General features: G+C 43.5%; 2 long non-coding RNA genes across 2 annotated transcripts; one reads left to right on the top strand and one right to left on the bottom strand.

Annotated features, from left to right (window-relative positions):
• Positions 1-28,682: 28,682 nt before the first annotated feature.
• On the bottom strand, positions 28,683-53,399 carry LOC141164204 (uncharacterized). The gene is made up of 3 exons (XR_012250879.1): positions 53,283-53,399; positions 42,252-42,380; positions 28,683-29,090 (listed from the first exon to the last, which is right to left on the bottom strand). It is a non-coding gene; the product is annotated as an uncharacterized lncRNA (long non-coding RNA).
• A 38,269-nt stretch (positions 53,400-91,668) lies between these two features.
• Positions 91,669-142,287, top strand: LOC141164203 (uncharacterized). Its single transcript, XR_012250878.1, has 3 exons — positions 91,669-91,886; positions 141,846-141,930; positions 142,025-142,287. It is a non-coding gene; the product is annotated as an uncharacterized lncRNA (long non-coding RNA).
• Positions 142,288-144,179: the final 1,892 nt, after the last annotated feature.

Here is a 144,179-nt window from a genome sequence, read left to right as displayed (position 1 = left end):
AAGCAAGTAGCGCCACTCCTCCAGTGCTAATTTGATGGCCAGCAGTTCTCGATCTCCTATGGAGTAATTGCGCTCGGAGGAAGAAAAGAGTTTGGAGAAGAAGCCGCAGATCACCATTCGCCCGGACGAGGATTTCTGGGTGAGCACTGCTCCGGCCCCAGAGGAAGAGGCATCAACCTCCAGGAAGAACAATTTATTGCAATCATGACGATGTAGCACTGGAGCGGAGAAGAAGGCTTGCTTAATAGAGACAAAGGCACTTTCCGCCTCGGAAGTCAATTCCTTGGGATTTGCTCCTTTACGGGTGAGAGCTGAGATGGGAGCAGTCCGGGAGGAGAAATGAGGAATGAAGAGGCGGTAATAGTTAGCGAATCCCAGAAACCACTGAATAGCCTTCAACCCCTCAGGTCGGGGCCACTTTAAGACGGCAGACACCTTCTCGGGATCCATCCGTAGTCCGGTCTCAGAGATGATATACCCCAAAAATGGTAGGGAGGTCTGTTCAAAGACGCTGCACTTTGAGCTCCTGGCACACCAGTTCGCCTCCGTCCGGGCCAAGGTGGCATTCATCATGTCTCATCTCACCGGAGAGGCATTGGCGTGGCTTAACCCTCTGTGGGAGAGAGGGGATCCTCTGGTGTCCGACCTCCAGGTCTTCCTCGCGGCTTTCTGGAAGGTGTTCGATGAGCCCGGACGAAAATTTTCGACTGCCTCCTCTCTTCTCCGACTCCGCCAAGGGAGTCTCTCTGGGGGACAGTATGCCGTGCTTTTCCGCACCCTCACATCTGAACTTGCCTGGAACAATGAGGCTCTGGTGTCCACCTTTTGGGAGGGCCTTTTCGGACGGATCAAGGATGAGCTAGCATGTCGTGACATACCTCACTCTCTGGACGACCTGGTGTCATTAGCTACCCGGATCGACATCCGTTTTCAGGAGCGTTCAAAGGAGGCGACCCGTGAGAAAAGGCCAGTCTCGCAACCAGCATCCCCTCCTGTGTCTTCCCCAGAGTCTATGCAAATAGACCAAGTTAATATGGTCAAGTCTTGTTAGGAGATCCGCCGCGCCGAGGGGAGTTGCTTCTACTGTGGCAGTATAGAGCATCAAATCCACTCCTGTCCGGTGAGACCGGGAAACTCCAGTGTCTAGGACCGCTCGGAGAGGTCATCCTAGTTCTTCCTCTCTGCCCTTGACTCTGTCCGTTTCATTTACCAGTGATGAGACCCGCTTCTTCGAGACTGCCTATCTGGATTCCGGAGCCGCTAGGAATCTCATTCAACAGGCGGTTGTGGAGCGTTATCAGATTCCTACCGGATTCCATGGCCTGTGCAAACTGTTATGGAACCGGGTGGTGGAACCTCTGTGCTGTGATGCAAGGAGGGACCAGAGGGGAGTAACTAAGTGGCTAGCCGGACCGACCCTGGCCACACGGCGGCTTAGTCGACTCCGTGAACCAAGGAGGGACTGGGAAGGTGAACAAGGTGTCACTCTGGGACCGACCCTGTGTGAGAGCAGGCGACTCCCACAGGTCTGATGGCTGAAGCCGACAGGCACAGCAGATGAGCAGGGCTGGTAGACAGGCAGGTGATGCGGGTAGGTAAGCAGGCGGTTACGGCAGGTTGACAGGCAGGCGGGCACGGCTGATAGACAGGCTGGCGGGCACGGCTGATAGACAGGCAGGCGGGCAAGGCTGATAGACAGGCAGGCGGGCACGGCTGATAGACAGGCAGGCGGGCACGGCTGATAGACAGGCAGGCGGGCGCGGCTGATAGACACGCTGGCGGGCACTGGAACCTGAGTGCTGAGGAGAGTGTTAGCACACAAACAACAACCTTGCACAGGCACCTCCATTTTGGAGGAGGTGCCTTATATAGGAGCAGTGATCTGGTCATTGGCTGGGGACTCTTTAGGACGGCGTGCGTGGCCCCTTTAAGAGGGAGGGAGCGCACGCGCGCCCTAAGTACAGTGCCCGGGGAACTGCGAGTGGTGCGCACATCCCGGGCAGATGCAGCAGGGGAGCCGGAGGATGCTGGACCGGGAGCGGCGGTGAGGGGATCGGCGTCTCTGCCCGGCAGGAGGCAGAGACGCCGACGCTGCACACTCATTGGGGTGATCATACTGTTTGTAGGGCTATGTGGGGCCATTATACTGTGTGGAGGGCTATGTGGCGGACATTATATTGTTTGAAAGGCTATAATGGGGACATTATACTGTTTGAAGGGCTATTTGGGGGCTAATGTACTGTTTGAAGGGCTATGTGGGGGGCATTATACTGTTTGGAGGTCTATGTGAGGGACACTATATTGTTTGGATGGCTATATGGGGGACATTATACTGTTTGGAGGCCTATGTGGGAACATTATATTGTTTAAACGGCTGCATGGGGACATTATACTGTTTGAAGGGCTATGTGGGGGCTCTTGTACTGTTTGAAGGGCTATGTGGGGGCCATTATACTGTTTGGAGGGCTATGTGGGGGACATTATATTGTTTGGAGGGCTATGTGGGGGATATTATATTGTTTGGAGGGCTATGTGGGGGACAATACTCTGCTTGGAGGGCTATGTGAGAGCCATAATACTGATTAGGGGGTCATTATACTGTTTTGAGGACTATCATACTATGTGGTAGCCATCATAGCGTGTGAAGGGCTCTGAAGGCCTCATACTGTGTGTGGGGGACTGTGGGGGCCATCATAGAATCATAGAATCATAGAATCATAGAATGGTAGAGTTGGAAGGGACCTCCTGGGTCATCTGGTCCAACCCCCTGCTCAAAGCAGGATTCACTAGATCATCTCAGACAGATGTCTGTCCAGCCTCTGTTTGAAGACGTCCATTGAAGGGGAACTCACCACCTCTCGTGGCAGCCTGTTCCACTCATTAATCACCCTAACTGTCAAAAAGTTTTTTCTAATATCTAATCTGTGTCTCCTCCCATTTAGTTTCATCCCATTGCTTCTAGTCTTTCCTTGTGCAAATGAGAATAAAGATGATCCTTCTACAATGTGACAGCCCTTGACATATTTGTAGACAGCTATTAAGTCTCCTCTCAGTCTTCTTTTTTGCAAGCTAAACATTCCCAAATCCTGCAACCGTTCCTCATAGGACATGGTTTGCAGACCAGTCACCATTCTGGTCGCTCTTCTCTGAACTTGCTCCAGTTTGTCTATGTCTTTTTTAAAATGTGGTGCCCAAAACTGTACACAGTATTCCAGATGAGGTCTGACCAAAGAGGAGTAAAGACCGATAATGACTTCACGTGATCTAGACTGTATGCTTCTGTTAATACATCCCAGAATTGTATTTGCCTTTTTTGCTGCTGCATCACACTGTTGACTCATGTTCAGTCTATGATCTATTAGTATACCTAAGTCTTTTTCACATGTACTGTTGCTTAGCTCTATTCCTCCCATTCTGTATATGCTTTTTTCATTTTTATTGCCCAGATGTAGTACTTTGCATTTTTCCCTGTTAAAAACCATTCTGTTGGTTGCTGCCCACTGCTCCAGTTTATTTAGGTCTTTTTGAATCCTCTCTCTCTCTTCTCTAGTATTAGCTATCCCTCCTAGCTTTGTGTCATCAGCAAATTTAATCAGTTTACCCTCAATTCCTTCATCTAAATCATTGATAAAGATGTTGAACAATACAGGTCCCAGGACGGAGCCCTGTGGTACCCCACTTGAGACATTCATCCAGCTGGATGTGAAGCCATTTACAACCACCCTTTGAGTCCGATCACTAAGCCAGTTATGAATCCACCTAACAGTTGCCTGGTCCATTGCATACTTGGTCATTTTTTCAATAAGGATGGTGTGAGATACTTTGTCAAATGCTTTACTGAAGTCAAGATATACTATATCTACAGCATTTCCCTGATCCACCCAGTCAGTGATTCTGTCATAGAAGGAAATTAAGTTAGTCTGACATGACTTGTTAGTTACAAACCCATGCTGACTCTGGTTAATCACTTCATTCTTATCCATGTACTTACATACATGTTGTTTAATAATTTGTTCAAAGATCTTTCCTGGTATAGAAGTCAGACTCACCGGCCTATAGTTCCCTGGGTCCACCTTCTTCCCCTTTTTGAAGATAGGAACAACATTTGCTCTTCTCCAGTCTTCTGGGACTTCTCCTGTTCTCCAAGAATTTTCAAAGATTATGGAGAGTGGTTCTAAAATTTCTTCTATGATCTCCTTCAGTACTCTGGGGTGTAATTCATCTGGACCTGGAGACTTGAACTCATTTATGTTAGCTAAATATTCCCTCACAATCTTTCTGTTTACAGATAACTTGGATTCCTCTATTCCTCTAAAAGGACAGTGAAGATCAGTTGATGTTACATTTTCTTTCTGAGAGAAAACAGATGCAAAATAGGAATTAAAAAGTTCGGCCTTCTCAACATCCTCTCTTACCATTTCTCCATTTTCATCCTGTAAAAATCCTATAGCATCTTTGACTTTTCTTTTACTTTTGACATACCGCCAAAATCCTTTTTTATTGCTTTTGACATCTCTTGCAAGCCTTAATTCATTGTCAGCTTTAGCTAACCTGATACGTGCCCTGCAGGATCTGCAGACTGCATTATAATCTTCTTTAGATATGCCTCCCTCTTTCCATTTAATAAACATTTCTTTCTTTCTTTTTAGCATGTGTTTAAGTTCTGTGTTCATCCATCCTGGTTTCCTTAAATGCTTCCCATTCTTCCTACTTTTCGGGATTGTTAACGATTGTGCTTTGAGAATCTCATTTTTAAAAATTTCCCATCCTTCCTGGACATTTTTGTCCTTAAGGACATCCAGCCATTGGATCCCTCCTATTCTCTTTCTGAGTCTCTTAAAATCTGCCTTTCTAAAATCTAACCTTGAAGTTTGAGTCTTCACATGTCTTCCTCCTCTAGTTATCCAAAATTCTATAATAGCATGATCGCTGCCTCCTAGCGTCCCAGCCACCTTTACCTCCTCAACCATTTCCTCCTTGTTTATAAGGATTAGATCCAAAGTAGCAGATCCCCTTGTTTTCTCCCCTACCTTTTGGAAGATAAAGTTGTCAGCAAGAGAGGATAAGAATTTGCTTGACCTGTTAGTTTTACTTGAGAGAGATTCCCAACAAATGTCTGGATAGTTGAAATCTCCCATGACCACTACGTCATATTTTTTGGAGAACTTGGTCATTTGATACATAAAGAGTTCATCCATATCTTCAGCATGCCCAGGTGGCCTGTAGTAAATCCCTACAATGGTGTCCTTTCCGTTGTTCTCTCCTTGTATTCTTACCCAAACAGTTTCCACAGAACTCCCAGTCTCTGAAGCTTCAATCTCTGTGCAGATATACGCTTTTCTAACATACAATGCAACACCTCCTCCTCGTTTATCAAGTCTGTTTCTTGCAAATAAGTTGTATCCTTTTAGCCTTTTATTCCAATCATGTGTATCGTCCCACCAAGTTTCAGTGATTCCAATGACATCATATTTCTTTTCCTGCATTAGTAGTTCCAATTCTCCTTGTTTGTTGCCCATGCTTTGTGCATTTGTATAAAAACATTTTAGTTTGTGATTGGTTTCTCTTCCTCCCATATTTTTATTATTTAAATTGTTTTGTCTTTGTTCTTCCTTTCCACTTCCAGTAGCAGAGATCTCAATAGTATTTGTCAGCTGTATGGCTTTTTCTGGCCTTTTGCTTCCCTTCCCACATTGTTCTAGTTTAAAGCTCTTCTGATGAGTGTAGCAAGGCGACTTCCAAATACATGTTTTCCAGTCTTCGTAAGGTGCACCCCATCTCTAGCAAGTAGTCCATCGTATAGGTAATTCATTCCGTGATCCAGAAATCCAAATCCTTGTTGACGGCACCATCGACGTAGCCAGTTGTTCACCTGTAGAATCTTATTCCACCTCATTGTTCCATGGCCATCCACTGGGAGGATGGATGAGAAGACCACCTGCGCTCCCAATTCTTTCACTTTCTTGCCTAAGTCTTCAAAGTCACTGCAGATGGTTTCCAGGTCCTTTCTTGCGGTGTCATTTGTCCCCACATGTATTAGCAGGAATGGGTAGTGATCTGTAGGTCTGAAGAGTCTTGATATCCTGTCAGACACATCTTTAATTTTTGCTCCTGGAAGACAGCACATTTCTCTTGAGGTTACTGTGTAGTGGTCACTGTGGAGGCATTGTACTATGTGGGGGAACTGTGGGGGTATTATACTTTGCGGAGGGTGTACTGTAAGATCATCATAAAGTACATGTGCAGGGTACTGTGCTGGAATTCACTGTCGGGGTATCATATTGAGTTTGGGGGCACTTTTGTTGACATAATACTTTAGAGGGGCCATGAAAGGGATATCTTAGTGCATAGGAACACGAAGGGGTTTCAGTAGGAGAAAAATTACTTTGTGAGGGCTGTTAAGTTGTGAGATATGGTCTTCTGTGACCCCATGTGATATTTTATTATTTTTCTTTTGGGGGAGGGAGAAAGCAATTAGGACTTTTGCTATTGGGCCCTACGATTACTATGTATGCTCCTGGAGGTTAGGTATTTTTACCAGAAAATGACCTATTGTTTAAAACAGGTTTTTATGGTATATATACATTACAGTGCAAAAGTTATCAAAAATTCAAAGCCAGAACGCTTTGAAAAATAGAAGTGTTAATAGATTTTTTTTTATCAATTAAGAAAACGGAAAGTGAATGGACAAAAGAGAAATCTAAATCTCATCAATATTTGCTGACTGTCCTTTGTCTTCATCACTTCTTCATATCACTTGTACACAGTTTTTGAAGGAACTCGGCAGGAAGTTGTTCCAAACATCTTGGAGAACCAACCACCGATCTTCTGTGTATGAGGCTTGCGCAAAATCCTTCTGTCTCTTCATGTGATCCCAGACAGACCGAATGATGTGAGATCAGGGCTCTGTGGGGGCCGGATCATCACTTCCAGGACTCCTTGTTCTTTCACATCTTCTAGGTACTTGTACTTCCACACAGTTTTTGAAGAAACTCGTCAGGAGATTGTTCCAAACATCTTGGTGATCCAACCAGAGATCTTCTGCGGATGTTACTTGTGCAGATCCTTCTGTCTCTTCATATGATACCAGACTGACTAGATGATGTGAAATCAGGGCTCTGTGGGGGCCGGATCATCACTTCCAGGACTCCTCATTTTTAATGACATTGGCTGGATGTTTGGGGCCGTCGTCCGGCTGCAGAATAAATTTGGAGCCACAGACTCCTCCCTAATGCTGTTGTATGATATATAAGTATCTGCATGTATCACTATGTTTTCTCTGGAATATTTTTAAGAAAATCACACCTTAAAGTAAAATTTGTCACAGTGGCTCATGCTGGATGATAAATCTGGTGGACTTTTTAGACTGTCACCCACTCGAAGCAAGAAAGAGGACGGCATCGCATGAAGAAAGGAGAAGCCGGACCAGGACGAGCGACATCCCTTGGACTGGACCGCCCCCCAGGTGAGTATATTAAAAGCTCTTTTTCTTGTCTTGCAGGTCGGATACAGTTTTATAGAATGCTGTATATCAGGGCTGAAAGGTGGTGGTCGTATCTCATGTCGGTCAAAGCTGGTGACAGGTTCCCTTTAAGGTTACACTAGTTTTTATCATAGCCAGGAACCTTCAAAATGTATTTATTTTTTGCATGACGTATTTTTCCTAAAACTGGAGCTGTCATAGCAGTGCACCAATTACATGGAAAAGGCGCCCTGATGTGGACAGTTGTGCTTGTATGGCAGAATAAAGCATATTTGCTAACTCTGATGCAACCTTTTTGAGAGAATATAAGCAGTGTGTAAATTATTGCAGCGCTTCTTCAAGGGCTTCACCCCCTTCTTTCCTTTTACATGTCTCCTCAACAGGTGAAACCTTGCCAGAAGTGCTGCTTTCTGGGTTTATTGGGAGACTTGATAATTCCTTCAGGAGTCTAAGGGTATGTACACACAAAGTAGGGTATGTGCACACAAAGTCTTTTTCAGGTGGGTTTCGCTCAGTTCCCCTCCTGAAAGAGCGAATTTATAAACACTAAAAAGAATGAATACTGCAATGTAAAAACAACTTGCTGTTCATAAGTTTATTCTTTTGAGCATCTTTTAACCCCTTCAGGTTTCCAAACTCGCAAAGGGGTTAAAAGAAGTGATCTGATCATACTTTCAACAGTTCCTATGGGGGGAAAAAATACACTAGTGGCAAAGCTGCCTCAAAAAAGTTACATGCTTAAAAAAGACACTTCAGGAAAAACACTGCCAGCATTTTCCCGAAGCATCTACTGCTTGAAAAACTTGACGAGTTCGCCTGAATTTAAAAGACGTCGTGTGGGCGTACCCTAAAGCATACTGGCCAACTTTTGGACAAACCTCTTTGGGAGGAGAATGTAAGCAGTGCATGAATCACTGCCAAACCACTTCCATGATTTTGCCCCTTCCATGACTTTTTCATGCCTTCCTGAGGTCTCTCATCCAGCCAAATCAGATCTCTTGCTTTGCACTGATGAGGGGCAAACACCCCGAAACACGTGTCTGGCTTGGCTTTTATTCAAAGACATGTGAGAAGGCTCATTGATGGGTCGATATTGACTTTGACATTTTCTACTTTCAATAAGTGGCACTAGAGTTCAAGTCCTCTTCCTCTCTAAAGAGACAATTTGCCACATTGCCACCCCTTTTTCCCATTTCTTTCGGCATTTGATCAAAATTGGAACACTTATAATTTTTGTCCTATGTTAAAGAAAAAGAAAATCTCCATTCTTGGGTTAAACATGACGTCTTACTGGGATGATCAGTAGGAAATGTGCCTCCTAGAAGGGAATCGTGAGAAGAAAACCAAATTACCAAGTCCATCTGTATCACTTATTGCACATGGAAAAAATAACATCTGCCCTTCGGTTTTTATTTTTTTTAAATAGTTTCCTTTGGAACCATTATGGGAAACGCTGAATATGAGTATTACATATACTCTATAGAGCCAACAATGGAAAAATAGATTGGTTTGCTACATCTGGAGACATGGACCGACTTTGAAGTGGCTGGGAACCTCTTCTCGTACATAAAGCTGTCATTGAATAGACAATTTAAAACTTTGTAATAATTTTTTTTTTTTTGTATTTTGCAAATATTTTTTTTTTAGTTTTCTGATTTTTAGACATTGGATGTTTTTACTCTGGTTACAATGACTACATCCAGGATTGTAGAATGTCACTTCTGGTTGTCAGGACATGGTGGAAGTTGTGGTTTTGACATAGCTGAAGATTCTGGACTCTGTGGTTACTGATATTCAGTTGCCAACCATCCCGAATTGGCTCGAACATACTTGCGCTAGATTTTTGCGTAGTCGCAGTTTCATCACTATTTTTGAGTAATTTCTTAGATAGTCAATCACTTAGTTTTCACGCAGCCGTGTTGTAGACTTCAGATGCTCGGTTGAATGGCGCCACTTACACACACCAATCACTAATTATTTGTAAATACTCTTTTTGCTTATATTTGTTATTGGTTTTTATTTTTATTATATAGGTATGTAATAATACAAAAACTTTCTAGACGTACCCCTGAGGAAGCTGTTAATATGCAGCAAAACTATTTGGGTTCCTTAGAAATTGACTCTCAAAAATGATCTTCTTTTCCACACATTTTTAGGCATTCCCTGAGGAAGCTGTCAATTTACAGTGAAACGATTGGGGTTCCTTAGAAACTGACTCTCAAAAATTATCTTCTTTTCCACTCATTTTTAGGCATTCCCTGAGGAAGCTGTCAATTTACAGCGAAACGATTGGGGTTCCTTAGAAACTGACTCTCAAAAATTTAGGCATTCCCTGAGGAAGCTGTTAATTTACAGCGAAACGATTGGGGTTCCTTAGAAACTGACTCTCAAAAATTATCTTCTTTTCCACACATTTTTAGGCATTCACTGAGGAAGCTGTCAATTTACAGTGAAACGATTGGGATTCCTTAGAAACTGACTCTCAAAAATTATCTTCTTTTCCACTCATTTTTAGGCATTCCCTGAGGAAGCTGTCAATTTACAGCGAAACGATTGGGGCTCCTTAGAAACTGACTCTCAAAAATTATCTTCTTTTCCACTCATTTTTAGGCATTCCCTGAGGAAGCTGTCAATTTACAGCGAAACGATTGGGGTTCCTTAGAAACTGACTCTCAAAAATTTAGGCATTCCCTGAGGAAGCTGTCAATTTACAGTGAAACGATTGGGGTTCCTTAGAAACTGACTCTCAAAAATTATCTTCTTTTCCACTCATTTTTAGGCATTCCCTGAGGAAGCTGTCAATTTACAGCGAAACGATTGGGGTTCCTTAGAAACTGACTCTCAAAAATTTAGGCATTCCCTGAGGAAGCTGTCAATTTACAGCGAAACGATTGGTTGTTCCTTAGAAACTGACTCTCAAAAATTATCTTCTTTTCCACACATTTTTAGGCATTCACTGAGGAAGCTGTCAATTTACAGTGAAACGATTGGGATTCCTTAGAAACTGACTCTCAAAAATTATCTTCTTTTCCACACATTTTTAGGCATTCCCTGAGGAAGCTGTTAATATACAGTGAAACGATTGGGGTTCCTTAGAAACTGACTCTCAAAAATTATCTTCTTTTCCACTCATTTTTAGGCATTCCCTGAGGAAGCTGTCAATTTACAGTGAAACGATTGGGGTTCCTTAGAAACTGACTCTCAAAAATTACCTTCTTTTCCACACATTTTTAGGCATTCCCTGAGGAAGCTGTCAATTTACAGCGAAACGATTGGGGTTCCTTAGAAACTGACTCTCAAAAATTTAGGCATTCCCTGAGGAAGCTGTCAATTTACAGCAAAACGATTGGGGTTCCTTAGAAACTGACTCTCAAAAATTATCTTCTTTTCCACTCATTTTTAGGCATTCCCTGAGGAAGCTGTCAATTAACAGCGAAACGATTGGGGTTCCTTAGAAACTGACTCTCAAAAATTTAGGCATTCCCTGAGGAAGCTGTCAATTTACAGCGAAACGATTGGGGTTCCTTAGAAACTGACTCTCAAAAATTATCTTCTTTTCCACACATTTTTAGGCATTCACTGAGGAAGCTGTCAATTTACAGTGAAACGATTGGGATTCCTTAGAAACTGACTCACAAAAATTATCTTCTTTTCCACACATTTTTAGGCATTCCCTGAGGAAGCTGTTAATATACAGTGAAACGATTGGGGTTCCTTAGAAACTGACTCTCAAAAATTATCTTCTTTTCCACTCATTTTTAGGCATTCCCTGAGGAAGCTGTCAATTTACAGTGAAACGATTGGGGTTCCTTAGAAACTGACTCTCAAAAATTATCTTCTTTTCCACACATTTTTAGGCATTCCCTGAGGAAGCTGTCAATTTACAGCGAAACGATTGGGGTTCCTTAGAAACTGACTCTCAAAAATTTAGGCATTCCCTGAGGAAGCTGTCAATTTACAGCGAAACGATTGGGGTTCCTTAGAAACTGACTCTCAAAAATTATCTTCTTTTCCACTCATTTTTAGGCATTCCCTGAGGAAGCTGTCAATTTACAGCGAAACGATTGGGGTTCCTTAGAAACTGACTCTCAAAAATTATCTTCTTTTCCACTCATTTTTAGGCATTCCCTGAGGAAGCTGTTAATATACAGTGAAACGATTGGGGTTCCTTAGAAACTGACTCTCAAAAATTATCTTCTTTTCCACTCATTTTTAGGCATTCCCTGAGGAAGCTGTCAATTTACAGTGAAACGATTGGGGTTCCTTAGAAAATGACTCTCAAAAATTATCTTCTTTTCCACACATTTTTAGGCATTCCCTGAGGAAGCTGTCAATTTACAGCGAAACGATTGGGGTTCCTTAGAAATTGATTCTCAAAGATTATCTTTTCCACACATTTTTGGGCTTTTAATAATCGATTATTTATTGGATGTCACAACGTACTTAATTTTTTTCTTTTCACAAGGTCATAATATTGTCTGTTTATATAGCTTTTTGGCACTGAACTTGCACCTTGTATCAATTTATGCACTTTTTACTTTTTCTTATTCAATAATGTATGGCATGAATTTGCAGTTTTTATCATTTCCATCCATAGGTGAGTCCTATTGTCTTAGTGGCCACCATTTTTTGGTGTTTGTTACTTTCTGGATGGTTGTGATAGAGACCTTTTTATATGGTTTGAAATGTTTTTAGAGTTTTGTATTATTGTGTGTCGTGATTATGTTCAAGGTATAATAAAATAGTACTTATGATATTTCATTGCATTTTGTAGATGCATCGTATAGCTGCATCGTATAGTTATCTCATGGGATAAGAGATAACTTCCTGGTCGATGGGACTCCCACCAACCCTGAGACCCGCGTCTCTGAAGACGCCTGTATGAATGAAGATCCGGGGCTCCGAAGAGGCTTCTGCTCCGGTCGATCATTTGTGTCACCCTGGCCTGGATGCCACAAGTGTAATTAAAGCTGTGTCTGAGAGCAAGGGGGAGGTTCTCTAGTCAGGGGAACATTAGCATGCAGTACCTCCTGTCTCAGGCCAGTAGGGGGAGCTGGCTGCCCCTATAAAAGCTGGTGCTGGGGGCAGGGTTAGGGAGAACCAGATGACCTGTCTCAGATAACAGACTTAATCTACCAGACTTTGGTGTCTGAGGCTGGAAGGATTCCACATCCCCCAGCAGAGAACCAGTCCGCAAGGGACTGTACATTCCTTGGCCTAAGAAGCCTGGAGGCCCTGCCACAACCGAAGGGACCAGTAAAGCCGTACAAGGCTGGGAGCAAAAAGGAACCCACGTCTCAGGCCATACAGGCGAGAATACACGGAAAGCTTGGAAAGGTGGGCTGTTACCCTATAACGAGGAGATAGCCAGAAGGAGCGCAGAAAGCACGGTAGGCCTACACCCTCACCCTGACCAGGGCCAATTTCCCCGTTGCTCTCAGACATCCAGGTCCCCTCCTAGCCGGGATTGTTTGTGGGTCAGTTTACCTGTTCTAGTAAAGACCCTGGACTGCAACCTGTTGTCTGTGTGCTCCTTGCTCCTCCAGCACTACCAGCCCTGGGACTCTCACTACCATCACTCCCACCATCCACTATACTGCCCTGGGGCCGCACTCTTCCCGTGGGGAGTCACACTACCCTAGCTGCACACCTCATCAGCCCCAGCGGTCTGCATGCAGCGGCGGTTCCTAATAACCGCAATCCACGGGTGGCGTAGTCGGACATAATCAATATAACGGACTACCACTGGCCTGACCACCCTGAGCCACGGAACCGGGTTGCCACTACTACTCCCATCGTTCCCCCTATTGCCCGGATCCGAGTGCCCCACGGCCCAGGGGGCGAGTCAGCTTTGGCGTAGTCGGCAGGATTTCGTGCCCGCAACCACCGGGTACTGCGTGCCTGAAAAAGACTTTTGTAACTTACCTGTGGCAAAGTTTCCCGCCGTCCGGAGTCGTTTCCCGCCATCCGGAGCCGGACACAGAGGCGCCCACTACCACCAACGCAGCTGCAGCAGCGGTGATGCCCTTTTCCCTGCCCTACATCCCTGGAGCGGCCTGGCTGCCCAAATACTCAGGGGAGCCCCATGCCCTAACTGACTTCAAGGAAAGGCTGTACAGTTTGTTCCACGTTTACCCCTTGACATAGGAACAGAAGGTCAGCATATTAACAGGGCAGTTAACTGGCGCAGCCCAAAGGGAGGTAAAATCATGGCCCACTGAGGAGAAAAGGACTGTGAAGGGTATTCTGGCCCGGCTGCGGGGTACCTTTGACACACGTACCTCCGCTGAAATTAAAATGCGGTTCTATGGATGTAAGCAGCGGGCACAGGACAGCATCAGAGACTATGCCCTAAATCTGCAGGAAGCCCTGAGGGCTATTCAACAAACTGACCCTGGCAGTGTGCAGGAAACGGATAAGCTGCTAACAGAACAATTCATAGAAGGTCTGCTGTCTAGCGCCCACAGGGCCCAACTGCGCCTCATGTTCTTTCAGAACCCCGACCTGACCTTTGCCCAATTTAAGGACAGGGCCATAAGGGTGCTCCGTGAATCTGCAACCAGTGGCGCTATAAACCCCCGGCGCCCTGCCATCACCTACCACCAGGAGGCGGCGCCCTCCTCTATGGACTCCGTGGAGGCTGATGCACAGGCCCTGAACCAAGCCCCGTCGAAAGGCCTGCACCACCAAGTCCAGGAGCTGACCAGGAGCGTCGCGGCGTTGACCAGGACCGTCCAGGCGTTGCAAGTGGACCCGTCAAGACCCATCGAGCTGGCTTCAAGTCCGGAGGATGTCCCGTGGCGTCGACAGAGGAGGATCCCGTCGTTCCGAGGGAGGCCTACAGACCGCTACGCAGAGGATGGACAGCCCATTTGCCGTCGATGCAACCAGCCCGGACACATTTCCAGGTACTGTAATTTAAACGGGTCCAACCTGGGGCAGAGGGCCAACCCCCAGGCATAAGATCACCAGGCCCTTACAATTGGCGTAATAAGTACGTTGGGGGGTGCCCAGTTTTACCCGTGGTGCTGGACGGTATCCCCATGAGCGCCTTGCTGGATACTGGGTCGCAAGTAACCACTATCCCTTATGTACTTTTTAAGCAGTATTGGACTGATGATGATATCACACGGTATCCAGACAGTAACTTGAGCATCATCGGCAGTAATGGCTTACCCGTGCCGCAGATGGGGTTCAAGGAGATGACCATTAAAATTGGTAAAGTTGAACTGCCGGCACAGGGAGTGATTATTGTGGACATTGACCGTCATGAAAGTCACCCTAAAATAACTGTGGGTACTAACATAATTGAAAATTGTCTTTCAGAGGTAATTGTAATTCTACAACAGGTGGCGGTGAATGCTAGTTCCAGCCAACAGAGAGTCCTCAACAAGGAGATAAAAGCCCTGATGAGACGGCAGCAGGTAGAACTGTCTGGTGGTGAGATCGGTAGCGTAAGACTGAGTGACCCATTCCCCATTTCCATTCCTCCCAAAAGTGAAATGATGATCTGGTGTCGGACTGCAATCGGGTTGAGAGGTAGAGACTACCAAGCTATGGTAGAACCCGTGTACTCAGACAGCAGGCCCACCATTTTGACAGCCCGGGGGGTGGTTGATGTCCGTCATGGGAGGGTGCCCGTCCGCATCCTCAACATCGGGGAGAGGGAAGTACACTTACCCAGGTACGCTACACTCGCCAAACTGTTTGTTGTCGAACACAAAGCTATCAGGGCCGTGGAACCCTTGCCTCCATCTCCACAGGCGGAGGGTAATGGCTCCCAGAAACAAAAGGAGGACTGGTGCCAGAAACTCCATGTGGGTGCTGACTCCACTCCCCTGCACCAAAAACAAGGAGTCTACCGGGTGGTACAGGAGTACGAGAGAGTCTTTAGTAAGCACCCGTTAGACTTCGGCAGAGTAAAGGGGATAGAACACCACATCCCCACAGGGAGCCACCCACCAATAAAAGAGAGACACAGGCCTGTACCCCCTGCACATTATCAGAACGCAAAGGGCATGCTAAGAGAGATGAAAGAAGCTGGGGTCATTAGAGACAGCTGTAGCCCCTGGGCAGCCCCCTTGGTTCTGGTCAAAAAGAAAGACGGCACCATGAGAATGTGCGTGGACTATAGACAAATCAACCGTATCACCCACAAAGACGCATATCCGCTGCCTAGAATAGAGGAGTCTTTAGCCGCACTAAAATCAGCTAACTTCTTTTCTACTTTGGACCTTACTAGCGGGTACTGGCAGGTTCCTGTGGCAGAGGCTGACAAGGAGAAGACCGCCTTCACCACCCCGATGGGACTGAGCGAATTCAACTGTATGCCTTTCGGGCTCTGCAACGCACCAGGGACCTTCCAGCGGCTGATGGAATGCTGTCTAGGGCACCGAAACTTCGAGACGGTCCTCCTTTACCTGGACGACGTGATCGTCTATTCGAAGACCTACGAGGACCATCTCAAACACCTGGCTGAGGTGTTCGAAGCCCTGGCAGGCTATGGCCTGAAGGTGAAACCATCGAAGTGTCACCTGCTGAAACCAAAGGTCCAGTACCTAGGGCACGTGGTAAGCGCGGAAGGAGTGGCCCCCGACCCTGACAAGGTCACGGCAATCAAGAGCTGGCCAAGCCCCTCGAACATCAAAGAGGTGAGACAGTTTCTCGGGTTGGTAGGCTACTACCGAAGATTCATCCCCGGGTTCACCAAGATGGCAGCTCCTATGCAGGACCTCCTGATCGGACAGTCTAAGTCCCGAAGTCAAAAGCCACCCTTCAAGTGGGATAAACCGGAAGAGGAGTCCTTCCGCCAGCTAAAGATGGCCCTCACGGGGGATGAGATCCTGGCCTACCCTGATTACGGCCAGCCTTTCATTCTCCACACAGACGCCAGTAATGTGGGACTGGGAGCCGTACTGTCCCAAAACCAACAGGGCAGAGAACGGGTGATCGCATACGCCAGTCGGAAGCTGAGGCCCACCGAGAGGAACCCGGAGAATTACAGCTCCTTCAAGCTAGAATTCTTGGCAGTGGTGTGGGCCGTGACGGAACGCTTCAAGCATTACCTGGCCTCCGCAAAGCTCACCGTGTACACGGACAATAACCCGTTGACACACCTGGACAATGCAAGACTGGGTGCCCTAGAACAGCGGTGGATGGCCCGTCTCTCCAACTATGACTTCGTGATCAAGTACCGGGCCGGCAAAACCAATGCCAACGCTGATGCCCTATCGAGGATGCCTCACTTACCTGAAGGTGACGAAGACCCAGAAATGCTGGAGGAGGTAGAACTCCCCGCGTTTCACCGGTATGGAGCCGCTCAATACTCTCACCGTGTGAAGGAGGAGGATCTAACCACTGTGATGATCAATCCCCTACCTCACCACAGCTGGGCCGAGACCCAAGATAGTGACCCTGCAGTCCGCCTGGTGAAAGATCTGCTGACCCGGGAAGACGCCCGCTTAGATCCAGATGCCCCAGAGGAAGCCAAGCAGCTATGGAAGGAGAAGAGCAAGCTGTTCCTCTACGAAGGCAAGTTGTGCAGAAGGATTGTTAACCACCGGACGCACGAGCTGACCTGGCAAGTCGTGGTCCCAAGACGGGATGCAGCCATGGTCCTGGGGGCTTACCATGACAGAGCGGGACACTTCGGTTGGAAGAAATTGGAGTTCCTGCTAAGAGGAAGGTTCTTTTGGGTCGGCATGAGAGGAGCTGTAGAAAAGTGGTGCAGAGACTGTGGCCCTTGTCACCTGAGGAGGAAGGACCGCACCAGCCAGAAGACACCCTTGAGGCCCATCGTCACCACGCAGCCTCTTGAGCTGGTAGCTCTGGACCACGTCAAATTGGCTCCAAGCCGGTCTGGATACATCTATGCCCTGACAATCGTGGACCACTATTCCCGTTTTCTAGTGGTGGTCCCGGTAAAGGACTTGACAGCCCAAACAGCGGCCAGAGCCTTCCAGCAATATTTCTGCCGTCCACACGGGTATCCGGAACAGGTCCTGACAGACCAGGGTCCAGCGTTCGAGGCTGAAATCTTCCAGGAGTTCTGCAACCTCTATGGCTGTAAGAAGATTCGGACAACGCCTTACCATCCACAAACCAACGGGATGTGTGAGAAGATGAACAATATAGTCATTGATCTCCTGAAGACGTTACCCCTGGAGGAACGCAGCCTGTGGCCAGAAAAACTGCCGGACCTAATAGACCTATACAACAATATCCCGGTGAATGCTACAAACTGCACCCCGGCTTACCTGATGCGAGCTAGACCAGGTAAGCTACCCGTAGACCTGGAGATGGGAGTCCTAATACCTGAGGACACCTCCCCGGATGCGGACTGGGATAAGGAAAGGCAACTGCAGTACAAGAAGGTACAGGAGAGTGTGGAGAAGAGCCTGGCCCAGGTGAGAGAGAGGCAAGAAAAACTCTTCAATCAACACGCCCCTGCTGGTCCCCTAGAACCTGGTGAGCAAGTCCTAAAGCGAAAAAGAAGGCTACATAAGTTGGACGACCAGTGGGAAAGGGAACCCTACACCGTACTGCAGTCTGACCACGACAACCCAAAGGTGTGCGTAATCACCAAGGACGGAGGAGAAACCACTAGTGTCGTCTCCAGAGACCACCTCAAAAGGTGCCCCGAGCAACTCCATAGTGCAGAAGAGGATCAGAGTGACCTTGAACCCGCAGAGGACAAGGAAGAAATGATCAGCACCGTTCTCGGAGAGTTCCCTCAGTCCTGGACTCGCATAAATGATGCCATAGTGGTACCCGTCCTGCATTTTCTGCAACCGGCACAGCAACAACCAACACTGGAGCCGGAAGACAAAGAGGAGCAAGCAGTTCCAGAGGCAGAAGAGCCTGTACCAGCAGCCCAGGAGAGTCAACCCTCTGCTGACAGTGAGCCTGCCATGCCTGCGGTAAGCCAAAGGACCCGCAGACAGCTGCCTGCCCTACCTGTACACCCAGCTGGTAGCTGTACCCCTAACGCTAGTGGGGAAAGCCAGGTTGGTCCACCACCAGACAGTGGGCTACGTAGGTCAACCAGGAGCACAAAGGGGCAGATACCCGCTCGCTGGAGAATATAGAGTGTACTAAAATTGTAAATAACCCTGTTGCCAAATGTTGAATTGTTTGCCAAGTTACATGCTTGTTTGGTAATTCTGTGTTTCAGTTTCTTGCAGCTACCGTAAGGACTCAAAGGTTATGGACTTTTTATAACCGGGACCTTGTATGGACTGCGTTCGGAGCCTAACCAAGGAATGAACTAAGACTGTAAAGGACTTGGGGTAGGACAGACCCCCACCTGGTTAAGGCTCCCCGTTGTATTGGTGATATGGACACCCGGTCACAGACCACACTGTGACCTTAAGAACTCAATTTGTGCGTCGTCTGTCTACTAATGTTTTATGGTTATGCGTATTGTCTTTGTTTACTGTTTAGTCCCGGAGTACTAAATTTCACTAGGGGGGAATGTGTCACCCTGGCCTGGATGCCACAAGTGTAATTAAAGCTGCGTCTGAGAGCAAGGGGGAGGTTCTCTAGTCAGGGGAACATTAGCATGCAGTACCTCCTGTCTCAGGCCAGTAGGGGGAGCAGGCTGCCCCTATAAAAGCTGGTGCTGGGGGCAGGGTTAGGGAGAACCAGATGACCTGTCTCAGGACTGAGACGTGTCCCAGAGTGGAGCAGGGACAGAAAGTTGATTGCACCTAAGAGGAAGTGTGGCAGGAGGAGAGCCACAAGCCAGAGACAAGAGGCGAAGAGAGCCTGTCTTGGCAGATAACAGACTTAATCTACCAGACTTTGGTGTCTGAGGCTGGAAGGATTCCACATCCCCCAGCAGAGAACCAGTCCGCAAGGGACTGTACATTCCTTGGCCTAAGAAGCCTGGAGGCCCTGCCACAACCGAAGGGACCAGTAAAGCCGTACCAGGCCTGGAGCAGAAAGGAACCCACGTCGCAGGCCATACAGGCGAGAATACACGGAAAGCTTGGAAACGTGGGCTGTTACCCTATAACGAGGAGATAGCCAGAAGGAGCACAGAAAGCACGGTAGGCCTACACCCTCACCCTGACCAGGGCCAATTTCCCCGTTGCTCTCAGACATCCAGGTCCCCTCCTAGCCGGGATTGTTTATGGGTCAGTTTACCTGTTCTAGTAAAGACCCTGGACTGCAACCTGTTGTCTGTGTGCTCCTTGCTCCTCCAGCACTACCGGTACTGGGACTCTCACCACCATCACTCCCACCATCCACTATACTGCCCTGGGGCCGCACTCTTCCCGTGGGGAGTCACACTACCCTAGCTGCACACCTCATCAGCCCCAGCGGTCTGCATGCAGCAGCGATTCCTAATAACCGCAATCCACGGGTGGCGTAGTCGGACATAAATATCAGCACATAACGGACTACCACTGGCCTGACCACCCTGAGCCACGGAACCGGGTTGCCACTACTACTCCCATCGTTCCCCCTATTGCCCGGATCCGAGTGCCTCACGGCCCAGGGGGCGAGTCACATTCGCTCTACCTTTCTTTTTATACATATTGAGACCACCGGAGATTGGTGAACTCTGGTCTTCAGCACTTCAAAGCAAATGAATGGAGAAACAGTGCACATGATTGACCCCCTCTCTATTCACATGGAGCTCTTCAAGAACTGATGGTGATCCTAGTGGTGGGTTCTTCAGAAATCAGGACATTACCCCCAATCCAAAGCATTTGGGATAACTTCCAAATTTGAGAATACTCCTTTATAAACAATTTCCAAACCAAAGATGGGATTGGAGTTTACACAAAATCCATTCCCTTTTTGGGCACTGTAGGCCAGGACCAGGGGTTGGGACACTTGCTTTGGCTTTAGAAGTTTAGCCTGCTCGGAGGAACATTAGCAGTTCTTTCATCTCATCCACAAGCTCTTCTGTGTAACGCTGCCTAGCTGGCACCAAAACCGCTTCTGTTGGTTCTCTACCTACCCTAGATCACACTATCCGCACACGGGAAGAGCGTGCCACAAGCTGAACTCTTCCAGTCCTCCTTTACACCCTTCCCTCAAGAACCAATTCTTGGACTACAGAGCCCTCTTGAATATATATTTGCTTCCTTCTTACACAAACGCTATGCTACAGTGTTGTTTCAATATCCAGTTCATGCTCCTTTAAAAACCGCTTTCAACTGCTGCTCTACAAAGATATGTCCACTATATTAAAACAGGTTGTGTACAGTATTTCCCCAGTCTGAACACTGGGGATAATTGGGATTAGAGAGGTTTAGATAGGAAAAGACTCAATATAGTGTACGGATTTTTGCTGAGCAGCAGTTAAAAGCAGCTTCTAAAGGAGCATGAACTAGACATTGAAACAGCACCGCAGCCTAGAATTTGTGGGAGAGTAGGAAGTAAAATAAGGTAATGAAGGTCATCAATATCTAATTGATCGATGTGCTGCCGAAAACTGATTTTTATACCAGCAGAAATTATTAAAAAAGCGGACCTACCGATTGGCCCATGTACGTAAATGGATCCTAAAAGTAGCTAGCTGTAAATCTGAGTAAATTTAATGTACAGAGTTGGGTAGGGGGGAATGTACTGTATATTTACCGAAAAACAATCTACACAGTTGTGTTCACTGGGAAGTCAAGCACGCCTGCAGCCATTGATAGTGCTTAATTACAGCTGCTCCACTGCCGCAATGTGCATTCACCAGATAAGGACTAATTCACAAAAAAATGATACCGAAAAACAATGGCAAAATCACCGCACACTAATCATACGCATATTTCACAGGTTACGTGCGAAATTATAAGAAAGCGCTAATTATTCTAACACCACGATGACAGCAACCATGAAAGTGGCAGCTCGTAGGGAGATTTATTGTTTTTGTTCAAGGACATATAAAGTTGTTTTTTGGGTGCAATTTATATTTTTATTTGGTGTCAACGACACATTAGATTAGGAATAAAACCCTTTTTTGGGTGCACTTGTAGGATTTTTTTATAGGCACAGATCTGCGACATGGGCTTATTCTTTATAATTGGGACGTTACAGGCGGTAGATTTGTTCCAGGGAGTTTCAATCATCTAGATGGGGCTGTTTATATTTTTATTCTTATTTTCCGACAATGACCCATTAATTTAGGAACGTAACCCTTTTTCGGGTGCACTTGTAGGATGGTTTATAGGCACAGATCTGCGACATGGGCTTATTCTTTATAATTGGGACATAACAGGCAGTACATTTGTTCCAGAGAGTTTCAATCGTCTCGATGGGGCTGTTTATATTTTTCTTATTTTTCCACAATGACCCATTAGTTTAGGAACGTAACCCTTTTTCGGCTGCACTTGTAGGATTTTTTATAGGCACAGATCTGCGACATGGGCTTATTCTTTATGATTGGGATGTAACAGGCGGTACATTTGTTCCAGAGAGTTTCAATCGTCTCGATGGGGCTGTTTATATTTTTATTCTTATTTTCTGACAATGACCCATTAGTTTAGGAATGTAACCCTTTTTCGGGTGCACTTGTAGGATTTTTTATAGGCACAGATCTGTGACATGGGCCTAATCTTTAGAATTGGGATGTAACAGGCGGTACATTTGTTCCAGATAGTTTCAATCATCTCGATGGGGCTGTTTCGACTGCAAACACTTGGATTTCTGCAAGCCCCGATTATAGAAATGTGACAATCACAAAAATTTCCTCAAAGGACAGCCAAAAGATAATGATCTGTGTGTTAACACTAGGAATAGACTTATCCACATAAGTCATGTTACATTATAGGGTTTATCCTACAGACAACATTTATCATCCATAAGATAAGTAATAAAGGTAGGACTGTTTGGAATTGACCCACAAGGAAACTCATCGATCCCAAGAATGGAGGCTCCTGTGTAAATGGAGCATTTGTGACCATTCATGGTCAATGAGAGCAGTGTTCATGTGCACTATGACTTCTTTTACACCCGTTTTCATGAGCGAATTTGGACATCAAACATTTGTCAAAGAGAGAGAGGTAAATTTTTAGCTTACTGTATCAAGCCAAAGGACAACAGCATACACAATGGATCCTGAGAACTGAAGGTAATGGGAGTTCCAGCACCTATAGTGCTGGCTGAATGCTGTGGAGGAATTGTCTGCTTAAAAACTCAAAAAGAATGGATGGAAAATTACAGAGTAAGAAAATCTTAATAATTCCTAGACATTTTGGACTGGTATGTGCATCAAAGCAGTTGATAAAATCTTAGGGGGTCATTGGGAGCATATGCGACCATCATTTAATTCACTGCCTATGGGAGCAGTGATCATTTGCCTTATGACTCCTTTCACACCCTCGTTATTATGAGCGGTAAGACTTTGCTGCAGTTGGTCACCCATGCAATCAAAAATGTATCAACAAAAGAGAGAGGCGGGTTTTCAGTTTCGTGCAGGCAAGAAGTAAAATAATAGATGCTGAGAAGGGAGGGAAAGGACGGTCTAGCACCTATAGTGCTGGCTGAATGTTGAAGAGGAGGAACTGTTCATTCCATAAGCTCAAAAAGAGTGGACAGCAAGTTACACAGCAATAAAGAAAAACATAATATACTGGTATGTACATAAAGACAGATGCCAGGGGGCCATTAGACTTTGATTCCAGCGATGTGTCACTTACTGGGTTGCTTGCTGTAGTTTTGATAAGATCACTGTTTTATCTGCAGATCTAGCAGTTATCTGAATGCTGACCTCTTTATAACCCCGCCCACACTACTGTTTGGCTGCTTTATAACCAAGCCCACCCCCTGAGTGGCTGCTTTATAACCTCACCCACACCACTGAGTGGCTGCTTTATAACCCCACCCACACCACTGATTGGCTGCTTTATAACCCCACCCAAACCACTGATTGGCTGCTTTATAACCCCGCCCACACCACTGACTGACTGCTTTATAACCCCACCCACACCACTGAGTGGCTGCTTTATAACCCCACCCACACCACTGATTGGTTGCTTTATAACCCTGCCCACACCACTGATTGGTTGCTTTATAACCCTGCCCACACCACTGATTGGCTGCTTTATAACCCCACCCACACCACTGATTGGTTGCTTTATAACCCTGCCCACACCACTGATTGGTTGCTTTATAACCTTGCCCACACCACTGACTTGCTGTCTACACACAGAGTAAACATAAAGCTGCCAATCAGTGGTGGAGGCGTGGTTGGACTATCTGGCAGTAGGTCTTCTAGTCCTCTAATGATAATCTCCTGCTGATAAAACTGTGATTTTTTTTTATCAAAACTCCAGCAAGCAACCCAGTAAGTGATACATCACTGGAATCAGGGTCTCTGCCCCTATATCATGCTGCTCTCAGATTAGGTGGGAAAAATCTGATGTCAGATTCCCATTAATTTAATAAAGATTTTAGATAATTTTTCAAATCTTTTTTGATTTTTTTTTCTTATATTTGATGTGATCTTTTGGCTTTGATTAGAAGTTAGGAGTCTACTTTAAGATTTTGTACAGTAAAATTGTGGATGGGTATAAATAGTGACAATTCAGTGACCGATAATGGCCGATTGTATAAGTCTTGGCGGAGGGCCGACTTAATCATGTTCTCGGATGTATGTCTTCAGTCCTACAGAACAGCAGTGAACGGAGGCTTGAAGTCTCTAACAAACTTATCTCTTCACTCACATATTCAAAGAAAATCAATTAACACAGTGCCGGGCAACATTATTGACCTTGCTGGGAAAAAAAAAAAACGCTTTCATATTAGCTCTGTCCTCAAGTGACCCGATGTCTCGATGTCTCGGCAGATAGCAATTCAAGGTGCAGCTCGCCTAAAGAGAAGCCATTTTTTAACCTCTTAACAACCAGAATATCTTAGTTCTCCTATTTTTGGGAGTTAGAAAAAAAAAATTTCGTCTTTTTTATGGTGATATTTAGGACTATTATTTCATTTTTTTTTTAGTCATTATTAGTGCATTTTTTCTTTATTTTAAATCTTTTTTTTTAAAATAATTGGGCAAAAAAGTTAAAATAATAATAATAAAAAAAGTATCATAAAAAGTATTTTTATTGTCAACTAATGGCCTTTTTTTTTCATTTTTCTGCTAGAAAATGTTTTTTAGTTCATTATGATGTTTAGTTTTATATAATTTTTAAAGTACTTTTTTTAGACTTTCTTTAAGAATAAATTGTGCTAAAAGTAAAAAAAGATAAAATTAGAATAAATGTTACTTTTCAAATCATGTTATAGCCTATTTTTTTTTAACATTTTTGGGCAAAGAAACTGATTTTTGGTCATTTTTTGTTGTTATTGTGATGTATAGCTTATAGGGCTGTTTTATATACTGTAGTTTTATTGTAATTTTGCTTTTCATTTCTTTAGATGAGATCTGTCTCCTGATTTTATGATACAAACTGCATATATTAATAAATAGACGTCTTAAACCTGATGAGGCCGTTGTACTTTGTAAATCAGTGTAAAAATGCAGTATAATCCTTTTTGAAAGTTTCCCTGCCTGGTGAGCATTTTATGAGTCCAGCTCTAGCCCTAACTGGACGTCATTTGAGTATTATACAGCCCTTCGGACATGGATTTTCAAAGTAACTAAACTAGTCTTGTCAGGTCCAAGAGATATTTTTTTAAATAATGTATGCAGTTTTGTATTGTAAAATTTTCTGACAGATCAGCTATATACATTTTATTGTAATTGTTTTATTTCAGTAAGGAAAACTTCAGCAAAAGTTTACATTTTTCACATTTGTTTGGACAAACTAAAATAAAACAAAGTGAATAAAATAAAGTGGGTTTTTTTTTGTCAGTTTTACATATATACAGATTTGGGTGCCTAAGGAGGAAAATGTGTATTGCATGGGTTGGCAGTTCCAATGTGCACTTCTCTTCTTTCCTCTCCACTCTTTTCCTTTCCCTTCCTTTCATTTTCTTTTCCTTTCCCTTTTCTTCCTTTCCCATCATTTTCCTTTCTTTCCATTCCTCTCCTTTCTTTTTCTTTCACTTCCTTTCTTGTTTCTTTCCGTTCCCTTCCTTTACTTTTTCTTCCTTGCCGTTTCCTTAATTTCCTTTCCCTTTTTTCCTTTTTTTTCCTTTCCCTTTTATTCCTATCCCTTCCCTTCTTTTCCTTTCCTTTTCTTTTCCTTCCTTTCCCTTCTCTTCTGTTCCATTCCCTTCCTTTCCTTTCTCTTTCTTTCCTTTCTCTTCCTTTCCTTTTTCTTCCTTGCCTTTTCCTTCATTTCCTTTCCCTTTTTCCCTTTCCTTTCCCTCTCTTTCCCTTCCTTCCCTTCTTTTCCTTTCCCCGATTCCTATCCCTTCCCTTCTTTTCGTTTCCTCTCCTTTTCTTTCCCTCCTTTTTCTTTCCCTTCTTTCACCTTCCTTTTCTTTTCCTTCTCTTCCTTCTTTTCCTTTTCTTTTCCTTTTCTTTTCTTTCTCTTCCTCTTTCCACTATTGGTCCATGTCCAGTTGAGACATTGGCACTGACGCTCTTAGACGAGCATATAACCTGCTCCTGCTTGATCACCGTCTTCGCTCCGATGCCCATTTAAAGCCAAGCCCAGAACTCACACGGCAAATATCAATGGTTTGTGGACATTAACTGGTTAAAACCTACACATTTAACGAGCAGCTGAGACATAACCAATAAAGCCTACTCATAAATCCAGTCATTTTTCACACTATGATGATGCAATATCACATTTTCTGTGTAACACCCTTTCCCTAGTTAGCTTTTCTTTGTACCGCACACGCCCAAAACTTCTATTTTTTACATTGTAACACTGGCCAAAAATAACTGTCCAAATGCTATAGTCAGGATGGCTGAAAAATGACCCCCTTAATTCCTCCGAACCGGTGTTAAAACATCATGTCATGTTAGAAAATATTGTTGCATTGATCTGTAATAAAGCCAGGACTGATCCATTATGTTCAACTCAAAATATATAAAAAATATATACTTTGCCACTTGCTACTGTCTATGTTCACTCTTATATACTTTGCCGCTTGCTACTGTCTATGTCCACTCTTACTCAGCCATCAATGTTGGTGACCATTACGTGCATGTGGTCATCAATAGTTGATCACACCCAAACCGTAAATACGCCCAAAATGGCTATGCCCAGTGTATACCACCTCCATTGCTTGTCTATTACGAAGTGTAGGCCCCTATACACTTTAGAAAAAGTTGCCCAAAACTGCCGAATTTAAAAGGATTGGAGGCCTCCCAACGTTTTCCCGACAAATGATGATCGGCAGTTGGAATTTCCATGCCCAATCCTTTTTATCACAGTTGTGTCTGGAAGTGCATTGGGGAGTGACGGTGCACTTACAGCTTCTCAGCCTCACACTGTATTTCCTGCCTAGCAGCACCCTCCCCTGGCTGATTGACGGGTTGTTTTTTTCTGTAAAATGGTCACTGACCTGTCAATCAGACAGTGGAGGGTGCTGCTAGGTAGGACACATGGGGTTAGACTGAGAACTTGTAAGTGCACTGTCACTCCCCAATGCACTTCCAGACACAATGTCAAAAAGCGATTACTCACTGTTGGATCAGCGCTTTTGGATCATAAAAGGATCGAATGGCTCATCTTTTTAAGGGCTACGCAATCATATTAAGGGTTTGGGTAAAAATTTCTAACAGGTTACCTTTTAATGTCCCCAGTTTTGCACTCTAAATGTTGGTAAGCTTCTAAGAAAGGGTTAGGACATCAAAAAAAGGGGTTCCTCAAGAAGGCCTTCGTCTATGAGCCACAGCTTAGAGTCGTGAATATTGAATCATCACATAGTAATGGTCTTTGACTTTAGTTTACGATGTACAATGCTCTTCCTAACATAACTATAAAATAGAGACGTCAAACTCAAACACACAGAGGGCCAAAATGAAAAACTTGGACAAAGTTGCAGGCCAACCAGTATACAGTTAATGGGATCCATATAGTCCTCCATACAGAATAATGGGCCCCATGTAGTCCTCCATACAATATAATGGGCCCAACATAGTCCTCCATACATAATAATGGGCCTCACATAGTCCTCCATAAAGAATAACGGGCCTCACATAGTCCTCCATACATAATAATGGGCCCAACATAGTCCTCCATACAGAATAATGGGCACTACATAGTCCTCCATACAGAATAATGGCCCCACATAGTCCTCCATACAGTATAATGAGCCCCACATAGTCCTCCATACAGTATTATGGGCACCACATAGTCCTCCATACAGAATAATGGCCCCACATAGTCCTCCATACAGTATAATGAGCCCCACATAGTCCTCCATACAGTATTATGGGCACCACATAGTCCTCCATACAGAATAATGTGCCCAACATAGTCCTCCATACAGAAGAATGGCCCCACATAGTCCTCCATACAGTATTATGGCCACCACATAGTCCTCCATACAGAATAATGGCCCCACATAGTCCTACATACAGTATTATGGGCACCACATAGTCCTCCATACAGAATAATAGCCCCACAAAGTCCTCCATACAGAATAATGGGCCCCACATAGTCCTCCATCCATAATAATAGGCCCCACATAGTCCTCCATACAGTATTATGGGCACCACATAGTCCTCCATACAGAATAATGGCCCCACATAGTCCTCCATACAGAATAATGGACCCACATAGTCCTCCATACAGAATAATGGGCCCCACATAGTCCTCCATACAGTATTATGGGAACCACATAGTCCTCCATACAGAATAATGGCCCCACATAGTCCTCTATACAGTATTATGGGCACCACATAGTCCTCCATACAGAATAATGTGCCTCACATAGTCATCCATACAGTATAATGCGCCCCACATAGTCCTCCATACAGAATAACGGCCCCACATACGGGTGATAGTTCTGGTGTTGCGGGCCAAATAAAACCACCCTGTGGGCCAGATTTGGCCCACGGGCCAGAGTTTGACATGTATGCTCTAAAACAAGAAACAAGGGGAACCAAAATGTTCCTGCGGCCCATCAACATACCAATCAATAGTCAAATAAATGGATGTCTACTCAAAGGCTCTTGTGGACAGTTTGGGTACCAGGCATTTCGATGCTCTCGTTGACCATTGTGTCGTAATTGCCAATCTCGTTTTTTGGCCTTTAAACAATTTTAATCGTTTATGAAATTTTACAAAAATTTTCTTTAACTTTCGCTGATTGCAGTTCTTCTCACATTGTCAGTTCCGTTCCAGGTTTTTACGAACTTGATATTTAGGTATAATTTTAATGAACCATGTGATGTCTTTAAAAAAAACAAAAATACAATGAAGCTCGTAATTTGTGGGTTGCATGCAAGTTTTCTGTGTCTTAATTTAACCAATTAGGCTGGCGTTAAATAAAAGGACCTGCTGACACATCAATTGGAAACACTTCACAGCAGACACGACTTCTGAAGCTGTTTTCCTTCTCCCTTTTTTTTCTTCTTCCGCGAGTGCCGGTGTGGAAACATCTTAAATAAAGAGGGTCCATTCATGAACATGTAATAACCATGTCAGTTCGTGTTTTCTGCAAGCCGCATGGAAAAATCAGGCATCACCTTGCAGCCGTAAAGCTCACACAACATGGCTCTTGTCTCCGAGAAGTTGGGTCTACAGAAGCGGACCTGAAGAAGATATATATATATATTCCAGAACTTTGTTGTATATTCTTTAGTCACTATATGGGATATAAGAAAAAGAACAGGGATTTGGCAGGTAGCCATGTGGCTAGTAGTAGTGATGTAATTTCCCGTGGGGTTAAGCCAGCGCCGGCACTGTATGTCCATAAGGCCTTACTAATTTACAACCATAGCAGTGACAACATATCCTGGATGAAAATATCACATATTTTTCCTCCTCTTGATACTTTTTAGCTCATTGGTTCTTTCGAAAAGGTATTCGGATCAATTTTTCAAGAGGTAATAAACTTAATTCACTTGCCAAACCTAACTTTTAATTAGTCCTGTATGAACCCAACCAGAAATGCATAAGACTATCGGAGGTAGATGTGGCGCCCATGAGGGTTCAGTCGCCACAGAGGTACTGCACCTCACCCAGAAGTGTGGTGTCTCCCTTCTCTCAGGTAAGGTGGGAGTGCTGCCCGGAACCCCAACACCTGCATTCAACACTACACTACTCCAGGCCTGACCCTGGCTGGAGTGGGGGGAACCCAAAGGTAGGGGGAACAAGTAGTGGGTGTGGGTGGAGGAAGTAGTTAGAGGGAGCACTTTAGTAGGAGTATAAAATAGGGGAGCCATCTTAGGGTGGTGGTTCAGTGGTGGAGCAATCGTGTCAGTTCTAGGGAGCTGATCATAAGAACACCTCGGGACTGTTCAGAGGAACAGTCCGGGAGCAGAGTCTCATTAGGAGATCTGCTCCACAGTTAGGGCCAGGTCAGAAGGCCCTGGAGGGGAGCAGGGAGTAGGCTCCGTTCTACAGAAAGGATCCAAGGGGGTACGGCGTGTGAAGGACGGCACCCGTACGCCACGCATCTGTCAGAAGACAGAGGGATCGCTGCGGCATTCTAATCTCCCAGGAGGGTCAAATAGGTCCCGGATCCAACGTACTGGAAGGACTTCAGAGCATCCGAGCGGGATTGAGAATGGGCAGCGCAGAGCAGGAGGGAGAAGGACCAGAGTAAAGACGGTCAAAATAGGAACACGAGAAAGTGGGGTTCTGCCAGGTATTCCCAAGTTGCCTGAGGAAGGATTGAACCTCTGCCCGGTGAACGCAGCGCGACGCGGGAGGCCTTTACCTGTATAGTGCACCTGTGAAGTGTCTAAAGAACTGTGAGTAAAATCTTGGATGGCTGCACTGCACTGCCTATGTCTATTCTTCATCAGCATTATCGTTCCCCCTGCACTACAACGCCCAGCGTGACCCACTCTCCATCACCACACTGCCCTGAGGCCTGCTCCACCTGTGGGGAGCCGTCCCATCTCAAGCTGCCCTAACATCTGCCTCAGAGGATTGTAGCATCGCTGGTGATCATCATCAGGTACCACAGGTGGCGTCACGAACTTTCCCAAATCCTCATATATAATATCCCCCCTTTTGAGTGACCGTCCTGGGCCATGGACCAGGCCAGCCACCGTGATATCCCCCGGCTATCGGAGGCCCGGCTGCCGAGTACCCCACGGCCCTGGGGGCGCGTCAGACATTGTTAAGAGCTAAGAAAAATCCATTTCCAAATTCCCAGGAAGAGGATATTAAGTCAACAGGTAGGCCATAGTGATGAGAGAGCATGGTCGCTACTGCTCGGCTCTCGCCGAGTATTTTCGGTGTTGCTCGGCGGGGGCTCGGATCTCCTCCCTGCATGTTTGGCACTCTTTACAGAGCCAATGAACAAGCAGGGATTGTCTGCCACTCACTGTAATGCCGTAGCCATGTTGGTTGTGGCATTACAGTGATTGGCTGGCCACACAGCGTCATCAGGTCTATATCAGACCTGGCGCCGCCATGCTCGTCACAGTCACTCCAGATCAGGCAGTGTAGGGAGAGGTGCTGCTGAGCTAGGGAGAGATTCACTTGTTTCTAGTTAGTGTAGGTGTACCAAACTATATTAGAGACACATATCCATGTCAACTAACAGTCCTTCTGAGGACTAATCCATCTGCAGAGAAATCAGGCAGGCAGTGTATGTAGGCAGGCAGGCAGGGTATATAGCAGACTGCAGTGCATATAGCACAAGAGGCTCCATTCCAGTTCTGCCTTCTGCTGCTGTTAGATATTTCTAGAAATAGGCCCAGGTCTCAGGGGCCAGGAATATCTTTTTTGGCTCTTAATCCTCATTATTTGCTTAAAAAGCAATCCAGAGAACACCGTTTTTCTGCACCATTTGCTTGTTGGCACTGCAGAATACAGCCAGATCCTTTCCATATTACAGCGCTAAAAATCCAGCTATTTAAAACTGTGGTTTGTCCATCACACGGATCACATATAATTGCACTGAAAATACTGCCATTTCTGACCTCCATTAAACATTTGTTTCAGTGTGTCAGTGAAGCAGTTGCCACCAGTTTGCTGTTCAAAATAGTTACCTACAGGCCAGCTATTTAAAACTGTGGTTTGTCCGTCACACGGATCACATATAAGTTCGTTCCAAATTCAGTCATTTGTAGTGACCGTGGAAGATATTGTCCTCCATTTAAAATGGGCAAGGCACGTGGCAAGGGACGGGGAACTGGACGTCATGGTGATGGTGCATGCAGAGGCCGAGGCCGTGGGCAAACTGAAATTGTGCCACAACAAACACCCACGTCTTCTCGCTCGACCTTACTATCCCAATTAATAGGGGACCGCAGAACACCACTAGAGCACTGTGAAAAGGTTATTGGTTGGATAACCACCACCACCACCACCCTGTCTTCCACACGATCAAGTCTCAGTAGCTGTGGGTCTGGACCGCATATTCCTCACCATGAACCTCCTTCCTCCCACTATGCCGAGTGCCCAGAGACAACTGATTCCACACTTGGACACTCTGAAGAGCTGTTCACTTTTCCATTTATAGATTCGGGCCTCTCGCCCAGTCCACTTGAAGCGGGGCAAGAGGAGATCGCATGTAGCGATGCCCAAATATTTGAGCAGCCACGGTCACACGAAGGCGACGGTGGAAAAGTGTCACAAGAGGTGGACGATGATGAGACACAATTGCCAGAAATTCAGGAGGAGGACCAGAGTGCGGAAGTGGAAGACGAGGTGGTGGATGATATAGTAACTGACCCAACCTGGCAGGAGGACATGCAGAGCGAGGAGAGCAGCACACGGGGGGAGGGAGGAAGAGCACCCCAACAGACAGGAAGAAGCAGTGTGGTGGCCGCAGAAGGAAGGCAGGCGACCATTCCCCATAACACCAACACGAAGGAAGTTGCCAGTACAACTGTTAGGTCTTCCCGAGTCTGGTTGTTTTTTAAAGACTCTGCCAATAACCCCAAAAAGGCCATTTGCACCACCAAACAGGCCAGCATCAGCAGGGGTGGCAAAACTACCAGACTGACCACCACCAGCATGATCAGGCACATGGCAGCAAAGCACCAGACTTTGTGGGCCGAACCCCAGGGTCCAGGAACAGTGTCTGCGGGAGGCACCACTGCTTCTTCCGCTGTTGTGCATGCAAGCCAATCCCCTGTCCATGGTGCATGCGAAGATGCCTCCTGCCCTGCACCTGTCATTGCACACTCTCAAGTGGCAGCATCAGGAAGCACGTCCACGTCCTTGTCCCAGCGCAGCGTTCAGTTGTCCATATCCCAGTCCTTGGAACGCAAGCGCAAATACGCAGCCAACACTCCACATGCCACACTACTAAATTCCCACATTTCGTGACTGCTTGCGCTAGTAATGTTGCCTTTTAGGCTCGTGGAGACGGAAACATTCAGCAACCTGATGGCAGCGGCCGTTCCTCGGTACTCGGTCCCCAGCCGTCACTATTTCTCCTGGCGTGCGGTCCCCGCATTACACAAGCACGTGTCCCAAAACATTAGCCGTGCACTCAACAATGCGGTTATCGGGAAAGTCCACCTAACCACGGACACGTGGACAAGTGTGACTCGCCCCCTGGGCCGTGGGGTACCCGGAACCGGGCCTTCTAGTGTACGGTGCTGATGGGGGTAGTAGTGGCAACCTGATCCCGTGGCTCAGGGTGGTCAGACCAAATGATGTGGCAGTCTATTTGTACAGTTATGAATGTCCGACTACGCCACCCGTGGATTGCGGTCAGGGATGACAGCCGCTGCAAGGCAGACCGCTGAGGCTGATGTTGGTGTGCAGCACAGGGGTCGGATAACTCCCCACGGGAAGAGTGTAGCCTCAGGGCAGCGTATGTGAATGCTGGGTGTGATAGTGCAGGCCGCAGTAATAAGAGTTCAGAGTCCGCTTCAAACAGTCCAGGGTCTTTATTGTAGGTATTACTACTGACCCAACAGGAGTACCGGGCAGGAATGGGCCTGGGTGTCTGAGAGCATTCGTGCGAGCCCCACTGGTCAGGGTGAGTGTGAAGGCCTACCGTTCTCTCTCTGCCCTTGCTGACTATCCCCCTTTTCGTGGTGTAATCGCCCACGTCCCTGAGCTGGCCGTATACTTCGCCTGTATGGCTTGCGACTCGGGCCTTAAGTACCTTTTGCTTCTCCGTGCTGTACTGGTCCCTCTGTGTGGCGGAGCCTCCAGGCTTCTTAGGCCAAGGGACCTGAAATCCCTCGCGAGTTGGTTCTCTGCTGCTGGGCTTACAACCCTGACAGCCTCGGACCTCAATGTCCGGTAGTGTTGTTCTCTCAGCCAGGACCGGCTCTCGTCGCCTCTGTCCCTGGCTCGCAGCTTCTCCTCTGCCTCACGGACTCCTTGGCTACAGCTGAACTGTCCCTCCTTCTCTGGGACTAGTCTCAGTCCTGAGCTAGGTTGTCCAGTTCTCTCTAACCCTGCCCTCAGTTCCAGCTTTTATAGGGGCAGCCAGCTCCCCCTACTGGCCTGAGACAGGAGGTGCTGTATGCTAATTGTCCCTGACCAGGGAACCTCCCTCCTGCTCTCAGACACAGCCTTTAATATTTGTGGCATCCAGTCCTGGGGTGACACAAGTGCTTGTGGGCAGGAACGGTACATCTCGCTGACGGCACACTGGGTTAACCTAGTGGAAGCCGGGATCCAGTTGGACCTTGGGACGGAACACGTCCTCCCGACACCAAGGATCGCAGGCCATGGGTCAATCAAGGTTGCCCCCACAGTCTACAGCTACTGCACCTCATCCTCCTCAGCCTCCTCCTCCTCTTCAGCCTCCATCTCCGAAATGACCACATCAGTCACAAGCTGAAAGCACCGCAGCACTGCCTCGGCCAAGCGGAAACAGGCTGTGCTGAAGCTAATATGCTTAGGTGACAAACCGCACAATGCTGAAGAGTTGTGGACAGCTCTGGAAAAGCAGGCAGATCTGTGGTTCACACTGCGGAACCTACAGCCAGGCATCGTCGTGTGAGACAATGGCCGGAACCTGGTGGTGGCTCCGAGGCGAGGCGAGCACACACATACCATGCCTGGCCCATGTGCTTAACCTTGTGGTTTAGCGATTTCTCAAATCCTACCCGGAGCTGCCAGATCTGTATGTTAAAGTACGCCGCCTGTGTGCCCATTTTAGAAAGTCACTTACAACTTCCGCCGCACTTGCCGTGTTTCAGCAGCGTTTGCAGCTTCCGGCTCACAGACTTATGTCCCCACGCATTGGAATTCTACACTGCAGATGTTAGGGAAGGATTTGTGAGCAGAAGAGGGCAGTTCTTGAGTACCAGCATCAACAAGGCCGTCGGTATTCAGTTCAGACTCCACACATAAGACCTCAGGAGTGGACATGGATGTCAGACATATGTACCATCCTTCAAAACTTTGAGGACTCTCACCAAGTTGGTGAGCGGCGATGATGCCATAATTAGCGTCACCATCCCGCTTCTCTGTCTTCTGAAGAGTTCTCTGCTCACAATCAAAGAGGATGCATTGCAGGCGGAGCACGATGAGATGGAGCAAGGAACCATACAGGGTGATTACACACAGCCCAGCCTCATCTCATCCCAACGTGGACTGGGTGACAATGAGGAAGAGGAGGAGGAAGGACAGGTGCTAGTTTCATGCGCTATAGATGGTACTACCTGCACAACTGTCATAACGTCTGTTCAGCGTGGATGGCCTGAGGACAGAGAGGAGGAGGAGGAGAGCATGGCCACTCGTCCTCTTGGTAAGGACACGGAACTCTTGCCTGTTAGTAGTCTGGCTCGCATGGCTGAGTTTATGTTACACTGCCTGTCCCATGACTCTCGCGTTCTCAAAATTTTGGGTGACAGTCATTACTGATTGGTGACACTTCTAGACCCACGCTACAAGGAGAACTTTACATCTCTTATTCCTGTGGAGGACAGGTCTACATAAATCGGGCTGTACCAGAAGGCCCTTGTTGCGGAACTATTAAAAAATTTCCCATCAGGAAACACTGGCGGCAGAGGTCATAGTTCATTGGACAACCAAGGACTACAGGCGAGAGAGACACAACTCCAGTCCAGCAGAGGCAGGGGAACACTGTCAAAGTTCTGGGAGAATTTTCTCAGCCCCTCCCATCGCACAAGCCCTGAGGCGCGGGGTACTCTCACAAGGAGTGCAAAGTTTGGGAAGATGCTGATACCTCGCCGACCGTACCAACGTCCTCCGTGATTTCTCTGTGCCTTATAATTATTGGGTATCCAAGCTGGATACGTGGAATGAACTGGCTCTCTATGCCTTGGAGGTCCTGGCCTGCCCTGCCGCTAGCGTTTTATCAGAGCGGGTTTTTAGTGCCGCTGGTGGAATTATAACTTATAAGCGCATCCGCCTGTCAACTGAAAATGCTGACAGGCTGACTCTTATAAAAATGAACAAGGGCTGGATTGGGCCAGACTTCTCAACACCACCGAATGATAGCAGCGTAACATAAACTCAAATCCAGTGTCTTTTCTTGGGAGGTGTATTCCCATGCACCTCTTCACACCGACACATGGGTATATGCTTCCTGATTTTGGCTATTTGCTCTTGTCCTCCTCCTTCTCCTCATCCTCATCCTCCCCCACCCCACCATATCACCAGGGTGACCGTGGTCCGTGATGCTGTGTCACCCAGGGGGAATATAGGGGACTCGGTACCCAGGCCTTTTACCTTGCTTAGGAGGTCACAGCAGTCGGCTCCCGGGACTGTACTCTGGGTCTCTCTTTAAAAAGGGGTTTTAGTGTACAGTTTGCCTCGTGACGCCACCTGTGGTTTCCGGTAATTGTTACCAGTGCTGCTGCAGACCTCCGGGGGGTGATGGGATAGCAGCTGGGATGTTTCTGCTCCCCACAGGCGGAGCGGGCCCCCGGGGCAGGGTAGGTGCAAATGGTGGTGATGATGGAGCTTGCAGTGCAGGAGAGATGGCGCAGCAGGAGTAACTGACAGAGACAGGGGATTCACTTCAGTACCTTTACTGGTGCGGATGTCAGGTACGGTCCAGGGTACTCGGTAGGAAGGGTGCACTTCAGGACTTCTCCCCAGTGAGCGGGTATAAGGCCTCCTGGTCCGTGTCTCCCTCTCTCTAAGCTCCTGGCCAGCCTGCAACTGGGCCTAGCTTCTGTGTCGTGCTGTTCCTTCACCTGTCGCTTGGTAGTAGGACCTTTTTCTGGCAACCACTATCCCTGGATGCCGGGACCTTCGTGGTTCCTAGTCCTGTCAAGGCTTTAGCTTCAGGTCAACCAGGGACTTGTAGTCCTCCTGGTATGCCGGTGATCCCTACTGGGTATAAAGGACCCTGTAGGCGCGGACCCGGTGTCCGGTTTGTGTCTTGGGGTGAGCCTATGATGTTTCTCTGCCCCCTCAACTTCTCTCTCCTCTCCTCTTTGCCTCCGGCCACACTCGGGGACCTCAACTCAGCAGCAGACGTGCTGCGTCTTCACTGCTCTCAGTGGCAGCACACTCTCTGAACAACTAACTGGCTCCACCCTCCATATATATATCCCTATCCGGGCTCCCTCTGGTGGTATGAGGTGGAAGGGTGGAGGTGTTTGTTTGTAGTGAGGGCCTCTTGTGGAGAAGTCCGTCCATGCACCCTTTTGGGTCCTGTGGTACCTGTGAACAGCAGGGTGCCACATTCCCCCCTAGTACAATTCAGTACTCCCGGACTGAAGCATTTAGTAACAGGTTGCAACAATAACAATAATTATAATAACAATAACAAAGTTACAGTAAGTCCCGTAACCAGGTGTCCATTTCACCGATGAAAGTGTAACAAGAATAACATGAGGGACCCACCTGAAAACCCTCAACGTAGGCCCTGGGCGTGGCTACAGGGCATAAGTGATCCAGGTGCTGGACCACGTCTTCGGCCACGCCAAACGGGTTTTTGTTCAGTGGTCAAATAAGGGGGGCACTTTTGATGAGTGCAACTATTTACAAGGACAGTTTTTGGCTGCTCACAGTCCTCAGCCTACAAGTCTGTATACCCTTACGGGTAACCAAATGCACACAAAAACAAATTTTCTGTTTGTACCCTTATGGGTGACTTATTTATAACGTTCAGTCCCACTTACTGGTACTTAGTAGTGGGGCCCCCGCCGGGGGTACTTCTGATTTTTTCTGGCTGACCCAGCCGGGTCATCAGCCATGAACTGCGGGGGCATGTCCTCTTCCTCCTCGACTACGCGGTATACCTCGAGGGCATACCACCCGCGTTCCCCGTGGTGCCTAGTATAGGTGACATGGTCACCGGGGTACAAATTCCGGTCGGGATAGCCCTGCTCCAGATAGGGCTCAACATCCCGCCGGTTAACAAAGATGTCTCTGCTGAAGTGGGGATCGCGGATGAAGCCCCACCCAGCCTTCAAGTCGAATTTAACGACCAGTCCCTCTTCACAGGGACTAGGATTGGCAGATTCCGCTTGCCGGACTTGGGCTTTTGCGGCCTTGTTCCGGGCCTCCAACCGCTCGCAGCGTGCCCGCCGGGTGCGCCGCTCCTTCTCTAGTTGAAGGAGCTCCTGTTTGCAGAACTCCTTTCTTGCCAGCGCTTGGGCTTCGGTCTCCTGCGGGAACCCCATCAGGTCCCACCCCCTGGTTGTCCCATCTAAGCTCTTCTCCTCCTGGGCAGGCAACCGGGGGCGCTGGTGTCGGGAGTAGTGGGCACTGCTGTTGGTCCTCAAACCTGGTGGACCAGTCGAAAGAGGGCACTCCGTACACCCACTCGGGTGCCGGGGGTGGCGGTTCCGGGAGAGAGCCGAGCAAGAGGTCCTCGGAGTCAGTGCCCGGGGGTGGAGGTTCCGGGAGAGAGCCGAGCAGGAGGTCCTCGGAGTCAGCGCCCGGGGGTGGAGGTTCCGGGCTTAGCAGCTGCTCCAGGGTGTACATGGTTGGGTACAGGGGGTGCTGCTGTAGGAGGCCCAGGAGCAGGTCAGCGCTTGCAGCACCCAGGACTGGGGAACTCTTCCTACCTGCTCCTGTGCTGCACACGGCCTCCTGGCGCTCATCTGGCTCCACCGGGGCTGGGGTGCCGCTGATGGTACCCGGCGCTGGCTGCCGCCAAGCTGCTATCTTCGCCAGCAGCTCCTTCTTCCACCTGGCAACCGCTGCTCGCTGGGCCAATTCCACCTGTTGGCTCAGCTCCTGGATCTCATTCTGGTGGAATTCAGCATCCTCCGGGGTTAGTTTGACGTCTGTTCCCTCCAGGGTGAGGGGGGTCGTCAGCTCTTGCAGGCCAGAAGCGGAGGTTCGGTCCTGACCTCCTTCCATTCTGGCTGCCGGGTGCGGTCTGTCTAGACTGGTTAAGACCACATCCTGTCTCCATTTCTTCTCTCCTTCGCCCCTCCCTTTTTGGGGGCGGTTCCATGGCAGTCTGCTGTCGGTCACTCCCAGGGACGTCTTCCCCGCCTTGACGGACACATCTATGCGGACGGTCACAGTTGCAAGGGGTGGGTTGTGCTTTTGGCGCCATTCTGGGACCCGGCCCACGATGGGAGGTTCCATATTGTTGTCTTTAATCATGCACATAATGGCGCCCGTTCTTCAGTGACGAAATACAGTTCATATAAGGCACACAGTACCCGGTGGCAACGGGCACGAAATCCTGCTCGTGACGCCAGGAAAGAGAGCTGTGTCACCCAGGGGGAATATAGGGGACTTGGTACCCGGGCCTTTTACCTTGTTTAGGAGGTCACGGCAGTCGGCTCCCGGGCCCGTACTCTGGGTCTCTCTTTAAAAAGGGGTTTAAGTGTACAGTTTGTCTCGTGACGCCACCTGTGGTTTCCGGTAATGGTTACCGGCGCTGCTGCAGACCTCCGGGGGGTGATGGGATGGCAGCTGGGATGTTTCTGCTCCCCACAGGTGGAGCAGGCCCCGGGGGCAGGGTAGGTGCAAATGGTGGTGATGCTGGGGCTAACAGTGCAGGAGAGATTTTGCAGCAGGAGTAACTGACAGAGACAGGGGATTCACTTCAGTACCTTTACTGGTGCGGATGTCAGGTACGGTCCAGGGTACTCGGTAGGAAGGGTGCACTTCAGGACTTCTCCCCAGTGAGCGGGTATAAGGCCTTCTGGTCCGTGTCTCCCTCTCTCTAAGCTCCTGTCCAGCCTGCAACTGGGCCTAGCTTCTGTGTCGTGCTGTTCCTTCACCTGTCGCTTGGTAAGGACCTTTTTCTGACAACCACTATCCCTGGACGCCGGGGCCTTCGTGGTTCCTAGTCCTATCAAGGGTTTAGCTTCAGGTCGACCAGGGACTTGTAGTCCTCCTGCTATGCCGGTGATCCCTAATGGGTATAAAGGACCCTGTAGGCACGGACCCGGGGCCCTCAAATCAGCAGCAGACGGGCTGCGTCTTCACTGTTCTCAATGGCAGCACACTCTCTGAACAACTAACTGACTCCACCCTCCATATATATATCCCTATCCGGGCTCCCTCTGCTGGTATGAGGTGGAAGGGTGGAGGTGTTTGTTTGTAGTGAGGGCCTCTTGTGGAGAAGTCCGTCCATGCACCCTTTTGGGTCCTGTGGTACCTGTGAACAGCAGGGTGCCACAATGCAACACCTACATAATTTTTTTAAAGGGTGCTCATTTTTTTTACAGCCTGTTCATGTATACCCCACTGGGGTAAATGTTTGTCAGCCCATAGACTTAGTGCATGGGCATTACAAGTATAGGAGACCCGCTCCTTTCTAATGGGAACATTTTTTATGAGGCCCTCTAAGTTTCTTCCAAGGTGAATTGGTGTGCCTCCCAAATTTTGGCAGCCCTTGCATTCACTGCATAGGCCAACACTATGGGAGACCCTCTCCTTTCTAATGGAAACATGTTGTACTCGTTACTGTGGCCCTACTCTATGAGTCTTTAAATTCTTAGTTGGGTTTTTCCTAAATTTGGTCAGCCGTTGGACTCACTGCATACCCTATAACTGTATAGCAGACCCTCTCCTTTCTAATGGGAATGTGGCGCCCCTGAGGGTTTAGTCGCCATAGAGGTACTGCACCTCACCCAGAGGTGTGGTGTCTCCTTCTCTCAGGTAAGGAGGGAGTGCTGCCCGGAACCCAAACACCCACATTCAACACTACACTACTCCAGGCCAGCTGGAGGGGCAAGATGCACTGTGTATCCTGCTGAGCCCTGTCCCTGGCTGGAGTGGGGGGAACCAAAGGTAGGGGGAACCAGTAGTGGGTGAGGGTGGAGGATGCAGAACAGAGGAGCACCATAATAGGTATATGTGGCGCCCCTGAGGGTTCTGTCGCCACAGAGGTACTGCACCTCACCCAGAGGTGTGGTGTCTCCCTTCTCTCAGGTAAGGAGGGAGTGCTGCACGTTACTCGAACACCTACATCCAACACTACACTACCCCAGGCCAGCCGGAGGAGCAAGAAGCAATGTAGTTTTCTGCTGAGCCCTGATCCTGGCTGGGGTGGGGGGAACCAGTAGTGGGTGTGGGTGGAGGAAGTAGTTCAGGGGAGCACTTATACAGTAGATATATAAAAAGGTAGACATCTTAAATTAGATAGGGAGTTGGAGTAGGGACCGTTCAGAGGAACAGTCTGGGAGCAGAGTCTCTGTAGGAGCTCTGCTTCACTACAAGGGACCAGGACTGAGGCCCAGGAGGGGAGCAGGGAGTAAGCTCCGTTCTGTTGAAAGGATCCTAGGGGAGTACGGCGAGTGCGGGCGGCACCCGTACACTCCGAACCTGCCAAGTGTCAGGAGGATCTAGGCCGCAAGAAGGGCACCGGCCCCTGGCCCAGTCGTGCAGCTTCAGGCCTCGGCTGGAAAAAACGGAGGCTTCTAGCTTTTATACCCAGAAGCCGAACCCCCACTTCAATCCAAGTAATGTCAAGCAGGTCTGTGCAACTCCGACGGACAGGGGGGACCTCGCAGCACCCGAACAGGATTCACAGTGGGAAGCGCAGGGCAGGAGGGAGTAAAGACCCAGCGTGAAGTCGGTCTAGAGAGGTACATAAGAAAGTGGGGTTCCGCCAGGTACACCCGAGCTACCTGAGGAAGGACTGAACCCCTGACCGGTGAACGCAGTGCAGCGCGGGAGGCTTGCACCAGTACTGTGCACCCGTGGACTGTCTAAGAACTGTGAGTAAATCTCGGATGACTGCACCGCACTGCCTCCGCTCCTTTATTTCGCCGGTGCCATTTCCATCCCTGCACTACAACGCCCAGCGCACCTCCATTTATTCTACACTGCCCTGAGGCCTGCTCCACCTGTGGGGAGCCGTTCCATCTCAAGCTGCCCTATCATCTGCCTCAGAGGACTGTCGCAGCGCTGGTGATCCTCACCAGGTACCACAGGTGGCGTCACAAATAATTCCAAAAACCCCAAATAATAGAAGTTTCCCCATTTCACTGACCGCCCTGGGTCACGGACCGGGCCAGCCACCGTGATATCCCCCGGCAACCAGAGGCCCGGCTGCCGAGTACCCCACGGCCCTGGGGGCGCGTCATATATATAAGGGGAAGCCATCTTAGGGTGGCAGGTCAGTTAGTCAGTCAGTGAATAGCAAGGAGAGGAGGGGAGCAGAGTCTCTTTAGGAGCTCTGCTCCATAAGTGGGGCCTAGCAATAGAGGCCCAGGAGGGGAGCAGAGGAGAAAGGCTCCGTTCTACAGAAGGGATCCCAGGGGGTACGGTGAGTGCAGGACGGCACCCGTACGCCCCGAATCTGCCAGGTGTCAGAGGGATCAGGCTGCAAGAAGGGACCGGCCCCTGGACCAGCCATGTTACTCCAGGTCTCGGCTGGAAAAACCAGAGGCGTTTGCACTTCCATGGTGCAGTTGCCACAGTCTTACCTTAGTCACCGTGAAGGTCAAGTAGGTCCGGGAACTCCAGGTTGCCCAGAGGGACTTCAGAGCAGCCGATCGGGACTGTGTGTGGGAAGCGCAGGGCAGGAGGGAGAAGACCCAGCGTGAGAAGTCGGTCTAGTAAGGAACATAAAGAAAGCGGGGATCCGTCAAGAGCTCCTAACCTATTTGAGAAAGTGCTGAACCCCTTGGCTGACACGGGAGGCTGACACCCGTACCGTGTACCTGAGAAACCTTGAACAAGAACTGTGAGTAAAACTCGGATGACTGCACTGCACTGCCTCTGTCAGTTATTTTCGCTGTGCCATCTCGCCTGCACTACAAGCCCCAGCATCACCACCATTAGCACCTACACTTCCCCAGGGGCCCGCTCCGCCTGTGGGGAGCAGAAACATCCCAGCTGCCATCCCATCACCCCCCGGAAGTCTGCAGCAGCGCTGGTCCAAATTACCAGAAACCACAGGTGGCGTCACGATCAAACTACAAACTCCATATAAACAATTAACCTCCCCATTTTGTTGACCGCCCTGGGCCACGGACCGGGCCACCGCCACTGTGACATATATCTCATCCCCCAGTATCTGTAAGGCCCGGCTGCTGAGTACCCCACTGCCCTTGGGGCGCATCAGGAATATGTCGTACTCGTTACTGTGGCCCTGCTTTATGTGTCTTTAAATTCTTAGTGGAGTTTTTCCCGAATTTTGGCAGCCCTTGCAGTCACAGCATGGGCATTACCACTATAGGAGCCCCGTTCCTTTATAATGGGAACATTTTTTTTTTTTCTGAGACCCTCCTCTATGTCTCTTCAAAGGGGTATTGGGTTGCGTCCGAATATTTGGCAACCCTTGCAGTCAATGCATACGCAATAACAGTATAGGAGACCCACTCGTTAATTATGGGAACAACAAAGCATAGCCGGCTGATGGCTCTCTAACAATAGCGAGGGCCGACTGCTGGCCTTTTAAGAATAGTAAGGGCTGCCTGATGGCCCTATAAAAATAGGCTTTGTGACTTTCAGAGTCCCTCCATCATAAATAAAACAGGATGTGTCTGATGATGTGTCACACACCACATTGCCAGATAAGGTTGTAAAATGTTAAAATGATATTTCCCGGTGAATGCATTTGTCTTAAAAAATAAGTCTGCAATGACAGGTGCATGGCGGGAGGCATCTTCGCAGGCGCCAAGGATCACTTCTGATGGGCACACTTTTAGGCAGTAACCTGGGTGTCAGAGATGCTTCCAGGGTTCTTCCCCATGCTGTTCCCACAGCACATGGCCAGATAAGGTTGTAAAATGTTAAAATGACATTTCCCGGTGAATGCATTTGTCTTTGTTGAAAGCAATTCAAAAGTGCAAAAACACATCAAAAACGCTACATGTGAACATAGACCAAGGTGTGGAGGAGTATTTGGTTATTTATTTTGCCTTATATACAAGTCATTACCCTGGAAAGAATGTTCCTTAACATATTTCCCAGGAAAATCCATTTTGGTTTTGTTTTTGTATGTTTTATTGTGAGTCCGTAAAAGTGGCGTAATACCTCTGACCACGTTGTTGACAGCAGTGACCTGGGGGTCAGAAATGCTTCCAGGGGTCTTCCCCATGCTGTTCCCATGTCATTTGAGCACTGTTCCCATCGATTTGGGCAATTTTTAGGCCCTCTGCAGACCGCCGGGGGGAGCCGCCCGAAAAATGCTTGAGTTTCCCATAGACTTACATTGGGCTCGTTGCTTGGTCCGAGCACCCGAGTATTCCAATGTGCTCGATCCGAGCAACGAGCACCCGAGCATTTTAGTGCTCGCTCATTACTAGTAGGCCACTATGGTCAGAAAGGAGGAGGACTGGAGGACTCACCATAACCATACATTTTAGAATCACAGCATATAATACTATGTCTCTCCTCTAGAGGGACCGCAGGGAAAATTAATACTTGTCATCAGACTCCTCTTAGGTGATTGACAAGGGTCCAGACAGTGATAACATGTAACAGCTTATTTTGAAGGAGACTTTTGAACGTTTTACAGAAAGGGATTGTCCTGCTCTTGACAACTTGTTATCACAGGTCACCTCCTCCTCCTCCTGTACAATGACTGATAACATCTCTATATACAGGAGATAACACAGGATCCACCATTCACAATAGGTGATGCCACAGATCACTTCCTCCTCCTCCTGTACAATGACTGATAACCCCTCTATATACAGTAGATAACACAGGATCCACCATTCACAATAGGTGATGTCACAGCTTACCTCCTCCTCCTGTACAATGACTGATAACACCTCTATATACAGTAGATAACACAGGATCCACCATTCACAATAGGTGATGTCACAGCTCACCTCCTCCCCCTCCTCCCCCTCCTGTACAATGACTGATAACATGTCTATATACAGTAGATAACACAGGATCCACCATTCACAATAGGTGATGTCACAGCTCACCTCCTCCTGTATAATGACTGATAACACCTCTATATACAGTAGATAACACAGGATCCATCATTCACAATAGGTGATGTCACAGCTCACCTCCTCCTCCTGTACAATGACTGATAACACCTCTATATACAGTAGATAACACAGGATCCACCATTCACAATAGGTGATGTCACAGCTCACCTCCTCCTCCTCCTGTACAATGACTGATAACACCTCTATATACAGTAGATAACACAGGATCCACCATTCACAATATGTGATATCACAGCTCACCTCCTCCTCCTGTATAATGACTGATAACACCTCTATATACAGTAGATAACACAGGATCCATCATTCACAATAGGTGATGTCACAGCTCACCTCCTCCTCCTCCTGTACAATGACTGATAACACCTCTATATACAGTAGATAACATAGGATCCACCATTCACAATAGGTGATGTCACAGCTCACCTCCACCTCCTGTACAATGACTGATAACACCTCTATATACAGTAGATAACACAGGATCCACCATTCACAATATGTGATATCACAGCTCACCTCCTCCTCCTGTATAATGACTGATAACACCTCTATATACAGTAGATAACACAGGATCCATCAATCACAATAGGTGATGTCACAGCTCACCTCCTCCTCCTCCTGTACAATGACTGATAACACCTCTATATAAAGTAGATAACACAGGATCCACCATTCACAATAGGTGATGTCACAGCTCACCTCCTCCTGTACAATGACTGATAACACCTCTATATACAGTAGATAACACAGGATCCACCATTCACAATAGGTGATGTCACAGCTCACCTCCTCCTCCTGTACAATGACTGATAACACCTCTATATACAGTAGATAACACAGGGTCCATCATTCACAATAGGTGATGTCACAGCTCACCTCCTTCTCCTCCTGTACAATGACTGATAACACCTCTATATACAGGCAAATAAAAATTTCAAATCGCTATGAGATCAGACTACATCACGTTGGTTTGTAGTCAGTTACCATGGACACACATAAAATGCTGAATACATACAATGGTAGAATATTTTTAACCCAGCCTTTTCAGAAATATACCTTACCCGCAGTCGACGACCTTATTACTCTGCCATTACTCCTATTCGACAATCAGATCCACTTTGTGAAAAATGTTGCACTTAACCATTAGAACAAAACCAGGGGATGTCTTCTAATTACTGTGGTTATGACACATCCCTGAATATAAGGAACGCAAACCACAGCATTTGAGACCCCCAGTGACACCATTACACTGTGCAACACTTTTTTTTATAACACTTTTAATCCTATGTGGATTCATAGCATTTAAAGGGACGGCAGCACAATGAAACAACAATCGCAACAAAAAATCTCAAATATGGTCCAGAAGAACCAAGAATAATTCTTTAAATGGATGGTGGGTCGCAGCACACAGACCGCCACCGATCAGTGGGTAGTCTATGGATAGGTGATAACATTTTTTTTTACCAGGCCACCCCTTTAATTGGACTATATTTGCCTGCACATATAATGTTGTCACCTGGACCTAAGAAATTGACTCACTGATTTCTATAGGTTATTGTTGTGGGCATGATCTGTAATGTGTGTAGTAGTCAGTGCACGGAAGGGAGGAGGAGAAAAGCCGCTTATAGTGTAACTAGCTATTGAACCCGTTCATTTTTATTGGTATATGGTCTCCCATGCTGGTATGTGCTGCCCCCCTCCTGGTATTTGTGGTATTTGTGCTGCCCCCATCCTGTCCCCACCATCCTATCCTGGCATGCATGGCACCCCTCACACCCAATCCTGATATGCATGGCACCCCTCACCCCCTATCCTGGCATGCATGGCACCCGTCACCCACAATCCTGGTATGCATGGTGCCTCTCACCCCCAATCCTGGTATACATGGCACCTCTCACCCCCAATCCTGGTATACATGGCACCCCTCACCCCCAATCCTGGTATGCATGGCACCCTTCATTCCCAATCCTGGTATGCATGGCACCCCTCACCCCCAATCCTGGTATGTGTGGTACACCATTCCTCATTCCTATCCTGGTATGTATCATATCCCTCATCCCCAATCCCGGTATGCATGGCCCCTCATCCCTATCCTGGTATGCATGGCCCCTCATCCGAATCCTGGTATGCCTTTCACCCCTCATCCCCAATCCCGGTATATATGGCACCCCTCATCCCCAATCCCGGTATGCATTGCACCCCTCATCCCCAATCCCGGTATGCATGGCACCCCTCATCCCCAATCCCGGTATGCATGGCACCCCTCATCCCCAATCCTGGTATGAATGGCACCCCTCATCCCCAATCCCGGTATGCATGGCACTCCTCATCCCCAATCCTGGTATTCATGGCACCCCTCATCCCCAATGCTGGTATGCATGGCACCCCTCATCCCCAATCCTGGTATGCATGGCTCCCTCATCCCCAATCCTGGAATGCATGGCACCCCTCATCCCCAATCGAGGTATGCATGGCACCCCTCATCCCCAATCCTGGTATGCATGGCTCCCTCATCCCCAATCCTGGTATGCATGGCTCCCTCATCCCTAATCCTGTTATGCATGATACCCCTCATCCCCAATCCTGGTATGCATGACACCCCTCATCCCCAATCCTGTTATGCATGGCTCCCTCATCCCCAATCCTGGTATGCATGGCTCCCTCATCCCCAATCCTGGTATGCATGGCACCCCTCATCCCCAATCCTGGTATGCATGGCACCCCTCATCCCTATCCTGGTATGCATGCCTCCCTCATCCCCAATCCTGATATGCATGGCACCCCTCATCCCCAATCCTGGCATGCATGGTACTCCTCATCCCTATCCGGGTATGCATGGGCTCCTCATCCCCAATCCTGGTATGCATGGTACCCCCTCATCCCTATCCTGGTATGCATGGTCCCCTCACCCCCAATCCTCGTATGCATGGCACCCCTCATCCCCAATCCTGGTATGTATGGCACCCCTCACCCCTAATCCTGGTATGTGTGGTACCACATCCCTCATCCATCCTGGTATGCATGGCTCCCTCATCCCCAATCCTGGTATGCATGCCTCCCTCATCCCCAATCCTGATATGCATGGCACCCCTCATCCCCAATCCTGGCATGCATGGCACTCCTCATCCCTATCCGGGTATGCATGGGCTCCTCATCCCCAATCCTGGTATGCATGGTACCCCCTCATCCCTATCCTGGTATGCATGGTCCCCTCACCCCCAATCCGGGTATGCATGACACCGCTCATCCCCAATCCTGGTATGCATGGCACCCCTCACCCCTAATCCTGGTATGTGTGGTACCCCATTCCTCATCCATCCTGGTATGCATGGCTCCCTCATCCCCAATCCTGGCATACTTGCTACCCCTCATCTCCAATTCTGGTATGCATGGCACCCCTCATCCCCAATTCTGGTATTCATGGCTCCCTCATCCCCAATCCTGGTATGTATGGCACCCCTCATCCCCAATCCTGGTATGCATGGCTCCCTCACCCCCATTCTGGTATGCATGGCACTCCTCATCCCTATCTTGGTATGCATGGGCTCCTCATCCTCAATCCTGGTATACATGGTACCCCTCATCCCTATCCTGGCATACTTGGTACCCCTCATCCCCAATTCTGGTATGCATGGCACCCCTCATCTCCAATCCTGGTATGCATGGCTCCCTCATCCCCATCCTGGTATGCATTGCACTCCTCATCCCTATCCTGGTATGCATTGGCCCCTCATCCCCAATCCTGGTATACATGGTACCCCTCATCCCTATCCTGGCATACATGGTACCCCTCATCCCTATTTTGGTATGTATGGTACCCCTCATCCTGGTATGCATGGCACCCCTCATCCCTATTCTGGTATGTATGGCCCCCCTCATCTTGGTATACATGATACCCCTCATCCCCAATCCTGGTATGCATGGCACCCCTCATCCCCAATCCTACTATACATGGCTCCCTCATCCCCAATCCTGATATGCATGGCACCCCTCATCCCCAATCCTGGTATGCATGGCTCCCTTACCCCAATCCTGGTATGCATGGTACCCTCATCCCTATCCTGGCATACATGGTACCCATCATCCCTATCCTGGTATGTATGGTACCCCTCATCCTTGTATGCATGGCACCCCTCATCCCTATTCTGGTATGTATGGTACCCTCATCCTGGTATACATGGCACCCCTCATCCCTATTCTGGTATGTATGGTACCCCTCATCCTGGTATGCATAGCACCCCTCATCCCAATTCTGGTATGTATGGCCTCCTCATCCCCGAAACCTGGTATGCATGGCACCCAATCCCTCATCCTAGTATGCATGGCACCCAATCCCTCATCCTAGTATGCATGGCATCCTTCATCCTTATCCTGGTATGCGTGGTACCCCTCATCCCTATTCTGGTAAGCATGATACCCCTCATCCTGTTATGCATGGCACCCCATCCCTCATCTTGGTATGCATGGTACCCCGCATTCCTATCCTGGTATGTATGGTACCCCTCATCCCTATTCTGGTATGCATGGCACCCCTCAGCCCCCAATCCTGGTATGCATGGTCTCCTCACCCCCCAATCCTGGTATGCATGGTCCCCTCACCCCCCAAACCTGGTATGCAAGGTCCCCTCACCTCCCAATCCTGGTATGTATGGTCCCCTCACCCCCCAATCCTAGTATGCATGGTCCCCTCACCCCCCCAATAATGGTATGTGTGGTACCCCTCATTCTGGTATGCATGGTCCCCTCACCCCCCAATCCTGGTATGCATGGTCCCCTCACCCCGCAATCCGGGTATGTGGGGTACCCCTCACCCCCAATCATGGTATGCATGGTCCCCTCACCCGCCAATCCTGGTATGCATGGTCCCCTCACCCCCCAATCCTGGTATGTGTGGTATCCCTCACCCCCCAATCCTTGTATGCATGGTCCCCTCACCCCCCAATCCTGGTATGTGTGGTACCCCTCACCCCCCAATCCTGGTATGTGTGGTACCCCTCATCCTGGTATGCATGATCCCCTCACCCCACAATCCTGGTATGCATGGTCCCCTCATCCCCCAATCCTGGTATGTGTGGCCCCCTCATCCCCCAATCCTGGTATGTGTGGCCCCCTCATCCCTTTCACACTGTACACACATACAAAAACAGTTATACTCACCTTTCTTCTCTGTGCTCCAGCGCTGCGGTGTCCTGTTCTGCCGGAGGCCGGGGGAGGAGTGTGGCGTCCGAGCACCGCGCTGTCAAGCGCCTTTTTGCTGAAGACACACTGCAAATGTGTCTTCAGTAAAATGGCGCCAGATAGCGCTATGTTCATGCGCCGATCCGACGCCTCACTCCTGCCCCGGTGTCCGGCGAAGAGAGGCGCCGCAGCAACGCTCCTCCCGGTCAGGTAAGTATGTAAGTATGGCGCCGGAGATCGCGGTATGCATTCAGTGTCTATGCATATCGTGATCTCCGGCGTGATACACTCCTCTTACCTGTAACGGCTCCATACGTTCTTCTGTCTGGAGCCAGACTGTGCGCCACGCATGCGCAGTCTATCGAGGCTTCAGACAGAGACATGCATCCCCGGTTATATTATAGATTGTGGAAACACTCCACAAGACCTGCTATATACCGGGAACACCCCACAAAACCTGCCGTAAACTGGGAACACCCCACAAGACCTGCCATATACTGGGAACACCCCACAAGACCTGCCGTATACTGGGAACACTCCACAAGACCTGCAATATACCGGAAATACCCCACAAGACCGTCCGTATACTGGGAACACGCCACAAGACCTGCCATATACCAGGAACACCCCACAAGACCTGCCGTAAACTGGGGACACCCCACAAGACCTGCCGTATACAGGGAACACACCACAAAACTTGTCGTATACCAAGAATACCCCACAAGACTTGTTGTATACCGGGCACACCCCACAAGACTTGCCGTATACCAGCAACACCCCACAAAACTTGCCGTATACCGGGAACACCCCACAAGACTTGCCGTATACCGGGAACAACCCACATGACCTGCCATATACTGAGAACACCCCACAAGACCCGCCGTATAACAGGAAACCCAACAAGACCTACCATATACTGGGAACACCCCACAGGACCTGCTGTATACCGGGAACACCCCACAAGCCTGCCATATACTGGGAACATCCCACAAAACCTGCTGTATACCAGGAACACCCCACAAGACCTGCCGTACACCAGGAACACCCCACAAGACCTGCTGTATACCAGGAACACCCCACAAGACTTGTTGTATACCGGGAACACCCCACAAGACATGCCATACATCAGAATTACCCCACAAGACCTGCCGTATATTAGAAACACCCCACAAGACCTGCCGTATAACAGAAACACCGCACAAGACCTGGCGTATACCGAGAACACCTCATAAGACCTGCCGTATATCAGAAATACCCCACAAGACCCACCGTATACCAGGAACACCCCACAAGGCCCGCCGTATACCGGGAATGCCCCACAAGACCCGCCGTATACCAGGAACACTCCACAAGACCTGCCGTATATAAGAAACAACCCACAATACCTGGCGTATACCGAGAACACCTCATAAGACCTGCTGTATATCAGAAATACCCCACAAGACCCACCGTATACCAGGAACACCCCACAAGGCCCGCCGTATACCGGGAATGCCCCACAAGACCCGCCGTATACCAGGAACACTCCACAAGACCTGCCGTATATAAGAAACAACCCACAATACCTGCCGTATACTGGGAACACCCCACAAGACCTGCTGTATACCGGGAACATTCCACAAGACCGGCTGTATACCAGAAACACCCCACAAGACCTGCCATATACCAGGAACACCCCACAAGACCTGCCATATATCAGAAACACCCCACAAGACCTGCCATATATCAGAAAAACCCCACAAGACCTGCCATATACAGGGAACACCCTACAAAACCTGCCATATATCAGAAACACCCCACAAGACCAGCTGTATACTGGGAACACCCCACAATACCTGCCATATACCGGGAACACCCCACAAGACCTGCCATATATTAGAAACACCCCACAAGACCTGTCATATACCGGGAACACCCCACAAGACCTGCCATATATCAGAAACACCCCACAAGACCTGCCATATAAGGGAACACCCGACAAGACCTGCCATATATCAGAAACACCCCACAAGACCTGCTGTATATCGGGAACACCCTACAATACCTGCCATATACCGGGAACACCCCACAAGACCTGCCATATATCAGAAATACCCCACAAGACCTGCCATATATTAGAAACACCCCACAAGACCTGTCATATACCGGGAACACCCCACAAGACCTGCCATATATCAGAAACACCCCACAAGACCTGCCATATACCAGGAACACCCCACAAGACCTGCCATATATCAGAAACACCCCACAAGACCTGCTGTATACCGGGAACATTCCACAAGACCGGCTGTATACCAGAAACACCCCACAAGACCTGCCATATACCAGGAACACCCCACAAGACCTGCCATATATCAGAAACACCCCACAAGACCTGCTGTATACCGGGAACATTCCACAAGACCGGCTGTATACCAGAAACACCCCACAAGACCTGCCATATACCAGGAACACCCCACAAGACCTGCCATATATCAGAAACACCCCACAAGACCTGCCGTATACCGGGAACACCCCACAATACCTGCCATATACCGGGAACACCCCACAAGACCTGCCATATATCACAAACACCCCACAAGACCTGCCATATATTAGAAACACCCCACAAGACCTGCCGTATACCGGGAACACCCCACAAGACCTGCCGTATACCGGGAACACCCCACAAGACCTGCCGTATACCAGGAACACCCCACAAGACCTGCCGTATACCGGGAACACCCCACAAGACCTGCCATATATCAGAAACACCCCACAAGACCTGCCGTATACCAGGAAACACCCCACAAGACCTGCCATATACCAGGAACACCCCACAAGACCTGCCATATACCAGGAACACCCCACAAGACCTGCCGTATACCGGAAACACCCCACAAGACCTGCCGTATACCAGGGAACACCCCACAAGACCTGCCATATACCAGGAACACCCCACAAGACCTGCCATATATCAGAAACACCCCACAAGACCTGTCGTATACCAGGGAACACCCCACAAGACCTGCCATATATCAGAAACACCCCACAAGACCTGCCATATATTAGAAACACCCCACAAGACCTGCCGTATACCGGGAACACCCCACAAGACCTGCTGTATACTGGGAACACCCCACAAGACCTGCCGTATACCGGGAACACCCCACAAGACCTGCCGTATACCAGGAACACCCCACAAGACCTGCCGTATACCGAGAACACCCCACAAGACCTGCTGTATACTGGGAACACACCACAAGAAATGCCGTATACCGGGACCCGCTATGCTATGTTCCAATCATCTATTCACCACAATTTAGCCCTTCTTACAATCAGTCAGACCTTCACATTCGCTCATTTTTCCTATTTCCGACTAATCACCTTGAAGAACTGACTGTTCACTCGCTGCCTAATAAATCCTTCCAAACCCATTGTCACCGGATCTCCGAGCAGACTCCAGCATCCGTCCATTCTGTGTCCCTGTCGTCCAACAAAATCTAAAATTTTTGATGGGAATATTTCGTATTTGTCATCATTTCTTACAAATCATCAGTACGTGATTTTTTAACAGGTTTCGTGCCCATTCCTGGCAGAATCATGCCGCCTTAGTACAGGAAGACAGAAGAATATCTCCCAGACTTGGTTTGCTTGTTTACTGCCTTGCTGCCATCTATTGGTGGTTCTTCTCCTTCTCACAAGACTTACTTCGGCCTATATCACACACGTGTCCCATTGATCCGGCCAACTATGAGCACATTTTTTCCGTGAGCTCCGCCAGCCAATCAGATGCCTTTATACTTCCAGGTCAAATTTTTCTTACAGCTACACACTGTATCCAGAGGTTAGCGGGACTTTGTGTTTTTGGCACTGAAAAGTCTTCCTCTTCTACTGTACAGAAAGACACGGGCCAGGACTCGCCCCAGAGCCGCACTCACAAAAAAAAAATTTTTTTCTAACAAGTGAAGGGGAAAAAAAATGCTACAGGGTGTGACGGCTGGAAAAAAATATATCACGTTTCCGATACATTGGGGAGGATTTTATGCACAAATTTTATGCACGGATTTTAGGCATGTAAAATCCTCAGCATTTCACAGTCCATTGAAGTGGATGAGTTTTCACTTAATCTCATTCACAAGTTGCAATTTTTCTTTTTTTTTTGGGTGCGGAAAAATTGAGTTTATTTTTGCAGTTGAAAATTTTTGTTGCAGAAACGCACATTTTTGGTGAGGATTTTACCCATAGATTCCAATGGGGACACTTAATCTGCAGGTTAAACTCCTGGCCTGGCATTATTTTGTAATGTTTTTTTGATGGGAAACGGGGGGCTCTGCAAAATAGTCTGGAAAATATGTTCTTTGATTTTAGATGCAGAAATGTATTTTTTCAAGTTTGGAAATCTACGCATAAAATCCGCGCTAATATGTTCGGATTTTAGATACAGAAATGTAATTTTTCAGTTTAGAAATCTAGGCCTAAAATCCGCAACGTGTGATCCGAGCCTAAGGGTAAGTGCACGCTTTGTGTATTTAGTCTTTTTGCTGCGGATTTAACTCGTTCAAATGAAAAGTGTGAAATCCGCGCTGAATTCTGCACAAATAATATAGGTGCTGAAGATTTTGAGATTTGTTTGGATGATGCTGTGGATTTTCTGCAAGTAAAACCACGCTGAAAATCTGCCCCAAATACACAACGTGAAATTACCCTTAGGCTATGCTAAAATTACGTTTCAGCAATGTTTTTTTCTGCAGACAAAATCTGCTCTCTTGGTAGTAAAGAGGCTGCTTACTAGTCGCCAGTTTTTGTTGTGTCTTTGCTGCTTTTTTTGGTGCATTTTTGCTGCTTTTTTGCTGCAGATTATATTGGTTATTTGTCTACAGTACATGTTTAATAAAGTTAATTTTATTCACCAAAAACACTAGTTGCAATTTTGGCTGCATTTTTGCACTTTCTAAGGGTGAAAAAAAAAACGCTGCAAAAATCCTGAAAGATTTGATACGCTGCAGATTTTCAATTCAGTCAGGAAATAAAAAACAGCGTGTGCATGATATTTCAGAAATCACATAACTTTTGCAGGTACAGTAAAAAAAACAAAAACTGCTTTTAATTTGCAATAAAAAAAAGTTACAAAAATGCATCATGTGAACATAACCTAAGTGTATGTGCATATGTTAAGTATTTGCAGCAGAAATTTCAGCACCAAAGACGCATCTCTTGGCAGTAAAAAATGTTGCGTACAATATGTACATCTTTAACGCGTTTTTGATGCGTTTTTTTCCCTGTTCATTTGAAAAGCTGAAAGAATTGACGTGAAACTGCTTCAAACCTGCGAGGAAAAAATAAGCAGCGTGTGAATGAGATTTCAGAAAATCTCCAGCATTTTGGTGCAAATACTTAACACGTGCACATACCCTTATTGTGAGCTTTGCCAAGTGAGAAGCTAAGTTCGCAAGTTTTGTATTTGGTGTGGATTTTCCACACAGATTTGTATGCAGAAAACCCGCAGGAAATCTCATCGTCTTATTAGGATTTTTTTTCTGTGCATAAACTTGACCCATGATGAAGATTTTTTTAATCCGCAGCAAATAAATTAGTAGAACAGGTCAAATCTGCACTAAATTAGGAGAAAAAAAAATCTACACAAAAATCTGCATATGCAATGAGAATTTAGCTGCAGATTTTGCTGCGGATATACTGCGGAAAAATCTGCGTAAAATACATTTTGTTAGAATCCTGAAAAAAATAAAAATATAATGGAAGTTAACTCACAAAGCTGTCATTTGGGAACATTTGTTATGTACCTGTGCATACTGACAGGATTCTCCAGTGGCGGTGCTGGGAACGGGAGGTCAAGTATGTGATTTCCTTACTTCTGGCCACATTCGGACTAGACGTGTCAATTCACTTGTACTAAGTGAGGCCGTGCACGTCTAGTCGGTACAGGACTACATGTATGAAAATCGCCGCTCCTGGTCTGGTTTTGGAGAATCCTGACAGCACGCACACTGCGCGTTGTGAGTATTCACAAGTCTGCAGTCGTATAGACTTGAGCCCCAAGTCTGGACAATCCCTTTAAGGCTATGTGCACACAGAGTTTTTTGAGGCAGTTTGTCAAGTGGAAACAGGTTTTGGAAACTCTCCTTCTTTGGGACATTTTTGGAGTAGTTTTTTTGTTCCTGACGCGGTTTTGAAGAGTACTTGATGCGTTTTGGAAGAGGTTTTTTTTTTTTTATAAACCTCTTTGTGCATTTAGTCTTATAAGCTGTATATCTAAAAAAAAAATAACAATTTCTACAGTTAAACTAGTGAGCAAGAATGAAAAAAACTGCAGCATTTTCTGATCCAGGCGTTTGAAGGATTTGTCGCAACTACTAATTTACCAGATGAATGTGAACGACGCCCTTATGGGATGTATTCTCCCATCAGTTAAAGCCATATGTCCGGATTTGTGGAGACAAAGCCTTACATCCATCAATTGGCCTCTCTGGTCACATACGACTTATCATAGTTTCATAGGTTTAAGGCCGAAAGAAGACACAAGTCCATCAAGTTCAACTTGTCATCTAACATGTTGATCCAGAGGAAGAAAAAAAAAATCATCACGCAGATGATAATTGTTCAATATTAGGGGAAAAATTCCTTCCCGACTCCACATACAGTCATGGCCAAAAGTTTTGAGAATGACACCAAAATTATATTTTCACATGATCTGCTGGCCTCTGGTTTTTATTAGTGTTTGTCTGATGTTTATATCACATACAGAAATATAATTGCAATCATATTATGAGCACCAATAGGTTATATTGACAGTTAGAATGAGTTAATGCAGCAAGTCAATATTTGCAGTGTTGCCCCTTCTTCTTCAAGACCTCTGTAATTCTCCCTGGCATGCTCTCAATCAACTTTTGGACCAAATCCTGACTGATAGCAGTCCATTCTTGCATAATCAATGCTTGCATTTTGCCAGAATTTGTTGGTTTTTGTTTGTCCACCCGTCTCTTGATGATTGACCACAAGTTCTCAATGGGATTAAGATCTGGGGAGTTTCCAGGCCATGGACCCAAAATCTCTATGTTTTGTTCCATGAGCCATTTAGTTATCACCTTTGCTTTATGGCAAGGTGCTCCATCATGCTGGAAAAGGCATTGTTGGGCGCCAAACTGCTCTTGGACGGTTGGGAGAAGTTGCTCTTGGAGGACATTCTGGTACCATTCTTTATTCATGGCTGTGTTTTTAGGCAAGACTGTGAGTGAGCCGATTCCCTTGGCTGAGAAGCAACCCCACACAGGAATGGTTTCAGGATGCTTTACAGTTGGCATGAGACATGAGACAAGACTGGTGGTAGCGCTCACCTCTTCTTCTCCGAATAAGCTGTTTTCCAGATGTTCCAAACAATCGAAAAGGGGATTCATCAGAGAAAATGACTTTGCCCCAGTCCTCAGCAGTCCACTCCCTGTACCTTTTGCAGAATATCAGTCGGTCCCTGATGTTTTTTCTGGAGAGAAGTGGCTTCTTTGCTGCCCTCCTTGAAACCAGCCCTTGCTCAAAGAGTCTCCGCCTCACAGTGCGTGCAGAAGCACTCACACCAGCCTGCTGCCATTCCTGAGCAAGCTCGGCACTGCTGCTAGTCCCATCCCGCAGCTGTAACAGTTTTAAGATACGGTCCTGGCGCTTGCTGGTCTTTCTTGGGCGCCCTGGAGCCTTTTTGACAACAATGGATACTCTCTCCTTGAAGTTCTTGATGATGCGATAGATTGTTGACTGAGGTGCAATCTTTGTAGCTGCGATACTCTTCCCTGTTAGGCCATTTTTGTGCAGTGCAATGATGGCTGCACGTGTTTCTTTAGAGATAACCATGGTTAACTGAAGAGAAACAATGATACCAAGAACCAGCCTCCTTTTAAAGTGTCCAGTGATGTCATTCTTACTTAATCATGACTGATTGATCGCCAGCCCTGTCCTCATCAACACCGACACCTGTGTTAATGGATCAATCACTAAAACGATGTTAGCTGCTCCTTTTAAGGCAGGACTGCAATGATGTTGAAATGTGTTTTGGGGGTTAAAGTTCATTTTCTGGGCAAATATTGACTTTGCAAGTACAGTAATTGCTGTTAAGCTGATCACTCTTTGACATTCAGGAGTATATGCAAATTGCCATTACAAAAAATGAAGCAGTAATCTTTGGAAAAATTACTATTTGTCTCATTCTCAATACTTTTGGCCATGAATGTACATCAATCAGACTTGTTCCCTGGATCAATGCACCAGAATCTAGTACCCATAATCTGTAAATATATACTGCTCTCACAGTAAAGAATCTACAGTCTCACTGCTCTCACAGTAAAGAATCTACAGTCTCACTGCTCTCACAGTAAGGAATCTACAATCTCACTGCTCTCACAGTAAGGAATCTACAGTCTCACTGCTCTTACAGTGAAGATTCTACAGTCTCACTGCTCTTACAGTAAAGAATCTACAGTTTCACTGCTCTCACAGTAAATAATCTACAGTTTCACTGCTCTCACAGTAAAGAATCTACAGTCTCACTGCTCTCACAGTGAAGAATCTACAGTCTCACTGCTCTCACAGTGAAGAATCTACAGTCTCACTGCTCTCACAGTGAAGAATCTACAGTCTCACTGCTCTCACAGTAAAGAATCTACAGTCTCACTGCTCTCACAGTGAAGAATCTACAGTCTCATTGCTCTCACAGTGAAGAATCTACAGTCTTACTGCTCTCACAGTAAAGAATCTACAGTCTAACTGCTCTGACAGTAAAGAATCTACAGTCTCACTGCTCTCACAGTGAAGAATCTACAGTCTCATTGCTCTCACGGTGAAGAATCTACAGTCTTACTGCTCTCACAGTAAAGAATCTACAGTCTCACTGCTCTCACAGTAAAGAATCTACAGTCTCACTGCTCTCACAGTGAAGAATCTACAGTCTCATTGCTCTCACAGTAAAGAATCTACAGTTTCATTGCTCTCACAATGAAGAATCTACAGTCTCACTGCTCTCACAGTAAAGAATCTACAGTCTCACTGTTCTCACAGTAAAGAATCTACAGTCTCACTGCTCTCACAGTAAAGAATCTACAGTCTCACTGCTCTCACAGTAAAGAATCTACAGTCTCACTGCTCTCACAGTGAAGAATCTACAGTCTCATTGCTCTCACAGTGAAGAATCTACAGTCTTACTGCTCTCACAGTAAAGAATCTACAGTCTAACTGCTCTGACAGTAAAGAATCTACAGTCTCACTGCTCTCACAGTAAAGAATCTACAGTTTCATTGCTCTCACAGTGAAGAATCTACAGTCTCACTGCTCTCACAGTAAAGAATCTACAGTCTCACTGCTCTCATAGTAAAGAATTCACAGTCTCACTGCTCTCACAGTGAAGCATCTACAGTCTCACTGCTCTCACAGTAAAGAATCTACAGTCTCACAGCTCTCACAGTAAATAATCTACAGTCTCACTGCTCTTACAGTGAAGAATCTACAGTGTCACTGCTCTTACAGTAAATAATCTACAGTCTCACTGCTCTCATAGTAAAGAGTCTACAGTCTCACTGCTCTCACAGTAAAGAATCTACAGTCTCACAGCTCTCACAGTAAATAATCTACAGTCTCACTGCTCTCACAGTGAAGAATCTACAGTCTCACGGCTCTCACAGTAAAAAATCTACAGTCTCACTGCTCTCACAGTAAAGAATCCATAATCTCACTGCTCTCACAGTGAAGAATCTACAGTCTCACTGCTCTCACAGTAAAGAATCCATAATCTCACTGCTCTCACAGTGAAGAATCTACAGTCTCACTGCTCTCACAGTAAAGAGTCTACAGTCTCACTGCTCTCACAGTAAGGAATCTACAGTCTCACTGCTCTCACAGTAAAGAATCCACAGTCTCACTGCTCTCACAGTAAAGAATCCATAATCTCACTGCTTTTACTGTAAAGAATCTCCATCTATGATTACACCTTCTTTCTTCTAGACGTAGAAGATGACCCGTTGTCATCATTTCAGGCCAAGGTGTAAAAAGATCCTTAGAAACACCTCTGAACATCGTAATTTTTCCAAACTGAATAACCTCAGATTTGGTAACCAGTCTTTGTACTGCCGTCCAGCCATTCCTTTAGTAACCTTGGTCTATTTTCTCAGCACCCGGCCTAGTTCAGCCTTGTCCTCCTCACACACTGGAGGCCATAACTTTTAGGGATTCTTCTGAATGTCTCTCTCGACGTTGAAGCTAACCAGTTATGATAAAACCCAGCGCGGGAGGTAAACTGCGTAGAGTACGAGGCGCACGAGTTCCTCACCTCTCGCACTGTCTACGAACCAGGTAGAAGAGCTTGTGTTACCATGACAGCAGACATGTCTACCTTACCGAGTGGCTGCGGGTCAGGACACAAAGAGTAGACAGATAAGGGACTCCGTGAAGTAAGGACAATAATTATTTATGTTTCCATGAAAATCATGACTAGGCCCTAAAAGGACACCATTGTCCGCTCTACTCGACAAACTTCTATTACATCCAGTCTGGGGCGACATCACATTCATCAGTATCATATAATGGGTTACCGAATGACCTCCCGTATACCTGTGGTCACCAATATGATAACCTCAAGGTGTGATAAACTCCACCACACGATATGCAAAATACAAATTTTGACTAAAAACCGAAGAATAGTAAAATTTTGTATTATAAATGAATGTATAAGTCACACAAACACCATAAAATTATCCATAAATTACTCAAATTAAGCAAATTCAGACTATGGTGGATAATTTTTAGACACGTGAGTCTTTTTTAAAGCTCGAATATTAACAATAAAGATAAATCACCCAATTAAAAAAAAAAGTAATAGCTAATAGCTCTGCCGAAATCAAATCTATCCGAAGAATGAACTCATATAAACCACATATTCTTTATACTAAAACGTAAAAATCGAACCATCATTTCACAGATTTATAACTTAAAGGGAACCTGTCACGGGGGTTTCCCCATATAAACTAAAAGCACCACCTTTAAGCCCTCATACACATTACTCCAGAAAGTATAAGCCCCCCCCCCCGCTCCACCGCACATCATCATCGCGATCCAATGGGTGTCGGAGGGTTGTGCTCGGGACCTCCTCTCTACACACAATCGCCGACCCTCCTGTCTTGGTGAATGTGGATGACATCTCCTACGTCATCCACCTGGTGCCGCAGGGAAAAGTCCTGCAATGTGCCAGGGTCGGCTTCACTTCCGTATTACCGGACCCTCAAGAGGGCAAAAGAAAGAGCTCCTGCACAGGTCTGTACTTTAACTGCACAGACTTGAGATTTTCCGAGCTGGGTGGATAAGGTAGGAGATGTCATCCATGTCCATCAATACAGGAGGGCTGGCCATTGCGGGGAGAGGGGATGCGCCGAGCACAAACCTGTGACACCCATGGATCTGTGAGGGAGCGGGGGGCTTATACATAGATTGCTAGAGTGAGGTCTAAGAGGGCTCAAAGTTGGTTCTTTTAGTTTACAGGGGTAAAACCTGGTGACAGGTTTCTTTAACATGTCCACTTGTTGGGCCAAGTGCTCCTGGGTTCTCTATGACAAAGCCACCGACTAACACGTTGGCCGGCAGCTTAACTCAGTCCGAAATCGGACATGCCTGTTCGACATCACTCCCAACCATCAGTCGGCCGGCACCACCATACACATTAGACCATTGGCCGAACCCAACGATATCGGTGGGTTCCCTCTACATAAGTCTAAGCTTAAAGGTCTAAAACGGCAAGTTTCACCAACTTTCATCCAATGTGTATGGGGGCCTCCTGACTCTTCCCTGACAGATGATGGCAGAGAAGAAAAGGATATGAATTTTTTGAATTTCAATGGCCGATCCTTTTGTTTTAAGGGAGAATAAGTCGCTTATGAAAAAACATAGAGCCAAGCTCTCATATGTATAAGTGAGTCAGAAGAGACAGCCGTCTGTCGAGCGAATGTGTGTATGGCCAAGCTTAAGTGTGGACAAAGCTCGCAAGGAAGAAAGACGTGACTTTCAGTCTAATATCATGACCATGAATATGTCCAAGTATTGTCACAAAATATGGCGATGATCTTTAAACCAAATTTATGCGCACTAGGGACACCATGCCTAAAGTGCTGCATGTCTAGAAGTAGAACCTTAAAGGGGTAGTCCCAGAAATTAATGTTTTCCCAAAGGACCCCAAGGAATCTCGAGAAAGAGGCTCAGCCTCTGTTCCATTCATTATTTATGAGACTTTTGGAGAAAGCCTAGTAGGTACTTCCAGTGGTCTCATAGACATTACACTGAGTGGAGGTCGTGCACTGCCACTCCAATCGAGATGGGGCTGTTCAGAACCCAGTTCTCTTTCTTAGGATTGTTGGAGGGTCTCAAGGATAGGACACCCAGTGATCTGTAAGGGTCCACTTACACTGGCTGATACCAGCGTTCATAGGAAAGCTTGTTTCCTAATCGGCCAGAGTAAACATGCCGCTAACCACTCAACAAATGCGCAAAACGTCAGCAGCACATCGTATCCTTCGTAAACAGGACATGTGCTGCCAGACAGACAGACATCTCATTTTATCAAACGTGTTGGGTATATGATTTTCTGGTTCTAATATATAAGTACTACTCCTCCTGCTTGGTAGAGCAACCTTCCTCGCAGCCTCTCTGTGCCATCTCCTCCTCTGCATCAGTCACCGAGTGACCCCATATTCATTCTATTCTATTCAGTGCTGGTGTTTTAGGAGACGTCAGGATCAGAGGCTTTGGGTGGCGAAGGCTTGGTCCTGCCACAGAGGCTAGTGTAGCTGGGACCTCTAGCACCATCCAGTCTGGCAGAATGTGGGTGAGATCTTTCCAGCTGAAGTAATCAGCTCCCTGCTGTGACCAATGGGACATCACCACACCCTACTAAAACTCTACGGCTGGAAGTTGCCAGTTATAGAGTATACTACCTCTGGTTCACTCTTGTTGCTTACCTCCTGTTTTGCCTCTTTGATTCTCATTCTGACCTCGACCCCTTCACTGATGATTCTTCTGAGTTACAATTTTGTTTGTTGTCATTTCTCCTGGTTTTGTCCCGGTGACCTGACCATTCCTGCCAGACCTCTTCACCGGCCAGTGGCTTCTCGAAGGACTCAATCCAGGGTTCTCGTATAAGTTCACAACCCTGTACAGAGTTTTAAGGGAGAAGGCCAGGTCTCCCCCCAGGACTTGATAGCCAGAGTAGCTAGTGCAAAGCCTGTCCATTGGATCCTTATTTAGAGCTGCCAGATGACCACAGACAGAGCCACTTTGCCAGATTTCCTGTTGTCATAATGTCCACAGATGGAGGAGCATGTGACCAGACGTGTCCATCAGCTTATTCCAGTCTGTGAGGAAGAGATACAAGAGGAGAACCTATAATACTTACATGCAAGTGCCACAAAAATTGTCCTCAACACATTTGTTAAAATTAAAGGAGACCTCTCATTTGCCATGAATATGTAACTTTTCTACCTGGTGTAAATGCCGCTGTTCTCCCGAATCCGGCGATGTTTTTCTTTTGTTCCTGCGCCTCTCCGTTCCTGAAATTTGACTCTCCCTTCCCTGTATAAAAATGTAGCCATTTGTAAGGGGGCATGGTCCTCATGACCACACCCACAGAGAAGAACTGATGACCACACCTACTTGGCTAACAGGACTAGATTCATATACAGGGGAGAGGAGGCCATATCTCGGGAACGGAGAGGCGCAGGAATAAAAGAAAAACATCGCCGGATTCAGGAGAACGGCGGCATTTACACCAGGTAAAAAATAAATTACAAATTTGTGGCAAGTGACAGGGCCTCTAAAAGATAAAGTGGGCAATCCCTTTAATGTATGATGTTGCTTTATAGGTCTTGACTCCAGCATTTGCCAACTTTAAGATCTGGGAAAGGATCTCGCAGCTATTATGGAAGAACTTTAGGGCATTCATATTCAGCTTCACACGTACGTAATATAATGAACCAGTATAAACTAGGGCGAGTATATAATAAATGAGCCAAAGCCACTGACATAATCACCATTTCTTTCATCGTTAATATTACTCATTGCCTGACCTTCAGCACTTTTCGAGGGGTGACTCCTACACGGTTAGTTTCAACATTCCTACGACTCGAGAGGATTAAACCACAGAGTGATGGGAAACTCTCCTGTTATAATAGAGGCGGGTTCTACGTCACGATAGCGAATTTGTGAACCTCGGGAGAGACAGCGTGATGGACATATTAAACGAAGCAGATTGTGTGCAATCCATAAAGTTTATGTAGCATGAAAGCCATTGATGGTGAAGTATTAAAGGCAGAAATATAGGCCTACAATAACAAGCTCAAGAGTTCATGTCTTCCTCCATCACAATCTGTTGCTTTATAGTCCCATAAGCAACACAAAGTTTAAAACAACAACACCCTTCGAACAAAAAAAAAAATGACCTATCCCTGTGGCTTTGAATGCTTATGTAAAAGAGACACTTGCTACATAAATGTTAGAAGGCATGTTAATCTACGGCAGCTCAACCGCGGCCCTAGGGCCCAATAACACTAATATTCTTCATAAATTTGCACGTGCGGGGAGACACGGGTACATAAAACATACGCATAAATAATACATACATAAAAGCCAATTATACCGTGTGTTTATGTACCATTTTCCAACCATTGGGCTTTATTCAAAAGTTATATGGGCTTAGGGCCTCACTGTCACGGGTGTATTAGCTGTGACAGACAGTCGCTCTGGAACCAGCTGCAGAAGGTCACGGCGCTTAGCACTGCAGACGCCTTCTTGATCCTCTCATCTCTTTAGTATGGTTATTCCTTCTTCCTTTAGGACCCAGCAGCTACCTCCACCTTCTGCTGCTGATTGACACACTCTTGCTTGGTAGTTAAAATTTTTTAGTTTCTCCAGAGAGGCGCTGGTGATAGTTGTATGTACCTCTGTGCAGGCTTGGAGCACAAGAAGTTGGCTAGCTTCTTCTCTGGTGCCCTTGGAGGACAGTTGGCGTTATCTCTCTGGTGTCTGCTCAAGTTAAGTGTATCTCCTTTGTATGTCTACCTTGTTGTCTTTAGTTTGTAGTGGGGCCTGACCAGTGCTCACCCCTCCCCCTCCCTATCTAGGGCCAAGCTCTATGGACATTCAGGACTTAGGTTCCTGCTCGGTGATAGGTGTGGAACCTATATAGGGACGATAGGGTATGCAGGGTGATATTAGATCTGCCTAGGGGTCTCCACTACTCCACTCCACTACTATCCCTAGTGTTTTGGCTTCCTTTCCCTCTACCCTTCGTGTTGCACTTAGTCTTTCCCTCGCCTTGAGTGACATTCTCCTATAAGGGCCATATACATATGATAAGAAGGGTTGCTCAAACCGAGGAACACGATCACTGAAATTTCTCTTTTGGAAAAGAAGTCGACTTTACTGAAAAACCCCTTTAATTACTTAACTTGTAATAAATATTTCATTTTTTTTACCTGCTGTAAATGCTGCTGTTCTCATCTTTCTTTTTTCACTTTTGCTTTTATACTCTATCTTGACTTTGGGTAATTTTTTCAATTTTTCATTTTTCAAAGTGTATTTTGGGATCCAATAAAAATTCCAAATGTCAACTCTTCCTAAAAAATTCCATGGTCTTCCAAAACCTAAAGTGATCCTCTAAAAAAATTGGTGAAAATGCAGCTTTCTTTTGCTCAGATAGAAGGTCCCCACCACATTTCCAAAAACGTACTTGGCTAGACCATTTCATTCAAGCGATCTTCATATTGGCTGAACCTTCCCCACAGTGTTAAGGTCCCAAGCAGTGATCGTCATAAGTCACCCGTGAACGTGTACAGAAAGTAACACACTACAGCGTTTTTAGAAGGGTCATTTTCAAGCCTTTTATATGGATGTTGCATGCTGCCATATGGTGCATTGCAACATAATTCGTGATACAGCTTCCGATGGACCATCCCATGTTTATTCTGGTCAGATTCATACGAACTTTTCAATATCTATATATCGGAGTCATACAGTGATACAGTAGGGTTCATGAGGAATCTATGGGTGCTGTATAGAAACTCAGGAATATTTGGGGGGTTTTTTCAGGACAACTCCTTTATAAACCTTTAAAGAGGACAGAGAAGTCACTTGCTCAATAAAATTAAGATACATACTTTGTAAAAATCCCTGAGCTTTCCTGATTCTGTCGCTCTTTTCCATTTTGCGCTGCGTTGCTCCATTGCAGAGATATTGACATTTGTTGCTTTTGGAGCGCAGTATGTGACATTTCTTTTTGCAAGCTAATTGGGTGTTTCTTCAGTGTCTCGTCTGGGAATGTGCACTTTCATCTCTCCCAGATTCTACCAATCATAGTTCAGTAGCATCTGAAACTGCTAGATCAACTGCCGAGCCGTGATTGGCAGTATCTCGGAAGGAGGGGTGACAGCGCACACCCCCAGAGAAGATTCTGAAGAAAAGCTTAGTTGGTCTGCAAGAAGGGATTTCACATACTGTGATCAGAAAACAACAAATGTGCTCTGAAATGGAGCAACGCAGTGCAAAACAGAAAAAAGCGTCAAGCGGCAGAATCAGGAGGACTGAGTGATTTTTTTTATAAGGTATTTAACTCAATTCATTTTTCGGCAAATGAAGTCTCCTTTAAAGTGGTTTGCAATCAACAAATACAGTGACTATTCTTATTCTAAACATTATGTCCAAGAAGTGTACACAAAGATCGTATCGACTATTCTTGGGGTGAACATGGAGAAGGGCTAGTAGTGGAGCACCGGTAAAAGCTCCCATGCACATAAGATAAAAGTTGTTCGAACTTGCCGATTTCAGCAGAATTGGTCGACAACCTAATATGTAAGGGGACCTCCCAACTCTCTCCCAACAGATGATGTTTGGGAAATATGGATCGGTCAGTTATCATTTATTTTCCCAATCCCAATTTAATTCTGCCAGATTAGTTTGGCAGTGGTTTATTGTCCCTTTGCACATTACACTCAATATCGGCAGGTTCGGCAAACAATCTAAAACGTAAGGGGTCCTCCCGACTCTACCCCGACAGATGCTGTCGAGGGGATAAGGATCCAGCATGACTGATTTCAGATTGCTGATCCTTTTGTGCTCAGTGAGATAAGCCACCGCCAGGGAAGTATGTCAGCGGCTATCTCGTAAATGGAGGAGTCAGGAGAGATAGCTGTCAGCTGAACGATCGGCCAAATCATTGTTCAGCCAACAGCTACCTATTGTGTATGATCCTCCTTACTCTGCTCTTCCAATGACTTTCCTCCTTACTCTGCTCTCCGTTTGGTGCTTGCCCCCTTACTCTGCTCTCCCAATGACTTGCCCCTTACTCCGCTCTCCCAATGACTTGCCCCTTACTCCGCTCTCACCTTACCTTGCCTTCTTACTCCGCTCTCCCATTGGCTTGTTCCCTTACTCCGCTCTCCCATTGGCTTGTTCCCTTACTCCGCTCTCCCATTGGCTTGTTCCCTTACTCTGCTCTCCCAATGGCTTGCCCCCTTACTCCACTCTCCCATTGGTGCTTGCAGCCTTACTCTGCTCTCCCAATGGCTTGCCCCCTTACTCCACTCTCCCATTGGTGCTTGCCCCCTTACTCTGCTCTCCCAATGACTTGCCTCTTACTCCGCTCTCACATTGGCTTGCCTCCTGTGACAGAGTCACTGGTATGATTTATGAGGGGAGGTATGTGTCGCACAGGTTGCTAGCCTGTGTGAACTGAAACCAATGGACTTTCTGCCAGCATGTTATATGCTGGTGGGTTAACTCACTTAAAGGGTGTGGTTTTAGGGGAATGACATAGTGATGGGAGGGACGTCATTCCCCATACCTCCACCTCCAGGTGTGGCTGAGCAACGTTTAAATGTTCAGTTTGTTTTTTTTTTCTCTGTGTTGTGTTTGGAGAGGCAAGGTCTCCAGACTGGACAGCCATAGCTCAGGAGGGAGCTGAAGGCTGGACATAACCTGTGTGGGCGCACACACACATACAGACTGTAATGCACACGCCCGGACAGACTGGCGTGTGCGTGATTAGTGATTCCACTGTGCCATGAACCGGAGAGTGCCTGGAGGGGCGTAACTAAGTATCTGCCCGATCCGACCAAGGTCGCACGACGGCATACGACGCCAGTGCACCAGGGAGGAAACGAGCAGAGGGACCAGGTGCCACTCCTGGTCAGACCCCGGACACGGCTGTTGACCCACACCGGGGAATACAGGAACAGGCAGGCTAGAGTGCAGGCTGGGTAGGGTCCAGTACAGACTGGGAGACGGGTTCAGAGCCGCAGACGCGGTAGACAAGGCTGAACAGAGCGAAACCGCAGACGCGGTAGACAAGGCTGAGCAGAACGAAACCACAGGCGCGGTAGACAAGGCTGGGCAGAGCAAAACCGCAGACACGGTAGACAAGGCTGAGCAGAGCAAAACCGCAGACGCGGTAGACAAGGCTGAGCAGAGCAAAACCGCAGACGCGGTGGACAAGGCTGAGCAGAGCAAAGCCGCAGACACGGTGGACAAGGCGGAGCAGAGCAAAACCGCATACGCGGTGGACAAGGCTGAGCAGAGCAAAACCGCAGACGCGGTAGACAAGGCTGAGCAGAGCGAAACCGCAGACGCGGTAGACAAGGCTGAGCAGAGCGAAACCGCAGACGCGGTAGACAAGGCTGAGCAGAGCGAAACCGCAGACGCGGTAGACAAGGCTGAGCAGAGTGAAACCGCAAACGCGGTAGACAAGACTGAGCAGAGCGAAACCGCAGACGCGGTGGACAAGGCTGAGCAGAGCAAAACCGCAGACGCGGTGGACAAGGCCGAGCAGAGCAAAACCACAGGCGCGGTGGACAGGGCTGAGCAGAGCAAAACCGCAAGTGAGGTGGACAAGGCTGAGCGGGCAGGAACCGCCGAAGCGGTAAGTAAAACAGGACAGAGATAAATCGCCGAAGCGGTAAACAAAGACAAAGCAAAGGGGACAGGGCTCTGTTCACACGGAACAGACTGGAAAAGAAAGGCAGAACCAGATACACACAAGGAACTTGCAAAGAAGTAGCGAAAGGACTCCAACTCACAAACGGAAGTACAATGACAACGAGTAGAAGTTAGGTGCAGGTTCAGACTCTACAGAAAAAGGGAGCAAACAGACATAAAGACAAAACAGGTAAGAAGCTAGGAGACAGTTCAGACAAGAACAGTTACTGCAACAAAATGCAGGAACGAGCCTAGGTAAAGCCAAGTGCTGGTTCAGACACTGCAGAAAAAGGGAACAAACGGACATAAATACAAAACAGGTAGGAAGCTAGGAGACAATTCAGACAGGAACTGTACTGCAACAAATACAGGAGCGAGTCTGGGTATGCGGCCCCCAGAGGGCGAGACGAACAGGCTAGGAGCGTGTTCAGACAGGCCTGGAAATACAGCCTCCAGGAAGGCAGACAGACAGCTGGCTAGAGTACACAGACAGGACACAGTTCAGACACGGGAACTAATACCGAAAGGCAGGAAACATAGACAGGACCTGGCACATCAGTGACAAGAAGCCAACTGACAGAACAAGATGCTCAGGCATGGATTCCAAGGAGGAGCTGGTTTAAATACCAGGTGACAGACAGCAATAGGATGAGGACGCATTAGGGGTGTGTCTGCAGCAGCTACAAGAAACAGGAAGTTCAGCGGGCGTCGCCCTAAGCAGTCAGAGCAGAGCAAAGCAGACAGTATGGAAAGAAGCCAGAGTGGCAGTCTGGACTGGAAATCAAGTGCGCGCTCTTGCACAGTGGGAGATGGACCACTATGCAAGGACGCCGCCAGGTATGTTACAGTACCCCCCCCCCCTTACGCCCCCTCTTCTTCAGGCCTGCCAGAATCTTCCGCAGGGAATTTGAGGGCCAATCCTTCTTTTCAAGGAGATTACTTCTACTGTCCACAGGAAGAGACAAAACTGGTCTCATCTGGGTAGCTAGGATGCTACCTCCTATCCAGCCATCCTCAGCAACAGACGAAACGGGTGGAGTACCAGGAACAGCACACAAGGAAGTCTCTCTCCACTTATTATCAGGTAGCACCCCAGAGGGTTCAGGAGACAACTGGAAGTCCTCCGCTGGGTTGGAGGGGTGCAGAGACTCGCGGGTAACCTCTGCTTCGGGATACATCTTGTCAAGCTCACAGGATGAATTGGGCGAGGTATCAGGTACAAGGTGTAGAAAAGTCATTGTCCCTTTGTTATCTGGTGGTACCCTGGAGGATTCAGGAAACAACAGGAGGTCTTCCGCCGGGTCGGAAGAGTGCAGAGACTCGGGGGTAACCTCTGCTTCGGAGTACACTAGTTCGGACTCACTGGACGAAGCGGGCGAGGTATCAGGTACAGAGTATAGGAAAGTCTCTGTCCATTCGCTACCAGGTAGCACCCCAAAGGGTTCAGGAGACAACTGGAGGTCCTCCGCCTGGTCGGACGGGTGTAGAGACTCGGGGGTAACCTCTGCTTCGGAGTACACTAGGTTGGACTCACTGGACGAAGCGGGCGAGGTATCAGGTGCAGAGTATAGGAAAGTCTCTGTCCATTCGCTACCAGGTAGCACCCCGAAGGGTTCAGGAGACAACTGGAGGTCCTCCGCCTGGTCGGAGGGATGTAGAGACTCGGGGGTAACCTCTGCTTCGGAGTACACTAGGTCGGACTCACTGGACAAAGCGGGCAAGGTATCAGGTACCAGGTGTAGGGAAGTCTCTCTCCATTTGTCATCAAGTGGTATCCCAGAGGATTCAGGAGGCAACAGGGGGTCCTCCGCCAGGTTGTAGAGGTGCACGGACTCGGAGGTAATCACTGCTTTGGAGTACCCTTGATCAGGCTCACCGAGTAAAGTGGGTGAAGTATCAGATACCGGGTGCAGGAAGTCCTCCTGTGTGGATTCTGGGTGGGCAGCAGTCTCTTCGGGCAGGAGAACTGGTGCGCTACCCACGCACATTACCCGTCGGGGCTTCTCCGGGATACTGGGAAGCGAAGCTTCAGCAGGGACTTCAAGGTTGGGGTCAGGAGGTCTTTGGGAGGACAGACCCTGGCGTGACGGCTTACCTCTATGCCTAGCACGTCTGGACTGCCTCTTGAGGTTGGGAGAAGTATTCCGGAGAGCATAGTCATCCTGTATGGATTCGTGGTGGGCAGTAGTCTCTTCGGGCAGGAGGACTAGTGCGCTACTCACACACATTACCCATCGGGGCTCCTCCGGGATATTGGAAAGTGAAGCTTCAGCAGGGGCTTCCGGGTTAGGGTCATCGAAGACCATTAGAAAGGCCACCAGGAAGGCCTGCAGGTCCAGGACGATAGGATCCTGTGCGTCCCATAGGGGGGTGATCCATTTCAAGGCATCACCCGCTAGGTAAGACATCATGAATCCCACCTTAACCCGATCGGTGGGAAAATAAAGAGGGTAGAACTTGAAGTGTAGCATGCATCGCTCCACAAATGCACGACTCTGTCTTGGATCCCCATAGTACCGTGGTGGATCCGCAGGAACGGGTGCAGAAAGCTCCATCTGGACGGGTGCGTAATTCGCCTGAAACTCAGCTAGTAGCAAAAAAAAAAAAAAAATTTCTTCTAGATGCACGAATTCGCTGGAAAACGTCTCAGAGAGTGAAGGCCGTCGGGCTCAATGGGAACCATGGCCTGAGCATGCTGTAATGCACACGCCCGGACTGACTGGCGTGTGCGTGATTAGTGATTCCACTGTGCCATGAACCGGAGAGTGCCTGGAGGGGCGTAACTAAGTATCTGCCCGATCCGACCAAGGTCGCACGACGGCATACGACGCCAGTGCACCAGGGAGGAACTGAGCAGAGGGACCAGGTGCCACTCCAGGTCAGACCCCGGACACGGCTGTTGACCCACACTGGGGAATACAGGAACAGGCAGGCTAGAGTGCAGGCTGGGTAGGGTCCAGTACAGACTGGGAGATGGGTTCAGAGCTGCAGATGCGGTAGACAAGGCTGAGCAGAGCAAAACCGCAGACGCGGTGGACAAGGCTGAGCAGAGCAAAACCGCAGACGCGGTGGACAAGGCTGAGCAGAGCAAAACCGCATACGTGGTGGACAAGGCTGAGCAGAGCAAAACCGCAGACGTGGTGGACAGGGCTGAGCAGAGCAAAACCGCAGACGCGGTAGACAAGGCTGAGCAGAACGAAACCGCAGACGCGGTAGACAAGGCTGAGCAGAGCAAAACCGCAGACGCGGTAGACAAGGCTGAGCAGAGCAAAACCGCAGACGCGGTAGACAACGATGAGCAGAGCAAAACCGCAGACGCGGTGGACAAGGCTGAGCAGAGCAAAACCGCAGACGCGGTGGACAAGGCTGAGCAGAGCAAAACCGCAAGTGCGGTGGACAAGGCTGAGCGGGCAGGAACCGCCGAAGCGGTAAGTAAAACAGGACAGAGATAAATCGCCGAAGCGGTAAACAAAGACAAAGCAAAGGGGACAGGGCTCTGTTCACACGGAACAGACTGGAAAAGAAAGGCAGAACCAGATACACACAAGGAACTTGCAAAGAAGTAGCGAAAGGACTCCAACTCACAAACGGAAGTACAATGACAACGAGTAGAAGTTAGGTGCAGGTTCAGACTCTACAGAAAAAGGGAGCAAACGGACATAAAGACAAAACAGGTAAGAAGCTAGGAGACAGTTCAGACAAGAACAGTTGCTGCAACAAAATGCAGGAACGAGCCTAGGTAAAGCCAAGTGCTGGTTCAGACACTGCAGAAAAAGGGAACAAACGGACATAAAGACAAAACAGGTAGGAAGCTAGGAGACAGTTCAGACAGGAACTGTACTGCAACAAATACAGGAGCGAGTCTCGGTATGCGGCCCCCAGAGGGCGAGACGAACAGGCTAGGAGCGTGTTCAGACAGGCCTGGAAATACAGCCTCCAGGAAGGCAGACAGACAGCTGGCTAGAGTACACAGACAGGACACAGTTCAGACACGGGAACTGATACCGAAAGGCAGGAAACATAGACAGGACCTGGCACATCAGTGACAAGAAGCCAACTGACAGAACAAGATGCTCAGGCATGTATTCCAAGGAGGAGCTGGTTTAAGTACCAGGTGACAGACAGCAATAGGCTGAGGACGCATTAGGGGTGTGTCTACAGCAGCTACAAGAAACAGGAAGTTCAGCGGGCATCGCCCTAAGCAGCCAGAGCAGAGCAAAGTAGACAGTATGGAAAGAAGCCAGAGTGGCAGTCTGGACTGGAAATCAATTGCGCGCTCTTGCACAGTGGGAGATGGACCACTATGCAAGGACGCCGCCAGGTATGTTACACAGACTGTGCTATAGTTTATCTTTTGTTTTGTTGTTTAGCCAAGTGAGGCTGTATTTATTTTGCTGGAGTGCAGAGCTTTATGCTGTCAATAAGCCTGCAAAGAAAAACCCCTTGTTCCTGAGTCTACTTCCGGAAGTGGCCGAGCAGGTCGTCTCACCACACCCCTTACTCCGCTCTCCAATTGGCTTGCCCCCTTACTCCAGTCTCCCATTGGCTTGCCCCCTTACTTTGCTCTTCCATTGGCTCTCCCCCTTACTCCGCTCTCCCTTCAGCTTGCCCCCTTACTCAGCTCTCCCATTAGCCTGCCCCCTTACTCCATTATCCCATTGACTTGCCCCCTTACTCCGCTGTCCCATTGGCTTGCCCCCTTACTCCGCTCTCCTATTGGCTTGCCCCCTTGCTTCGCTCTCCCATTTGCTTGCCCCCTTACTTCATTCTCCCATTGACTTGTCCCCTAGCTCCGCTCTCCCATTGGCTTGCCCTATTACTCCACTCTCCCATTGGTGCTTGCAGCCTTACTCTGCTCTCCCATTGGCGCTTGCCCCCTTACTCTGCTCTCCCATTATCTTGCCCCCTTACTTCGCTATCCCATTGGCTTGCCCCCTTACGCCACTCTCCGTTGGCTTGGCTGGGTGTTGATGTGTATGGGTGAGTCGGAAGAGATAGCTGTCACAACTGTTCACATTACACCACGATGACCAGATTTGCATATTTGTCCTCTGCCTGTTCATTGTTTTTTTCTGCGGAGTCCTTCTGTATAAACCACTGTCGCACAAAGACTGTATTTCGTTAGCGGAGGAAAGTACTTGCTAAAGGAGAAAAGGTTATTTTTAATTTTCCTGACACATTCATTTTCTTCTCCTCTCCTCCTCCGTGTAGCACAATGCTGCAAGGATTTTATCAAGAGCCATTCCACCTCCTCTCCCCCCAACCTTAAAACCGCAGTTATGTGCCAGCGAGCGAAAAGTGTGATTAACTACATGCCGCTTTAAAACTATATGTCCTTCTGTGACATGCCCTAATCCCCTCTCTGCTCAACCTAATTGGCTGCTATGTGAAACCCAGTAGAAAAAAAAAAAAGAAAAAATGATTACTTGATGTAAAACAAGTGAATTATTGACATTTAAAAGCCATCTCAGAATGGCTGTCATAACTCAAAAAGTCTGCTCACTAAAAGCAGACGCACTTAGGAAGGGCCTGGTCTTACCGCTGCGGACCACATGAAGCCAAAAGAAAACATACTGTCAGGGTAATCCATTTAAAAATCTCAACAATCTTTTAATCCCCGGAGCAATTCTTTATGTTACCTTAACTCCCCAGGAAATCCAGCATCCGAATTAGACAATTGCAAACAGATGTGCAATAGTAAGTACGTCGCTACCTGGATTTGCCGGCCTGTATACATGGACACGATGCCTCGTACCAGCAACAGATATACGCTTGCTGTAAAAGGAAAGAGCGGTATCCTCCATCATATTTTTCTTGAATTTTAGAAGCATACCCATCATTTCAGATCTGGCCATTATATGACTTGCATCCTGCGTGTTTCAACAGTTTCCTCTCTGCTGGCTCCGGTTTTCTGTTTTCAGTTGTCTCTGAGCTAGAGGGTGCAGACTAGTCTCCCATACGCAGCTCACACAAATATGAGGGATTCCTGCTCCCCTGTCTATATGTAGCTAAGATAAACACTTAAATCTCGCCATTATAAGACTTGCATTCTGCATTTTTCACCAGTTTTCTCTCTGACGGCTCCATTTTTGATTTCCAGTTGTCCAGCTAAAGGGTGCAGACTAGTCTTCCATATACACACATGTTACACGCATGCCGCTAGGTTCACATAGGGCGAGACGGGCTTCATGAATTCTTTGGAATCCTGGGGGAACCATTGCTCAGGGCAACCATAGGCTGCAGCTTCTCTCAGGCACACGATAGATTCAGTTGCTGACCAGACACATCTGACAAGAGTCTTTTTCAACAGTTTAACAGTGGAATTTAATCTGAAGCACGGCCAGTGCAATTCAGGGATATTACAGCAACAATCTTCATTGCAGTACAGTCTGAGTTCTTGAGCAAACGGCTCCAGTAACAATACAGTAGTTTCTTCACAAGGCACAGTATTACAGTCTCTTCAGTAGCATAATTCAGCATAGATTAAATCTCTTACCAGCACACTTCTATGCATACACAACCACAGACTTTTCCTTCACAAGGACACAATAGTACACAGCATTCTTTATCCTGCATGGAGATGGAGGGGGGAGGGTTTGATGAGGGAGATGATCCCTGTAACACAATTCCTTCCAGTCCTTATCTTCCTGCCCAATGATACTCTGCACTGTTAGTTCAGGGAGTTTATCCGACCTGTGTTTAGTTTCTCTCCTGATCTGAATCCTGTTCAGTTGCTTTCTGTTAGATCCAGATAACACATTACCTTTCTCTTCGGCTTCAGCCAGACTACAATAACAAGTTCCCCACAATCCCCCTGGGGCTCTGCTAAAACACTTCCTGTCTCCTGTGTCTGTATTAACCCCTCTAGTTGCTGGCTGCTTCTGAAGCACATCACTTCCTGTCTCCTGTGCTTGTGTTATTTGTAACAGTTGCTGGATGCTTTGGATGCAACAGCACTACTTCTGCATGTCACACACAGACATGATAAATTCCTGCTCCACTGTCTCTATGTAGCACATGTTCACAAGCAACTGGATGGAGGCCTTGATATAGAAGTACTGAGCAGCAGAGATGTGAATCCAGTTCTAGGGTGAGATGAAACACTTAGATCTGGCCATTATATGACTTGCATTCTGCATTTTTCACAACTTTTCTGTTTGCTGGCTCCATTTCTTATTTTCTGCTGTCTCTGAGCTAGTGGGTGCTGACTAGTCTTCCATACACAGCACATACACACATATATGATGGATTTCTGTTTCCTTGTCTCTATGTAGCACATGTTCACAAGCAACTGGATGGAGGCCTTGATATAGAAGTACTGAGCAGCACAGATGTGAATCCAGTTCTAGGGTGAGATAAACTACTTAGATCTGGCCATTATATGACTTGCATTCTGCATTTTTCACAAGTTTTCTCTTTGCTGGCTCCATTTCTTATTTTCTGCTGTTTCTGAGCTAGTGGGTGCTGACTAGTCTTCCATACACAGCACAGACACACATATATGATGGATTTCTGTTTCCCTGTCTCTATGTAGCACATGTTCGCAAGCAGCTGGATGGAGGCATTGACACGGAAGTACTGAGCAGCATAGATGTGAATCCAGTTCCAGGGTGAGATAAGACACTTAGATCTGGCCATTATATGACTTGCATTTTGCATTTTTCACCAGTTTTCTCTTTGCCGGCTCCATTTCTAATTTCCAGTTGTCTCTGAGCTAAAGGGTGAAGACTAGTCTTACACACACACATACACACACACACACGCACGATGGATTCCTGCTCCCCTGTCTCTCTGTAGCACCTGTTCACAAGCAGTTGGATGAAGGCCTTGACACAGAAGTACTGAGCAGCATAGATGTGAATCCAGCGCTAGGGTGATTTAAAACACTTACTAGAAAGCCGGAGAAAAGCCAAGTCGTGGCTTCCAGAAATGTGCATGCATGCACTCTATATTTTTATGGAGGTCCAAAAAGTGCCGACCATATGCCATAAGTTTCCTTAATCAGACAACCCTTTTGAGTTTGAGCCTTTCATCGAAAGTACAGTGTGGATTTTCCAATGTTTACAAAAATGAAAGGCTACAATATAAACCACTGTACCGGCATCCTTTTTCACTACATTACGTTGTTTACTAAATTTTTCCATACAATTGTATGTGAATGGAGACCTATGGTTACGTTCAGCATGTGCTACAATCTTTCTTAGTGCATACGCCGAACATTATGAAAACATCCCCTTTAAATAAGTTACTAGAAATTACAATTTAAATAAAGATACATTTCCAGAGAGCCTGAACATATAGCTTATAGTAGTCAAAATTAAAGGGTTTGTTCAGGGGATAGTTTATTTTTAAAAGGGCTCAAAATTGTTAAAAAAATAAAATAAAAGTAGTAATACAAGGAGATCGCTCGTGAACTTCTATTGTACCACTACCATATCTCCCTGGTTTCTACTTCCCTCTTGCATCTCGACACACCAGAAATGGACAAAAATAACTGATTAGCCAGTGACTAATTGAGACAGGTGTCACGGGTGTATCAAGTGTGACAGACAGTCACTCTGGATTCCGCTTTAGAAGGTCACTGCGCTTGTCATTGCAGACGTCTTCTTGATCCTCTCATCTCTGTAGTGTAGTGATATCCTTCTTCCTTTAGGACCCAGCAGCGACCTCCACCTTCTGCTTCTAATTGACACACCCTTCCTTGGTAGTTAAAAACTCTCAGTGTCTCCAGAGAGTCGCCGGTGATAGTTCTATGTTTTTCTGTCCATGCCTGGAGTACTAGTAGTTGGCTAGTTTCTTCTTGGACTTCCCTTGACGGACAGTTGGCGTTATCTCTCTGGTGTCTTCTCAAGCTAAGTGTATCCCCTTTGTTTGTTTATCTTGTTGTCTTTAGTTTCAGTGGGGCCTGACTAGTGTTCATCCCGTCCCCTCTCTACCTAGGGCCTAGCTCTAGGGACATTCAGGGATTAGGTTTCCTGCTCAGCGATAGGTGTGGAACCTATATAGGGACGATAGGGTAGTCAGGGTGATCTGCCTAGGGGTCTCCACTCCCATTTTTCTTAGTTGTTGGGCTCCCTTCCCCCACTTCCCGTCATTCCTTCCCTCACCTTGCGTGACAACAGGTCACTATAATGGGTGGTAATTGGCTAAGAGGGCATTTCTGCTGAGACAGGATCAAAAAGTAGAGATGAATAGGTAACATTAAAACAGGAGTTGAACCCTTTGTAAAAAATATTTTCTAATCCCTTTAAAACTCTATAATCAAAGAAATATTTTTTTTCTAGCTCTGATATCAATTACAGCAAGGGATTTTAAAGACTTTAATAATCCTCTCCTTTAAATTTCCCATTTGTAGCTTCCAATGGTAGAAGTTTAGAAATAGTTAGTGCAGTAATATTTCTCTCAGGCTCGTGGCCGAAATACATGACAGTTTCTACGAATTACGTATTTTGCTAAGTATCAATCAATAGCCAACCCTAGCCCTGATGAAACGAGCGTCATAAAGCACGTTGAGGGTTTTACTGCCATGTAGAGAGTGTGAGGCGGTTTAGTTTCAGCACAGAATTTTAGCTCATGAATTCGGTTTTTGCTTTTTTTGTAATTATACAATCGGCAAAATCGGTTGTTCATTCACGTACCAAGTCAATACCAAGGTTTGGTGCCATGGGTAGATGACAAATAGTCCCCTTTGTTCTGCCAAATCAGGTCAGAAGACCTTCATACACATCGAAGGATTGGCCAGTTCTGGGTTCTGTTGACGTTGACTCGATGTGTTTGAGGGCCTTTAGATGCATCTAAGAGGTTTCATGTCCAGGATCTCAGTTATTTCTGATCACGACTGTCTATTTGTTTTTAGTTAGAACTACCCATTCCTTCTTTGTTTTCCAAAAGTGATTAAAACACCTATATGAGATCAAGGTCCAATTTACCCAACTAGATACCAGAAAATCTTCCAGTAGACACATGTTCTGATGCTAAATTGGTCACCAAGAGTCTAATGGAAGACATGGTTGGATGAAACTACTCAACCAAAGTGAGATGCAGTATATTTACTCCTTAAAAACCTTCTCTTAGAAGTCCAGTAGCTCATTTCATATAGGACTTTACTTCAGAGTCATGACCTTGGGTCCCAAGAAACTTCAAGTCCTGAAGTCAACGACCATGTAAAATGATACGCTTATCAACATCTGAGATGTCCTCCAATTGTGCTGAACTTTCTACTTTTGGTGAGGATATAATACGTGTGAGAGTCAGCTTTCGCCTTTCACTTCATTCACTGCTGTCTTTTGCCAAGATTTATATTCTAGACACGTCAAACATTGCAATTTTTTAGTTTGCTTTTGTTACTTCAACTGCAATTTGTCATATTAATATCTCTTTTTCTTGCAGGTATCGCATTTCAAGCTTTTCCATCAACCCATTATTTCATCTCCCCGATTCCCTGGCTAAAACTATACCTCATTTCTACCTAGAAAGTGTGAAGTTTGGTCCTGAGGCCATCAATATCTAGTTACACCTTAAGTTGGCTATAGGACAAAATTAATAAAAAAAATGTGTAAGTTTAAGAAAATTTGGCATGCTGTAAGAAAATATTTCGATACAGCTTTTTGACGAAGGAAACTATCTGGAATTTGTTTACTGAGAAACACATGTCAAAGAAACCTTTATACAAGGTTTATGTAGGTTACAGAGAAGCTTGATTGTGATCCATCACAAAGACAAATTTTGGAAAAAGTTGTGTACCTCATCAAGATATGAAAGCCAGAAAGTTTACCAATGATATTGTTTCCAGGCTATTGATTATTATGATATAACCAATCCTTCATGGAAGCAAACAGAAATGTAGGGTGCCTCATAAAGCCCTGGAAGCTAGAAATTCTCCCTTTGGTATTGACTCTAATACTTGTCTTTGTGAAGAGTTGGTTATTGATCTAAAAAAATTGCTGGATATGTTAGGTGCCTCACTAAGATATGAAAGCCAAAATTTTTTTTGGTAGAGGCTACAGTACTTTCATTACATTGGTGGTCAAGCTTTCACAAAAACAAACTTCTGAATATGCTGGTTTCTAACATCGAAGTCAGAAGAACCACCAAAGGTACTGGTTACAGTCCATTAACTTTATTGATAGACAATTTTTCTAGAAGGAAACATTTTGGGAATCCTTGGGTGCTTCTTGAAGATATGGAAGGCAACAGTTTTTTTGTAGAAGCTACAGTACTTTAATTATATTGGTGATCAAGCTTTCACAAACGCAAACTTCTGAATATGCTGGTGTCTAACCAAAGGTACTGATTACAGTTGATTGACTTTATTGATAGACAATTTTTCTGGAAGGATAAATTTGGGTAGGTCTCATGTTGCCTCTTGAAGACATGGGAGCCAGAAGTTTTATCTACTGTCTTGGCTCCAGTCTTTTAATTGTATTGGCTTCTCCCTTACAAAAAACAAAAATTAGAATATGTTGTATGACTAGTCAACACCTGGAAGCCAAAAGGTTGTACAACCAGTCTTAACGCCAGCCCTTTTACTAAATTCATAGCTATCCCCTTACCATCGTTCGGCCAACAGCCATCTATGTACGGCGGGCTTTCAAAACCAGGAGGTGCTGCAACCCATTTTCAGAACTTATTATCTAGACATGCTTCAGAATATTTTGGGTGATTCACCAAGACATACAAGTCAGAAGTTTGATTTCTGTTCAGGGTGGAAACCCCTTCACAAAACTATTGGGTATCTCAGGAAGACATGGAAGCTCAAACTTTTATGATTGATGTAACTGTAATCTTCCCTTTCACTTGATAGCTAATCCTTTACAAAATAAACTTCAGAATATGTTGGGTGCCTCATCCAGACATGGAAGTCAGAGGTCCCACCGCTGATATTGCCTTTAAATTGGTAGACAATCACGCACAAAGACAAATCAAATAAAGATGTGGAAGCCAGAAGTTCTACTATTGATATTGACTTCAATATTGATTTAGGCAATTCTTCAGGAAGACAGACTTCAGGATAAGTTGGATGTCTCATCAAGAAGTTCTACCACTGGAATAGGCTGCAATTTTTAATTATAGTGATAGCCAATCCTGTAGGAGGTCAAACATCAGGCTATTGTGAATGTCTCTTTAAGAAATGGATGCCAGAAGTTCCACCGCCAGTCTTGGCTTTCGTCCTTTTGGTCAACCCCATCCAAAAATAATTTCAGAATAGGCTTGCCAAATATTACCAAAGACAAACTTCAGGATATGTTGGGTGCCCCTGCCAGACATAAAAGCCACAAATTCTACCCCTAGTCTTGGCTCCAATCCTTTCATTATATTGGAAGCAAACCCCTTACAAAAACAAACTTCAGGATATGTTGGGTCACTCCACAAGACATGAAAGCCAGAAGTTTTACCCCTAGTCTTGGCCCCAGTCCTTTCATTGTATTGGAAGCTAACCACTTACAAAAACAAACTTCAAGATATGTTGTGTGCCTCCTGAAGTCCTGAAAACCAAGAATTTCTACCACTGGCCTTGGCTATAGTTCTTTCATTGTATAAGTAGCCAACATTAAGAATAACTTGAAATCCTCAAGTTGAAGAGGCTGAAGTTCTACCAACAACATTGTCTCCAACTGTGAAGTCAATCTTTAGGATATATCGGATGCCTTATCAGGAAATGGAAACTATAAGCTACCGAATTGGATCCAGCCCTTTGAGTATACTCATATCCAATACCCAAGGCAGGTAAGTGTTATAGTATGTTGTGCTTCATCAAGCTCTTGAAGTCATAAGGTCTACCACCGATATGCTCTCTAGTCCATTGACAAAATCATCCGGACTTTTAACGTCAAAATGAAAGACTTTAATTAGATGAATTTCGGACCTTATAATGTTGTAAGCATTTTGAAAATGTATTTTGTTAAGGAAAGTTTCCTAAATAAAAGGTAAATCACAAGGTTACAAGGATTCTGAGCAATCAACTGTAATCTGCTGGGTAACCTATCAGCAAGTACCCAGTTTCCCTTAAATGCTAACCCCGCTAACTCGTGAAGACTTCAGCCTCCCATACAGTCATGGCCAAAAGTATTGAGAATGAGACAAATAGTAATTTTTCCAAAGTTTACTGCTTCATTTTTTGTAATGGCAATTTGCATATATTCCTGAATGTCAAAGAGTAATCAGCTTAACAGCAATTACTGTACTTGCAAAGTCAATATTTGCCCAGAAAATGAACTTTAACCCCCAAAACACATTTCAACATCATTGCAGTCCTGCCTTAAAAGGAGCAGCTAACATCGTTTTAGTGATTGATCCATTAACACAGGTGTGGATGTTGATGAGGACAGAGCTGGTGATCAGTCATGATTAAGTAAGAATGACATCACTGGACACTTTAAAAGGAGGCTGGTTCTTGGTATCATTGTTTCTCTTCAGTTAACCATGGTTATCTCTAAAGAAACACGTGCAGCCATCATTGCACTGCACAAAAATGGCCTAACAGGGAAGAGTATCGCAGCTACAAAGATTGCACCTCAATCAACAATCTATCGCATCATCAAGAACTTCAAGGAGAGAGCTTCCATTGTTGTCCAAAAGGCTCCAGGGTGCCCAAGAAAGACCAGCAAGCGCCAGGGCCATATCTTAAAACTGTTTCAGCTGCGGGATCGGACTACCAGCAGCGCCGAGCTTGCTCAGGAATGGCAGCAGGCTGGTGTGAGTGCTTCTGCACGCACTGTGAGGCGGAGACTCTTTGAGCAAAGGCTGGTTTCAAGGAGGGCAGCAAAGAAGCCACTTCTCTCCAGAAAAAACATCAGGGACCGACTGATTTTCTGCAAAAGGTACAGGGAGTGGACTGCTGAGGACTGGGGCAAAGTCATTTTCTCTGATGAATCCCCTTTTCGATTGTTTGGGACATCTGGAAAACAGCTTATTCGGAGAAGAAGAGGTGAGCGCTACCACCAGTCTTGTCTCATGCCAACTGTAAAGCATCCTGAAACCATTCATGTGTGGGGTTGCTTCTCAGCCAAGGGAATCGGCTCACTCACAGTCTTGCCTAAAAACACAGCCATGAATAAAGAATGGTACCAGAATGTCCTCCAAGAGCAACTTCTCCCAACCGTCCAAGAGCAGTTTGGCGCCCAAAAATGCCTTTTCCAGCATGATGGAGCACCTTGCCATAAAGCAAAGGTGATAACTAAATGGCTCATGGAACAAAACATAGAGATTTTGGGTCCATGGCCTGGAAACTCCCCAGATCTTAATCCCATTGAGAACTTGTGGTCAATCATCAAGAGACGGGTGGACAAGCAAAAACCAACAAATTCTGGCAAAATGCAAGCATTGATTATGCAAGAATGGACTGCTATCAGTCAGGATTTGGTCCAAAAGTTGATTGAGAGCATGCCAGGGAGAATTACAGAGGTCTTGAAGAAGAAGGGGCAACACTGCAAATATTGACTTGCTGCATTAACTCATTCTAACTGTCAATATAACCTATTGGTACTCATAATATGATTGCAATTATATTTCTGTATGTGATATAAACATCAGACAAACACTAATAAAAACCAGAGGCCAGCAGATCATGTGAAAATATAATTTTGGTGCCATTCTCAAAACTTTTGGCCATGACTGTACACATTAGACAAATTTTGGCCAAACCCACCAATATTGACAAACTAATGTGTATGTGAGGCATATCATAAATAATCAACTGTTGGGCGAAATATCAATCTGGACTGTCCGACTTTAGGCTGCCGATCGTTTTGTCTCCCGGAGATAGGCCGCTGCCAGAAATGTCTAGCAAAGACTCTCTTGTAGAGAACACAGAAGCGCTCAGACGAAGAAGTGTGGCGCCCCTGAGGGTTCAGTCGCCACAGGGGTACTGCACCTCAGATGAGGTGTGGTATCTCCTCTTCCAGGTAAGGATGGAGCATTTCTCGGGACCCTACTTTACCACTCAACACTACACCACTCCTGTCCTGTAGGGGGCCTAAATGCACCAGGGTGCTGCCCCGGCCCGGGATAGAGGAGATGGGGGGAACCAAAGATAGGGGGAACCATGTAGTGGGTGAGGGTGGAGGACACACTTTTAGGATGCACTAATAGCATCATATTTAACCAACGGCCATCTTAAGTTCAAGGTCTTTTATTGTGATCTTCATCAGTGATAGTGGTCTCCGTCTCTGATTGTGGTCACCCACCAGAGTTCATCTACAGGCCTCATGCGACTGAAGATACACGGTTCTCGTTCTCTGGCCTTGAGACGAGGAGCGGGTCTGAGTTAACCACTGCCTCTTCCCGGTCAAGGTCCTGACCTAAGAAGGCCTGGAGGGGAGCAGAGGAGACAAGCTCCACAGGCAAAAGGATCCCAGAGGGATACAGATGGAGCGGCATACGCCACCTGTATTTCTTACTCTGGCCTAGTCAGAGGGACTCCTGCTGCAAGAGGGGTGACCGGCCCCCGATATCTGACTTTCTTACTTCACGTCTCTGTCAGAAAAGCCCGGAGGCTTAGTGGATCCCAGGAGGGATACGGACGGAGCGGCCTACGCCACCTGTATCTCTCTACCTTCGTTTATCCAGTGGGACCTGGCCTTACACCTAGTTCTAACCATACAAACAGTCGAGTGAAGACTCAGTGGGAGAACTCACCAAGGAGAGGAACACACACTAGAGGGGTCTCGACAGGTGCTCCTGATCTATCTGGAAAGTGCTGAACCCCCTTCCCGGTGGCCGCAGTACCCTGCGAGGAGCAGAGGGAAGCTTTGCGGCTAAAGTTCATCTTAAAGTGAGTAAAAACCCTGGATGACTTCACACCCCGCTTCAGCCTGTTATTTTCCTGCGCGGCACTGCACCCACCATTCCATCACCAAACAATGCCCTGAGGCCTGCTCCGCCTGTGGGGAGCCATCCCATCCTAGCTGCCCATATCACCAGCCTCAGTGGACTGTAGCAGCGCTGGTGGCCCTCACCAGACACCACAGGTGGCGTAGTCGAGCAAACCACTCATCCTAAAAAGAAGCCCATTATTTTTATGTGACAGCCCTGGGCACGGAACGGCTCTAGGCCACGACTGCATCCCCTCAACATCAGCAAGAGGCCCGGCTCCGAATAACCCCATTTCCCAGGGAGGGCGTCGCAGAAGCACTACTGAGTATGAGCGAGCCTTACGAGAACCATCGTTTGCCCGACAGCCATCTAATGTTTATGGCAGACTTTAGAAACTAGGAGGCTCTGCCACCAAATTTTGCAACCTCTCATGTAGACATGTTTCAGAATATTTTGGGTGCTTCATCAATACATGGAAGTCATAAGTTCCATTTTCATTCAGGGTAGAATTTTCACAAAGACCACCTTTTGAAAATGTTGGGTATTTCATCAATACTTAGAAGCCTGAAGTTTTATTAATTATGTAACTGTAATCTTCTGGGGAACTGTTCCATTACCCTTGATAGCTACTCGCTTACAAAATAAATTTCAGGATATGTTGAGTGACTCATCAAGAATTAAGCCATTATACATTAGGATAATGTTGGCCGAATCCGATGATATTGATGGGTTCAATCGACAGTCCAATGTGTATGAGAGCCCCAAAGAAATTTACTGTCGAGGGGAATACCGATCCAATTTCGGACTGCCAATTGTATTGTCTCTTGGAGATAAGTCGCTGCCAGATACATCTGACGACGGCTCTCTTGTAGAGAACACAGGAGTGCTCGGCCAAGGAAGCACTCCTGTGTATGGGAGAGCCTTCCGAGAACCATTGTTCGGCCAACAGCCATCTATGTATGGCGGGCTTTCGAAACCAGGAGGTGCTGCAACCAATTTTCACAACTTCTTATCTAGACATGCTTCAGAATATTTTGGGTAATTCACCAAGACATACAAGTCAGAAGTTTGATTTCTGTTCAGAGTGGAAACCCCTTCACAAAAATATTGGGTATCTCATTAAGACATGGAAGCCCGAACTTTTTTGATTGATGTAACTGTAATCTTCCCTTTCACTTGATAGCTAATCCTTTACAAAATAAACTTCAGGATATGTTGGGTGACTTAGCAATTAGGAGGTTCTACCACCAATCATAGCATTGATACTCAACCCCTCATAAAGACTTGCTCCAGAATATGTTGAGGGTCTTTTCAGGATAGAAGTCATAGGTTACAACACTGAAATTGATTAATTCTAGAAGCTCCTTCACAAAGACAAACTTTTGAATATGTTGGGTGCGTCATCAAGACGTGAAAGTTAGAAGTTCTGGTATAACGCCATCACAGGTGAAATGAAGCATGACATGTCGCCCTTTGAAATCAATTGGATGTCTGAGTGATGTATGGACATTCGAGCTCTACTAGAGGGAGATCTTGACAACCACAAGGAACTGATGCAAAAATTATAAAGATAAAGTGCATAACTTTATTATTATGAATAGAATATCAATTATTTGCTGGAACTGGAATTCTTATTTAGGAAATCGCAGCTTCTACATCAAATTAACCCTTTTTCTACTACTATAGTGCGCTACAGTCAGAAATCTCCGGGTTAAGCAGCGCAAGCAAAAAACTGCACATTTTTTCAATAAAGCCAGGAACGCTTCTAACACCAGCCTTTAATCCCTTATGGTGATATTTTATGAAGTCTACCGGAGAAGAAGCCACAGACGTGACCCAGCCAAGTGAAATTACACCATTCCTACTTACCCCGTATTAGAGCGCTGCTCTGAAGATCTCTGCTGATTTATGTGCAGGTGCCGGAGGAAGCGTGGTACTGGTGGGTGGTTTTGCTACCTACTAGTGAGTGAGGCAGCCACTGGAGAGCTAGGCGATAAATCATGCAAGACCCTCGGGGGGGAATAATGCACTTTTATACTCTTCAGATGTGCAGGTTTTTATTCCGTACATTAAGTACTTGCAAACCTGGATCTAAAAGAATTATACAAAGCCAAGCTAAAAAGGTTCCTATTTCCAATAGGCAAGGTTTTTTTTTGCTGAGTGTCACATATAAAAGTCCAATGTCTACTGTGTGGGGGAAGGGATGTGACAACGGCAGTGGAAAAAATGTTCATGCTCAGGCCAACATTGTCACTTATCTATACCTTGATGACCTTAAATAATTGATGGCCAAAGATTTTATGACCAACTGTTCCCTTTCTTCACTCTCCCATACACATGCACACTCAGTTCTCCTGAGCGTGCATGTGTTTCAGTGGGCATACTGAACTAAGCCTCTGCTAAACAATTCTGGTGGTGGTTTATCTTCTGGGAAGACAAAAAAGTTCAACGTGCCAAATTGTTTTCTCTGGGAGGCCCCAATACGCATTTATTGGTCACCAAATGTGGCCAAAATTGGAGGGTTTGGGACAACTTTCCCGTAATGTGAATATGGGTCTTTAAACATGCCTTTTCTGATTCCTTGGAGATGAAAAAGACCATGTTGCACACTTAAGACTTTATCTGACATCCATAATTTGAGCAAATTTTCTTAGTACAAGTCAATGGTATAAGAAATTTCCTGTCACTTGTTCTCTCTTATTACTTTACAGGGCAGTCAAAATTAACCAAATCCTTATCAATTATCATATGAGTTTTCTGGTCTTAAAGAAAGATTATTTTGATAGGACCATCCCTTTAATTCCCACTCATAAAGAGTTTAAGCATTAACTAAACCTTTTTTTTATTTTATTACCTTCCAAAAATTCTGTGAAATACTTCTTTACTTTATTTTGCTTCTTCCTCTCCAAAACACTATGTCACTTTGCTGTTTGAATGCCCAGTTTATGCTCCTTTCAAAGCTGCTTTCAACTGCTACTTAGAAAGATCAGTACACTATATTCAAACAGTCTGTATACAAGATTTTCCCCACCTCAGCTTTCCTTGAACAGAAGAATTCCTGTACTCTGCAAACAGTGTACAGCTGCTGCTTAGCAGCAATTGAAAGTATCTTCTAAAGGAGCATAGGCATTTCAACGTCACTACAGAATGGCTTTCGGGTAAAGATGAAGGATCAGACAAAATTCTAATTCGTCCGTTCCCATGGATTTTCATTGGAAATTAAATTATTGGAGAAGTTATTCACTGCAAATTTAAATGCCCTTTTCAGACGACAGAGCATAATAAACGTAATGTGTAAAAAATTAAATAAATTACATTCACCTCACCGCTCCCCTTTCAGCCCCTGCGCTCCTCACTGCTCACCTCTCAGCTCCTGCATTCTTCACTGCTCAACCTTCATCCCCTGCGCTCCTCAACATTCACCTCTCAGCCCTTGTGCTCCTCACAGCTCTCCTCTCAGCCCCTGCGCTCCTCACCGCTCACCTCTCAGGCCCCCCACTCCTCACCACTCACCTCTCAGCCCCTGGGCTCCTCACCACTCGCCTCTCAGCCCCTGTGCTCCTCACCACTCACCTTTCAGCCCCTGCGCTCCTCACTGCTCAGCTCCTGCGCTCCTCACCTCTCAGCCCCTGCGCTCCTCACCGCTCTCTTCTCAGCCCCTGCACTCCTCACCGCTCACTTCTCAGCCCCTGGGCTTCTCACCACTCACTTCTCAGCCCCTGCGCTCCTCACTGCTAACTCCTCAACCCCTGGGCTCCTCACCGCTCACCACTCAGTTCCTGCACTCCTCACCTCTCAGCCCATGCGCTCCTCACTGCTCACTTCTCAGCCCCTGCACTTCTCACCGCTCACCTCTCAGGCCCTGTGCTTCTCACTGCTAACTTCTGAACCCCTGGGCTCCTCACTGCTCACCTCTCAGCCCCTGGGCTTTTCACCGCTCACCTCTCAGCCCCTGCGCTCCTCACTGCTAACTTCTCAACCCCTGAGCTCCTCGCCGCTCACCTCTCAGGCCCTGCACTCCTCACTGATAGCTTCTCAACCCCTGGGCTACCCACCGCTCACCTCTCAGCCCCTCATCTCCTTGCCACTCACCTCGCAGGACCTGGGCTCCTCACCGCTCACCTCTCAGCCCCTGGGCTACCCACCGCTCACCTCTCAGCCCCTGAGCCCCTTGCTGCTCACCTCTCAGGCCCTGCACTCCTTACCACTCACCTTTCAGCCCCTGCGCTGCTCACCTCCTGCGCTCCTCACCACCCAGCCCTTGTGCTTCTCACCGCTCACTTCTCAGCCCCTGCACTTCTCACCGCTCACCTCTCAGCCCCTGCACTTCTCACCACTCACCTCTCAGCCCCTGCACTTCTCACCGCTCACCTCTCAGTCCCTGGGCTCCTCACCGCTCACCTCTCAACTCATGTACCCCTCACCATCACCCTTCCATTCCTCAGCGCATCTTCAGATTGTCACCACTGTCGTTGAAGCATGCGCCAAAGAACTCTTCCGGGCTTAATCAAATCCAGAAGTCCAGATCGAGGGATTTCAATACAAGTGGTGGCAATCAGAAGAGGCAACAAGGACGGCTGATGGTGGTAGTGAAGAGGATGAAAAAGTGAGGGGTAAGGTGAGTATAAGGATTATTTTTTAACATACTGATGGCCGCCAGACGCCATTTTTCTGGATCTGTGCAGAAGCTAATTGCACAAAACTATACATATAAGTAGCATTGAACATTAGTAACTGGGATCAGTTTATTGTCAAATGACCCTACGGGCAAGAAGGAATTGGAGGAGAAACTTTTTAATGAACCTCGGCTTTGATGACAACGGGGCGCCGTGTAATAGTCGGGAACTCGCACTCTAAGTAGAATCATGAAATGTTGTATTTTTTTTTATTTAATAAGGAAAATCATCTCTTTGGACGGCAACTTGAAATATGTTTTACATGAAATGCAATAAATTATTCAGCATTACATGGGATTTGCTTTTTCCATTTAGCGGTGATGTCTATTTTCTGTGTTTCTTAATGGACTAGGAAAAGTAGCTTGTTGCACAATCGCCCTACAAGTGCCTCCTCCGGCTGTCAGCGGTAACATATCGAATGGTTTAGATAAAGTACCTCCCGCTACTAGATTGACTTCAAGGAAAACGATGGCCGTTCCCTGGTGCAAGGGGGGCAGAAGAAAACATATGTTCTACCTAATGCTTTTAAAGGGCAAATCCACTCAAAGCTGATCCACTGATCTGCCATAGAGCCATGTAGGAAGATCCCATTGGGGAAGAAAGCTGTGAAACTTCACAGATCCCCCAACACTTCAGTTCTAACGCTGCCCACGTCCTGCTTCAGCAATGATGTCCCGATGCAGGAATATATAAGCGGCTGCAGCCAATCACTGTCCAAAGTTATGTGCTGTCTTAGCCAGTGATTGGCTGCAGCTAATCACATGACAATATCCTTGCAGCAGGCAGAAAGAGGACCAAGCAGAGAAATCATTTCCCCTGTGTGGAGTGGGACTGGGATGTGGAGATTATCAAGGGACCCAAGAAGTGTGAGAGTGGGAGCGGATGACAGGGGTCCGTAAGGTGAGGGCCACTTCTTTTTTTAATGCCATTTTACCCATTTTTTTTAAATCCTGAAAACAACCCCTTTAAGGTAATGTATAATCAAAAACTAAACTATTATTTAGGATTTTTTGGTGATTTTTAATGTCTTTATGTATTTTCAAATAAATCCTGAAAACTTGCACTTTACTCTCCTCAATATTCATTATTTATTTGTAGTTTTGTACAGATCAACTCTCAGCAGTCTCATCACAGGTATTATTACAATGACTGGTAGCAGTGGTACCACTATCAGCTGCAGTAGATAACATAGAGAGCTGCCTTTCAGAGTAGGTGATGTCAAAGCTCACCTCCTCCCCTTCCTGTACAATGACTGATACCTCTAAATACAGTAGAAAACACAGGATCCAACCTTCACAATAGGTGGTGTCACAGCTCACCTCCTCCTCCTGTACAATGACTGATAATACCTCTAAATACAGTAGATAACACAGGATCCACCATTCACAATAGGTGATGTCACAGCTCACCTCCTCCCCTTCCTGTACAATGACTGATAACACCTCTATATACAGTAGATAACACAGGATCCACCATTCACAATAGGTGATGTCACAGGTCACCTCCTCCTCCTGTACAATGACTGATAACACCTCTGTATACAGTAGATAACACAGGATTCACCATTCACAATAGGTGATGTCACAGCTCACCTCCTCCTCCTCCTGTACAATGACTGATAACACCTTTATATTCAGTAGATAACACAGGATTCACCATTCACAATAGGTGATGTTACAGCTCACCTCTTCCTCCTCCTGTACAATGACTGATAACACCTCTATATACAGTAGATAATACAGGATCCACCATTCACAATAGGTGATGTCACAGCTCACCTCTTCCTCCTCCTGTACAATGACTGATAACACCTCTATGTACAGTAGGTAACACAGGATCCACCATTCACAATAGGTGAAGTCACAGCTCACCTCCTCCTCCTGTATAATGACTGATAACACCTCTATATACAGTAGATAACACAGGATCCACCATTCACAACAGGTGATATCACAGCTCACCTCCTCTCCCTCCCTGCACAATGACCTCTGCACAGGTCACTGAGCATGCCCACAACATTCTACCACAGAAGTCAATGTGCATCTCCAGGCTTCTGCGCTCCATATGGCTGCCATAAAGAAACTCACTGAATGCTAGAATATTTCTGAATCCGTGCCAGATTGAAGGAATCCTTTACATTAATGAACTGTTACAATGTAGATATTTCGATGATTTTTTCCTTCTATGTGTTGCTCGTTACTGAGAGAAAAAAAAACCCTCCATCCCGCAGCCCGGCATCTGGAAATGTGCACAGTAGAATTTCATCAGCATTATATTTTTGACGGTCTGATGCAAGTAATGAAACACTTGCATGGGAAAAGTTTAATGAAAACTTGCATCCCAGCTGATATTTCCAATCTGTTTCACTGTACTCCGCATGATAACACAGAGGAAGCAACGTTTTTATATTTAACTCTCTGTAATGGGGTTCACCAAGCCGCGGCTCTCCAGCTGTGATACCATATCAGACGTACCTGAGAGAGGAATGTTTAACAACTTGGTGAGAAAAAAGACAATAATGGCAATCAAATGTTTTATCTCCTTCTCCTTACACCCCCTCTAGTGGACGTTTGCGGCAATGGGTGGGACTTTGGTATTTTGGCTGGAAGGCAGTTTGCTAAACCTTCCCCCATATCATAGTAGTTATACTCTTCTATATAGGGGACATTATTATACTAGTTATATTCTTGTATATATGGAGCAGTATTATAGTAGTTATATTCTTGTACATAGGGTCAGTATTATAGTAGTTATATTCTTGTACATAGGACAGTATTATAGTAGTTATATTCTTGTACATAGGGGGCAGTATTATAGTAGTTATATTCTTGTACATAGGAGCAGTATTATAGTAGTTATATTCTTGTACATAAGGAGCAGTATTATAGTAGTTATATTCTTGTACATAAGGGGTAGTATTATAGTAGTTATATTCTTGTACATAGGAGCAGTATTATAGTAGTTATATTCTTGTACATAGGAGCAGTATTATAGTAGTTATATTCTTGTACATAAGGGGTAGTATTATAGTAGTTATATTCTTGTACATAGGGAGCAGTATTATAGTAGTTATATTCTTGTACATAGGGGGCAGTATTATAGTAGTTATATTCTTGTACATAGGGGACAGTATTATAGTAGTTATATTCTTGTACATAGGAGCAGTATTATAGTAGTTATATTCTTGTACATAAGGAGCAGTATTATAGTAGTTATATTCTTGTACATAGGAGGCAGTATTATAGTAGTTATATTCTTGTACATAGGAGGCAGTATTATAGTAGTTATATTCTTGTACATAGGACAGTATTATAGTAGTTATATTCTTGTACATAGGGGGCAGTATTATAGTAGTTATATTCTTGTACATAGGAGCAGTATTATAGTAGATATATTCTTGTACATAGGGGGCAGTATTATAGTAGTTATATTCTTGTACATAGGGAGCAGTACTATTGTAGTTATATTCTTGTACATAGGAGCAGTATTATAGTAGTTATATTCTTATACATAGGGGGCAGTATTATAGCAGTTATATTCTTGTACATAGGGAGCAGTATTATAGTAGTTATATTCTTGTACATAGGGGGCAGTATTATAGTAGTTATATTCTTGTACATAGGAGCAGTATTATAGTAGTTATATTCTTGTACATAGGGGGCAGTATTATAGTAGTTATATTCTTGTACATAGGAGCAGTATTATAGTAGTTATATTCTTATACATAGGGGGCAGTATTATAGCAGTTATATTCTTGTACATAGGGAGCAGTATTATAGTAGTTATATTCTTGTACATAGGGGACAGTATTATAGTAGTTATATTCTTGTACATAGGAGCAGTATTATAGTAGTTATATTCTTGTACATAAGGAGCAGTATTATAGTAGTTATATTCTTGTACATAAGGGGTAGTATTATAGTAGTTATATTCTTGTACATAGGAGCAGTATTATAGTAGTTATATTCTTGTACATAGGAGCAGTATTATAGTAGTTATATTCTTGTACATAAGGGGTAGTATTATAGTAGTTATATTCTTGTACATAGGGAGCAGTATTATAGTAGTTATATTCTTGTACATAGGGGGCAGTATTATAGTAGTTATATTCTTGTACATAGGGGACAGTATTATAGTAGTTATATTCTTGTACATAGGAGCAGTATTATAGTAGTTATATTCTTGTACATAAGGAGCAGTATTATAGTAGTTATATTCTTGTACATAGGAGGCAGTATTATAGTAGTTATATTCTTGTACATAGGAGGCAGTATTATAGTAGTTATATTCTTGTACATAGGACAGTATTATAGTAGTTATATTCTTGTACATAGGGGGCAGTATTATAGTAGTTATATTCTTGTACATAGGAGCAGTATTATAGTAGATATATTCTTGTACATAGGGGGCAGTATTATAGTAGTTATATTCTTGTACATAGGGAGCAGTACTATTGTAGTTATATTCTTGTACATAGGAGCAGTATTATAGTAGTTATATTCTTATACATAGGGGGCAGTATTATAGCAGTTATATTCTTGTACATAGGGAGCAGTATTATAGTAGTTATATTCTTGTACATAGGGGGCAGTATTATAGTAGTTATATTCTTGTACATAGGAGCAGTATTATAGTAGTTATATTCTTGTACATAGGGGGCAGTATTATAGTAGTTATATTCTTGTACATAGGAGCAGTATTATAGTAGTTATATTCTTATACATAGGGGGCAGTATTATAGCAGTTATATTCTTGTACATAGGGAGCAGTATTATAGTAGTTATATTCTTGTACATAGGGGGCAGTATTATAGTAGTTATATTCTTGTACATAGGAGCAGTATTATAGTAGTTATATTCTTGTACATAGGGGCAGTATTATAGTAGTTATATTCTTGTACATAGGGGCAGTATTATAGTAGTTATATTCTTGTACATAGGGGGCAGTATTATAGTAGTTATATTCTTGTACATAGGGGCAGTATTATAGTAGTTATATTCTTGTACATAGGAGCAGTATTATAGTAGTTATATTCTTGTACATAGGAGCAGTATTATAGTAGTTATATTCTTATACATAGGGGGCAGTATTATAGTAGTTATATTCTTCTACATAGGGGCAGTATTATAGTAGTTATATTCTTGCACATAGGGGCAGTATTATAGTAGTTATATTCTTGCACATAGGGACAGTATTATAGTAGTTATATTCTTGTACATAAGGAGCAGTATTATAGTAGTTATATTCTTGTACATAAGGGGTAGTATTATAGTAGTTATATTCTTGTACATAGGAGCAGTATTATAGTAGTTATATTCTTGTACATAGGAGCAGTATTATAGTAGTTATATTCTTGTACATAAGGGGTAGTATTATAGTAGTTATATTCTTGTACATAGGGAGCAGTATTATAGTAGTTATATTCTTGTACATAGGGGGCAGTATTATAGTAGTTATATTCTTGTACATAGGGGACAGTATTATAGTAGTTATATTCTTGTACATAGGAGCAGTATTATAGTAGTTATATTCTTGTACATAAGGAGCAGTATTATAGTAGTTATATTCTTGTACATAGGAGGCAGTATTATAGTAGTTATATTCTTGTACATAGGAGGCAGTATTATAGTAGTTATATTCTTGTACATAGGACAGTATTATAGTAGTTATATTCTTGTACATAGGGGGCAGTATTATAGTAGTTATATTCTTGTACATAGGAGCAGTATTATAGTAGATATATTCTTGTACATAGGGGGCAGTATTATAGTAGTTATATTCTTGTACATAGGGAGCAGTACTATTGTAGTTATATTCTTGTACATAGGAGCAGTATTATAGTAGTTATATTCTTATACATAGGGGGCAGTATTATAGCAGTTATATTCTTGTACATAGGGAGCAGTATTATAGTAGTTATATTCTTGTACATAGGGGGCAGTATTATAGTAGTTATATTCTTGTACATAGGAGCAGTATTATAGTAGTTATATTCTTGTACATAGGGGGCAGTATTATAGTAGTTATATTCTTGTACATAGGAGCAGTATTATAGTAGTTATATTCTTATACATAGGGGGCAGTATTATAGCAGTTATATTCTTGTACATAGGGAGCAGTATTATAGTAGTTATATTCTTGTACATAGGGGGCAGTATTATAGTAGTTATATTCTTGTACATAGGAGCAGTATTATAGTAGTTATATTCTTGTACATAGGGGCAGTATTATAGTAGTTATATTCTTGTACATAGGGGCAGTATTATAGTAGTTATATTCTTGTACATAGGGGGCAGTATTATAGTAGTTATATTCTTGTACATAGGGGCAGTATTATAGTAGTTATATTCTTGTACATAGGAGCAGTATTATAGTAGTTATATTCTTGTACATAGGAGCAGTATTATAGTAGTTATATTCTTATACATAGGGGGCAGTATTATAGTAGTTATATTCTTCTACATAGGGGCAGTATTATAGTAGTTATATTCTTGCACATAGGGGCAGTATTATAGTAGTTATATTCTTGCACATAGGGACAGTATTATAGTAGTTATATTCTTGTACATAGGGGGCAGTATTATCTATATATATAATCGTCTTATCCCGTCTTTCTGTCTGTCTGTCTGTCCTTCTGTCCAGGAAATCCCGCGTCGCTCATTGGTCCGGCAGCGGCCAATCAGCGATGCGGGATTTCAGAAAAAAGATGGCGGCCGTTAGCGGCTCATCTGCGGGACGGAGATGCAGCTGGGAGTTGACCGGCGCGAGGCAATCATCTCGCGGCCGGTAGCAGCAGAAGGACCTCGACTGCCGGCGCTGCTGACCTCCATGCGGCTAGGGTGTCAAGGGAGGATCGGGGAGCGGCGCTGCAGGTCGGGATACTTCTGCTGCGAGCAGTCGCTCATCTTCCGGCTTCTCGCAGCGGAAGTAGCCGCACAGGCAGCGACGCTCCCCGGTCCTCACCAATACGATTCCGCTCCCGGTCCTCACCAATACGTTTTGATGATTGGTCGCGGTCTCCGGCCGCGACCAATCACTGATCTTGGCGCAAAAGTTAAACACCGCTGTGCTGATTGGTCACGGACGCTGCCCGCGACCAATCACCAATTTGGCCGCCACATTTAAATAGCTGCCGCGACCAATCACCGATCTTGCCGCAGCATTTAAACACTGCTGTGCTGATTGGTCGCGGACGCTGCCCGCGACCAATCAGCCATTTTGGCGACACATTTAAACACTGCTGTGCTGATTGGTCGCGAACACCAGCCACAACTAATCAGCGAGATTGGCGCCAAATTTAAACAGCGCTCTGCTGATTGGTCGCGGACTCCAGCCGCGACCAATCAGCGAGATTGGCGCCAAATTTAAACAACGCTCTGCTGATTGGTTGCGGCCGCCAGCGAACAATCAGCGAGATTGGCGCCAAATGTAAACAACGCTCTGCTGATTGGTCGCGGACTCCAGCCGCGACCAATCAGCGAGATTGGTGCCAAATTTAAACAACGCTCTGCTGATTGGTCGCGGACGTCAGCCGACCGTGACCAATCAGCGAGATTGGCGCCAAATTTAAACAACGCTCTGCTGATTGGTCGCGGACGCCAGCCGCGACTAATCAGCGAGATTGGCGCCAAATTTAAACAACGCTCTGCTGATTGGTTGCGGCCGCCAGCGAACAATCAGCGAGATTGGCGCCAAATGTAAACAACGCTCTGCTGATTGGTCGCGGACTCCAGCCGCGACCAATCAGCGAGATTGGTGCCAAATTTAAACAACGCTCTGCTGATTGGTCGCGGACGTCAGCCGACCGTGACCAATCAGCGAGATTGGCGCCAAATTTAAACAGCGCTCTGCTGATTGGTCGCGTCCGCCTGCCGACCGTGACCAATCAGCGAGATTGGCGCCAAATTTAAACAACGCTCTGCTGATTGGTCGCGGCCGCCAGCCGACCGCGACCAATCAGCGAGATTGGCGCAAAATTTAAACAGCGCTCTGTTGATTGGTCGCGTCCGCCTGCCGACCGTGACCAATCAGCGAGATTGGCACCAAATTTAAACAACGCTCTGCTGATTGGTCGCGTCCGCCAGCCGACCGCGACCAATCAGCGAGATTGGCACCAAATTTAAACAGCGCTCTGTTGATTGGTCGCGTCCGCCAGCCGACCGCGACCAATCAGCGAGATTGGCGCCAAATTTAAACAACGCTCTGCTAATTGGTTGCGGCCGCCAGCCGACCGCGACCAATCAGCGAGATTGGCGCCAAATGTAAACAACGCTCTGATCTCACGATGGCAAGTGTGAACAGAGGACCGAGGAGGGCCGCCGCCAGTCGGGATGCTTCTGCTGCGAGCAGCCGCTCATCTCCCAGCTGCTCGCAGCGGAAGTACCCGCACAGGCAGCGCCGCTCCCCGCTCCTCACTAATACGACGCTGATTGATTGCGGTCACCGGCCGCGACCAATCAGCGATATGGGCGGCAAATTTAAACCCCGCTCTGCTGATTAGTCGCGACCGCCGGCTGTGACCAATCTGCGATATAGGTGCCAAATTTTAACATCGCTTTGCTGATTGGTCACGGTTGCCGGCCTCGACCAATCAGCGATTTTGGCGCCAAATTTAAACACCGCTCTGCTGATGGCGCCCGGTCGGCCGCATACATATTCTAGATTACCCGATTCGTTAGAATCGGGCCACCATCTAGTAGTAGTTATATTCTTGTACATAGGAGCAGTATTATAGTAGTTATATTCTTGTACATAGGAGCAATATTATAGTAGTTATATTCTTGTACATAGTAGCAGTATAATAGCAGCCATATTCTTGCACATAGGGGCAGTATTATAGTAGTTATATTCTTGTACATAGGAGCAGTATAATAGTAGTTATATTCTTGCACATAGGGGCAGTATTATAGGAGTTATATTCTTGTACATAGCGGGCAGTATTATAGCAGTTAAATTCTTGTACATAGGGGGCAGTATTATATTAGTTATGTTCTTGTACATAGGAGCAGTATTATAGCAGTTATATTCTTGTACATAGGAGCAATATTATAGTAGTTATATTTTTGTACATAGTAGCAGTATAATAGTAGCTATATTCTTGCACATAGGGGCAGTATTATAGTAGTTATATTCTTGTACATAGGAGCAGTATAATAGTAGTTATATTCTTGCACATAGGGGCAGTATTATAGGAGTTATATTCTTGTACATAGTGGGCAGTATTATAGCAGTTAAATTCTTGTACATAGGGGGCAGTATTATATTAGTTATGTTCTTGTACATAGGGGCAGTATTATAGTAGTTATATTCTTGTACAGAGGGGGCAGTATTATAGTAGTTATATTCTTGTACATAGGGGGCGGTATTATAGTAGTTATATTCTTGTACATAGGGAGCAGTATTATAGTAGTTACTTTCTTGTACATAGGGGCAGTATTATAGTAGTTATATTCTTGTACAGAGGGGGCAGTATTATAATAGTTATATTCTTGTACATAGGGGGCAGTATTATAGTAGTTATATTCTTGTACATAGGGAGCAGTATTATAGTAGTTACTTTCTTGTACATAGGGGCAGTATTATAGCAGTTATATTCTTGTATATAGAGCAGTATTATAGCAGTTATATTCTTTTACATAGGGAGCAGTATTATAGTAGTTATATTCTTGTACATAGGAGCAGTATTATAGTAGTTATATTCTTATGCATAGGAGCAGTATTATAGTAGTTATATTCTTGTACATAGGAGCAGAATTATGGTAGTTATATTCTTGTACATAGGAGCAGTATTATAGCAGTTATATTCTTGTACATAGGGTCAGTATTATAGTAGTATATTCTTGTACATAGGGGGCAGTATTATAGTAGTTATATTCTTGTAAATAGGAGCAGTATTATTGTAGCTATATTCTTGTACATAGGAGCAGTATTATAGTAGTTATATTCCTGTACATAGGGGGCAGTATTATAGTAGTTATGTTCTTGTACATAGGGGCAGTATTATGGTAGTTATATTCTTGTAGATGGGGGGCAGTATTATAGTAGTTATATTCTTGTATATAGGGGCAGTATTATAGTAGTTATATTCTTGTACATAGGAGCAGTATTATAGTAGCTATATTCTTGTACATAGGAGCAGTATTATAGTAGTTATATTCCTCTACATAGGGGTAGTATTATAGTAGTTATGTTGTTGTACATAGGGGCAGTATTATGATAGTTATATTCTTGTAGATAGGGGGCAGTATTATAGTAGTTATATTCTTGTATATAGGGGCAGTATTATAGTAGTTATATTCTTGTACATATGGGGCATTATTACAGTAATTATATTCTTGTACATAGGGGCAGTATAATAATAGTTATATTCTTGCACATGTGGCATTATTATTGTAGTTATATTCTTGAACATAGGGGCAGTAGTATAGTAGTTATATTCTTGTACATAGGGGCAGTATTATAGTAGTTATATTCTTGTACATCGGGAGCAGTACTATAGTACTTATATTCTTGTTGTACCAGGGGGCTGTATTATAGTAGTTATATTCTTGTACATAGGAGCAGTATTATAGTAGTTATATTCTAGTACATAGGAGCAGTATTATAGTAGTCATATTCTTGTACATAGGGGCAGTATTATACTAGTTACTTTCTTGTACATAGGGGCGCGGTATTCTAGCCAATATATTCTTGTACATAGGAGCAATATTATAGTATGTATATTCTTGTAGATAGGGGGGCAGTATTATGGCAGTTATATTCTTGTACATAGGAGCAGTATTGTAGTAGTTATATTCTTGTACATAGGAGCAGTATTATAGTAGTTATATTCTTGTACATAGGAGCAGTATTATAGTAGTTATATTCTTGTACATAGGAGCAGTATTATAGTAGTTATATCCTTGCACATAGTAGCAGTATAATAGTAGTTATATTCTTGCACATAGGGGCAGTATTATAGTAGTTATATTCTTGTACATAGGAGCAGTATAATAGTAGTTATATTCTTGCACATAGGGGCAGTATTATAGTAGTTATATTCTTGTACATAGGGGGCAGTATTATAGGAGTTAAATTCTTGTACATAGGGGGAAGTATTATATTAGTTATATTCTTGTACACAGGGGGCAGTATTATAGTAGTTATATTCTTGTACATAGAGGGCAGTATTAGAGTAGTTATATTCTTGTACATAGGGAGCAGTATAATAGTAGTTACTTTCTTGTACATAGGAGTAGTATTATAGTAGTTATATTCTTGTACATAGGGGGCAGTATTATAGGAGTTAAATTCTTGTACATAGGGGGAAGTATTATATTAGTTATATTCTTGTACACAGGGGGCAGTATTATAGTAGTTATATTCTTGTACATAGGGGGCAGTATTATAGCATTTATATTCTTGTACATAGGGGGCAGTATTATAGTAGTTACATTCTTGTACATAGGGATGCAGTCTTCTAGCCGATATATTCTTGTACATAGGAGTAGTATTATAGTAGTTATATTCTTGTACATGGGGGGCAGTAGTATAGTAGTTATATTCTTGTACATAGAGGCAGGATTATAGTAGTTATATTCTTGTACATAGGGGCAGTATTATAGTAGTTATATTCTTGTACATAGAGAGCAGTATTATAGTAGTTATATTCTTGTACATAAGGGCAGTATTACAGTAGTTATATTATTGTACATAGGGGGGCAGTATTATAGCAGTAATATTCTTGTATATAGGCACAGTATTGTAGCAGTTATATTCTTGTACATAGGAGCAGTATTATAGTAGTTATATTCTTGTACATAGTGGTGCGGAATTATAGCAGTTATATTCCTTTACATGGTAGTAGTATTAGAGTAGTTATATTCTTATACATAGGACCAATATTATAGTATGTATATTCTTGTACATAGGGGGGCAGTATTATAGCAGTTATATTCTTGTAAATAGGAGCAGTATTATTGTAGTTATATTCTTGTACATAGGGGGACGGTATTATAGCAATTATATTCTTGTACATAGGAGCAGTGTTATAGTAGTTATGTTCTTGTACATAGGAGCAGTATTATAGTAGTTATATTCTATGACATAGAGGCAGTATTATAGTACTTATATTCTTGCACATAGGAGCAGTATTATAGTAGTTATATTCTTATACATAGGGGGACAGTAATATAGCAATTATATTCTTGTACATAGGAGCAGTATTATAGTAGTTATGTTCTTGTACATAGGAGCAGTATTATAGTAGTTATATTCTTGTACATAGGAGCAGTATTATAGTAGTTATATTCTTGTACATAGGAGCAGTATTATAGTATTCATATTCTTGTACATAGGGGCAGTATTATGGTAGTTATGTTCTAGTACATAGGAGCAGTATTAATTGTCATATTCTTGTACCTAGCGGCAGTATTATAGTATTTATATTCTTGTACATAGGGGGCAGTATTATAGTAGTTATATTCTTGTACATAGGGGGCAGTATTATAGCAGTAATATTCTTGTACATAGGAGCAGTATTATAGCAGTTATATTCTTGTACATAGGGGGCAGCATTATAGTAGTTATATTCTTGTACATAGGGGCAGTATTATAGTAGTTACATTCTTGGACATAGAGGTGCGGTATTCTAGCCGTTATATTCTTGTACATAGGAATAGTATTATAGTAGTTATATTCTTGTACATAGGGGGGCAGTAAAATAGTAGTTATATTCTTGTACATAGAGACAGTATTATAGTAGTTATATTCTTGTACATAGGGGGCAGTATTATAGTAGTTATGTTCTTGTACTTAGAGAGCAGTATTATAGTAGTTATATTTTTGTACATAGGGGCAGTGTTATAGTAGTTATATTCTTGTACATAGGGGGGCAGTATTATAGCAGTAATATTCTTGTACATAGGAGCAGTATTATAGCAGTTATATTCTTGTACATAGGAGCAGTATTATAGTAGTTATATTCTTGTACATAGGGAGCAGTGTTATAGTAGTTATATATTCTTGTACATAGGAGTAGTATTATAGTAGTTATATTCTTATACATAGGGGCAGTATTATAGTAGTTATATTCTTGTACATAGGAGCAGTATTATAGTGGTTATATTCTTGTACATAGGAGCATTATTATAGTAGTCATATTCTTGTACATAGGGGGCAGTATTATAGTAGTTATATTCTTGTACATAGGTGCAGTATTTAGTAATCATATTCTTGTACATAACGGCAATATTATAGTAGTTATATACTTGTTCATAGGGGGCAGTATTATAGTAGTTATATTCTTGTACATAGGGAGGCAGTATTATAGCAGTAATATTCTTGTACATAGGAGCAGTATTATAGCAGTTATATTCTTGTACATAGGGGGCAGTATTATAGTAGTTATATTCTTGTACATAAGGGCGCGATATTATAGCAGTTATATTCTAGTACATAGGAGTAGTATTATAGTAGTTATAATCTTGTACATAGGAGCAGTATTATCTAGTTATATTCTTGTACATAGCAGCAGTATTATAGCAGTTATATTCTTGTACATAGGAGCAATATTATAGTAGTCATATTCTTGTACATAGGGGCAGTATTATAGTAGTTATATTTTTGTACATAGGAGCAATATTATAAAAGTCGTATTCTTGTACATAGGGGGCAGTATTATAGTAGTCATATTCTTGTACATAGGAGCAGTATTATAGTAGTTTTATTCTTGTACATAGGAACAGTATTATAGTACTTATGTTTTTGTACATAGGAGCAGTATTATAGTAGTCATATTCTTGTACCTAGCGGCAGTATTATAGTATTTATATTCTTGTACATAGGGGGCAGTATTATAGTAGTTATATTCTTGTACATAGGGGGCAGTATTATAGCAGTAATATTCTTGTACATAGGAGCAGTATTATAGAAGTTATATTCTTGTATCTAGGGGGCAGTATTATAGTAGTTATATTCTTGTACATAGGGGGCAGTATTATAGTAGTTACATTCTTGTACATAGAGGCGCGGTATTTTAGCCGTTATATTCTTGTACATAGAAGTAGTATTATAGTAGTTATATTCTTGCACATAGGGGGGCAGTAGTATAGTAGTTATATTCTTGTACATAGAGGTAGTATTATAGTAGTTATATTCTTGTACATAGGGGGCAGTATTATAGTAGTTACATTCTTGTACATAGGGGGGCAGTATTATAGCAGTAATATTCTTGTACATAGGAGCAGTATTATAGCAGTTATATTCTTGTACATAGGAGCAGTATTATAGTATGTATATTCTTGTACATAGGGGCAGTATTATAGCAGTTATATTCTTGTACATAGGAGCAGTGTTATAGTAGTTATATTCTTGTACATAGGGGGCAGTATTATAGTAGTTATATTCTTGTACATAGGAGTAGTATGTTATTAGTTATATTCTTGTACATAGGAGCAGTATTATAGTAGTTATATTCTTGTACATAGGAGCAGTATTATAGTAGTTATATTCTTGTACATAGGAGCAGTATTATGGTAGTTATATTCTTGTACATAGGAGCAGTATTATAGTAGTCATATTCTTGTACACAGAGGCAGTATTATAGTAGTTATATTCTTGTACATAGAGGCAGTATTATAGTAGTTATATTCTTGTACATAGGGGGGCAGTATTATAGCAGTAATATTCTTGTACATAGGAGCAGTATTATAGCAGTTATATTCTTGTACATAGGAGCAGTATTATAGTATGTATATTCTTGTACATAGGGGGGCAGTATTATAGCAGTTATATTTTTGCACATAGGAGCAGTGTTATAGTTGTTATATTCTTGTACATGGGGGGGGCGGTATTATAGCAATTATATTCTTGTACATAGGAGTAGTATTATAGTAGTTATATTCTTGTACATAGGGGGCAGTATTATAGTAGTTATATTCTTGTACATAGGAGTTCTATTTTAGTAGTTATATTCTTGTACATAGGAGCAGTATTATAGTAGTTATATTCTTGTACATAGGAGCAGTATTATAGTAGTCATATTCTTGTACATAGGGGCAGTGTTATAGTAGTTATATTCTTGCACATAGGAGCAGTATTTAGTAATCATATTCTTGTACATATCGGCAGTATTATAGTAGTTATATTCTTGTACATAGGGGGCAGTATTATAGTAGTTATATTCTTGTACATAGGGGGGCAGTGTTATAACAGTTATATTCTTGTACATAGGGGGCAGTATTATAGTAATTATATTCTTGTACATAAGGGCGCGATATTATAGCAGTTATATTCTTGTACATAGGAGTAGTATTATAGTAGTTATATTCTTGTACATAGGAGCAGTATTATAGTAGTTATATTCTTGTACATAGGAGCAGTATTATAGTAGTTATATTCTTGTACATAGGAGCAGTATTATAGTAGTCATATTCTTGTACATAGGGGCAGTATTATAGTAGTTATATTCTTGTACATAGGAGTAGGAGCAGTATTATAATAGTCGCGTTATTGTACAAAAGGGGCAGTATTATAGCAGTCATATTCTTGTACATAGGGCCAGTATTATAGTAGTTATATTCTTGTACATAGGAGCAGTATTATAGTAGTTATATTCTTGTACATAGGAGCAGTATTATAGTAGTTATATTCTTGTACATAGGAGCAGTATTATAGTAGTCATATTCTTGTACACAGAGGCAGTATTATAGTAGTTATATTCTTGTACATAGAGGCAGTATTATAGTAGTTATATTCTTGTACATAGGGGGGCAGTATTATAGCAGTAATATTCTTGTACATAGGAGCAGTATTATAGCAGTTATATTCTTGTACATAGGAGCAGTATTATAGTATGTATATTCTTGTACATAGGGGGGCAGTATTATAGCAGTTATATTCTTGTACATAGGAGCAGTGTTATAGTAGTTATATTCTTGTACATGGGGGGGCGGTATTATAGCAATTATATTCTTGTACATAGGAGTAGTACTATAGTAGTTATATTCTTGTACATAGGGGGCAGTATTATAGTAGTTATATTCTTGTACATAGGAGTAGTATTTTAGTAGTTATATTCTTGTACATAGGAGCAGTATTATAGTAGTTATATTCTTGTACATAGGAGCAGTATTATAGTAGTCATATACTTGTACATAGGGGCAGTGTTATAGTAGTTATATTCTTGCACATAGGAGCAGTATTTAGTAATCATATTCTTGTACATATCGGCAGTATTATAGTAGTTATATTCTTGTACATAGGGGGCAGTATTATAGTAGTTATATTCCTGTACATAGGGGGGCAGTGTTATAACAGTTATATTCTTGTACATAGGTGGCAGTATTATAGTAATTATATTCTTGTACATAAGGGCACGATATTATAGCAGTTATATTCTTCTACATAGGAGTAGTATTATAGTAGTTATATTCTTGTACATAGGAGCAGTATTATAGTAGTTATATTCTTGTACATAGGAGCAGTATTATAGTAGTTATATTCTTGTACATAGGAGCAGTATTATAGTAGTCATATTCTTGTACATAGGGGCAGTATTATAGTAGTTATATTCTTGTACATAGGAGTAGGAGCAGTATTATAATAGTCGCATTATTGTACAAAAGGGGCAGTATTATAGTAGTCATATTCTTGTACATAGGGCCAGTATTATAGTAGTTATATTCTTGTACATAGGAGCAGTATTATAGTAGTTATATTCTTGTACATAGGGGGTAGGATTACATTAGTTATATTCTTGTACATAGGGGGGCAGTATTGTAGTAGTTATATTCTTGTACATAGTGAGCAGTATTATAGCAGTAATATTCTTGTACGTAGGAGCAGTATTATAGCAGTTATATTCTTGTACATAGGGGGCAGTATTATAGTAGTTATATTTTTGTACTTACGAGTATTATTATAGTAGTTATATTCTTGTTTATAGGAGCAGTATTATAGTAAATATATTCTTGTACATAGGAGTAGTATTATAGTAGTTATATTCTTGTACATAGAAGCAGTATTATGGTAGTCATATTCTTGTACATAGGGGCAGTATTATAGTAGTTATATTCTTGTACATAGGAGTAGCATTATAGTAGTTATATTCTTGTACATAGGAGCAGTATTATAGTAGTTATATTCTTCTACATAGGAGCAGTATTATAGTAGTCATATTCTTGTACATAGGGGCAGTATTATAGTAGTTATATTCTTGTACATAGGAGCAGTATTATAGTAGTTATATTCTTGTACATAGGAGCAGTATTATAGTAGTCATATTCTTGTACATAGAGGCAGTATTATAGTAGTTATATTCTTGTACATAGAGGCAGTATTATAGTAGTTATATTCTTGTACATAGGGGGGCAGTATTATAGCAGTAATATTCTTGTACATAGGAGCAGTATTATAGCAGTTATATTCTTGTACATAGGAGCAGTATTATAGTATGTATATTTTTGTACATAGGGGGGCAGTATTATAGCAGTTATATTCTTGTACATAGGAGCAGTGTGTTATAGTAGTTATATTCTTGTACATGGGGGGGCGGTATTATAGCAATTATATTCTTCTACATAGGAGTAGTATTATAGCAGTTATATTCTTGTACATAGGAGCAGTATTATAGTAGTTATATTCTTGTACATAGGGGGCAGTATTATAGTAGTTATATTCTTGTACATAGGAGTAGTATTTTAGTAGTTATATTCTTGTACATAGGAGCAGTTTTATAGTAGTTATATTCTTGTACATAGGGGCAGTATTATAGTAGTCATATTCTTGTACATAGGGGCAGTATTATAGTAGTTATATTCTTGTACATAGGAGCAGTACTTAGTAATCATATTCTTGTACATATCGGCAGTATTATAGTAGTTATATTCTTGTACATAGGGGGCAGCATTATAGTAGTTATATTCTTGTACATAGGGGGCAGCATTATAGTAGTTATATTCTTGTACATAGGGGGGCAGTGTTATAGCAGTTATATACTTGTACATAGGGGGCAGTATTATAGTAATTATATTCCTGCACATAAGGGCGCGATATTATAGCAGTTATATTCTTGTACATAGGAGTAGTATTATAGTAGTTATATTCTTGTACATAGGAGCAGTATTATAGTAGTTATATTCTTATACATAGGAGCAGTATTATAGTAATTATATTCTTGTACATAGGAGCAGTATTATAGTAGTTATATTCTTGTACATAGGAGCAGTATTATAGTAGTTATATTCTTGTACGTAGGGGGCAGGATTACATTAGTTATATTCTTGTACATAGGGGCGCAGTATTATAGCAGTAATATTCTTGTTCGTAGGAGCAGTATTATCGCAGTTATATTCTTGTACATAGGGCGCAGTATTATAGTAGTTATATTTTTGTACATAGGAGTATTATTATAGTAGTTATATTCTTGTTTATAGGAGCAGTATTATAGTAAATATATTCTTGTACATAGGAGTAGTATTATAGTAGTTATATTCTTGTACATAGAAGCAGTATTATAGTAGTTATATTCTTGTACATAGGAGTAGTATTATAGTAGTTATATTCTTGTACATAGGAGCAGTATTATAGTAGTTATATTCTTGTACATAGGGGCAGTATTATAGTAGTTATATTGTTTTACATACGGGGCAGTATTATAGTAGTTATATTCTTGTACATAGGGGTCAGTATTATAGCAGTTATATTCTTGTACATAGGGAGCAGTATTATAGCAATTACTTTCTTGTACATAGGGGCATTATTATAGTAGTTATATTCTTGTACAGAGGGGGCAGTATTATAATAGTTATATTCTTGTACATAGGGGGCAGTATTATAGTAGTTATATTCTTGTACATAGGGAGCAGTATTATAGTAGTTACTTTCTTGTACTTAGGGGCAGTATTATAGTAGTTATATTCTTGTATATAGAGCAGTATTATAGCAGTTATATTCTTTTACATAGGGAGCAGTATTATAGTAGTTATATTCTTGTACATAGGAGCAGTATTATAGTAGTTATATTCTTATGCATAGGAGCAGTATTATAGTAGTTTTATTCTTGTACATAGGAGCAGAATTATGGTAGTTATATTCTTGTACATAGGAGCAGTATTATAGTAGTTATATTCTTGTACATAGGGTCAGTATTATAGTAGTATATTCTTATACATAGGGGGCAGTATTATAGTAGTTATATTCTCGTAAATAGGAGCAGTATTATTGTAGCTATATTCTTGTACATAGGAGCAGTATTATAGTAGTTATATTCCTGTACATAGGGGGCAGTATTATAGTAGTTATGTTCTTGTACATAGGGGCAGTATTATGGTAGTTATATTCTTGTAGATGGGGGGCAGTATTATAGTAGTTATATTCTTGTATATAGGGGCAGTATTATAGTAGTTATATTCTTGTACATAGGAGCAGTATTATAGTAGCTATATTCTTGTACATAGGAGCAGTATTATAGTAGTTATATTCCTCTACATAGGGGTAGTATTATAGTAGTTATGTTGTTGTACATAGGGGCAGTATTATGATAGTTATATTCTTGTAGATAGGGGGCAGTATTATAGTATTTATATTCTTGTATATAGGGGCAGTATTATAGTAGTTATATTCTTGTACATATGGGGCATTATTACAGTAATTATATTCTTGTACATAGGGGCAGTATAATAATAGTTATATTCTTGCACATGGGGCATTATTATTGTAGTTATATTCTTGAACATAGGGGCAGTAGTATAGTAGTTATATTCTTGTACATAGGGGCAGTATTATAGTAGTTATATTCTTGTACATCGGGAGCAGTACTATAGTACTTATATTATTGTTGTACCAGGGGGCTGTATTATAGTAGTTATATTCTTGTACATAGGAGCAGTATTATAGTAGTTATATTCTAGTACATAGGAGCAGTATTATAGTAGTCATATTCTTGTACATAGGGGGCAGTATTATACTAGTTACTTTCTTGTACATAGGGGCGCGGTATTCTAGCCAATATATTCTTGTACATAGGAGCAATATTATAGTATGTATATTCTTGTAGATAGGGGGGCAGTATTATGGCAGTTATATTCTTGTATATAGGAGCAGTATTGTAGTAGTTATATTCTTGTACATAGGAGCAGTATTATAGTAGTTATATTCTTGTACATAAGAGCAGTATTATAGTAGTTATATTCTTGTACTTAGGAGCAGTATTATAGTAGTTATATCCTTGCACATAGTAGCAGTATAATAGTAGTTATATTCTTGCACATAGGGGAAGTATTATAGTAGTTATATTCTTTTACATAGGAGCAGTATAATAGTAGTTATATTCTTGCACATAGGGGCAGTATTATAGTAGTTATATCCTTGTACATAGGGGGCAGTATTATAGCAGTTAAATTCTTGTACATAGGGGGCAGTATTATATTAGTTATATTCTTGTACACAGGGGACAGTATTATAGTAGTTATATTCTTGTACATAGAGGGCAGTATTATAGTAGTTATATTCTTGTACATAGGGAGCAGTATAATAGTAGTTACTTTCTTGTACATAGGAGTAGTATTATAGTAGTTATATTCTTGTATATAGAGCAGTATTATAGCAGTTATATTCTTTTACAAAGGGAGCAGTATTATAGTAGTTATATTCTTGTACATAGGAGCAGTATTATAGTAGTTATATTCTTATACATAGGAGCAGAGTTATGGTAGTTATATTCTTGAACATAAGAGCAGTATTATAGTAGTTATATTCTTGTACATAGGGGCAGTATTATAGTAGTATATTCTTGTACATAGGGGGCAGTATTATAGTAGTTATATTCTTGTACATAGGAGCAGTATTATAGTAGCTATATTCTTGTATATTGGAGCAGTATTATAGTAGTTATATTCCTGTACATAGTGGGCTGTATTATAGTAGTTATATTCCTCTACATAGTGGCAATATTATAGTAGTTATGTTCTTATACATAGGGGCAGTATTATGGCAGTTATATTCTTGTAGATGGGGGGCAGTATTATAGTAGTTATATTCTTGTATATAGGGGCAGTATTATAGTAGTTATATTCTTGTACATATGGGGCAGTATTACAGTAATTATATTCTTGAACATAGGGGCAGTATAATAGTAGTTATATTCTTGCACATAGGGGCATTATTATTGTAGTTATATTCTTGAACCTAGGGGCAGTAGTATAGTAGTTATATTCTTGTACATAGGGGAAGTATTATAGTAGTTATATTCTTGTACATCGGGAGCAGTATTATAGTACTTATATTCTTGTACATAGGGGGCTGTATTATAGTATTTATATTCTTGTACATAGGAGCAGTATTATAGTAGTTATATTCTAATACATAGGAGCAGTATTATAGTAGTCATATTCTTGTACATAGGGGGCAGTATTATGCTAGTTACATTCTTGTACATAGGGGCGCGGTATTCTAGCCGATATATTCTTGTACATAGGAGCAATATTATAGTATGTATATTCTTGTAGATAGGGGGGCAGTATTATGGCAGTTATATTCTTGTACATAGGAGCAGTATTATAGTAGTTATATTCTTGTACATAGGAGCAGTATTATAGCAGTTATATTCTTATGCATAGGAGCAGTATTATAGTAGTTATATTCTTGTACATAGGAGCAGAATTATGGTAGTTATATTCTTGTACATAGGAGCAGTATTATAGTAGTTATATTCTTGTACATAGGGTCAGTATTATAGTAGTATATTCTTGTACATAGGGGGCAGTATTATAGTAGGTATATTCTTGTAAAAAGGAGCAGTATTATTGTAGCTATATTCTTGTACATAGGAGCAGTATTATAGTAGTTATATTCCTGTACATAGGGGGCAGTATTATAGTAGTTATGTTCTTGTACATAGGGGCAGTATTATGGTAGTTATATTCTTGTAGATGGGGGGCAGTATTATAGTAGTTATATTCTTGTATATAGGGGCAGTATTATAGTAGTTATATTCTTGTACATAGGAGCAGTATTATAGTAGCTATATTCTTGTACATAGGAGCAGTATTATAGTAGTTATATTCCTCTACAGAGGGGTAGTATTATAGTAGTTATGTTGTTGTACATAGGGGCAGTATTATGATAGTTATATTCTTGTAGATAGGGGGCAGTATTATAGTAGTTATATTCTTGTATATAGGGGCAGTATTATAGTAGTTATATTCTTGTACATATGGGGCATTATTACAGTAATTATATTCTTGTACATAGGGGCAGTATAATAATAGTTATATTCTTGCACATGGGGCATTATTATTGTAGTTATATTCTTGAACATAGGGGCAGTAGTAAAGTAGTTATATTCTTGTACATAGGGGCAGTATTATAGTAGTTATATTCTTGTACATCGGGAGCAGTACTATAGTACTTATATTCTTGTTGTACCAGGGGGCTGTATTATAGTAGTTATATTCTTGTACATAGGAGCAGTATTATAGTAGTTATATTCTAGTACATAGGAGCAGTATTATAGTAGTCATATTCTTGTACATAGGGGGCAGTATTATACTAGTTACTTTCTTGTACATAGGGGCGCGGTATTCTAGCCAATATATTCTTGTACATAGGAGCAATATTATAGTATGTATATTCTTGTAGATAGGGGGGCAGTATTATGGCAGTTATATTCTTGTACATTTGAGCAGTATTTTAGTAGTTATATTCTTGTACATAGGAGCAGTATTATAGTAGTTATATTCTTGTACATAGGAGCAGTATTATAGTAGTTATATTCTTGTACATAGGAGCAGTATTATAGTAGTTATATCCTTGCACATAGTAGCAGTATAATAGTAGTTATATTCTTGCACATAGGGGAAGTATTATAGTAGTTATATTCTTGTACATAGGAGCAGTATAATAGTAGTTATATTCTTGCACATAGGGGCAGTATTATAGTAGTTATATTCTTGTGCATAGGGGGCAGTATTATAGCAGTTAAATTCTTGTACATAGGGGGCAGTATTATATTAGTTATATTCTTGTACACAGGGGGCAGTATTATAGTAGTTATATTCTTGTACATAGAGGGCAGTATTATAGTAGTTATATTCTTGTACATAGGGAGCAGTATAATAGTAGTTACTTTCTTGTACATAGGAGTAGTATTATAGTAGTTATATTCTTGTATATAGAGCAGTATTATAGCAGTTATATTCTTTTACATAGGGAGCAGTATTATAGCAGTTATATTCTTGTACATAGGAGCAGTATTATAGTAGTTATATTCTTATGCATAGGAGCAGTATTATAGTAGTTATATTCTTGTACATAGGAGCAGAATTATGGTAGTAATATTCTTGAACATAAGAGCAGTATTATAGTAGTTATATTCTTGTACATAGGGGCAGTATTATAGTAGTATATTCTTGTACATAGGGGGCAGTATTATAGTAGTTATATTCTTGTACATAGGAGCAGTATTATAGTAGCTATATTCTTGTATATTGGAGCAGTATTATAGTAGTTATATTCCTGTACATAGGGAGCTGTATTATAGTAGTTATATTCCTCTACATAGTGGCAATATTATAGTAGTTATGTTCTTATACATAGGGGCAGTATTATGGCAGTTATATTCTTGTAGATGGGGGGCAGTATTATAGTAGTTATATTCTTGCACATAGGGGATGTATTATAGTAGTTATATTCTTGTACATAGGAGCAGTATAATAGTAGTTATATTCTTGCACATAGGGGCAGTATTATAGTAGTTATATTCTTGTGCATAGGGGGCAGTATTATAGCAGTTAAATTCTTGTACATAGGGGGCAGTATTATATTAGTTATATTCTTGTACACAGGGGGCAGTATTATAGTAGTTATATTCTTGTACATAGAGGGCAGTATTATAGTAGTTATATTCTTGTACATAGGGAGCAGTATAATAGTAGTTACTTTCTTGTACATAGGAGTAGTATTATAGTAGTTATATTCTTGTATATAGAGCAGTATTATAGCAGTTATATTCTTTTACATAGGGAGCAGTATTATAGCAGTTATATTCTTGTACATAGGAGCAGTATTATAGTAGTTATATTCTTATGCATAGTAGCAGTATTATAGTAGTTATATTCTTGTACATAGGAGCAGAATTATGGTAGTAATATTCTTGAACATAAGAGCAGTATTATAGTAGTTATATTCTTGTACATAGGGGCAGTATTATAGTAGTATATTCTTGTACATAGGGGGCAGTATTATAGTAGTTATATTCTTGTACATAGGAGCAGTATTATAGTAGCTATATTCTTGTATATTGGAGCAGTATTATAGTAGTTATATTCCTGTACATAGGGGGCTGTATTATAGTAGTTATATTCCTCTACATAGTGGCAATATTATAGTAGTTATGTTCTTATACATAGGGGCAGTATTATGGCAGTTATATTCTTGTAGATGGGGGGCAGTATTATAGTAGTTATATTCTTGTATATAGGGGCAGTATTATAGTAGTTATATTCTTGTACATATGGGGCAGTATTACAGTAATTATATTCTTGAACATAGGGGCAGTATAATAGTAGTTATATTCTTGCACATAGGGGCATTATTATTGTAGTTATATTCTTGAACATCGGGAGCAGTATTATAGTACTTATATTCTTGTACATAGGGGGCTGTATTATAGTATTTATATTCTTGTACATAGGAGCAGTATTATAGTAGTTATATTCTAGTACATAGGAGCAGTATTATAGTAGTCATATTCTTGTACATAGGGGGCAGTATTATGCTAGTTACATTCTTGTACATAGGGGCGCGGTATTCTAGCCGATATATTCTTGTACATAGGAGCAATATTATAGTATGTATATTCTTGTAGATAGGGGGGCAGTATTATGGCAGTTATATTCTTGTACATAGGAGCAGTATTATAGTAGTTATATTCTTGTACATAGGAGCAGTATTATAGTAGTTATATTCTTGCACATAGGGGGGCAGTATTATAGTAGTCATATTCTTGTACATAGCGGCAGTGTTATAGTAGTTATATTCTTGTACATAGGGGGATAGTATTCGTGCAATTATATTCTTGTACAAAGGAGCAGTATTATAGTAGTTATATTCTTGCACTTAGGAGCAGTATTATAGTAGTTATATTCTTGTACATAGGAGCAGTATTATAGTAGTTATATTCTTGTACATAGGAGCAGTATTATAGTAGGTATATTCTTGTAAATAGGAGCAGTATTATAGTAGTTATATTCTTGTACATAGGAGCAGTATTATAGTAGTTATATCCTTGTACATAGTAGCAGTATAATAGTAGTTATATTCTTGCACATAGGGGCAGTATTATAGTAGTTATATTCTTGTACATAGGAGCAGTATAATAGTAGTTATATTCTTGCACATAGGGGCAGTATTATAGTAGTTATATTCTTGTACATAGGGGGCAGTATTATAGCAGTTAAATTCTTGTACATAGGGGGCAGTATTATATTAGTTATATTCTTGTACACAGGGGGCAGTATTATAGTAGTTATATTCTTGTACATAGAGGGCAGTATTATAGTAGTTATATTCTTGTACATAGGGAGCAGTATAATAGTAGTTACTTTCTTGTACATAGGAGTAGTATTATAGTAGTTATATTCTTGAATATAGAGCAGTATTATAGCAGTTATATTCTTTTACATAGGGAGCAGTATTATAGTAGTTATATTCTTGTACATAGGAGCAGTATTATAGTAGTTATATTCTTATGCATTGGAGCAGTATTATAGTAGTTATATTCTTGTACATAGGAGCAGAATTATGGTAGTTATATTCTTGTATATAGGAGCAGTATTATAGTAGTTATATTCTTGTACATAGGGGCAGTATTATAGTAGTATATTCTTGTACATAGGGGAACAGTATTGTAGTAGTTATATTCTTGAACATAGGAGCAGTATTATAGTAGCTATATTCTTGTATATTGGAGCAGTATTATAGTAGTTATATTCCTGTACATAGGGGGCAGTATTATAGTAGTTATATTCCTGTACATAGGGGGCAGTATTATAGTAGTTATGTTCTTATACATAGGGGCAGTATTATGGCAGTTATATTCTTGTAGATGGGGGGCAGTATTATAGTAGTTATATTCTTGTATATAGGGGCAGTATTATAGTAGTTATATTCTTGTACATATGGGGCAGTATTACAGTAATTATATTCTTGAACATAGGGGCAGTATAATAGTAGTTATATTCTTGCACATAGGGGCATTATTATTGTAGTTATATTCTTGAACATAGGGACAGTAGTATAGTAGTTATATTCTTGTACATAGGGGCAGTATTATAGTAGTTATATTCTTGTACATCGGGAGCAATATTATAGTACTTATATTCTTGTACATAGGGGGCTGTATTATAGTATTTATATTCTTGTACATAGGAGCAGTATTATAGTAGCTATATTCTAGTACATAGGAGCAGTATTATAGTAGTCATATTATTGTACATAGGGGGCAGTATTATAGCAGTTATATTCTTGTACATAGGGGGCAGTATTATACTAGTTACATTCTTGTACATAGGGGCGCGGTATTCTAGCCGATATATTCTTGTACATAGGAGCAATATTATAGTATGTATATTCTTGTAGATAGGGGGACAGTATTATGGCAGTTATATTCTTGTACATAGGAGCAGTATTATAGTAGTTATATTCTTGTACATAGGGGGACGGTATTATAGCAACTATATTCTTGTACATAGGAGCAGTATTATAGTAGTTATATTCTTGTACATAGGAGCAGTATTATAGTAGTTATATTCTTGTACATAGGGGGGCAGTATTATAGTAGTCATATTCTTGTACATAGCGGCAGTGTTATAGTAGTTATATTCTTGTACATAGGGGGATGGTATTAGTGCAATTATATTCTTGTACATAGGAGCAGTATTATAGTAGTTATATTCTTGCACTTAGGAGCAGTATTACAGTAGTTATATTCTTGTACATAGGGGCAGTATTATAGTAGTTATATTCTTGTACATAGGAGCAGTATTAAAGTAGGTATATTCTTGTACATAGGAGCAGTATTATAGTAGTTATATTCTTGTACATAGGGGGGCAGTATTATAGTAGTCATATTCTTGTACATAGCGGCAGTGTTATAGTAGTTATATTCTTGTACATAGGGGGATGGTATTAGTGCAATTATATTCTTGTACATAGGAGCAGTATTATAGTAGTTATATTCTTGCACTTAGGAGCAGTATTACAGTAGTTATATTCTTGTACATAGGGGCAGTATTATAGTAGTTTTATTCTTGTACATAGGAGCAGTATTATAGTAGTTATATTATTGTACATAGGAGCAGTATTATAGTAGTCATTTTCTTGCACATAGCGGCAGTGTTATAGTAGTTATCTTCTTGTACATAGGGGCAGTATTATAGCAGTTAGATTCTTGTACATAGGGGGCAGTACTATAGTTGTTATATTCTTGTACATAGGGGCGCGGTATTATAGCAGTTATATTCTTGTACATAGGAGTAGTATTATAGTAGTTATATTCTTGTACATAGGAGTAGTATTATAGTAGTTATATTCTTGTACATTGGGGCAGTATTATAGTAGTTATATTCTTGTACATAGGGGGCAGCATCATAGTAGTTATAATATTTTACATAGGGGCAGTATTATAGCAGTTATATTCTTGTACATAGGGGGCAGTATTATAGCATTCATATTCTTGTACATAGGGGGCAGTATTATAGTAGTTACATTCTTGTACATAGGGATGCAGTCTTCTAGCCGATATATTCTTGTACATAGGAGTAGTATTATAGTAGTTATATTCTTGTACATAGGGGGGCAGTAGTATAGTAGTTATATTCTTGTACATAGAGGCAGGATTATAGTAGTTATATTCTTGTACATAGGGGGACGGTATTATAGCAACTATATTCTTGTACATAGGAGCAGTATTATAGTAGTTATATTCTTGTACATAGGAGCAGTATTATAGTAGTTATATTCTTGTACATAGGAGCAGTATTAAAGTAGGTATATTCTTGTACATAGGAGCAGTATTATAGTAGTTATATTCTTGTATATAGGGGGGCAGTATTATAGTAGTCATATTCTTGTACATAGCGGCAGTGCTATAGTAGTTATATTCTTGTACATAGGGGGATGGTATTAGTGCAATTATATTCTTGTACATAGGAGCAGTATTATAGTAGTTATATTCTTGCACTTAGGAGCAGTATTACAGTAGTTATATTCTTGTACATAGGGGCAGTATTATAGTAGTTTTATTCTTGTACATAGGAGCAGTATTATAGTAGTTATATTATTGTACATAGGAGCAGTATTATAGTAGTCATTTTCTTGCACATAGCGGCAGTGTTATAGTAGTTATCTTCTTGTACATAGGGGCAGTATTATAGCAGTTAGATTCTTGTACATAGGGGGCAGTATTATAGTTGTTATATTCTTGTACATAGGGCGCGGTATTATAGCAGTTATATTCTTGTACATAGGAGTAGTATTATAGTAGTTATATTCTTGTACATAGGAGTAGTATTATAGTAGTTATATTCTTGTACATAGGAGCAGTATTAAAGTAGGTATATTCTTGTACATAGGAGCAGTATTATAGTAGTTATATTCTTGTACATAGGGGGGCAGTATTATAGTAGTCATATTCTTGTACATAGCGGCAGTGTTATAGTAGTTATATTCTTGTACATAGGGGGATGGTATTAGTGCAATTATATTCTTGTACATAGGAGCAGTATTATAGTAGTTATATTCTTGCACTTAGGAGCAGTATTACAGTAGTTATATTCTTGTACATAGGGGCAGTATTATAGTAGTTTTATTCTTGTACATAGGAGCAGTATTATAGTAGTTATATTATTGTACATAGGAACAGTATTATAGTAGTCATTTTCTTGCACATAGCGGCAGTGTTATAGTAGTTATCTTCTTGTACATAGGGGCAGTATTATAGCAGTTAGATTCTTGTACATAGGGGGCAGTATTATAGTTGTTATATTCTTGTACATAGGGGCGCGGTATTATAGCAGTTATATTCTTGTACATAGGAGTAGTATTATAGTAGTTATATTCTTGTACATAGGAGTAGTATTATAGTAGTTATATTCTTGTACATTGGGGCAGTATTATAGTAGTTATATTCTTGTACATAGGGGGCAGCATTATAGTAGTTATAATCTTTTACATAGGGGCAGTATTATAGCAGTTATATTCTTGTACATAGGGCGCAGTATTATAGCATTTATATTCTTGTACATAGGGGGCAGTATTATAGTAGTTACATTCTTGTACATAGGGATGCAGTCTTCTAGCCGATATATTCTTGTACATAGGAGTAGTATCATAGTAGTTATATTCTTGTACATAGGGGGGCAGTAGTATAGTAGTTATAATCTTGTACATAGAGGCAGGATTATAGTAGTTATATTCTTGTACATAGGGGCAGTATTATAGTAGTTATATTCTTGTACATAGAGAGCAGTATTATAGTAGTTATATTCTTGTACATAAGGGCAGTATTACAGTAGTTATATTCTTGTACATAGGGGGGCAGTATTATAGCAGTAATATTCTTGTATATAGGCGCAGTATTGTAGCAGTTATATTCTTGTACATAGGTGCAGTATTATAGTAGTTATATTCTTGTACATAGTGGTGCGGAATTATAGCAGTTATATTCTTGTACATGGTAGTAGTATTAGAGTAGTTATATTCTTATACATAGGACCAATATTATAGTATGTATATTCTTGTACATAGGGGGGCAGTATTATAGCAGTTATATTCTTGTAAATAGGAGCAGTATTATTGTAGTTATATTCTTGTACATAGGGGGACGGTATTATAGCAATTATATTCTTGTACATAGGAGCAGTATTATAGTAGTTATGTTCTTGTACATAGGAGCAGTATTATAGTAGTTATATTCTATTACATAGAGGCAGTATTATAGTACTAATATTCTTGTACATAGGAGCAGTATTATAGTAGTTATATTCTTATACATAGGGGGACAGTAATATAGCAATTATATTCTTGTACATAGGAGCAGTATTATAGTAGTTATGTTCTTGTACATAGGAGCAGTATTGTAGTAGTTATATTCTTGTACATAGGAGCAGTATTATAGTAGTTATATTCTTGTACATAGGAGCAGTATTATAGTATTCATATTCTTGTACATAGGGCCAGTATTATGGTAGTTATGTTCTAGTACATAGGAGCAGTATTTATTAGTCATATTCTTGTACCTAGCGGCAGTATTATAGTATTTATATTCTTGTACATAGGGGGCAGTATTATAGTAGTTATATTCTTGTACATAGGGGCAGTATTATAGCAGTAATATTCTTGTACATAGGAGCAGTATTATAGCAGTTATATTCTTGTACATAGGGGGCAGCATTATAGTAGTTATATTCTTGTACATAGCGGCAGTATTATAGTAGTTACATTCTTGTACATAGAGGTGCGGTATTCTAGCCGTTATATTCTTGTACATAGGAATAGTATTATAGTAGTTATATTCTTGTACATAGGGGGGCAGTAATATAGTAGCTATATTCTTGTACATAGAGACAGTATTATAGTAGTTATTTTCTTGTACATAGGGGGCAGTATTATAGTAGTTATGTTCTTGTACTTAGAGAGCAGTATTATAGTAGTTATATTCTTGTACATTGGGGCAGTGTTATAGTAGTTATATTCTTATACATAGGGGGGCAGTATTATAGCAGTAATATTCTTGTACATAGGAGCAGTATTATAGCAGTTATATTTTTGTACATAGGAGCAGTATTATAGTAGTTATATTCTTGTACATAGGGAGCAGTGTTATAGTAGTTATATATTCTTGTACATAGGAGTAGTATTATAGTAGTTATATTCTTATACATAGGGGCAGTATTATAGTAGTTATATTCTTGTACATAGGAGCAGTATTATAGTGGTTATATTCTTGTACATAGGAGCATTATTATAGTAGTCATATTCTTGTACATAGGGGGCAGTATTATAGTAGTTATATTCTTGTACATAGGTGCAGTATTTAGTAATCATATTCTTGTACATAACGGCAGTATTATAGTAGTTATATACTTGTACATAGGGGGCAGTATTATAGTAGTTATATTCTTGTACATAGGAGCAATATTATAGCAGTTATATTCTTGTACATAGGAGCAATATTATAGTAGTCATATTCTTGCACATAGGGGCAGTATTATAGTAGTTATATTTTTGTACATAGGAGCAATATTATAATTGTCGTATTCTTGTACATAGGGGGCAGTATTATAGTAGTCATATTCTTGTACATAGGAGCAGTATTATAGTAGTTTTATTCTTGTACATAGGATCAGTATTATAGTACTTATGTTTTTGTACATATGAGCAGTATTATAGTAGTCATATTCTTGTACCTAGCGGCAGTATTATAGTATTTATATTCTTGTACATAGGGGGCAGTATTATAGTAGTTATATTCTTGTACATAGGGGGCAGTATTATAGCAGTAATATTCTTGTACATAGGAGCAGTATTATTGCAGTTATATTCTTGTACATAGGGGGGCAGTAGTATAGTAGTTATATTCTTGTACATAGAGGCAGTATTATAGTAGTTATATTCTTGTACATAGGGGGCAGTATTATAGTAGTTATATTCTTGTACATAGGGGGGCAGTATTATAGCAGTAATATTCTTGTACATAGGAGCAGTATTATAGCAGTTATATTCTTGTACATAGGAGCAGTATTATAGTATGTATATTCTTGTACATAGGGTGCAGTATTATAGCAGTTATATTCTTGTACATAGGAGCAGTGTTATAGTAGTTATATTCTTGTACATGGGGGGCGGTATTATAGCAATTATATTCTTGTACATAGGAGTAGTGTTATAGTAGTTATATTCTTGTACATAGGGGGCAGTATTATAGTAGTTATATTCTTGTACATAGGAGTAGTATTTTATTAGTTATATTCTTGTACATAGGAGCAGTATTATAGTAGTTATATTCTTGTACATAGGAGCAGTATTATAGTAGTCATATTCTTGTACACAGAGGCAGTATTATAGTAGTTATATTCTTGTACATAGAGGCAGTATTATAGTAGTTATATTCTTGTACATAGGGGGGCAGTATTATAGCAGTAATATTCTTGTACATAGGAGCAGTATTATAGCAGTTATATTCTTGTACATAGGAGCAGTATTATAGTATGTATATTCTTGTACATAAGGGGGCAGTATTATAGCAGTTATATTCTTGTACATAGGAGCAGTGTTATAGTAGTTATATTCTTGTACATGGGGGGGCGGTATTATAGCAATTATATTCTTGTACATAGGAGTAGTATTATAGTAGTTATATTCTTGTACATAGGGGGCAGTATTATAGTAGTTATATTCTTGTACATAGGAGTAGTATTTTAGTAGTTATATTCTTGTACATAGGAGCAGTATTATAGTAGTTATATTCTTGTACATAGGAGCAGTATTATAGTAGTCATATTCTTGTACATAGTGGCAGTGTTATAGTAGTTATATTCTTGTACATAGGAGCAGTATTATAGTAGTTATATTCCTGTACATAGGGGGCAGTATTATAGTAGTTATATTCTTGTACATATCGGCAGTATTATAGTAGTTATATTCTTGTACATAGGGGGCAGTATTATAGTAGTTATATTCTTGTACATAGGGGGGCAGTGTTATAACAGTTATATTCTTGTACATAGGAGTAGTATTATAGTAGTTATATTCTTGTACATAGGAGCAGTATTATAGTAGTTATATTCTTGTACATAGGAGCAGTATTATATTAGTTATATTCTTGTACATAGGAGCAGTATTATAGTAGTCATATTCTTGTACATAGGGGCAGTATTATAGTAGTTATATTCTTGTACATACGAGTAGGAGCAGTATTATAATAGTCGCATTATTGTACAAAAGGGGCAGTATTATAGTAGTCATATTCTTGTACATAGGGCCAGTATTATAGTAGTTATATTCTTTTACATAGGAGCAGTATTATAGTAGTTATATTCTTGTACATAGGGGGTAGGATTACATTAGTTATATTCTTGTACATAGGGGGGCAGTATTGTAGTAGTTATATTCTTGTACATGGGGGCAGTATTATACTAGTTACATTCTTGTACATAGGGGCGCGGTATTCTAGCCGATATATTCTTGTGCATAGGAGCAATATTATAGTATGTATATTCTTGTAGATAGGGGGACAGTATTATGGCAGTTATATTCTTGTACATAGGAGCAGTATTATAGCAGTTATATTCTTGTACATAGGGGGACGGTATTATAGCAACTATATTCTTGTACATAGGAGCAGTATTATAGTAGTTATATTCTTGTACATAGGAGCAGTATTATAGTAGTTATATTCTTGTACATAGGAGCAGTATTAAAGTAGGTATATTCTTGTACATAGGAGCAGTATTATAGTAGTTATATTCTTGTACATAGGGGGGCAGTATTATAGTAGTCATATTCTTGTACATAGCGGCAGTGCTATAGTAGTTATATTCTTGTACATAGGGGGATGGTATTAGTGCAATTATATTCTTGTACATAGGAGCAGTATTATAGTAGTTATATTCTTGCACTTAGGAGCAGTATTACAGTAGTTATATTCTTGTACATAGGGGCAGTATTATAGTAGTTTTATTCTTGTACATAGGAGCAGTATTATAGTAGTTATATTATTGTACATAGGAGCAGTATTATAGTCGTCATTTTCTTGCACATAGCGGCAGTGTTATAGTAGTTATCTTCTTGTACATAGGGGCAGTATTATAGCAGTTAGATTCTTGTACATAGGGGGCAGTATTATAGTTGTTATATTCTTGTACATAGGGCGCGGTATTATAGCAGTTATATTCTTGTACATAGGAGTAGTATTATAGTAGTTATATTCTTGTACATAGGAGTAGTATTATAGTAGTTATATTCTTGTACATAGGAGCAGTATTAAAGTAGGTATATTCTTGTACATAGGAGCAGTATTATAGTAGTTATATTCTTGTACATAGGGGGGCAGTATTATAGTAGTCATATTCTTGTACATAGCGGCAGTGTTATAGTAGTTATATTCTTGTACATAGGGGGATGGTATTAGTGCAATTATATTCTTGTACATAGGAGCAGTATTATAGTAGTTATATTCTTGCACTTAGGAGCAGTATTACAGTAGTTATATTCTTGTACATAGGGGCAGTATTATAGTAGTTTTATTCTTGTACATAGGAGCAGTATTATAGTAGTTATATTATTGTACATAGGAGCAGTATTATAGTAGTCATTTTCTTGCACATAGCGGCAGTGTTATAGTAGTTATCTTCTTGTACATAGGGGCAGTATTATAGCAGTTAGATTCTTGTACATAGGGGGCAGTATTATAGTTGTTATATTCTTGTACATAGGGGCGCGGTATTATAGCAGTTATATTCTTGTACATAGGAGTAGTATTATAGTAGTTATATTCTTGTACATAGGAGTAGTATTATATTAGTTATATTCTTGTACATTGGGGCAGTATTATAGTAGTTATATTCTTGTACATAGGGGGCAGCATTATAGTAGTTATAATCTTTTACATAGGGGCAGTATTATAGCAGTTATATTCTTGTACATAGGGGGCAGTATTATAGCATTTATATTCTTGTACATAGGGGGCAGTATTATAGTAGTTACATTCTTGTACATAGGGATGCAGTCTTCTAGCCGATATATTCTTGTACATAGGAGTAGTATCATAGTAGTTATATTCTTGTACATAGGGGGGCAGTAGTATAGTAGTTATAATCTTGTACATAGAGGCAGGATTATAGTAGTTATATTCTTGTACATAGGGGCAGTATTATAGTAGTTATATTCTTCTACATAGAGAGCACTATTATAGTAGTTATATTCTTGTACATAAGGGCAGTATTATAGCAGTAATATTCTTGTATATAGGCGCAGTATTGTAGCAGTTATATTCTTGTACATAGGAGCAGTATTATAGTAGTTATATTCTTGTACATAGTGGTGCGGAATTATAGCAGTTATATTCTTGTACATGGTAGTAGTATTAGAGTAGTTATATTCTTATACATAGGACCAATATTATAGTATGTATATTCTTGTACATAGGGGGGCAGTATTATAGCAGTTATATTCTTGTAAATAGGAGCAGTATTATTGTAGTTATATTCTTGTACATAGGGGGACGGTATTATAGCAATTATATTCTTGTACATAGGAGCAGTATTATAGTAGTTATGTTCTTGTACATAGGAGCAGTATTATAGTAGTTATATTCTATTACATAGAGGCAGTATTATAGTACTAATATTCTTGTACATAGGAGCAGTATTATAGTAGTTATATTCTTATACATAGGGGGACAGTAATATAGCAATTATATTCTTGTACATAGGAGCAGTATTATAGTAGTTATGTTCTTGTACATAGGAGCAGTATTGTAGTAGTTATATTCTTGTACATAGGAGCAGTATTATATTAGTTATATTCTTGTACATAGGAGCAGTATTATAGTATTCATATTCTTGTACATAGGGCCAGTATTATGGTAGTTATGTTCTAGTACATAGGAGCAGTATTTATTAGTCATATTCTTGTACCTAGCGGCAGTATTATAGTATTTATATTCTTGTACATAGGGGGCAGTATTATAGTAGTTATATTCTTGTACATAGGGGCAGTATTATAGCAGTAATATTCTTGTACATAGGAGCAGTATTATAGCAGTTATATTCTTGTACATAGGGGGCAGCATTATAGTAGTTATATTCTTGTACATAGCGGCAGTATTATAGTAGTTACATTCTTGTACATAGAGGTGCGGTATTCTAGCCGTTATATTCTTGTACATAGGAATAGTATTATAGTAGTTATATTCTTGTACATAGGGGGGCAGTAATATAGTAGCTATATTCTTGTACATAGAGACAGTATTATAGTAGTTATTTTCTTGTACATAGGGGGCAGTATTATAGTAGTTATGTTCTTGTACTTAGAGAGCAGTATTATAGTAGTTATATTCTTGTACATTGGGGCAGTGTTATAGTAGTTATATTCTTATACATAGGGGGGCAGTATTATAGCAGTAATATTCTTGTACATAGGAGCAGTATTATAGTAGTTATATTCTTATACATAGGGGGACAGTAATATAGCAATTATATTCTTGTACATAGGAGCAGTATTATAGTAGTTATGTTCTTGTACATAGGAGCAGTATTGTAGTAGTTATATTCTTGTACATAGGAGCAGTATTATATTAGTTATATTCTTGTACATAGGAGCAGTATTATAGTATTCATATTCTTGTACATAGGGCCAGCATTATGGTAGTTATGTTCTAGTACATAGGAGCAGTATTTATTAGTCATATTCTTGTACCTAGCGGCAGTATTATAGTATTTATATTCTTGTACATAGGGGGCAGTATTATAGTAGTTATATTCTTGTACATAGTGGCAGTATTATAGCAGTAATATTCTTGTACATAGGAGCAGTATTATAGCAGTTATATTCTTGTACATAGGGGGCAGCATTATAGTAGTTATATTCTTGTACATAGCGGCATTATTATAGTAGTTACATTCTTGTACATAGAGGTGCGGTATTCTAGCCGTTATATTCTTGTACATAGGAATAGTATTATAGTAGTTATATTCTTGTACATAGGGGGGCAGTAATATAGTAGCTATATTCTTGTACATAGAGACAGTATTATAGTAGTTATTTTCTTGTACATAGGGGGCAGTATTATAGTAGTTATGTTCTTGTACTTAGAGAGCAGTATTATAGTAGTTATATTCTTGTACATTGGGGCAGTGTTATAGTAGTTATATTCTTATACATAGGGGGGCAGTATTATAGCAGTAATATTCTTGTACATAGGAGCAGTATTATAGCAGTTATATTTTTGTACATAGGAGCAGTATTATAGTAGTTATATTCTTGTACATAGGGAGCAGTATTATAGTAGTTATATTCTTGTACATAGGAGCAGTATTATAGTAATTATATTCTTATACATAGGGGCAGTATTATAGTAGTTATATTCTTGTACATAGGAGCAGTATTATAGTGGTTATATTCTTGTACATAGGAGCATTATTATAGTAGTCATATTCTTGTACATAGGGGGCAGTATTATAGTAGTTATATTCTTGTACATAGGTGCAGTATTTAGTAATCATATTCTTGTACATAACGGCAGTATTATAGTAGTTATATACTTGTACATAGGGGGCAGTATTATAGTAGTTATATTCTTGTACATAGGAGCAATATTATAGCAGTTATATTCTTGTACATAGGAGCAATATTATAGTAGTCATATTCTTGCACATAGGGGCAGTATTATAGTAGTTATATTTTTGTACATAGGAGCAATATTATAATTGTCGTATTCTTGTACATAGGGGGCAGTATTATAGTAGTCATATTCTTGTACATAGGAGCAGTATTATAGTAGTTTTATTCTTGTACATAGGATCAGTATTATAGTACTTATGTTTTTGTACATAGGTGCAGTATTATAGTAGTCATATTCTTGTACCTAGCGGCAGTATTATAGTATTTATATTCTTGTACATAGGGGGCAGTATTATAGTAGTTATATTCTTGTACATAGGGGGCAGTATTATAGCAGTAATATTCTTGTACATAGGAGCAGTATTATAGCAGTTATATTCTTGTACATAGGGGGGCAGTAGTATAGTAGTTATATTCTTGTACATAGGAGCAGTATTATAGTAGTTATATTCTTGTACATAGGGGGCAGTATTATAGTAGTTATATTCTTGTACATAGGGGGGCAGTATTATAGCAGTAATATTCTTGTACATAGGAGCAGTATTATAGCAGTTATATTCTTGTACATAGGAGCAGTATTATAGTATGTATATTCTTGTACATAGGGTGCAGTATTATAGCAGTTATATTCTTGTACATAGGAGCAGTGTTATAGTAGTTATATTCTTGTACATGGGGGGGCGGTATTATAGCAATTATATTCTTGTACATAGGAGTAGTGTTATAGTAGTTATATTCTTGTACATAGGGGGCAGTATTATAGTAGTTATATTCTTTTACATAGGAGTAGTATTTTATTAGTTATATTCTTGTACATAGGAGCAGTATTATAGTAGTTATATTCTTGTACATAGGAGCAGTATTATAGTAGTCATATTCTTGTACACAGAGGCAGTATTATAGTAGTTATATTCTTGTACATAGAGGTAGTATTATAGTAGTTATATTCTTGTACATAGGGGGGCAGTATTATAGCAGTAATATTCTTGTACATAGGAGCAGTATTATAGCAGTTATATTCTTGTACATAGGAGCAGTATTATAGTATGTATATTCTTGTACATAAGGGGGCAGTATTATAGCAGTTATATTCTTGTACATAGGAGCAGTGTTATAGTAGTTATATTCTTGTACATGGGGGGGCGGTATTATAGCAATTATATTCTTGTACATAGGAGTAGTATTATAGTAGTTATATTCTTGTACATAGGGGGCAGTATTATAGTAGTTATATTCTTGTACATAGGAGTAGTATTTTAGTAGTTATATTCTTGTACATAGGAGCAGTATTATAGTAGTTATATTCTTGTACATAGGAGCAGTATTATAGTAGTCATATTCTTGTACATAGGGGCAGTGTTATAGTAGTTATATTCTTGCACATAGGAGCAGTATTTAGTAATCATATTCTTGTACATATCGGCAGTATTATAGTAGTTATATTCTTGTACATAGGGGGCAGTATTATAGTAGTTATATTCTTGTACATAGGGGGGCAGTGTTATAACAGTTATATTCTTGTACATAGGAGTAGTATTATAGTAGTTATATTCTTGTACATAGGAGCAGTATTATAGTAGTTATATTCTTGTACATAGGAGCAGTATTATAGTAGTTATATTCTTGTACATAGGAGCAGTATTATAGTAGTCATATTCTTGTACATAGGGGCAGTATTATAGTAGTTATATTCTTGTACATACGAGTAGGAGCAGTATTATAATAGTCGCATTATTGTACAAAAGGGGCAGTATTATAGTAGTCATATTCTTGTACATAGGGCCAGTATTATAGTAGTTATATTCTTTTACATAGGAGCAGTATTATAGTAGTTATATTCTTGTACATAGGGGGTAGGATTACATTAGTTATATTCTTGTACATAGGGGGGCAGTATTGTAGTAGTTATATTCTTGTACATAGTGAGCAGTATTATAGCAGTAATATTCTTGTACGTAGGAGCAGTATTATAGCAGTTATATTCTTGTACATAGGGGGCAGTATTATAGTAGTTATATTTTTGTACTTACGAGTATTATTATAGTAGTTTTATTCTTGTTTATAGGAGCAGTATTATAGTAAATATATTCTTGTACATAGGAGTAGTATTATAGTAGTTATATTATTTTACATAGAAGCAGTATTATAGTAGTCATATTCTTGTACATAGGGGCAGTATTATAGTAGTTATATTCTTGTACATAGGAGTAGTATTATAGTAGTTATATTCTTGTATATAGGAGCAGTATTATAGTAGTTATATTCTTCTACATAGGAGCAGTATTATAGTAGTCATATTCTTGTACATAGGGGCAGTATTATAGCAGTTATATTCTTGTACATAGGAGCAGTATTATAGTAGTTATATTCTTGTACATAGGAGCAGTATTATAGTAGTCATATTCTTGTACATAGAGGCAGTATTATAGTAGTTATATTCTTGTACATAGAGGCAGTATTATAGTAGTTATATTCTTGTACATAGGGGGGCAGTATTATAGCAGTAATATTCTTGTACATAGGAGCAGTATTATAGCAGTTATATTCTTGTACATAGGAGCACTATTATAGTATGTATATTTTTGTACATGGGGGGCAGTATTATAGCAGTTATATTCTTGTACATAGGAGCAGTGTGTTATAGTAGTTATATTCTTGTACATGGGGGGGTGGTATTATAGCAATTATATTCTTGTACATAGGAGTAGTATTATAGCAGTTATATTCTTGTACATAGGAGCAGTATTATAGTAGTTATATTCTTGTACATAGGGGGCAGTATTATAGTAGTTATATTCTTGTACATAGGAGTAGTATTTTAGTAGTTATATTCTTGTACATAGGAGCAGTTTTATAGTAGTTATATTCCTGTACATAGGGGCAGTATTATAGTAGTTATATTCTTGTACATAGGAGCAGTACTTAGTAATCATATTCTTGTACATATCGGCAGTATTATAGTAGTTATATTCTTGTACATAGGGGGCAGCATTATAGTAGTTATATTCTTGTACATAGGGGGCAGTGTTATAGCAGTTATATACTTGTACATAGGGGGCAGTATTATAGTAATTATATTCTTGCACATAAGGGCGCGATATTATAGCAGTTATATTCTTGTACATAGGAGTAGTATTATAGTAGTTATATTCTTGTACATAGGAGCAGTATTATAGTAGTTATATTGTTATACATAGGAGCAGTATTATAGTAATTATATTCTTGTACATAGGAGCAGTATTATAGTAGTTATATTCTTGTACATAGGAGCAGTATTATAGTAGTCATATTCTTGTACATAGGGGCAGTATTATAGTAGTTATATTCTTGTACATAGGAGTAGGAGCAGTATTATAATAGTCGCATTATTGTTCAAAAGGGGCAGTATTATAGTAGTCATATTCTTGTACATAGGGCCAGTATTATAGTACTTATATTCTTGTACATAGGAGCAGTATTATAGTAGTTATATTCTTGTACATAGGGGGCAGGATTACATTAGTTATATTCTTGTACATAGGGGGGCAGTATTATAGCAGTAATATTCTTGTTCGTAGGAGCAGTATTATAGCAGTTATATTCTTGTACATAGGGGGCAGTATTATAGTAGTTATATTTTTGTACATAGGAGTATTATTATAGTAGTTATATTCTTGTTTATAGGAGCAGTATTATAGTAAATATATTCTTGTACATAGGAGTAGTATTATAGTAGTTATATTCTTGTACATAGAAGCAGTATTATAGTAGTTATATTCTTGTAGATAGGAGCAGTATTATAGTAGTTATATTCTTGTACATAGGGGCAGTATTATAGTAGTTATATTGTTTTACATACGGGGCAGTATTATAGTAGTTATATTCTTGTACATAGGGGTCAGTATTATAGCAGTTATATTCTTGTACATAGGGGGCAGTATTATAGTTATATACTTTACATCAGATAAATACAACCTCAGATTTATAACAGATTTTAGCCCTCTCTTCTTTACAATGAAGCTTAAGTTTTTAAAAATTTGTGGGCATTTGTTTACGGACCGGTCTATATGGTCCCTCCACAACATTTTGTATTGAGTTAAGTTCTGGACTGTGACTGGGCAATTGCTGCACCCCAATTCTTTTCTTTTTCAGGCAATTCAATGTATATTTGCTGCTGTGTTTGGGATCATTGTCTTGTTACATGACCCGGTTTCGGCCAAGTTTTAGCCTTTATATAGATGGCCTCACGTGTGACTCTAGAATACTTTGCATACAGAGGAGTTCATAATGAACTCATTGATTGCAAAGTGCTCAGGTCCTGTAGCTGCAAAACAAGCCCAAATCATCACTTCTCTACCACCGAGCATGACAGTTAATACGAGGTGTTTTTTTTTTATATGCTGTGTTTTATTAAAAAAAAAGTCTTGTATGTCCAAAGGAGATTGTTCCAGAATTCTTGTGATTTTGTCCAGATGCAACTTTGCAAACTTGCCATGTTCTTTTTTTTTTTTTAGAAAAAGAGACTTTCTCCTGACAACCCTTCCAAACAATTCATACTTGTTCAGTCCTTTTCTAATTGTTCTGTCATGAACATGAACATTTAAAATGCCAACTGAGTCCTTCAGCATCTGAGCTTTAGCTCTTGGGTTTTTTGCAATTTCTCTGACAATTCACGGTCTGAACTGGCTACACTTGCTGATGAACAATTCATGAAGGTCATTTGACTAGCGGCACCTGGATGCTCATACTGTCATGAACTAGAATATTTAATATGCCAAGTAAGGCCTTTAGCATCTGAGGTGTAGCTCTTGAGTTTTTTTGTAATTTCTCTTTGAACTCCACAGTATGAACTTGGGATGAAGATGTTCACTCTTGGGAAGTTTGTCAGCTATCTTGAATGTTTTCCACTTGTGACTGTAGAATGATCGACACTAGATTGCTTGGAAATGATGGACAGCAACAATTGCTTCTCTAAGATCATTACTGATATCTTTTCTCATTGGCCTTGTGTTAACACACACCTGAATATTCTTGTCCAGCAAACTGCCAAAACTTCTGCTTTTAAAGAAGTGGATACACATTTGGCTAGAGGCACGTGGATGCTTATACTGTCATGAATGTGAATATTTAACGTGCCAATTGAGGCCTTTAGCATCTGAGCTATAGCTCTTGACTTTTTTTTGTAGTTTCTCTGAGCACTCCACAGTCTGAACTTGCGGTGAAGACGTTCACTCTTGGGAAGTTTTTCAGCTATCTTGAATGTTTTCCACTTGTGACTGTAGAATGATGGACACTAGATTGCTTGGAAATGATAGACAGCAACAATTGCTTCTCTAAGATCATTACTGATATCTTTTCTCAATGGCCTTGTGTTAACACACACCTGAATATTCCAGACCAGCAAACTGCCAAAACTTCTGCTTTTATAGAAGTGGATACACATGTTGATGAACAATTCATGAAGGGCATTTGGCTAGCGGCACGTGGATGCTTATACTGTCATGAATGTGAATATTTAACATGCCAATGTGGCGCCCCTGGGGGTTCGATCGCCACAGAGGTACTGCATCTCTTTAATGGGATGTGGTATCTCTCCTTCGAGGTAAGGATGGTGCAACTGTCAGGACCCCACCTCTACATCCAACACTACACTTCTCCCACCTGAAGGGGGGGCTAATAGGCACCAGTGTGCTGCCCCAGCCGGTAGGTGGAGTTGGGGGAACCAAAAGATAGGGGGAACCATGTAGCGGGTGAGGGTGGAGGACGCACATATAGGTTTCACTTAATAATTCATATTTAATAAACAGCCATCTTGGGCTTAAGGTCTTTTGATTGTGATCTACATCACTGAACGTGGCTTTCTGTGTGAACCTGCAGTTGATGGGGACACGGTCCTCGTACTCTGGCCTTGAGTCGAGGAGCGGGCAAGAGTTAATGGCTGTCTCTACCCGGTCAAGGTCCCTACCCGAGAAGGCCTGGAGCAGAGGAGTCTAGCTCCATCGCAAAAGGATCCCAGGGGGATGCAGACGGAGCGGTACACGCCACCTGTCCTCGCTATTCTGGCCTAGTCAGAGGGATTCCGGCTGCAAGAGGGGTACCGGCCCCCGACACCTGACTTTGCTACTTCACGTCCTAGTCAGGAAAGCCCGGAAGGCTCAGTGGATCCCACCGGGTAAAGGAAGGAGCGGAGCTGCCACCCGTACCCTTGTTCTGTGCATAGTCCAGAGGGAGACCCGGCCTTTCTACACACACATACGGACAGGAGAGGACTTAGTTTGAAGTCTAGGAACACTCTGATGCGGGGTCCTGACCAAGGTACCTGAAATACTCAGAGGTTGTCGGACCCAGGGTCCTGGTGGCCGAAGCGCGCCGTGAGGATCAGGGAGAAGCCTTGCAGCTACATGCTCTACCGTGAGTAAAAACCCTGGAAGTCTACCCCTATGGCCTCCGGTCTCTTTATTTCTGGACCGCACCGCACAGCACCAGAACTTCTGACTATCACTCCCTCCATCCGCTTCTCTGCCCTGAGGCCCTGTTCCACCTGTGGGGAGTAGCACCAACTTCAGCTGCCACTACATCACGCCTCGGAGGACTGCAGCAGCGCTGGTGGCCATCACCAGATCCCACAGGTGGCGTAGTCGATAGCAACCACTCAACCCTGATAGCGCATTACAACCTTTTTAATTGTGACGGCCCTGGGCACGGAACGGGTCCTGGCCACGACTGCCTCCCCAACATCTGACCCGGCTCCGATTACCCCCATCTCCCAGGGAGGGCTGTGAGCGTCACACCAATTGAGGCCTTTAGCATCTGAGCTATAGCTCTTGACTTTTTTTGTAGTTTCTCTGAGCACACCACAGTCTGAACTTGGGGTGAAGACGTTCACTCCTGGAAATTTTGTCAGCTATCATGAATATTTTCCACTTGTGACTGTAGAATGATGGACACTAGATTGCTTAGAAATGATAGACAGCAACAATTGCTTCTCTAATATCATTACTGATATCTTTTCTCTTTGGCCTTGTGTTAATGACGCGCCCCTGGGCCTGTGTCGCGCTGCGTTGCGCACGCGGGAGCCTACCCGGAGCCGGATCAGTGGAGGGTTGTAGTCTCGTGGCGGTGACCCGGTCCGTGCCCAGGGAGTCAAACTAGACGGCAGTCTATTAGTAGTAAATAGTTGAGGACTACGCCACCCGTTGAGTGCAGCCAGGGAGCTGCTGCAGGGCAGACCGCTGAGGCCGGTGGTAGGATTGTGCAGCGTGATAGTATAACCCCCAACGGGAGGGGTATGGCCTCAGGGCAGCCGACGTGGATGATGGGGGTAGCAGGAACCACTCAGAGACGGTACGGTGTAGTTCAGGGTCTTTACTGGTAACAACGACAGACCCTCCCGGAGTACTTGCTAGCAAACGGGGCCTGGTCAGTCTTTGAGCAGATGGGATCTCCCCTGGCCAGGCGTAGTTGTAGGCCTCCCAAACTGACTGTACTCTTCTGGCTACCTTGCTAGAAGCTGATGTAAGTAGCCCACGTCCCTGAGTGTACCGTGTGGTGCTCACCCGTATGGCCGGTGACTCGGGGCCTTCTACTGGCTTCCGCTCCACGATGGCGGTGCTGGTCCCACGCGTGTGACCGTGCCTTCGGGCTTCTGGGCCAGAGGACCTGAAATCCCCTGCCTGACGGATTCTGCTGCTGGGTAGGAGTTAGTCCCCACAGCCTCGGACTCCGGGTCCGGTAAAGAATCTTCTTAGTCAGGGCGAACTCTGCAGCTGCCAGCCCCTGACTCCTTGTAACTCTGCTGTTTCCTATGCTGCTTCTTGTCTCCACTCTCCTTGTCTGACTCACCCTGCCTCAGCCCCGGGTTTATAAAGGGGAAGTTCTTCCCCTCCCAAGACTGGGCAGGAGGTGTGGCATGCACAGGATCCCTGACCAAAGGACCTCCCACCTGCTCTCAGACATAACATTACATTACTGTGGAAAACCAGACCCCTGGGGTGCCACATTCCCCCCTAGTGAAATTTAGTACTCCGGGACTAAACACATTTAGAAAAACATAACAAGGCAAAAAACATTAATAATACAATAAGAAAACATATAAAGATGGTTACGGCGTGTCCGCAACCGGGTGCAGTCTCTGAAAGAAGCAAGGTGTCCATTTCACCAACACAGGGAGACGTAACCAGGTAGGGGTCTGTCCTACCCCGAGTCCTTAACAGTCTCTAGTCCATCCTGGGTTACGCTCCAACTATGTACAAGGATTCCCGGTAAATCCACCAAGGTTTCCTAAAAACAACTGGAAACACAAAATTATACACAAGCAACAATACACAGATAAACATAAATAAAACTATTTTTACACTTCAAATTCTCCAGCGTGCGGGTAACTGGCCTCTAGTGGCCCTAGTGGACCTACGGAGCTGACTGTCTGGCCCTGAACTACAGGGTGTAGGAGCTGTCAAGGGTAAACTGGGCAGCTGTCTACCGGCTCTTTGTCTCACTAGGGGTACGGCAGGCTCACTATAAGCAGAGGGTTGATTCTCCTGTTCTACTCGTGTGGAGTCTTCTGCCTCCTGGACCGGCTGTTCTTCCAGCTCTACCCGTTGCTCCGTTGGTTCTTGGGATGATGGTTGGAGGAAGGTGAGTACGGGTACCACAACTGCACCATTGACTTGAGTCCAAGACCGAGGGAAGTCCCCGAGCACGGTACTAACCATATCTTCCCTTTCTCCCACGGGTCGATGGTCTTCTTGTTCCTCTTCAGGGTTCCTCAGTTGTTCGGGACACTTCTTCAGGTGGTCCCGGGACACAATGGCTGTGGTTTCCCCTCCGTCTTTACTGATGGTACAGACCTTCGGGTTCTCGTGGCTTGAGGGCAGTACGGTGTACGGGTCCTTCTCCCACTGGTCATCCAACTTGTGGAGCCGTCTTTTCCTCTTCAAGACCTGCTCTCCGGGTACCAGGGGAACAGCGGGAGCATACTGGTTGTAAGTCTTCTCTTGTCTTTCCCTAGCCTGACAGAGACTTCGCTCCACGCTCTCTTGTACTCTCCGGTACTGCTGCTGCCTCTCTGTGTCCCAGTCTGTTTCTGGTGAAGTGTCCTCAGGTGTCAGGACTCCCAGTTCCAGGTCAACAGGTAACTTACCAGGTCTCGCCCTCATTAGGTAAGCCGGGGTACAGTTGGTGGAACCTACCGGGATGTGGTTGTATAGGTCCACCAGATCGGGCAACTTCTCAGGCCACAGACTGCGTTCTTCCAGGGGCAATGTTTTTAGAAGATCCATTACCACCTGGTTCATTTTTTCACAAAGTCCATTAGTTTGCGGATGGTAGGGTGTCGTCCTTATCTTCCGGCAGCCATACAGATTGCAGAATTCCTGGAAGACCTCCGCTTCAAAGGCAGGTCCCTGGTCCGTCAGCACTTGGTCCGGGTACCCGTGTGGACGGCAGAAGTGCTGCTGGAAGGCTCTAGCTGCTGTTTGAGCCGTTAAGTCCTTGACGGGGACGACAACCAAGAACCGGGAGTAATGATCCACGATGGTTAACGCGTAGACGTAGCCACTTCTGCTTGGGGTCAGTTTTACATGATCCAAGGCTACCAGTTCCAACGGTTGCCGGGTGACGATGGACTGCAGGGGAGTCTTCTGGCTGGCCCGGTCCTTCCTTCTCAGATTGCACGGGCCACAGTCTCTGCACCACTTCTCGATGGTTCCCCTCATGCCTACCCAGTGGAACCGCTCGCGCAGCAGGAACTCCAGCTTTTTCCACCCGAAGTGTCCAGCTCCGTCGTTGTATGCCTCCATCACCATGGCTGCGTCTCTTCGTGGCACCACTACTTGCCAGAGTAGTTCATGCGTCCGGGAGTTGACCATTCTGCGGCACAACTTCCCCTTGTAAAGGAATAGTCGACTCTTCTCCGCCCATAGTTGTTTGGCTTCCTCCGGAGCGTCTGGTTCAAGGCGAGCCTCCGGCCGAGTCAGCATCTCCTTCACTAGTCGGACGGCAGGGTCGCTGTCTTGCGTTTCCGCCCAGTTGTAGTGGGGTAAGGGGTTCAACGTAGCAGCCTGCTTACCCCTTACCCGGTGGGAATACTGGATAGTCCCATGACGGTGGAACGCAGGGAGTTCAACTTCTTCCAGTCCCTCCGGATCTTCTCCTTCGTCCGGCAGGTTGGGCATCCTGGACAGGGCATCCGCGTTAGTATTGGAGCGTCCTGCCCGGTATTTGATTGTGAACTCGTAGTTGGACAGACGGGCCATCCACCTCTGCTCCAGGGCACCGAGTCTTGCCGTGTCCAGGTGTATCAACGGGTTGTTATCCGTGTATACGGTGAACCGGGAAGAAGCGAGGTAATGCCTAAAGCGCTCGGTGACTGCCCATACCACGGCCAGGAACTCTAACTTAAATGAGCTGTAATTCTTGGGGTTCCTTTCGGTGGGTCGCAGTTTTCGGCTGGCATAGGAGATTACTCGTTCTCTCCCCTGCTGAATCTGGGACAGTACGGCTCCTAGCCCGATGTTACTGGCGTCGGTGTAGAGGATGAAGGGCTGGCTATAGTCCGGGTACGCCAAGATTTCATCCCCCGTGAGGGCCATCTTCAGCTGGCGGAAGGACTCCTCTTCTAGCTCTTCCCATTTGAAGGGCGGCTTCTGGTTCTTGGCCTTCCGGGACTGGCCTATCAGGAGGTCCTGCATAGGCGCTGCCTTTTTGGTGAAACCGGGAATAAACCTTCGGTAGTAGCCTACCAACCCTAGGAACTGCCGCACTTCTTTTACGCTGGAGGGGCTTGGCCATCCCTTAATTGCGGTGATCTTATCGGGGTCGGGAGCCACTCCGTCAGCGCTCACCACGTGTCCCAGGTATTGCACCTTTGGTTTCAGGAGGTGACACTTGGAGGGTTTCACCTTTAGGCCGTAACTCGCCAGAGCTTCGAACACCTCCGCCAGGTGTTTCAGGTGGTCCTCATAAGTTTTGGAGTATACGATGACATCGTCCAGGTACAACAGGACCGTCTCAAAGTTTCTGTGGCCCAGACAGCACTCCATTAATCGTTGGAAGGTTCCTGGGGCGTTGCAGAGTCCGAACGGCATGCAGGTGAACTCGCTAAGTCCCATCGGGGTGGTGAATGCGGTCTTCTCCCGGTCCGCCTCTGCTACAGGAACCTGCCAGTACCCGCTAGTGAGATCCAAGGTAGAGAAGAAGTTAGCAGATCTTAAAGCAGCCAATGACTCCTCTATCCTTGGTAAGGGGTACGCATCCTTGTGTGTGATACGGTTGATTTTCCGGTAATCTACACACATCCTCATGGTGTTGTCTTTCTTTTTGACTAAAACTAGTGGGGCTGCCCAGGGGCTACAGCTATCCCGGATTACCCCAGCCTCCTTCATGTCTCGAAGCATCCCCTTGGCGTGTTGGTAGTGTGCAGGGGGTACGGGTCGATACCTCTCTTTTATGGGAGGATGATCTCCCGTGGGGATGCGGTGTTCTACCCCCTTGACCCGCCCAAAGTCTAACGGGTGTTTACTAAACACTCTCTCATACTCTTGAACCACCCGATAGACTCCTTGTTTCTGATGTGAGGGAGTGGAATCAGTACCCAAATGTAGTTGCTGACACCAGTCCTCCATGTCTTTCTTAGAGCCGTTACCTTCCTCCGGGTGAGATGGAGGCAAGGGTTCCACAGATTGTATAGAATTTTGATTAGTGGTATATAATTTGGCTAGCGTGGCATACCGGGGCAGGTACACTTCCCTCTCCCCGATATTTATTATGCGAATGGGCACCCTCCCATGGCGTACATTGACCACCCCCCGTGCTGTCAAAATGGTGGGCCTACTGTCTGAGTAAACTGGTTCCACCATTGCCTGGTAATCTCTTCCTCTCAGACCAATAGCTGCCCGGCACCAAATCATCATTTCACTTTTTGGGGGCATGGCAATAGGAAAAGGGTCACACATTCTTACGCTACCAATCTCACCGCCGGAGAGTTCCACTTGTTGCCGTTGCATCAGTGCCCGGATCTCTTTCTGGAGCACCCGCTGCTCGCCGGAGCTGGCGTTCTTGGCAACCTGCTGTAAAAGGAAAATCACCTCTGCAAGACAATTTTCAATTACGTTAGTTCCCAGAGTTATTTTTGGGTGACTCTCATGTTTATCAATATCTACAATGATCAGTCCCTGTGCGGCCAGTTCGACTCTACCGATTTTGAGGGCCACCTCTTTAAATCCGATCTGTGGCACGGGCTGGCCATTGCTGGCGATGATACTCAAGTCGTCGTCAGGGTAGTGGGTAATATCCGAGTCATTCCAGTACTGCTTGAAGAGCACGTACGGGATGGTGGTGACCTGTGACCCGGTATCCAGTAGGGCACTCATGGGAATGCCATCCAGTACCACAGGCAAGACTGGACGTCCTCCCACATATCTGTCGCGCCAGTTCGATGGGCCTGGTGATCTTTTTCCTGGGGGTTGGCCCTCTACCCCAGGTTGTGCCCGTTTAAAGAACAGTACCTTTCCATATGTCCGGATTGATTGCAGCGGCGGCAGATGGGTCGTCCGTCCTCGCTGTATCGGTCACTGGGTCTTCCTCTGGCCGGTGGGGTCCTCCTTGGTCGACGCCACGGGATGTCCTCCGGTCCGGATGCCAGCTGGATCTTCCCTGGGGTGGAAACCTGTAAAGACTGCACAGTTCGGGTTAGCGCAGCAACGCTCTTAGCTAGCTCTTGGACCTGATGGTGTAGGTCTGGAGCCGGGTCATTGTCCAAAGCCTGCGCATCAGCTCCCACAGGCCCTGCTGACAAGGGCGCCGCCTCCTGGTAGTAAGTGGTAGTGGGGCGTCTGTGGGTCACAACGCCACCTGGTGCCGGTTCTCGGAGCACCCGGATGGCTCTGTCCTTGAACTGTGCAAAGTCCAGATGGGGATCCTGTAAGGCCATTGCCCGCAACTGGGTTCGGTGGGCATTGCAATATAAACCCTCTATAAATTGTTCAGTCAACAGCCTGTCCTCGTTTCCCACCCCATCAGGGTCGGTCTGCTTTATGGCCCTCAGGGCCTCTTGTAGGTTTAGTGCATAGTCCCTTATACTCTCATGCGCTCGCTGCTTGCACCCGTAGAATCTAAGCTTAATCTCGGCTGAGGTGCGGGTATCAAAGGTGTCCTTCAGCCGGGTTAGTATCCCTGCGACAGTCTTCCTCCCAGGTGGCCAGGATTTTACTTCCCTTTTGGCTGCCCCGGTTAGTTGGGCCACCAGGATGCTCACTTTTTGCTCTTCTGTGAGGGGGTACACCTGGAAGAGGCTATCCAGCTTTTCTCTAAAGTCATGCAGGGTATGTGACTCCCCTGAGTACTGGGGTAGCCAGGCTGCTCCCGGGATATAGGGCATGGTGAAGGGCATAACTGCAGCAGCGGTAGCGCTGGCGGGGGTTGGGGCAGTGAAGCTCTCCTCCGTATCCGACATCTTCCTCCCCCCTAGTGGACCGTGGCCTACCTTGCGATGATCCTCTTCCGTAGGCCGCGGCTCCGCAGTGGATCGTCAGGGTTGAGGACCTTCCGTCGCGCTCCTGTGACGTCGGCGTCTGCGGGGCTCCTTCCAGGACCTTACGCAACGTCCGGACGTGAGGCGGGGCTTCAGTTCTCGCGCGCTTTCAGAGTCCACGCCCCTCTTCTTCCCGCGCGGCGTCCCCAAGATGGCGTCCAACGGCAGGAAAACTCCACGGATGGCGGGAAGAAGGCCGAAGATGGCGCCGGATGGCGGGAAACTTCACCGATGGCGGGAAGAAGGTAGAAGATGGCGCCGGATGGCGGGAAACCTCCACGGATAGCGGGAATCTTCACCACTGGTAAGTTTGAACAGTCTTTGCTTTTCAGGCACGCAGTACCCGGTGGTTGCGGGCACGAGATCCTGCCGACTACGCCAAAGTTGACGCGCCCCTGGGCCTGTGTCGCGCTGCGTTGCGCACGCGGGAGCCTACCCGGAGCCGGATCAGTGGAGGGTTGTAGTCTCGTGGCGGTGACCCGGTCCGTGCCCAGGGAGTCAAACTAGACGGCAGTCTATTAGTAGTAAATAGTTGAGGACTACGCCACCCGTTGAGTGCAGCCAGGGAGCTGCTGCAGGGCAGACCGCTGAGGCCGGTGGTAGGATTGTGCAGCGTGATAGTATAACCCCCAACGGGAGGGGTATGGCCTCAGGGCAGCCGACGTGGATGATGGGGGTAGCAGGAACCACTCAGAGACGGTACGGTGTAGTTCAGGGTCTTTACTGGTAACAACGACAGACCCTCCCGGAGTACTTGCTAGCAAACGGGGCCTGGTCAGTCTTTGAGCAGATGGGATCTCCCCTGGCCAGGCGTAGTTGTAGGCCTCCCAAACTGACTGTACTCTTCTGGCTACCTTGCTAGAAGCTGATGTAAGTAGCCCACGTCCCTGAGTGTACCGTGTGGTGCTCACCCGTATGGCCGGTGACTCGGGGCCTTCTACTGGCTTCCGCTCCACGATGGCGGTGCTGGTCCCACGCGTGTGACCGTGCCTTCGGGCTTCTGGGCCAGAGGACCTGAAATCCCCTGCCTGACGGATTCTGCTGCTGGGTAGGAGTTAGTCCCCACAGCCTCGGACTCCGGGTCCGGTAAAGAATCTTCTTAGTCAGGGCGAACTCTGCAGCTGCCAGCCCCTGACTCCTTGTAACTCTGCTGTTTCCTATGCTGCTTCTTGTCTCCACTCTCCTTGTCTGACTCACCCTGCCTCAGCCCCGGGTTTATAAAGGGGAAGTTCTTCCCCTCCCAAGACTGGGCAGGAGGTGTGGCATGCACAGGATCCCTGACCAAAGGACCTCCCACCTGCTCTCAGACATAACATTACATTACTGTGGAAAACCAGACCCCTGGGGTGCCACATTAACACACACCTGAATATTCCAGACCAGCAAATTGCCAAAACTTCTGCTTTTATAGAGGTGAACCATAACTGTTGTTCTTCTGAGGTTGAAGTTAGATAAATGTCTTCAAAAAACTTCTGCTTTTATAGAGGCAAACTATAACTGTTCTTCATCTAAGATTGAAATTAGATGAATGTCTTTCAAATCTTGTTGTGAAAAATTCATATATTTATTTAGAAAAGAGCGGTTGTCACTTCCTTTCCCCCACTCCAATGCTGATTAGGAGCGATGATGAGCAAAGGAGAAAAATACTATAAGAAGTGTGAGTATAATTTCAATCTGGTATGAAGACCACAAGTCACTTTATGACATTTTGATCTATTCTTCTGTTTTATTCCTGGATGTTCGAAGTACAGAGAGCGAAATATAAAAAAAGAAGCAGAGTTAAATGGAGCCTGCGGCGTCGCACGTACTTCACGAACATCTGCATGGGCGAACCACCCAGCGACGCTTCACTTGATCCCATAGGCCCACAGTCAGGTTGAACACTAATGTTACTCTTTACTTATATACATGACAAACCGTTAACAGATGTACTTTCAATAGACACATTGGAAGCCAACGCCAAGCGGAGTAGCTCTGCTGTGCCGAAATGAGGCAATAAAACATTTCCTCCAAGTCTCTGGTTTCTATGTAATTTAATTTTATTTGGAAAATGTCTTGTCTGTGCGCTCAGCAGCATTGCTCTAATACACATATATATCGATAGTAGACGACTCGGGGCCATGTAGGTAGTTTTATAAAAATGTACATTACTTAATAATGAACGATTAAAATAAATAGGCATGGTAACTCTATATATAATAAAGTGCTGTCTGCGCAAAAATTTTAGGTAAGTGCGGAAAAAAAATGCTTTAAAAATTTTTCGTGTTAATAGTTTATTTTTTTTATCAATTGAAAAAGTGAGTAAATTAAAGCGAAATCTAAAATTCACATCAATATTTGGTGTCCACCCTTGGCCTACATCATTTCTTCTAGGTACTTGTGCTTGCAAACAGTTTTTGAAGGAATTCGGCTGGTAGGTTGTTTCAAAACAGGAGCGGCAGAGTTCGCGGCCACTATGGGGCCCGTGAGCTGGGGCCCGGGCCCCCCAAATACTTTAAGGATTGCTTGTCCTTGCAATCACAATCTATGGATGCAGATACCACTGAACTCAATGGTGAAGGAGGGAGCCGTCAGCTCCCTGCTTCACATCTCATCCCGTGCGTCTGAGTGACTCAGCACAGCAGGCGTGATGATGTCATTACATCACGCCTCCTGTGCAGACAGAACCTCAGTCGGCACAGTGCGCTGACTGGTGGGGGCCCTCATACTGAGTGGAGGAGGGCTGCAGGAGTCATCACTTTGTGCGTTGGGGCCCTTAAACTGCATGTTGGGGCTGTATGGGACATTATACTGTTTGTGGGGCTCTGGGGGCCCTCACGCTTTGTGAGGGGCTGTGAGTGACATAGTGTGTGTCGGGGGCCTTATACTTCCTGTGGGATCTGTGGGGGACATCATACTGTGTGTAGGGGCCATAATACTATGTAGAGGATTAGGGGTTCCTCATACCGCATGTTGGGGCTGTAGGGGACATCATATTGTGTGTGGGGGCACTCATATTTTGTGGGGGATGGTAGGTTGCATTATACTGTGTGTGGGGGCCCTCACACTGACTGTGGGATCTGTTGGGGACATCATATTGTGAGTGGGGACCCTCATGTGTGTGGGGGCTGTGGGGACCATCAAACTATGTATAGAGGGTTGTTGGGCCTTATTGCTATATATAGGGGAACTGTGGTGTTATTGTAGCACCCTGAGGACTCGGCTGCTACAGGGGTATTGCACCTCAAGCCAGAGGTGTGGTATGCCACTCCCGGGTAAGGATGGAGTGTGGGACTGAGCTCAGATAGCTGCATACACTACATACATCCCATTTCCGGGGGACAGACCGACGGTACTCCCACCAGTATATGTGCAGGTACGACAGTGTCTGTCCCTGGCTGGAGTGGGAGGGGGGTGGAACATCCCAGTAGTGTAGGGGCAGATAGGGGGAGCAGTCTGGGTAAGGCTAGGAGCTCATTGGGTGCTGGTCACCTGAGCTCACACATAGAGGGAGTATATAAGGTGGGCACCATCTTAGATCAGGGTCAGTCTTCTGTAGAGGGTCAGTCAGTCCTGAGAGAGGTCCAGGAGCGCCTGCAGAGAGAAGAGAGAGAGGAGAAGAGAAGGACCCAGAGGGGGAGAAGAAGGAACCCCAAGAACCCAGTATACAACCAGAAGGGTGAAGGGTTGGCACGCAAGGGAACCGGATCCCAAATTAGTGGAGGAGAGAAACTACCCTCAACTAAGAACCGGAGGCTGCGACATTACATGTGGAGCAGCCCCTCACCAAGTCCACTAAGAAGGCACACCGAGCATAGGGTCAGGGAAGCCAAAGAAGGTTCACCCAACAGGAGACCCGAGGGAGCCGGACATAAGTGGACCCCTGGTGGGAACGGCCAGTAGAGAGGACAGTCAGAAAGGGAGCTC

Source organism: Phyllobates terribilis, unplaced genomic scaffold, assembly GCF_046119375.1.
Source record: "Phyllobates terribilis strain yellow unplaced genomic scaffold, ASM4611937v1 Scaffold_10__3_contigs__length_209671492, whole genome shotgun sequence".
Taxonomy (NCBI): Eukaryota; Metazoa; Chordata; class Amphibia; order Anura; family Dendrobatidae; genus Phyllobates; species Phyllobates terribilis.
This window is presented reverse-complemented; position numbering and strand designations above follow the sequence as displayed.